The sequence below is a fragment of the Triticum urartu genome, chromosome 1 (genome assembly GCF_003073215.2).
Source record: "Triticum urartu cultivar G1812 chromosome 1, Tu2.1, whole genome shotgun sequence".
NCBI classification, from domain to species: domain Eukaryota; kingdom Viridiplantae; phylum Streptophyta; class Magnoliopsida; order Poales; family Poaceae; genus Triticum; species Triticum urartu.
In genome coordinates this window covers 528848067-528992245 of record NC_053022.1, presented here as the reverse complement: position 1 = coordinate 528992245, position 144179 = coordinate 528848067, and the positions used below count along the sequence as shown (strand labels likewise).

The 144179-nt window shown below is 45.0% G+C and overlaps 4 protein-coding genes across 11 annotated transcripts; 2 read left to right on the top strand and 2 right to left on the bottom strand.

Moving 5' to 3' along the window:
* Nucleotides 1-67953: 67953 nt before the first annotated feature.
* Nucleotides 67954-68856, bottom strand: LOC125537684 (xylanase inhibitor protein 1-like). Its single transcript, XM_048701013.1, has one exon. The coding sequence runs from the start codon at nt 68854-68856 to the stop codon at nt 67954-67956; it is 903 nt and encodes a 300-aa protein (XP_048556970.1).
* Nucleotides 68857-75157: 6301 nt separating this feature from the next.
* Nucleotides 75158-82530, top strand: LOC125526022 (probable starch synthase 4, chloroplastic/amyloplastic). Of its 2 annotated transcripts, XM_048691048.1 has the most exons (16): nt 75158-75548; nt 75673-75787; nt 76826-76901; nt 77004-77931; nt 78010-78061; nt 78791-78913; nt 78991-79066; nt 79146-79330; nt 79449-79640; nt 79733-79801; nt 80303-80512; nt 80856-80981; nt 81217-81366; nt 81624-81685; nt 81776-81851; nt 81950-82530. In XM_048691048.1, the coding sequence occupies exons 1-16, from the start codon at nt 75415-75417 to the stop codon at nt 82118-82120; spliced, it is 2745 nt and encodes a 914-aa protein (XP_048547005.1). In that variant the 5' UTR covers nt 75158-75414; the 3' UTR covers nt 82121-82530. The 2 variants fall into 2 exon arrangements, with proteins under 2 accessions (XP_048547005.1, XP_048547008.1); XM_048691051.1 differs by lacking the exons at nt 75158-75548; nt 75673-75787 and having other exon boundaries at nt 76826-76956; nt 77036-77931.
* A 7828-nt stretch (nt 82531-90358) lies between these two features.
* On the bottom strand, nt 90359-95249 carry LOC125525987 (glycerophosphodiester phosphodiesterase GDPDL7-like). 7 transcript variants are annotated; one of them, XM_048691004.1, is made up of 10 exons: nt 94231-95249; nt 93940-94062; nt 93473-93766; nt 93057-93184; nt 92461-92962; nt 92241-92306; nt 91854-92150; nt 91624-91763; nt 91023-91509; nt 90359-90902 (listed from the first exon to the last, which is right to left on the bottom strand). In XM_048691004.1, exons 2-10 carry the CDS (start codon nt 94037-94039, stop codon nt 90631-90633), a joined length of 2286 nt encoding a protein of 761 aa, XP_048546961.1. In that variant the 5' UTR covers nt 94040-94062; nt 94231-95249; the 3' UTR covers nt 90359-90630. The 7 variants fall into 7 exon arrangements, with proteins under 7 accessions (XP_048546961.1, XP_048546997.1, XP_048546973.1 ...); XM_048691040.1 differs by having other exon boundaries at nt 93940-94059; XM_048691016.1 differs by having other exon boundaries at nt 94236-95249.
* A 5806-nt stretch (nt 95250-101055) lies between these two features.
* On the top strand, nt 101056-102406 carry LOC125537677 (protein RALF-like 22). Its single transcript, XM_048701000.1, has 2 exons — nt 101056-101659; nt 101762-102406. The coding sequence occupies exon 2, from the start codon at nt 101788-101790 to the stop codon at nt 102145-102147; it is 360 nt and encodes a 119-aa protein (XP_048556957.1). The 5' UTR covers nt 101056-101659; nt 101762-101787; the 3' UTR covers nt 102148-102406.
* Nucleotides 102407-144179: the final 41773 nt, after the last annotated feature.

Genomic DNA, 144179 nt, shown 5'->3' with positions numbered 1-144179 from the left:
ACATCACATGCAATCAAATAATAAAAGTGACATGATATGGCCAATATCACATAGCTCCTTTGATCTCCATCTTGGGGCTCCATAATCATCTTGTCACCGGCTTGACACCATGATCTCCATCATCATGATCTCCATCATCGTGTCTCCATGAAGTTGCTCGCCAACTATTACTTCTACTACTATGGCTAACGCGTTTAGCAATAAAGTAAAGTAATTTACATGGCGTTTCTCAATGACACGCAGGTCATATAAAAAATAAAGACAACTCCTATGGCTCCTGCCGGTTGTCATACTCATCGACATGCAAGTCGTGATTCCTATTACAATAGCATGAACATCTCATACATCACATATAGATCATTCATCATTCATCACAACTTTGGCCATATCATATCACAAAGCACTTGCTGCAAAAACAAGTTAGACGTCCTCTAATTGTTGTTGCAAGTTCTACGTGGCTGAAATAGGGTTCTAGCAAGAATGTTTTCTTACCTACGTGAAAGCCACAACGTGATTTGTCAACTTCTATTTACCCTTCATAAGGACCCTTTTCATCGAATCCGCTCCAACTAAAGTAGGAGAGACAGACACTCGCCAGCCACCTTATGCAACTTGTGCATGTTAGTCGGTGGAACCGGTCTCACGTAAGCGTACGTGTAAGGTTAGTCCGGTCCGCTTCATCCCACAATACCGTTGAAGCAAGATAAGACTAGTAGCGGCAAGAAAGTTGACAACATCAACGCCCACAACAAATTGTGTTCTACTCGTTTAAGAGAACTACGCATAGACCTAGCTCATGATGCCACTGTTGGGGAACGTTGCAGAAAACAAAATTTTTCCTACAGTTTCACCAAGATCCATCTATGAGGTCATCTAGCAACGAGTGATCGGATGCATCTACATACCTTTGTAGATCGCGAGCGGAAGCGTTCAAAGAACGGGGATGAGGTAGTCGTACACGACGTGATCCAAATCACCGGAGATCCTAGCGCCGAACGGACGGCACCTCCACGTTCAACACACGTACGGTCAGCGTAACATCTCCTTCTTCTTGATCCAGCAAGGGGGAAGGAGAGGTTGAGGAAGATGGCTCCAGCAGCAGCACGACGGCGTGGTGGTGGTGGAGCTGCAGTACTCCGACAGGGCTTCGCCGAGCTCTACGGAGGAGGAGGAGGTGTTGGAGAGGGAGAGGGAGGCGCCAAGGCAAAGGTATGAAGTCCTCCATCTCCCCCACTATATATAGGAGGGCCTAGGGGGGGGGCGCCGGCCCTAGGAGATCCAATCTCCTAGGGGGGCGGCGGCCAAGGGAGGATTCCCTCCCCCCCAAGGCACCTAGGGGGTGCCTTCCCCTTGTGGGACTCTTCCCCTTTGAAACCCTAGGCGCATGGGCCTCTTGGGGCTGGTGCCCTTGGCCCATGTAGGCCAAGGCGCACCCCCTACAGCCCATGTGGCCCCCGGGGCAGGTGGCCCCACCCGGTGGACCCCCGGAACCCTTCCGGTGGTCCCGGTACAATACCGGTGACCCCGAAACTTGTCCCGATGGCCGAAACAGCACTTCCTATATATAATTATTTACCTCCAGACCATTCCGGAACTCCTCGTGACGTCCGAGATCTCATCCGGGACTCTGAACAACATTCGGGTTACTGCATATACATATCCCTACAACCCTAGCGTCACCGAACCTTAAGTGTGTAGACCCTACGGGTTCAGGAGACATGTAGACATGACCGAGACGACTCTCCGGTCAATAACCAACAGCGGGATCTGGATACCCATGTTGGCTCCCACATACTCCACGATGATCTCATCGGATGAACCACGATGTCGAGGATTCAAGCAACCCCGTATACAATTCCCTTTGTCAATCGGTATGTTACTTGCCCGAGATTCGATCGTCGGTATCCCAATACCTCGTTCAATCTCGTTACCGGCAAGTCACTTTACTCGTACCGTAATGCATGATCCCGTGACCAGACACTTTGTCACTTTGAGCTCATAATGATGATGCATTACCGAGTGGGCCCAGTGATACCTCTCCGTCATACGGAGTGACAAATCCCAGTCTTGATCCGTGTCAACCCAACAGACACTTTCGGAGATACCCGTAGTATACCTTTATAGTCACCCAGTTACGTTGTGACGTTTGGTACACCCAAAGCACTCCTACGGTATCCGGGAGTTACACGATCTCATGGTCCAAGGAAAGGATACTTGACATTGGAAAACTCTAGCAAACAAACTATACGATCTTGTGCTATGTTTAGGATTGGGTCTTGTCCATCACATCATTCTCCTAATGATGTGATCTCGTTATCAATGACATCCAATGTCCATAGTCAGGAAACCATGACTATCTGTTGATCAACGAGCTAGTCAACTAGAGGCTTACTAGGGACATGTTGGTGTCTGTTATTCACACATGTATTACGATTTCCGGATAACACAATTATAGCATGAATAAAGACAATTACCATGAACAAGGAAATATAATAATAATGCTTTTATTATTGCCTCTAGGGCATATTTCCAACATCCTCCCCTCATGGGAAGAAGAGGGCCTCCTCCAAAGATTGGGAGGAACAGGCTCCTAAGTGAGGCAGGATGCCTCAGGTGCGCGGCTCGGGCTTGGAGGACGTCGAAGCATAGTCTCATGACGAGGACAAGCCTCAGGCCACATCGTAAGTGAACAAAGATGTTTTAAACATGTCCCGTTCTTTCTTTATAATGCCTGGGATATATATATTTTTGCAGCTCAACACGCAATCTTCCTCAACAATCCTCCTCCTCGGGGGACCTTCTCCCAGAGATGATGGAAAGCGAGACGCCCCCACCGGCCTCTCCGTCCAATAGGGCGGACGACTTCGAGGTTTCATCATGGAGGGTCTCGCCCGACCAACAAGTGGTGCAAGGGACTATGAAGATGATACCCGAAGGTGATACTTCGGTGGCCCAGGGTCCGGGGAACAATGATGAGGGCCCCAAACAATCCGGTATACAGCCGGATACGAATGAACGGATCCCTTCAAAGGGTGGCCATACTCCTACGGCGGCCTCCGGAGACCCAGAGGCGCCGGATATCTTAACAAACATGCCGCGGCTGGCGTCCGTATCAGAGAAACATCGTACCTTGATGGGCACGGTGGTTGAAAAGGTCCTGTCCGCGAAGAGCGGACTGGATGAGGCCTTTGCGAGCCTACTAAGATGCTTCGAGGTTTGTACTGTAATATCTGCAATTGTGTTTTATTCGCAAAATATACCTGTGTATAGATAGTAGCCCCTGAGACTCGGGTTGGCTTCCCATGGGAGGCAAACGGAGGATCAAGAAGAAATATTCAAGGACTAATCTGATCAATTTCCACACAGGCTGCTTCCCCCTGGCGACTTCCCAGACTACGGATATGGCCGAGCTGCAACGGAAGCTTGATGTGGCCGGGGATGACATTGCATTAATCAATATGCGTCTTGACGAATCGCAAGGTATGTATTTGGGGCAGTCCCTTCACATACATTGTTGTGATATAAGCATGATGCTGAAAGTTATATACTGTAATATGCCTGGCTGCAGATGGTGCTGCCGCCGTTGAAATTCTTCGGGCAGAGCTAGCCCAGGACAAGGAGCAAGCCCGGTGTAGTAATGCGGCTGCCGAAAAGGTATCAGCTGAGTTAAAAGTTAAACGAGTTGCTCGGCGTCAAGTTGAGGGGAAGATATCCACAATGGCGCTTAAACTAAAAAATGCTACTAGACGCCGTGAACTCCTTGAGAAGGAGAATGAAGCCAAGATGGCTGAAATTGACAAGACCTTACGAGAGGCGAGAGAAGTGCGGTCTGAATCCAGGGCCGCCCGCGAGGAGATCCGGCAAGCTAGGGAGATTGCGGCTGGTGAGTCATTTTTGCTGCAGACTAAGTTCAGCGATCTGAACTATGCTCAGCTTAACCAATTGTGGAGTTCTCCGGATGAGTTTTTAGACTTGCCGAAGAGTTCTTCTGATGCAGCGCAGTTTACCAGGCGCGAGTTGGGTATGCAATGGAGAAGCTTTTCTGGTCACAATTCGGCGCGTCGAAGTGCCCCCTGTTGCTGAATGAGCAGATGTCCCAATGGGCCGAGCTTCATAGGATATCTGGCAGTACCATGAAGAATGTCATAATCCGGTTATGGCCAACTGATCCTATTTCGAATAGCTACTTCGGCTTGGTGCAGTGGCTTGTTGACGCGGTGCCATGTATTGACGCTGTGAAGCAGTCGATGTGCATCGAGGGTGCACGGATGGCCTTTGCCCGAGTCAAGACATTCTGGGGGAAGATGAAAGCCATCGATGTTGCGGTGAAGAATCCACCCAAGGGCAAGGATCACCACGAGCCAGAGCATTATTTTGAAGACGTCCTAGTGGCCGCCCGCTTGATAGAGGGTCAATACTCGAAAGACATAATGTTCGAGTGAGGTGTATGAAAATTGTACGAGACAATTTTATAGTTAATCTGTATTTATATATTGCTCGAAAGTTTATGTTCCTCCTGTGCAGCCGTTTTAATATAATCTGAAAGTTTTCCAGTCGTCGGCTTCATCCCCCTCGTAGGAAGTACGGGGGTGTTCGGAAAAGCATTTGATCACTCTTGACCCAACATCTTGGTCCGTGAAGGAGGTGTCAATGCGGTGAACCAGGCAACCAGACTATAGGGTGTTAACACTTCCACTTAGCTATAGGAGTTTTATGGTGGGACTATGACATAGCCCCTGGTATGTATGCGGCTGATTCATACGATGCGTGTACATATTTGACCAGTTTTGCAGACGCAGAATACTCGGGTTAAACTTGACAAGCCTAGCATATGCAGATATGGCCTTGGAACACTGAGACCGAAAGGTCGAGCGTGAATCATATAGTAGATATGATCAACATAGTGATGTTCACCATTGAAAACTACTCCATTTCACGTGATGATCGGTTATGGTTTAGTTGATATGGATCATGTGATCACTTAGATGATTAGAGGGATATCTATCTAAGTCAGAGTTCTTAAGTAATATGATTAATTGAACTTAAATTTATCATGAACTTAGTACCTGATAGTATTTTTCTTATCTATGTTGTTGTATATAGATGGCCCGTGTTGTTGTTCCGTTGAATTTTAATGCGTTCCTTGAGAAAGCAAAGTTGAAAGATGATGGTAGCAATTACACGGACTGGGTCCGTAACTTGAGGATTATCCTCATTGCTTCACAGAAGAATTACATCCTGGAAGCACCGCTGGGTGCTAGGCCTGCTGCAGATCCTACTGACAACATTAAGAACATTTGGCATAGTAAAGCTGATGACTACTCGATAGTTCAGTGTGCCATGCTTTACGGCTTAGAACCGGGACTTCAACGACGTTTGGAACGTCATGGAGCATATGAGATGTTCCAGGAGTTGAAGTTAATATTTCAAGCAAATGCCCGGATTGAGAGATATGAAGTCTCCAATAAGTTCTATAGCTGCAAGATGGAGGAGAATAGTTCTGTCAGTGAGCATATACTCAAAATGTCTGGGTATCATAATCACTTGACTCAACTGGGAGTTAATCTTCCTGTTGATAGTGTCATTGACAGAGTTCTTCAATCACTGCCACCAAGCTACAAAATCTTCGTGATGAACTGTAATATGCAAGGGATGAATAAGACTATTCCCGAGCTCTTCGCGATGCTAAAAGCTGCAGAGGTAGAAATCAAGAAGGAGCATCAAGTGTTGATGGTTAATAAGACCACCAGTTTCAAGAAAAAGGGCAAAGGGAAGAAGAAGGGGAACTTCAAGAAGAACGGAAAACAAGTTGCTACTCAGGAGAAGAAACCCAAGTCTGGACCTAAGCCTGAGACTGAGTGCTTCTACTACAAACAGACTGGTCACTGGAAGCGGAACTGCCCCAAGTATTTGGCGGATAAGAAGGATGGCAAAGTGAAAAAAGGTATATGTGATATACATGTTATTGATGTGTACCTTACCAGAGCTCGCAGTAGCACCTGGGTATTTGATACTGGTTCTGTTGCTAATATTTGCAACTTTAAACAGGGACCACAGATTAAGCGAAGACTGGCTAAGGACGAGGTGACGATGCTCGTGGAAAATGGTTCCAAAGTCGATGTGATCGCCGTCAGCATGCTACCTCTACATCTACCTTCGGGATTAGTTTTAGACCTAAATAATTGTTATTTGGTGCCAGCGTTAAGCATCTAGATCTTGTTTGATGCGAGACGGTTATTCATTTGAATCTGAGAATAATGGTTGTTCTATTTATATGAGTAATATCTTTTATGGTCATGCACCCTTAAAGAGTGGTCTATTCTTGTTGAATCTCGATAGTAGTGATACATGATGTCTACTACACAACCTTCTTCTTGTAGACGTTGTTGGGCCTCCAAGTGCAGAGGTTTGTAGGACAGTAGCAAATTTCCCTCAAGTGGATGACCTAAGGTTTATCAATCCGTAGGAGGCGTAGGATGAAGATGGTCTCTCTCAAGCAACCCTGCAACCAAATAACAAAGAGTCTCTTGTGTCCCCAACACACCCAATACAATGGTAAATTGTATAGGTGCACTAGTTCGGTGAAGAGATGGTGATACAAGTGGTATATGGATGGTAGATAAATGTTTTTGTAATCAAAAAATATAAAAACATCAAGGTAACTAATGATAAAAGTGAGCGTAAACGGTATTGCAATGATGGTAAACAAGGCCTAGGGTTCATACTTTCGCTAGTGTAAGTTCCCTCAATAATACTAACATAATTGGATCACATAACTATCCCTCAACATGCAACAAAGAGTCACTCCAAAGTCACTAATAGCGGAGAACAAACGAAGAGATTATGGTAGGGTACGAAACCACCTCAAAGTTATTCTTTCCAATCAATCTGTTGGGCTCTTCCTATAAGTGTCACAAACAGCCCTAGAGTTCGTACTAGAATAACACCTTAAGACACAAATCAATCAAAACCCTAATGTCACCTAGATACTCCAATGTCACCTCAAGTATCTGTGGGCATGATTATACGATATGCATCACACAATCTCAGATTCATCCATTCAACCAACACAAAGGACCTCAAAGAGTGCCCCAAAGTTCTACCGGAGAATCACGACGAAAATGTGTGCCAACCCCTGTGCTTAGGTTCCCAATGTCACGGAACCCGCAAGTTGATCACCTTAACATACATCAAGTGGCACGTGGTACTCCATTTTCACCACAGATATCCACGACAAGACATACATCAAGTGTTCTCAAGTCTTTAAAGACTCAATCCGATAAGATTACTTCAAAGGGGAAACTCAATTCATTACAAGAGAGAAGAGGGGGAGGAGAAACATAAGATCCAACTATAGTAGCAAAGCTCGCGATACATCAAGATCGTGCCAAATCAAGAACACGAGAGAGAGAGAGAGAGAGATCAGACACATAGCTACTGGTACATACCCTCAGCCCCGAGGGAGAACTACTCGCTCCTCGTCATGGAGAGCACCAGGATGATGAAGATGGCCACCAGAGAAGGATTTCCCCCTCCAGCAGGGTGCCGGAACGGGTCTAGATTGGTTTTCGGTGGCTACGGAGGCTTCTGGCGGCGGAACTCCCGATCTATGTTGCGTTCTGGAAGTTTTAGGTCACGTGGGTATATATGGGTGCAGGGAGGACGTCGGAGGAGCCACGGGGGTCCCACGAGACAGGGGGGGCGCCCCCACCCTCGTGAGAACCTCGTGTCTCCCCTGACGTGGGGTCCAAGTTCATCAGGTGTGTTTCCTTCCAAAAATAACTTCTTTAGTTGATTTCGTTCCGCTTCGACTCCGTCTGATATTCCTTTTCTTCGAAACACTGAAATAGGCATAAAACAGCAAATCTGGGCTAGGCCTCCGGTTAATAGGTTAATCCCAAAAGTAATATAAAAGTGGATAATAAAGCCCAATATTTCCCAAAACAGTAGATAATATAGCATGGAGCAATCAAAAATTATAGATACGTTAGAGACGTATCGAGCATCCCCAAGCTTAATTCCTGCTCGTCCTCGAGTAGGTAAATGATAAAAAAAGAATTTTTCATGCGGAGTGCTACTTGGCATAATTTTAATGTAATTCTTCTTAATTGTGGCATGAATATTCAGATCCATAAGATTCAAGACAAAAGTTCATATTGACATAGAAATAATAATACTTCAAACATACTAACAAAGCAATTATGTCTTCTCAAAATAACATGGCCAAAGAAAGTTATCCCTAGAAAATCATATAGTCTGGCTATGCTCCATCTTCACCACACAAAATATTTAAATCATGCACAACGCCGATGACAAGCCAAGCAATTGTTTCATACTTTTGATGTTCTCAAACTTTTTCAATCTTCACGCAATACATGAGCGTGAGCCATGGACATAGCACTATAGGTGGAATAGAATGGTGGTTGTGGAAAAGACAAAAAGGGAGAAGATAGTCTCACATTAACTAGGCGTATCAACGGGCTATGAAGATGCCCATCAATAGATATCAATGTGAGTGAGTAGGGATTGCCATGCAACGGATGCACTAGAGCTATAAATGTATGAAAGCTCAACAAAAGAAACTAGTGGGTGTGCATCCAACTCGCTTGCTCACGAAGACCTAGGGCATTTTGAGGAAGCCCATCATTGGAATATACAAGCCAAGTTCTATAATGAAAGATTCCCACTAGTATATGAAAGTGACAACATAGGAGACTCTCTATCATGAAGATCATGGTGCTACTTTGAAGCACAAGTGTGGTAAAAGGATAGTAACATTGTCCCTTCTCTCTTTTTCTCACATTTTTTTTATTTTTTTATTTTTTTTATTTGGGCCTTTTCTCTTTTTTATGGCATAATTTCTCTTTTTTATTTGGGCTTCTTTGGCCTCTTTTATTTATTTTCGTCCGGAGTCTCATCCCGACTTATGGGGGAATCATAGTCTCCATCATCCTTTCCTTACTGGGACAATGCTCTAATAATGATGATCATCACACTTTTATTTACTTACAACTCAAGAATTACAACTCGATACTTAGAACAAGATATGACTCTATATGAATGCCTCCGGTGGTGTACCGGGATGTGAAATGATTCATGAGTGACATGTATGAAAGAATTATGAACGGTGGCTTTGCCACAAATACAATGTCAACTACATGATCATGCAAGCAATATGACAATGATGAAGTGTGTCATAATAATGGAACGGTGGAAAGTTGCATGGCAATATATCTCGGAATGGCTATGGAGATGCCATAATAGGTAGGTATGGTGGCTGTTTTGAGGAAGGTATATGGTGGGTTTATGGTACCGGTGAAAGTTGCGTAGTACTAGAGAGGCTAGCAATGGTGGAAGGGTGAGAGTGCGTATAATCCATGGACTCAACATTAGTCATAAAGAACTCGCATACTTATTGCAAAAATTTATTAGTTATCAAAGCAAAGTATTACACGCATGCTCCTAGGGGGATAGATTGGTAGGAAAATACCATCGCTCGTCCCCGACCGCCACTCATAAGGAAGACAATCAATAAATAAATCATGCTCCGACTTCATCGCATAACGGTTCACCATACGTGCATGCTACGGGAATCACAAACTTCAACACAAGTATTTCTCAAATTCACAACTACTCAACTAGCATGACTCTAATATCACCATCTCCATATCTCAAAACAATCATCAAGCATCAAACTTCTCATAGTATTCAAAACACTCATAAGAGAATTTTATTATTCTTGAATACCTAGCATATTAGGATTTTAAGCAAATTACCATGCTATTTAAGACTCTCAAAATAATATAAGTGAATCATGAGAGTTCATCTATTTCTTAAAAATAAAACTACCACCATGCTCTAAAATATATAAGTGAAGCACTAGAGCAGACGACAAACTACTCCGAAAGATATAAGTGAAGATCAATGAGTAGTCGAATAATTATGCAACTATGTGAAGACTCTCTAACATTTAATAATTTCAGATTTTGGTATTCTATTAAAACAGAAAGCAAAGCAAAATAAAATGACATTTAATAATAGCAAACATCATGTGAAGAAGCAAAAACTTAGGATCAACCGAAACTAACCGATAGTTGTTGAAGAAGAAAGGTGGGATGCCAACCGGGGCATCCCCAAGCTTAGATGCTTGAGACTTATTGGAATATTATCTTGGGGTGCCTTGGGCATCCCCAAGCTTGAGCTTGTGTGTCTCCTTAATTCCTCTCATATCATGGTCTCCCTAAATCTCAAAAGCTTCATCCACACAAAACTCAATAAGGACTCGTGAGATAAGTTAGTATAAACCATTGCAAAAACCTTATCATACTCTACTGTAGCAAATCACTAAAATTATTATTCAACATTGAATACTAAATGCCTCTGCATATTTAATAGTTCTATCCTCAAATAGAATCATTAAAGAAGCAACCATATGCAAACAATGCAAACATAACAGCAATCTGCCTAAACAGGATAGTCTGTAAAGAATGCTGCAACATCCATACTTCCCTAGCTCCACAAATTATGAAAGAAAATTCCCACTGTAGTAAATTTATCAGATCTTAATATGCAAAGGTTTCAACATTTTATCACATTCTTACTTTTCTAGGGAATTATTGCAACAGCGGTAAACTTTCTGTTTTCAAACAGCAACATGTATACTTGTAACATAGGCATAGTGGAGGCTATCAATGCCACTTTTATTGAAATAAAAGATGAAAAACATTGTTTTAAATAACATTAAGCAAATTCTAAAAAAATAAATTGACGCTCCAAGAAAAACACATATCATGTGGCGAATAAAAATATAGCTCCAAGTAAAGTTACCGATGAACGAAGACGAAAGAGGGGATGCCTTCCGGGGCATCCCCAAGTTTAGGCTCTTGGCTATCCTTTAATATTACCTTGGTGTGCCTTGGGCATCCCCAATCTTAGGCTCTTGCCACTCCTTATTCCATAGTCCATCGAATCCTTACCCAAAACTTGAAAAACTTCACAACACAAAACTTAACAGAAAACTCGTAAGCTCCGTTAGTATAAGAAAATAAATCACCACTTCAAGGTACTGTAATGAACTCATTATTTATTTATATTGGTGTTAAACCTACTATATTCCAACTTCTGTATGGTTTATAAAATATTTTACTAGCCATAGATTCATCAAAATAAGTAAACAACACATGAAAAACAGAATCTGTCAAAAACAGAACAGTCTGTAGTAATCTGAATCAAACGTATACTTATGGAACTCATAAAATTCTCAAATAAATTTCTGGACCTGAAGAATTTATATATTAATCATCTGCAAAAATAATTAACTAAATATCATTCTCCAAATAAAAATGGCAGCAATTCTCGTGAGCACTAAAGTTTCTGTTTTTGACAGCATGATCAACAAGACTTTCCCCAAGTCTTCCCAAAGGTTCTACTTGGCACAAACACTAATTAAACACATAAAAACACATCTAAACAGAGGCTAGATGAATTATTTATTACTAAACAGGAACAAAAAAGCAAGGAACAAAAATAAAATTGGGTTGCCTCCCAACAAGCGCTATCGTTTAACGCCCCTAGCTAGGCATGATGATTTCAATGATGCTCACATAAAAGATAAGAATTGTAACATAAAGATAGCATCATGAAGAATATGACTAGCACATTTAAGTCTAATACACTTCCTATGCATAGGAATCTTTTGATAAAAAAATTTATGGGAACAATAATCAACTAGCATAGGAAGGCAAAACAAGCACAACTTCAAGATTTTCAACACATAGATAGGAAACTTGATATTATTGCAATTCCTACAAGCATACATTCCTCCCTCATGATAAATTTAAGTAGCATCATGAATGAATTCAACAATATAGCTATCACATAAAGCATTATTTTCATGATGCATAAGCATAGAATTTTTATTACTCTCCACATAAGCAAATTTCTTCTCATGAATAGTAGTGGGAGCAAACTCAACAAAATAACTATCATGTGAGGAAAAATCCAATTGAAAACTAAAATCATGATGACAAGTTTCATGGATATCATTATTCTTTATAGCATACAAGTCATCACAATAATCATCATAGATAGCAACTTGGTTCTCACAATCAATTGGAACCTCTTCCGAAATAGTGGATTCATCACAAAATAAAGTCATGACCTCTCCAAATCCACTTTCATCAATATAATCATCATAAATAGGAGGCATGCTTTCATCATAATAAATTTGCTCATCAAAACTTGGGGGACAAAAAATATCATCTTCACCAAACGTAGCATCCCCAAGCTTGTGGCTTTGCATATCATTAGCATCATAGATATTCAAAGAATTCATACTAACAACATTGCAATCATGCTCATCATTCAAAGATTTAGTGCCAAACATTTTAATGCATTCTTCTTCTAACACTCTGGCACAATTTTCCTTTCTATCATACTCACGAAAGATATTAAAAAGATGAAGCGTATGAGGTAAACTCAGTTCCATTTTTTATAGTTTTCTTTTATAAACTAAACTAGTGATAAAACAAGAAACAAAAAGATTCGATTGCAAGATCTAAAGATATACCTTCAAGCGCTAACCTCCCCGGCAACGGCGCTAGAAAAGAGCTTAGTTGACGGGGTGTTAGTGCCGCTTACCTAGCCTCCCCAGCAACGGCGCCAGAAAAGAGCTTGATGTCTACTACACAACCTTCTTCTTGTAGATGTTGTTGGGCCTCCAAGTGCAGAGGTTTGTAGGACAATAGCAAATTTTCATCAAGTGGATGACCTAAGGTTTATCAATCTGTAGGAGGCATAGGATGAAGATGGTCTCTCTCAAGCAACCCTGCAACCAAATAACAAAGAGTCTCTTGTGTCCCCAACACACCCAATACAATGGTAAATTGTATAGGTGCTCTAGTTCGGCGAAGAGATGGTGATACAAGTGGTATATGGATGGTAGATAAATGTTTTTGTAATCTAAAAATATAAAAACAGCAAGGTAACTAATGATAAAAGTGAGCACAAACGGTATTGCAATGCTAGGAAACAAGGCCTAGGGTTCATACTTTCACTAGTGCAAGTTCTCTCAACAATAATAACATAATTGGATCACATAACTATCCCTCAAAATGCAACAAAGAGTCACTCCAAAGTCACTAATAGCGGAGAACAAACGAAGAGATTATGGTAGGGTACGAAACCACCTCAAAGTTATTCTTTCCAATCAATCCATTGGGCTATTCCTATAAGTGTCACAAACAGCCCTAGAGTTCGTACTAGAATAACACCTTAAGACACAAATCAACCAAAACCCTAATGTCACCTAGATACTCCAATGTCACCTCAAGTATCCGTGGGTATGATTATACGATATGCATCACAAAATCTCATATTCATCTATTCAACCAACACAAAGAACTTCAAAGAGTGCCCCAAAGATTCTACCGGAGAGTCAAGACGAAAACGTGTGCCAACCCCTATGCATAGATTCATGGGCAGAACCCGCAAGTTGATCACCAAAACATACATCAAGTGGATCAGGTGATATCCCATTGTCACCACAAATAAGCACGTGCAAAACATACATCAAGTGTTCTCAAATCCTTAAAGACTCAATCAGATAAGATAACTTCAAAGGGAAAACTCAATACATTACAAGAGAGTAGAGGGGGGAAACATCATAAGATCTTACTATAATAGCAAAGCTCGCGATACATCAAGATCGTACCACCTCAAGAACACGAGAGAGAGAGAGATCAAACACATAGCTACTGGTACATACCCTCAGCCCCGAGGGAGAAATGCTCCCTCCTCGTCATGTAGAGTACCGGGATGATGAAGATGGCCACTGGAGAAGGATTCCCCCTCCGGCAGGGTGTCGGAACGGGTCTAGATTGGCTTTCGGTGGCTACGGAGGCTTCTGGCGGCGGAACTCCTGATCTATTGTCGTCCCCGATAGTTTTAGGGTATATGGATATATATAGGCGGAAGAAATACATCAGGGGAGCCACGAGGGGCCTACGAGGGTGGTGGGCGCGCCCATGGGGGTGGGCGCACGCCCCCTGCCTCGTGGCTTCCTCGTTGATCCCCTGACGTGCACTCCAAGTCTCCTGTATTGCTTTCTTTCCAACAATAACTTTTCCGAAGGTTTCATTCCGTTTGGACTCCGTTTGATATTCCTTTTCTGCGAAACACTGAAACAAGGGAAAAACAGAAACTGGCACTCGGCTCTGGGTTAATAGGTTAGTCCCAAAAAATCATATAAAATAGCATATAAATGCATATAAAACATCCAAGGCATTGAGTCTTACTCAACTTCACACCTTGTAACACAGGCAAGAACCCTATCTTAGCTTGATCCATTTTGAACTTCTTCAAATCTTTATCAAGGTATGTGCTTTGTGAAAGTACAATTAAGCGTCTTGATCTATCTCTATAGATCTTGATGCCCAATATATAAGCAGCTTCACCGAGGTCTTTCATTGAAAAACTTTTATTCAAGTATCCTTTTATGCTGTCCAGAAATTCTATATTATTTCCTATCAACAATATGTCATCCACATATAATATTAGAAATGCTACAGAGCTCCCACTCAGTTTCTTGTAAATACAGGCTTCTCCAAAAGTCTGTATAAAACCATATGCTTTGATCACACTATCAAAATGTTTATTCCAACTCCGAGATGCTTGCACCAGTCCATAAATGGATCGCTGGAGTTTGCACACTTTGTTAGCTCCCTTTGGATCAATAAAACCTCCAGTTTGCATCATATACAACTCTTCTTCCAGAAATCCATTCAGGAATGCAGTCTTTACATCCATTTGCCAAATTTCATAATCATAAAATGCGGCAATTGCTAACATGATTTGGACGGACTTAAGCATCGCTACGGGTGAGAAGGTCTCATCGTAGTCAACTCCTTGAACTTGTCGAAAACCTTTTGCAACAAGTCGAGCTTTGTAGACAGTAACATTACCGTCAGCGTCTGTCTTCTTCTTGAAGATCCATTTGTTCTCGATGCCTTGTCGATCATCGGGCAAGTCAACCAAAGTCCACACTTTGTTCTCATACATGGATCCCATCTCGGACTTCATGGCCTCAAGCCATTTTGCGGAATCTGGGCTCATCATTGCTTCTTCATAGTTCGTAGGTTCGTCATGGTCAAGTAACATGACCTCCAGAACTGGATTACCGTACCACTCTGGCGCGGATCTTGCTCTGGTTGACCTACGAGGTTCGGTAGTAACTTGATATGAAGTTTCATGATCATCATCATTAGCTTCCTCACTAATTGGTGTAGATGTCACAGGAACCAGTTTCTGTGATAAACTATTTTCCAATAAGGGAGCGGGTACAGTTACCTCATCAAGTTCTACTTTCCTCCCACTCACTTCTTTCGAGAGAAACTCCTTCTCTAGAAAGGATCCATTCTTAGCAATGAATATTTTGCCTTCGGATCTATGATAGAAGGTGTACCCAATAGTTTCCTTTGGGTATCCTATGAAGACACATTTCTCCGATTTGGGTTCGAGCTTATCAGGTTGAAGCTTTTTCACAAAAGCATCGCAGCCCCAAACTTTAAGAAACGACAACTTTGGTTTCTTGCCAAACCACAGTTCATAAGGCGTCCTCTCAATGGATTTTGATGGTGCCCTATTTAACGTGAATGCAGTCGTTTCTAAAGCATAACCCCAAAATGATAGCGGTAAATTAGTAAGAGACATCATAGATCGCACCATATCTAGTAAAGTACGATTACGACATTCGAACACACCATTACGCCGTGGTGTTCTGGGTGGCATGAGTTGCGAAACTATTCTGCATTGTTTCAAATGTAGGCCAAACTCGTAACTCAAATATTCTCCTCCACGATCAGATCGCAGAAACTTTATTTTCTTGTTACGATGATTTTCCACTTCACTCTGAAATTCTTTGAACTTTTCAAATGTTTCATACTTATGTTTCATTAAGTAGATATACCCATATCTGCTCAAATCATCTGTGAAGGTGAGAAAATAATGATACCCGCCGCGAGCCTCAATATTCATCGGACCACATACATTAATATGTATGATTTCCAACAAATCTGTTGCTCGCTCCATAGTTCCGGAGAACGGCGTTTTAGTCATCTTGCCCATAAGGCATCGTTCGCAAGTACCAAGTGATTCATAATCAAGTGATTCCAAAAGTCCATCAGTATGGAGTTTCTTCATGCGCTTTATACCAATATGACCCAAACGGCAGTGCCACAAATAAGTTGCACTATCATTATCAACTCTGCATCTTTTGGCTTCAACATTATGAATATGTGTATTGATACGTCTCCAACGTATCTATAATTTTTGATTGCTCCATGCTATATTATCTACTGTTTTGGGCAATACTGGGCTTTATTATCCACTTTTCTATTACTTTTGGGACTAACCTATTAACCGGAGGCCCAGCCCAGATTTGCTATTTTATGCCTATTTCAGTGTTTCGAAGAAAAGGAATATCAGACGGAGTCGAAACGGAACGAAATCAACTTGAGAAGTTATTTTTGGAAGGAAACACACCTGATGAACTTGGACCCCATGTCAGGGGAGACACGAGGTGCTCACGAGGGTGGGGGGCGCCTCCCCCCTAGGGCATGCCCCCCTGTCTCATGGGACCCCCGTGGCTCCTCCGACGTCCTCCCTGCACCCATATATATCCACGTGACCTAAAACTTCCAGAACACAACATAGATCGGGAGTTCCGCCGCCAGAAGCCTCCGTAGCCACCGAAAAACAATCTAGACCCGTTCTGGCACCCTGCCGGAGGGGGCAATCCTTCTCCGATGGCCATTTTCATCATCCCGGTGCTCTCCATGACGAGGAGGGAGTAGTTCTCCCTCGGGGCTGAGGGTATGTACCAGTAGCTATGGGTTTGATCTCTCTCTCTCTCTCTCTCGTGTTCTTGATTTGGCACGATCTTGATGTATCGCGAGCTTTGCTATTATAGTTGAATCTTATGTTTCTCCTCCCCCTCTTCTCTCTTGTAATGAATTGAGTTTCCCCTTTGAAGTAATCTTATCGGATTGAGTCTTTAAAGACTTGAGAACACTTGATGTATGTCTTGTCGTGGATATCTGTGGTGACAATGGGGTACCACGTGCCACTTGATGTATGTTAAGGTGATCAAATTGCGGGTTTCGTGACATTGGGAACCTAAGCATAGGGGTTGGCACACGTTTTCGTCGTGATTCTCCGGTAGAACTTTGGGGCACTCTTTGAGGTCCTTTGTGTTGGTTGAATAGATGAATCTGAGATTGTGTGATGCATATCGTATAATCATGCCCACGAATACTTGAGGTGACATTGGAGTATCTAGGTGACATTAGGGTTTTGATTGATTTGTGTCTTAAGGTGTTATTCTAGTACGAACTCTAGGGCTGTTTGTGACACTTATAGGAAGAGCCCAACAGATTGATTGGAAAGAATAACTTTGAGGTGGTTTCGTACCCTACCATAATCTCTTCGTTTGTTCTCCGCTATTAGTGACTTTGGAGTGACTCTTTGTTGCATGTTGAGGGATAGTTATGTGATCCAATTATGTTAGTATTATTGAGGGAACTTACACTAGCGAAAGTATGAACCCTAGGCCTTGTTTACCATCATTGCAATACCGTTTACGCTCACTTTTATCATTAGTTACCTTGATGTTTTTATATTTTTAGATTACAAAAACATTTATCTACCATCCATATACCACTTGTATCACCATCTCTTCGCCGAACTAGTGCACCTATACAATTTACCATTGTATTGGGTGTGTTGGGGACACAAGAGACTCTTTGTTATTTGGTTGCAGGGTTGCTTGAGAGAGACCATCTTCATCCTACGCCTCCTACGGATTGATAAACCTTAGGTCATCCACTTGAGGGAAATTTGCTACTGTCCTACAAACCTCTGCACTTGGAGGCCCAACAACGTCTACAAGAAGAAGGTTGTGTAGTAGACATCAAGCTCTTTTCTGGCGTCGTTGCCGGGGAGGTGAGTGCTTGAAGGTATATCTTTAGATCTTGCAATCGAGTCTTTTAGTTTCTTGTTTTATCACTAGTTTAGTTTATAAAAGAAAATTACAAAAAAAATGGAATTGAGTTTGTCTCATATGCTTCACCTTTTTAATATGTTTCGTAAGTATGATGGAAAGGATAATTGTGCTCAAGTGCTAGAAGAAGAAATCTATAAAATGTTGGGCACTAAATATTTGAATGATGAGCATGATTGCAATGTTGTTAGTATGAATTCCTTGAATATCCATGATGCTAATGATATGCAAAGCCACAAGCTTGGGGAAGCTATGTTTGATGAAGATGATATTTTTTGTCCCCCAAGTTTTGATGAGCAAATTTATTATGATGAAAGCATGCCTCCTATTTATGATGATTATGTTGATGAAAGTGGTTTCGGAGAGGTCATGACTTTATTTTGTGATGAATCCACTATTTCGGAAGAGGTTCCAATTGATTATGAGAACAAAGTTGCTATATATGGTGATTATTGTGATGACTTGTATGCTATAAAGAATAATGATATCCATGAAACTTGTCATCATGATTTTAGTTTTCAATTGGATTATGCCTCACATGATAATTATTTTGTTGAGTTTGCTCCCACTATTATTCATGAGAAGAATTCTGCCTGTGTGGAGAGTAGTAAATTTTCTATGCTTGTAGATCATGAAAAGAATGATTTAGGTGCTGGTTATATTGTTGAATTCATTCATGATGCTACTGAAAATTATTATGAGGGAGGAATATATGCTTGTCGGAATTGCAATAATATCAAGTTTCCTCTCTATGTGCTTAAAGTTTTGAAGTTATGCTTGTTTTACCGTCCTATGCAAGTTGATTCTTGTTCCCACAAGTTGTTTGCTCACAAAATCCCTATGCATAGGAAGTATGTTAGACTTAAATGTGCTAGTCATATTCTTCATGATGCTCTCTTTATGTTACAATTCTTATCTTTTATGTGAGCATCATTGAAATCATCATGCCTAGCTAGGGGCGTTAAACGATAGCGCTTGTTGGGAGGCAACCCAATTTTATTTTTGTTCCTTGCTTTTTTGTTCCTGTTTAGTAATAAATAATTCATCTAGCCTCTGTTTAGATGTGTTTTTATGTGTTTAATTAGTGTTTGTGCCAAGTAGAACCTTTGGGAAGACTTGGGGAAAGTCTTGTTGATCATGCTGTCAAAAACAGAAACTTTAGTGCTCACGAGAATTGCTGCCATTTTTATTTGGAGAATGATATTTAGTTAATTATTTTTGCAGATGATTAATATATAAATTCTTCAGGTCCAGAAATTTATTTGAGAATTTTATGAGTTCCATAAGTATACGTTTGATTCAGATTACTACAGACTGTTCTGTTTTTGACAGATTCTGTTTTTCATGTGTTGTTTACTTATTTTGATGAATCTATGGCTAGTAAAATATTTTATAAACCATACAGAAGTTGGAATATAGTAGGTTTAACACCAATATAAATAAATAATGAGTTCATTACAGTACCTTGAAGTGGTGATTTATTTTCTTATACTAACGGAGCTTACGAGTTTTCTGTTAAGTTTTGTGTTGTGAAGTTTTTCAAGTTTTGGGTAAGGATTCGATGGACTATGGAATAAGGAGTGGCAAGAGCCTAAGATTGGGGATGCCCAAGGCACACCAAGGTAATATTAAAGGATAGCCAAGAGCCTAAACTTGGGGATGCCCCGGAAGGCATCCCCTCTTTCGTCTTCGTTCATCGGTAACTTTACTTGGAGCTATATTTTTATTCGCCACATGATATGTGTTTTTCTTGGAGCGTCAATTTATTTTTTTAGAATTTGCTTAATGTTATTTAAAACAATGTTTTTCATCTTTTATTTCAATAAAAGTGGCATTGATAGCCTCCACTATGCCTATGTTACAAGTATACATGTTGCTGTTTGAAAACAGAAAGTTTACCGCTGTTGCAATAATTCCCTAGAAAAGTAAGAATGTGATAAAATGTTGAAACCTTTGCATATTAAGATCTGATAAATTTACTACAGTGGGAATTTTCTTTCATAATTTGTGGAGCTAGGGAAGTATGGATGTTGCAGCATTCTTTACAGACTATCCTGTTTAGGCAGATTGCTGTTATGTTTGCATTGTTTGCATATGGTTGCTTCTTTAATGATTCTATTTGAGGATAGAACTATTAAATATGCAGAGGCATTTAGTATTCAATGTTGAATAATAATTTTAGTGATTTGCTACAGTAGAGTATGATAAGGTTTTTGCAATGGTTTATACTAACTTATCTCACGAGTCCTTATTGAGTTTTGTGTGGATGAAGCTTTTGAGATTTAGGGAGACCATGATATGAGAGGAATTAAGGAGACACACAAGCTCAAGCTTGGGGATGCCCAAGGCACCCCAAGATAATATTCCAATAAGTCTCAAGCATCTAAGCTTGGGGATGCCCCGGTTGGCATCCCACCTTTCTTCTTCAACAACTATCGGTTAGTTTCGGTTGATCCTAAGTTTTTGCTTCTTCACATGATGTTTGCTATTATTAAATGTCATTTTATTTTGCTTTGCTTTCTGTTTTAATAGAATACCAAAATCTGAAATTATTAAATGTTAGAGAGTCTTCACATAGTTGCATAATTATTCGACTACTCATTGATCTTCACTTATATCTTTCGGAGTAGTTTGTCGTCTGCTCTAGTGCTTCACTTATATATTTTAGAGCATGGTGGTAGTTTTATTTTTAAGAAATAGATGAACTCTCATGATTCACTTATATTATTTTGAGAGTCTTAAATAGCATGGTAATTTGCTTAAAATCCTAATATGCTAGGTATTCAAGAATAATAAAATTCTCTTATGAGTGTTTTGAATACTATGAGAAGTTTGATGCTTGATGATTGTTTTGAGATATGGAGATGGTGATATTAGAGTCATGCTAGTTGAGTAGTTGTGAATTTGAGAAATACTTGTGTTGAAGTTTGTGATTCCCGTAGCATGCACGTATGGTGAACCGTTATGCGATGAAGTCGGAGCATGATTTATTTATTGATTGTCTTCCTTATGAGTGGCGGTCGGGGACGAGCGATGGTATTTTCCTACCAATCTATCCCCCTAGGAGCATGCGTGTAATACTTTGCTTTGATAACTAATAAATTTTTGCAATAAGTATGCGAGTTCTTTATGACTAATGTTGAGTCCATGGATTATACGCACTCTCACCCTTCCACCATTGCTAGCCTCTCTAGTACTACGCAACTTTCACCGGTACCATAAACCCACCATATACCTTCCTCAAAACAGCCACCATACCTACCTATTATGGCATCTCCATAGCCATTCCGAGATATATTGCCATGCAACTTTCCACCGTTCCATTATTATGACACACTTCATCATTGTCATATTGCTTGCATGATCATGTAGTTGACATTGTATTTGTGGCAAAGCCACCGTTCATAATTCTTTCATACATGTCACTCATGAATCATTTCACATCCCGGTACACCACCGGAGGCATTCATATAGAGTCATATCTTGTTCTAAGTATCGAGTTGTAATTCTTGAGTTGTAAGTAAATAAAAGTGTGATGATCATCATTATTAGAGCATTGTCCCAGTAAGGAAAGGATGATGGAGACTATGATTCCCCCATAAGTCGGGATGAGACTCCGGACGAAAATAAATAAAAGAGGCCAAAGAAGCCCAAATAAAAAAGAGAAATTATGCCATAAAAAAGAGAAAAGGCCCAAATAAAAAAAATAAAAAAATAAAAAAAATGTGAGAAAAAGAGAGAAGGGACAATGTTACTATCCTTTTACCACACTTGTGCTTCAAAGTAGCACCATGATCTTCATGATAGAGAGTCTCCTATGTTGTCACTTTCATATACTAGTGGGAATCTTTCATTATAGAACTTGGCTTGTATATTCCAATGATGGGCTTCCTCAAAATGCCCTAGGTCTTCGTGAGCAAGCGAGTTGGATGCACACCCACTAGTTTCTTTTGTTGAGCTTTCATACATTTATAGCTCTAGTGCATCCGTTGCATGGCAATCCCTACTCACTCACATTGATATCTATTGATGGGCATCTTCATAGCCCGTTGATACGCCTAGTTAATGTGAGACTATCTTCTCCCTTTTTGTCTTTTCCACAACCACCATTCTATTCCACCTATAGTGCTATGTCCATGGCTCACGCTCATGTATTGCGTGAAGATTGAAAAAGTTTGAGAACATCAAAAGTATGAAACAATTGCTTGGCTTGTCATCGGCGTTGTGCATGATTTAAATATTTTGTGTGGTGAAGATGGAGCATAGCCAGACTATATGATTTTCTAGGGATAACTTTCTTTGGCCATGTTATTTTGAGAAGACATAATTGCTTTGTTAGTATGTTTGAAGTATTATTATTTCTATGTCAATATGAACTTTTGTCTTGAATCTTATGGATCTGAATATTCATGCCACAATTAAGAAGAATTACATTAAAATTATGCCAAGTAGCACTCCGCATGAAAAATTCTTTTTTTATCATTTACCTACTCGAGGACGAGCAGGAATTAAGCTTGGGGATGCTCGATACGTCTCTAACGTATCTATAATTTTTGATTGCTCCATGCTATATTATCTACTGTTTTGGGAAATATTGGGCTTTATTATCCACTTTTATATTACTTTTGGGATTAACCTATTAACCGGAGGCCTAGCCCAGATTTGCTGTTTTATGCCTATTTCAGTGTTTCGAAGAAAAGGAATATCAGACGGAGTCGAAGCGGAACGAAATCAACTAAAGAAGTTATTTTTGGAAGGAAACACACCTGATGAACTTGGACCCCACGTCAGGGGAGACACGAGGTTCTCACGAGGGTGGGGGCGCCCCCCCTGTCTCGTGGGACCCCCGTGGCTCCTCCGACGTCCTCCCTGCACCCATATATACCCACGTGACCTAAAACTTCCAGAACGCAACATAGATCGGGAGTTCCGCCGCCAGAAGCCTCCGTAGCCACCGAAAACCAATCTAGACCCGTTCCGGCACCCTGCTGGAGGGGGAAATCCTTCTCTGGTGGCCATCTTCATCATCCTGGTGCTCTCCATGACGAGGAGCGAGTAGTTCTCCCTCGGGGCTGAGGGTATGTACCAGTAGCTATGTGTCTGATCTCTCTCTCTCTCTCTCTCGTGTTCTTGATTTGGCACGATCTTGATGTATCGCGAGCTTTGCTACTATAGTTGGATCTTATGTTTCTCCTCCCCCTCTTCTCTCTTGTAATGAATTGAGTTTCCCCTTTGAAGTAATCTTATCGGATTGAGTCTTTAAAGACTTGAGAACACTTGATGTATGTCTTGTCGTGGATATCTGTGGTGAAAATGGAGTACCACGTGCCACTTGATGTATGTTAAGGTGATCAACTTGCGGGTTCCGTGACATTGGGAACCTAAGCACAGGGGTTGGCACACATTTTCGTCGTGATTCTCCGGTAGAACTTTGGGGCACTCTTTGAGGTCCTTTGTGTTGGTTGAATGGATGAATCTGAGATTGTGTGATGCATATCGTATAATCATGCCCACAGATACTTGAGGTGACATTGGAGTATCTAGGTGACATTAGGGTTTTGATTGATTTGTGTCTTAAGGTGTTATTCTAGTACGAACTCTAGGGCTGTTTGTGACACTTATAGGAAGAGCCCAACAGATTGATTGGAAAGAATAACTTTGAGGTGGTTTCGTACCCTACCATAATCTCTTCGTTTGTTCTCCGCTATTAGTGACTTTGGAGTGACTCTTTGTTGCATGTTGAGGGATAGTTATGTGATCCAATTATGTTAGTATTATTGAGGGAACTTACACTAGCGAAAGTATGAACCCTAGGCCTTGTTTACCATCATTGCAATACCGTTTACGCTCACTTTTATCATTAGTTACCTTGATGTTTTTATATTTTTTGATTACAAAAACATTTATCTACCATCCATATACCACTTGTATCACCATCTCTTCACCGAACTAGTGCACCTATACAATTTACCATTGTATTGGGTGTGTTGGGGACACAAGAGACTCTTTGTTATTTGGTTGCAGGGTTGCTTGAGAGAGACCATCTTCATCCTACGCCTCCTACGGATTGATAAACCTTAGGTCATCCACTTGAGGGAAATTTGCTACTGTCCTACAAACCTCTGCACTTGGAGGCCCAACAACGTCTACAAGAAGAAGGTTGTGTAGTAGACATCATGTATCACTACTATCGAGATTCAACAAGAATAGACCACTCTTTAAGGGTGCATGACCATAAAAGATATTACTCATATAAATAGAACAACCATTATTCTCAGATTCAAATGAATAACCGTCTCGCATCAAACAAGATCTAGATGCTTAACGCTGGCACCAAATAACAATTATTTAGGTCTAAAACTAATCCCGAAGGTAGATGTAGAGGTAGCATGCTGACGGCGATCACATCGACTTTGGAACCATTTTCCACGAGCATCGTCACCTCGTCCTTAGCCAGTCTTCGCTTAATCTGTGGTCCCTGTTTAAAGTTGCAAATATTAGCAACAGAACCAGTATCAAATACCCAGGTGCTACTGCGAGCTCTGGTAAGGTACACATCAATAACATGTATATCACATATACCTTTTTTCACTTTGCCATCCTTCTTATCCGCCAAATACTTGGGGCAGTTCCGCTTCCAGTGACCAGTCTGTTTGTAGTAGAAGCACTCAGTCTCAGGCTTAGGTCCAGACTTGGGTTTCTTCTCCTGAGTAGCAACTTGTTTTCCGTTCTTCTTGAAGTTCCCCTTCTTCTTCCCTTTGCCCTTTTTCTTGAAACTGGTGGTCTTATTAACCATCAACACTTGATGCTCCTTCTTGATTTCTACCTCTGCAGCTTTTAGCATCGCGAAGAGCTCGGGAATAGTCTTATTCATCCCTTGCATATTACAGTTCATCACGAAGATTTTGTAGCTTGGTGGCAGTGATTGAAGAACTCTGTCAATGACACTATCAACAGGAAGATTAACTCCCAGTTGAGTCAAGTGATTATGATACCCAGACATTTTGAGTATATGCTCACTGACAGAACTATTCTCCTCCATCTTGCAGCTATAGAACTTATTGGAGACTTCATATCTCTCAATCCGGGCATTTGCTTGAAATATTAACTTCAACTCCTGGAACATCTCATATGCTCCATGACGTTCCAAACGTCGTTGAAGTCCCGGTTCTAAGCCGTAAAGCATGGCACACTGAACTATCGAGTAGTCATCAGCTTTACTATGCCAAATGTTCTTAATGTTGTCAGTAGGATCTGCAGCAGGCCTAGCACCCAGCGGTGCTTCCAGGATGTAATTCTTCTGTGAAGCAATGAGGATAATCCTCAAGTTACGGACCCAGTCCGTGTAATTGCTACCATCATCTTTCAACTTTGCTTTCTCAAGGAACGCATTAAAATTCAACGGAACAACAACACGGGCCATCTATATACAACAACATAGATAAGAAAAATACTATCAGGTACTAAGTTCATGATAAATTTAAGTTCAATTAATCATATTACTTAAGAACTCTGACTTAGATAGATATCCCTCTAATCATCTAAGTGATCACATGATCCATATCAACTAAACCATAACCGATCATCACGTGAAATGGAGTAGTTTTCAATGGTGAACATCACTATGTTGATCATATCTACTATATGATTCACGCTCGACCTTTCGGTCTCAGTGTTCCAAGGCCATATCTGCATATGCTAGGCTTGTCAAGTTTAACCCGAGTATTCTGCGTCTGCAAAACTGGTCAAATATGTACACGCATCGTATGAATCAGCCGCATACATACCAGGGGCTATGTCATAGTCCCACCATAAAACTCCTATAGCTAAGTGGAAGTGTTAACACCCTATAGTCTGGTTGCCTGGTTCACCGCATTGACACCTCCTTCACGGACCAAGATGTTGGGTCAAGAGTGATCAAATGCTTTTCCGAACACCCCCGTACTTCCTACGAGGGGGATGAAGCCGACGACTGGAAAACTTTCAGATTATATTAAAACGGCTGCACAGGAGGAACATAAACTTTCGAGCAATATATAAATACAGATTAACTATAAAATTGTCTCGTACAATTTTCATACACCTCACTCGAACATTATGTCTTTCGAGTATTGACCCTCTATCAAGCGGGCGGCCACTAGGACGTCTTCAAAATAATGCTCTGGCTCGTGGTGATCCTTGCCCTTGGGTGGATTCTTCACCGCAACATCGATGGCTTTCATCTTCCCCCAGAATGTCTTGACTCGGGCAAAGGCCATCCGTGCACCCTCGATGCACATCGACTGCTTCACAGCGTCAATACATGGCACCGCGTCAACAAGCCACTGCACCAAGCCGAAGTAGCTATTCGAAATAGGATCAGTTGGCCATAACCGGATTATGACATTCTTCATGGTACTGCCAGATATCCTATGAAGCTCGGCCCATTGGGACATCTGCTCATTCAGCAACAGGGGGCACTTCGACGCGCCGAATTGTGACCAGAAAAGCTTCTCCATTGCATACCCAACTCGCGCCTGGTAAACTGCGCTGCATCAGAAGAACTCTTCGGCAAGTCTAAAAACTCATCCGGAGAACTCCACAATTGGTTAAGCTGAGCATAGTTCAGATCGCTGAACTTAGTCTGCAGCAAAAATGACTCACCAGCCGCAATCTCCCTAGCTTGCCGGATCTCCTCGCGGGCGGCCCTGGATTCAGACCGCACTTCTCTCGCCTCTCGTAAGGTCTTGTCAATTTCAGCCATCTTGGCTTCATTCTCCTTCTCAAGGAGTTCACGGCGTCTAGTAGCATTTTTTAGTTTAAGCGCCATTGTGGATATCTTCCCCTCAACTTGACGCCGAGCAACTCGTTTAACTTTTAACTCAGCTGATACCTTTTCGGCAGCCGCATTACTACACCGGGCTTGCTCCTTGTCCTGGGCTAGCTCTGCCCGAAGAATTTCAACGGCGGCAGCACCATCTGCAGCCAGGCATATTACAGTATATAACTTTCAGCATCATGCTTATATCACAACAATGTATGTGAAGGGACTGCCCCAAATACATACCTTGCGATTCGTCAAGACGCATATTGATTAATGCAATGTCATCCCCGGCCACATCAAGCTTCCGTTGCAGCTCGGCCATATCCGTAGTCTGGGAAGTCGCCAGGGGGAAGCAGCCTGTGTGGAAATTGATCAGATTAGTCCTTGAATATTTCTTCTTGATCCTCCGTTTGCCTCCCATGGGAAGCCAACCCGAGTCTCAGGGGCTACTATCTATACACAGGTATATTTTGCGAATAAAACACAATTGCAGATATTACAGTACAAACCTCGAAGCATCTTAGTAGGCTCGCAAAGGCCTCATCCAGTCCGCTCTTCGCGGACAGGACCTTTTCAACCACCGTGCCCATCAAGGTACGATGTTTCTCTGATACGGACGCCAGCCGCGGCATGTTTGTTAAGATATCCGGCGCCTCTGGGTCTCCGGAGGCCGCCGTAGGAGTATGGCCACCCTTTGAAGGGATCCGTTCATTCGTATCCGGCTGTATACCGGATTGTTTGGGGCCCTCATCATTGTTCCCCGGACCCTGGGCCACCGAAGTATCACCTTCGGGTATCATCTTCATAGTCCCTTGCACCACTTGTTGGTCGGGCGAGACCCTCCATGATGAAACCTCGAAGTCGTCCGCCCTATTGGACGGAGAGGCCGGTGGGGGCGTCTCGCTTTCCATCATCTCTGGGAGAAGGTCCCCCGAGGAGGAGGATTGTTGAGGAAGATTGCGTGTTGAGCTGCAAAAATATATATATCCCAGGCATTATAAAGAAAGAACGGGACATGTTTAAAACATCTTTGTTCACTTACGATGTGGCCTGAGGCTTGTCCTCGTCATGAGACTATGCTTCGACGTCCTCCAAGCCCGAGCCGCGCACCTGAGGCATCCTGCCTCACTTAGGAGCCTGTTCCTCCCAATCTTTGGAGGAGGCCCTCTTCTTCCCATGAGGGGAGGATGTTGGAAATATGCCCTAGAGGCAATAATAAAAGCATTATTATTATATTTCCTTGTTCATGGTAATTGTCTTTATTCATGCTATAATTGTGTTATCCGGAAATCGTAATACATGTGTGAATAACAGACACCAACATGTCCCTAGTAAGCCTCTAGTTGACTAGCTCGTTGATCAACAGATAGTCATGGTTTCCTGACTATGGACATTGGATGTCATTGATAACGAGATCACATCATTAGGAGAATGATGTGATGGACAAGACCCAATCCTAAACATAGCACAAGATCGTATAGTTTGTTTGCTAGAGTTTTCCAATGTCAAGTATCCTTTCCTTGGACCATGAGATCGTGTAACTCCCGGATACCGTAGGAGTGCTTTGGGTGTACCAAACGTCACAACGTAACTGGGTGACTATAAAGGTATACTACGGGTATCTCCGAAAGTGTCTGTTGGGTTGACACGGATCAAGACTGGGATTTGTCACTCCGTATGACGGAGAGGTATCACTGGGCCCACTCGGTAATGCATCATCATTATGAGCTCAAAGTGACAAAGTGTCTGGTCACGGGATCATGCATTACGGTACGAGTAAAGTGACTTGCCGGTAACGAGATTGAACGAGGTATTGGGATACCGACGATCGAATCTCGGGCAAGTAACATACCGATTGACAAAGGGAATTGTATACGGGGTTGCTTGAATCCTCGACATCGTGGTTCATCCGATGAGATCATCGTGGAGTATGTGGGAGCCAACATGGGTATCCAGATCCCGCTGTTGGTTATTGACCGGAGAGTCGTCTCGGTCATGTCTACATGTCTCCTGAACCCGTAGGGTCTACACACTTAAGGTTCGGTGACGCTAGGGTTGTAGGGATATGTATATGCAGTAACCCGAATGTTGTTCAGAGTCCCGGATGAGATCTCGGACGTCACGAGGAGTTCCGGAATGGTCTGGAGGTAAATAATTATATATAGGAAGTGCTGTTTCGGCCATCGGGACAAGTTTCGGGGTCACCGGTATTGTACCGGGACCACCGGAAGGGTTCCGGGGGTCCACCGGGTGGGGCCACCTGCCCCGGGGGCCACATGGGCTGTAGGGGGTGCGCCTTGGCCTACATGGGCCAAGGGCACCAGCCCCAAGAGGCCCATGCGCCTAGGGTTTCAAAGGGGAAGAGTCCCACAAGGGGAAGGCACCCCCTAGGTGCCTTGGGGGGGAGGGAATCCTCCCTTGGCCGCCGCCCCCCTAGGAGATTGGATCTCCTAGGGCCGGCGCCCCCCCCCTAGGCCCTCCTATATATAGTGGGGGAGATGGAGGACTTCATACCTTTGCCTTGGCGCCTCCCTCTCCCTCTCCAACACCTCCTCCTCCTCCGTAGAGCTCGGCGAAGCCCTGTCGGAGTACTGCAGCTCCACCACCACCACGCCGTCGTGCTGCTGCTGGAGCCATCTTCCTCAACCTCTCCTTCCCCCTTGCTGGATCAAGAAGAAGGAGATGTTACGCTGACCGTACGTGTGTTGAACGTGGAGGTGCCGTCCGTTCGGCGCTAGGATCTCCGGTGATTTGGATCACGTCGTGTACGACTACCTCATCCCCGTTCTTTGAACGCTTCCGCTCGCGATCTACAAAGGTATGTAGATGCATCCGATCACTCGTTGCTAGATGACCTCATAGATGGATCTTGGTGAAACTGTAGGAAAAATTTTGTTTTCTGCAACGTTCCCCAACAGTGGCATCATGAGCTAGGTCTATGCGTAGTTCTCTTAAACGAGTAGAACACAATTTGTTGTGGGCGTTGATGTTGTCAACTTTCTTGCCGCTACTAGTCTTATCTTGCTTCAACGGTATTGTGGGATGAAGCGGACCGGACTAACCTTACACGTACGCTTACGTGAGACCGGTTCCACCGACTAACATGCACAAGTTGCATAAGGTGGCTGGCGAGTGTCTGTCTCTCCTACTTTAGTTGGAGCGGATTCGATGAAAAGGGTCCTTATGAAGGGTAAATAGAAGTTGACAAATCACGTTGTGGCTTTCACGTAGGTAAGAAAACATTCTTGCTAGAACCCTATTTCAGCCACGTAGAACTTGCAACAACAATTAGAGGACGTCTAACTTGTTTTTGCAGCAAGTGCTTTGTGATATGATATGGCCAAAGTTGTGATGAATGATGAATGATCTATATGTGATGTATGAGATGTTCATGCTATTGTAATAGGAATCACGACTTGCATGTCGATGAGTATGACAACCGGCAGGAGCCATAGGAGTTGTCTTTATTTTTTATATGACCTGCGTGTCATTGAGAAACGCCATGTAAATTACTTTACTTTATTGCTAAACGCGTTAGCCATAGTAGTAGAAGTAATAGTTGGCGAGCAACTTCATGGAGACACGATGATGGAGATCATGATGATGGAGATCATGGTGTCAAGCCGGTGACAAGATGATTATGGAGCCCCAAGATGGAGATCAAAGGAGCTATGTGATATTGGCCATATCATGTCACTTTTATTATTTGATTGCATGTGATGTTTATCATGTTTTTGCATCTTTTTTACTTAGAACGATGGTAGTGAATAAGATGATCCCTCATAATAATTTCAAGAAAGTGTTCCCCCTAACTGTGCACCGTTGCGACAGTTCGTTGTTTCGAAGCACCACGTGATGATCGGGTGTTAGATTCTAACGTTCACATACAACGGGTGTAAGACAGATTTACACATGCAAACACTTAGGTTGACTTGACGAGCCTAGCATGTACAGACATGGCCTCGGAACACAGAAGACCGAAAGGTCGAGCATGAGTCGTATAGAAGATACGATCAACATGAAGATGTTCACCGATGTTGACTAGTCCGTCTCACGTGATGATCGGACACGGCCTAGTTAACTCGAATCATGTTATACTTAGATGATAGGAGGGATGTCTATCTAAGTGGGAGTTCATTGAATAATTTAATTAGATGAACTTAATTATCATGAACTTAGTCTAAAATATTTACAATATGTCTTGTAGATCAAATGGCCAATGTAGTCCTCAACTTCAACGCGTTCCTAGAGAAAACCAAGCTGAAAGACGATGGCAGCAACTATACGGACTGGGTCCGGAACCTGAGGATCATCCTCATAGCTGCCAAGAAATAATATGTCCTACAAGCACCGCTAGGTGACGCTCCCGTCCCACAGAACCAAGACGTTATGAACGCTTGGCAGACACGTGTTGATGACTACTCCCTCGTTCAGTGCGGCATGCTTTACAGCCTAGAGTCGGGGCTCCAAAAGCGTTTTGAGAGACATGGAGCATATGAGATGTTCGAAGAGCTGAAAATGGTTTTTCAAGCTCATGCCCGGGTCGAGAGATATGAAGTCTCTGACAAATTCTTCAGCTGTAAGATGGAGGAAAATAGTTCTGTCAGTGAGCACATACTCACTATGTCTGGGTTACATAACCGCTTGACTCAGTTGGGAGTTAATCTCCCGGATGATGCGGTCATTGACAGAATCCTCCAGTCGCTTCCACCAAGCTACAAGAGCTTTGTGACGAACTTCAACATGCAGGGGATGGAAAAGACCATTCCTGAGTTATTTTCAATGTTGAAATCAGCGGAGGTAGAAGTCAAGAAAGAACATCAAGTGTTTATGGTGAATAAAACCACTAAGTTCAAGAAAGGCAAGGGTAAAAAGAACTTCAAGAAGGACGGCAAGGGAGTTGCCGCGCCCGGCAAGCAAGCTACCGGGAAGAAGCCAAAGAATGGACCCAAGCCCGAGACTGAGTGCTTTTATTGCAAGGGAAGTGGTCACTGGAAGCGGAACTGCCCCAAATACTTAGCGGACAAGAAGGCCGGCAAAACAAAAGGTATATGTGATATACATGTAATTGATGTGTACCTTACCAGTAATCGTAGTAGCTCCTGGGTATTTGATACCGGTGCAGTTGCTCACATTTGTAACTCAAAGCAGGAGCTGCGGAATAAGCGGAGACTGGCAAAGGACGAGGTGACGATGCGCGTCGAGAATGGTTCCAGGGTCAATGTGATCGCCGTCGGCACGCTACCTCTACATTTACCTTCGGGATTAGTTTTAAACCTTAATAATTGTTATTTAGTGCCAGCTTTGAGCATGAACATTGTATCGGGATCTCGTTTAATTCGAGATGGCTACTCATTTAAATCCGAGAATAATGGTTGTTCTATTTATATGAGAGATATGTTTTATGGTCATGCTCCGATGGTGAATGGTTTATTCTTTATGAATCTCGAACGTAATGCTACACATGTTCATAATGTGAGTACCAAAAGATGTAAGGTTGATAATGATAGTCCCACATACTTGTGGCACTGCTGCCTTGGTCACATAGGTGTCAAACGCATGACGAAGCTCCATGCAGATGGACTTTTAGAGTCTCTTGATTATGAATCATTTGACACGTGCGAACCATGCCTCATGGGTAAAATGACCAAGACTCCGTTCTCAGGAACAATGGAGCGAGCAACCGACTTATTGGAAATCATACATACTGATGTGTGCGGTCCAATGAGTGTTGAGGCTCGCGGTGGCTATCATTATGTTCTCACCCTCACTGATGACTTGAGTAGATATGGGTATATCTATTTAATGAAACACAAGTCTGAGACCTTTGAAAAGTTCAAGGAATTTCAGAGTGAGGTTGAGAATCAACGTGACAGGAAAATCAAGTTCCTACGATCAGATCGTGGAGGAGAATACTTGAGTCACGAATTTGGCACACACTTAAGAAAATGTGGAATAGTTTCACAACTCACGCCGCCTGGAACACCTCAGCGTAATGGTGTGTCTGAACGTCGTAATCTCACTCTATTAGATATGGTGCGATCTATGATGTCTCTTACCGATTTACCGCTATCATTTTGGGCCTATGCTTTAGAGACTGCCGCATTCACTTTAAATAGGGCTCCGTCGAAATCCGTTGAGACGACACCGTATGAATTATGGTTTGGGAAGAAACCTAAGCTGTCGTTTCTAAAAGTTTGGGGATGCGATGCTTATGTCAAGAAACTTCAACCTGAAAAGCTCGAACCCAAGTCGGAAAAATGCGTCTTCATAGGATACCCTAAAGAAACTATTGGGTATACCTTCTACCTCAGATCCGAAGGCAAGATCTTTGTTGCCAAGAATGGATCCTTTCTAGAGAAAGAGTTTCTCTCGAAAGAAGTAAGTGGGAGGAAATTAGAACTTGATGAAGTATTACCTCTTGAACCGGAAAAGGGCACAACTCAAGAAAATGTTCCTGAGGTGCCTGCACCGACTAGAGAGGAAGTTAATGATGATGATCAAGATACTTCTGATCAAGCTCCTGCTGAAATTTGAAGGTCCACAAGGACACGTTCCGCACCAGAGTGGTACGGCAACCCTGTCTTGGAAATCATGTTGTTAGACAACGGTGAACCTTCGAACTATGAAGAAGCGATGGCGGGCCCGGATTCCGACAAATGGCTAGAAGCCATGAAATCCGAGATAGGATCCATGTATGAAAACGAAGTATGGACTTTGACTGACTTGCCCGTTGAGCGGCGAGCCATAGAAAATAAATGGATCTTTAAGAAGAAGACAGACGCGGATGGTAATGTGACCATCTATAAAGCTCGGCTTGTCGCTAAGGGTTATCGACAAGTTCAAGGGGTTGACTACGATGAGACTTTCTCACCGGTAGCGAAGCTGAAGTCCGTCTGAATCATGTTAGCAATTGCCGCATTTTATGATTATGAAATATGGCAAATGGACGTCAAAACGGTATTCCTTAATGGTTTCCTTAAGGAATAATTGTATATGATGCAGCCGGAAGGTTTTGTCGATCCTAAGAATGCTAACAAGGTGTGCAAGCTCCAACGCTCGATTTATGGGCTGGTGCAAGCATCTCGGAGTTGGAACATTCGCTTTGATGAGATGATCAAAGCGTTTGGGTTTATGCAGACTTATGGAGAAGCCTGCGTTTACAAGAAAGTGAGTGGGAGCTCTGTAGCATTTCTCATATTATATGTAGATGACATACTTTTGATGGGAAATGATATAGAACTCTTGGACAGCATTAAGGCCTACTTGAATAAGAGTTTTTCAATGAAGGACCTTGGAGAAGCTGCTTATATATTAGGCATCAAGATCTATAGAGATAGATCAAGACACCTCATAGGTCTTTCACAAAGCACATACCTTGATAAGATATTGAAGAAGTTCAATATGGATCAGTCTAAGAAGGGGTTCTTGCCTGTGCTACAAGGTGTGAAATTGAGCTCAGCTCAATGTCCGACCACGGCAGAAGATATAGAAGAGATGAGTGTCATCCCCTATGCCTCAGCCATAGGTTCTATTATGTATGCCATGCTGTGTACCAGACCTGATGTAAACCTTGCCGTAAGTTTGGTAGGAAGGTACGAAAGTAATCCCGGCAAGGAACACTGGACAGCGGTCAAGAATATCCTGAAGTACCTGAAAAGGACTAAGGAAATGTTTCTCATTTATGGAGGTGACGAAGAGCTCGTCGTAAAGGGTTACGTCGACGCTAGCTTCGACACAGATCTGGATGACTCTTAGTCACAAACCGGATACGTGTATATTTTGAATGGTGGGGCAGTAAGCTGGTGCAGTTGCAAGCAGAGCGTCGTGGCGGGGTCTACATGTGAAGCAGAGTACATGGCAGCCTCGGAGGCAGCACATGAAGCAATTTGGGTGAAGGAGTTCATCACCGACCTAGGAGTCATACCCAATGCGTCGGGGCCAATCAAACTCTTCTGTGACAACACTGGAGCTATTGCACTTGCCAAGGAGCCCAGGTTTCACAAGAAGACAAGGCACATCAAGCGTCGCTTCAACTCCATTCGTGAAAATGTTCAAGATGGAGACATAGATATTTGTAAAGTACATACAGACCTGAATGTAGCAGATCCGTTGACTAAACCTCTCCCTAGAGCAAAACATGATCAACACCAAAATTCCATGGGTGTTTGATTCATCACAATGTAACTAGATTATTGACTCTAGTGCAAGTGGGAGACTGTTGGAAATATGCCCTAGAGGCAATAATAAAAGCATTATTATTATATTTCCTTGTTCATGATAATTGTCTTTATTCATGCTATAATTGTGTTATCCGGAAATTGTAATACATGTGTGAATAACAGACACCAACATGTCCCTAGTAAGCCTCTAGTTGACTAGCTCGTTGATCAACAGATAGTCATGGTTTCCTAACTATGGACATTGGATGTCATTGATAACGAGATCACATCATTAGGAGAATGATGTGATGGACAAGACCCAATCCTAAACATAGCACAAGATCGTATAGTTCGTTTGCTAGAGTTTTCCAATGTCAAGTATCCTTTCCTTGGACCATGAGATCGTGTAACTCCCGGATACCGTAGGAGTGCTTTGGGTGTACCAAACGTCACAACGTAACTGGGTGACTATAAAGGTATACTACGGGTATCTCCGAAAGTGTCTGTTGGGTTGACACGGATCAAGACTGGGATTTGTCACTCCGTATGACGGAGAGGTATCACTGGGCCCACTCGGTAATGCATCATCATTATGAGCTCAAAGTGACCAAGTGTCTGGTCACGGGATCATGCATTACGATACGAGTAAAGTGACTTGCCGGTAACGAGATTGAACGAGGTATTGGGATACCGACGATCGAATCTCGGGCAAGTAACATACCGATTGACAAAGGGAATTGTATACGGGGTTGCTTGAATCCTCGACATCGTGGTTCATCTGATGAGATCATCGTGGAGTATGTGGGAGCCAACATGGGTATCCAGATCCCGCTGTTGGTTATTGACCGGAGAGTCGTCTCGGTCATGTCTACATGTCTCCCGAACCCGTAGGGTCTACACACTTAAGGTTCGGTGACGCTAGGGTTGTAGGGATATGTATATGCAGTAACCCAAATGTTGTTCGGAGTCCCGGATGAGATCCCGGACGTCACGAGGAGTTCCGGAATGGTCCAGAGGTAAAGAATTATATATAGGAAGTGCTGTTTCGGCCATCGGGACAAGTTTCGGGGTCACCGGTATTGTACCGGGACCACCGGAAGGGTTCCGGGGGTCCACCGGGTGGGGCCACCTGCCCCGGGGGCCACATGGGCTGTAGGGGGTGCGCCTTGGCCTACATGGGCCAAGGGCACCAGCCCCAAGAGGCCCATGCGCCTAGGGTTTCAAAGGGGAAGAGTCCCACAAGGGGAAGGCACCCCCTAGGTGCCTTGGGGGGGAGGGAATCCTCCCTTGGCCGCCGCCCCCTAGGAGATTGGATCTCCTAGGGCCGGCGCCCCCCCTAGGCCCTCCTATATATAGTGGGGGAGATGGAGGACTTCATACCTTTGCCTTGGCGCCTCCCTCTCCCTCTCCAACACCTCCTCCTCCGCCATAGAGCTCGGCGAAGCCCTGTCGGGGTACTGCAGCTCCACCACCACCACGCCGTCGTGCTACTGCTGGAGCCATCTTCCTCAACCTCTCCTTCCCCCTTGCTGGATCAAGAAGAAGGAGACATTACGCTGACCGTACATGTGTTGAACGCGGAGGTGCCGTCCGTTCGGCGCTAGGATCTCCGGTGATTTGGATCACGTTGTGTACGACTACCTCATCCCCGTTCTTTGAACGCTTCCGCTCGCGATCTACAAAGGTATGTAGATGCATCCGATCACTCGTTGCTAGATGAACGCATCGATGGATCTTGGTGAAACCGTAGGAAAAATTTTGTTTTCTGCAACGTTCCCCAACAGAGGAGACGGTGGCCCACCCTTCACTCTTGTCTTCGGATGAGGGAATTTTGATTCCTCCAGACACAATGTCTGAGGTACCCTTGGAATAGGGGTCATCTTTGATCTTTCCGCTCTTCGCCTCGCCCTTCTTCGAGGCATCTGGTATGGTGTCGGGGCTAGCATCCTTGTTAAAACAGGGTTTGCTGGGCCTTCGGGCTGAGGGGCCGAACACATGATTAGTTCCGCCTTCTTTATCCAGCCCTGGAGAAAGATAGCCTGCTCAGTACCGTATTAGGTATGCGTGGTTACAAAGTGTTCGGAAGACGAGTGTTTACCTGGGTATCCAGACGGTTGCAGTTAAGACCAGCATCCTTGATAGTGTCCGGCCAATGTTTTTGCGTCCCAAAAAACAACTTCCACATCCCTTCGTGTGTAGTGTCGAAGGAGGGTTCGTGGTCCCTCCAGATTGAACTCCCACATGCGGCAAGACCTGCGCTGGCAGGGCAGGATTCGGCGAACTAGCATCACTTGAATCACGTTGGCAAGATAGATCTCTCTCTCTCTCAAGGAGGGCTCGGATGCGGCTCTGTAGAGTCAGCACTTCATCAACTGATCCCCAGTCCAGCCCCTTGTTAATCCATGATGCAAGCCGTGGTGGAGGGCCAGAACAGAATGTAGGAATAGCTGCCCACTAGGTGCTACGGGGTTCCATGACATAAAACCATTCTCGCTGCCATTGGTGGGAGGTTTCGGTGAAAGAGCCTTTTGGCCAGAGAGTGTTGGTGAGCTTGCTCACAACAGCACCACCGCACTCCGCCTGTTCCCCGTTAACTACCTTTGGCTTCACATTGAAGGTCTTGAGCCATAAGCCAAAGTGTGGGGGGATTCGAAGGAAGGCCTCACATGTAATGATAAACACCGAGACGTGGAGGATAGAGTCCGGGGCTAGATCGTGAAAATCTAGTACGTAATAAAACATTAGTCCCCGGACGAAGGGGTGAAGAGCGAACCCTAGCCCCCGGAGGAAGTGGGAGATGAATACAACCCTCTCGCCAGATCTGGGAGTTAGAATAACCTGTCCTTGAGCAGGAAGCCTGTGGTGGACCTCCGCAGTCAAGTATCTGGCTGCCCGAAGCTTTGCGATATCCTCCTCTGTGACGGAGGAAGCCACCCATCGGCCTTGAGAGTTGGGTCCAGACATGATGGGAGGCTTGAAACAATGAAGTCGAAACCTTGGGTTCTAGAGCTCAAGGCTGGGAAGGCTGAGGAGAGCTTTGGCACAAAAGCATAGCCCTTGGTTCCTTTATAAAGGCCACGGGTATTGAACGCCTCCTCCCAAGCCTAAGAACCTGCCTATTCCTAAGGGATCTTTCCCGCAGGACGGTTGGGTTACCCACGCTTGTATTGATGAAAATCCCGTAATAAGGGGACATGAACTCTGCTTCGACAAGACATGTCGATGAAAATCACGCCCCGAAACATGGAATGGCGGGACAGGAAACGGTTCTAAATAATAACCGAGAAGCGTGACGTCACGTTACCAAAATTGTCAGCAGATTGGGTTCATGGAACACTATACTCTCTACGGTTGTGTGTTACAAGTCCGGACACGATTAATTCGTTCAAAGACTATTTTGGAGTTCGGAAGGAGGAACCCACCTTGCAATGCCGAAGACAACACTATGCGCCGGATACCTTGTCATTGAAGCCAGGTGTCGTGGTTCTAACTCTGACAGTGATGTAGGGGGGTATGTATGGAGAGGCTAGATCTTAGCTATGGAGGAGTTGTAAGCACACGAGGATTACGAGTTCAGGCCCTTCTCGGAGGAAGTAACAGCCCTACGTCTCGGTGCTCGGAGGCGGTCGACTGAATTATGTGTGTACGAATAACAGGGGTGCGAACCCTTGATACTGAGGAGGGGGGTGGCTTATATAGAGTTCGCCAGGCCCCTCCAGCCCTCAGTAATGCAGGGTTTAAAGTACATTAAGACTGGGGGTTACTGGTAACGCCCCTAATAAAGTGCTATGATGACCATAAAAGCTACTTAATGACCGACCGTTTGCGTGCAGGGTGACTTTAGATCTCCTGGCAGTCGAGTGGTTGGATCTTGGTCGAGTGATTGCTTCGTGGTCGAGTGTCTTGAATCGGTCGAGTGGGATACCTCCAAGTCGATTGAAAGGTGACATCTTCTAGGGATGTCCTTGGGTAGGGTACTTAGGACAGGTCCATGCCCCTACCCTAGGTACATAGCTTCATCATTAGCCCCCGAATGGATCGAGGTTCGAGTGGGGAAGGAGTTGGGGATCTTTCAGACTGGTTCTTTGTGTTATATGAACATCTTGTTTTGGATCAATTGTCACGGATGACGTCGTCAACTTCTTTCAGTCGCCTTGATCCATTCTTGGCCTCTTGTCGAGTGAATTTCTTTACTTGTGAAGTTCCGAGTGACGGTGTGAAAGGGATCTTCTGTTTGACGAGTTGTTCTGCGGCCCGCGGATTTTGCGGGATTTGAATTTCGGGAAGCGCGCGGGACGGGGGTGGCCGCAGTAATCGGATAGGATAGGACGGAAGCTCCTCGATCCCCGCGCCACCTTTTTCGCCACATACCGTGCGCGCGCCTGTTGCGGGATTTGACGGGATTGCCTGGGCCTACCAGTCAGCCACTCGAAAGTGACCTCTTATAAGCTGCCGGCTCGGGACCCCTGAACAGTGCGCCTTCACTTTTCCCCCTTCCTTCACAAGATCTTCCGCCACCTCCGCTCTCACCTTGGTGTGGTAGGTCTGTTCGAGCTTCGCCGGCGACGATGGTGAAGGAGAGGACGTCGGCTCTGGAGCGCCCGAAGAAGGCGGCGGTGCAGGGGAAAGAGAAGAAGTCTGCTCGGGGCGAATCTTCCTCCAGGACTGCTCTGCCCAAGGATTGGATCCAGGGCGACTGGATGCCGTCGGTGATTCGGCAAGATGATCTCGATGATCTGGTCGAGGGGGGATTCATTCCCCACGAATCTACGCGTCTCCTAAGGAAAGAAGTCGAACCCCAGCCTCTTGATGGTGAGTGCGTCCTCCTCACCACCCATATCGATCGTGGATTCTCTCTGCCTCCTCATCCTTTTTTCCGGAGCTTCTTGAACTTCTTCGGAGCGCAGCTCCATCACTTTACTCCCAATTCTATTATGTATCTTGCTGCTTTCGTTTCCTTGTGTGAAAACTTCTTGGGTTGCCGCCCCCACTGGGGACTCTTCAAGCACATCTTCACTTGCCCCTCTCAGTCGGTCAAGAAGGCCAAGTCGAGTGACGAACGGATGCAGGTGATCCAGCTGTGCGGGGGCCTGGCGATCCAGATGAGGGGAAAAAGTTCCTTTCCGTCTATCACTTTTCCCGAGTCAGTCCGTGGGTGGCAGTCGACTTGGTTTTACTGTAAAGACCAGGTGACCCCAGGACAGTCGACTGGGCTTCCCCCTTTTTCTCTGAATCGAGCACAAAAACCTGCCTCTTTGAAAGTGACGTCGGAGGAAAAGGCGCAATTCAAGGTGCTGGTCGGTCAAGTGGTTCAGCTTGTCCGCGAGGGTGTGACTGGCATGGACTTGTTGGAAGTCTTCCTTCGGAGGCGCATCCAACCGCTTCAGGCTCGTGACCACCCTATGTGGCTGTACTCGGGTCTCGAAGACACCACTCGGATTCACCCAGAGGAGGTCACTGACGAGATGTTGGAAGGGTGGCTGTCGAGTATCACAGGGAACAAGGACAACCCCCGAGGAGCCAGGAGGATTCCTCCACTCGACCAAACATACGAAGTGGACAAGGTCTGACCTTGCGTTTCCGACTGTGATCTTGCTTTCTTTATTTGTTCTCTTTGGATCAGTCGATTGACTTTTGTCTTGTTTGTTGTCCTCTAGGCCACTACTGAGATGTACTCGACACCCAATGGAACACAAGAGCAGGCCGAGGAAGGAGAGGCGAGCGGAGGCAAAAGTGGAGACGAGAGAGAAGAGTGGGAATCTGACGACGAACGAGAGGGGGATGACGACGACGACTCCAGTGAAGAGGAGGAGGAAGAAGTCGAACCTCCCCGCTCGGAACGGCGATCCAAGCTTACACACGACCCTGCGCGGGAACGTGGTAAGGCGACTGTCCCTGTTGGGCAGTCGTCGAAGCGCCCTCGGACCTCATCTCCAGCGCCGACAGAAAAAGCTCCCAAGCACCCACGCGCGACGCCGTCCAAGCCGCCCAAGGCTCTGCCCAAGATGAAGATGACTGTCCCCACCATTTCTGGGTAATAGTAGAATTTGTTTTCCTTTGTCGAACGTGACGGACTCTTGGTCGACTCATTGAATAAGTTGACTGACTTTCAAAATTTGCAGTGCTGCCACCTCGGAGATCTCTGCCAAGGACGATGATCAAGAGATGGAAGATGCTGTTACATCCAACCCCGATACGATTACTGATGCTCTGCTTTTAGTCGACTGACGTTTCTTATAATTCCGGTCGATTGGATTTTTCTTGTAGCTCCTCCTCATGTCATTGACCTCCCTGATGATGACGACAAAGTGCCGCTGAGGGTGCAAAGGAACAGAAGGGCGCCGGCTGGCAAGACCCCACAAACTACTCCGGCGCCTGAGACCGTAGTCCGGGAGGGTGGTGATACCACTCGGGCTTATGTGACCTTAGCTGTACCTCTGACGAGTGTCCGGCCTTCGACGTCGACTGCAAATCCGCCTTCACTTTTTGCCACACACCACGTCCCTGAGGACCAAGTGGGTGCCGCTAAAGAGGCTATATGCCAGGCGGGGATCATGATGGAGCAAGTGAAGGTGGTTCGAGAAGCCAGCCAAGCAGCTTATGACGCGAGTTCAGCTCTTCAGAGCAACGTCCAGGTCAGTCGATTCACCGCTTGTTCTGTTAGGATATGCTATCTGAAGAATCTCTTTTCCGAAGATCTTTATATCTGTACACCCACTGGGTGTGTCTATTAATCTTTTTGATGAGTGGGGGCACGCTAAGTGCACCCACTGGGTGTAGTCCCCGAGACTACGGTGGACTGCTGGCAGTCGACTGTAGTCTTTATATTGTGTTGCTTTAGCTGAACTTCTTCACTCGGTCTGGTCAGGCCATGTCGAATGGAACTGTACACGGTCGACTGCGGGCAGTCGATTTTTTTTGGTCGAACCAGTGGGGGCACGCTGAGTGCACCCACTGGGTGTAGTCCCCGAGACTACTATCGAATGTTTTTGATTCGGCTGTAGTCTTAGAAACGCCATCATTGTCTCTTGGTTACTCGGAAGCAACTTATCTTGGATGTCTGTCGACTGATTTTTTGCAGAAATCCTGCGAACTTGTGGCTCGCTACACTGAGTTGGAGAACAAACAGCTCCAGCTGAACCTTGACTTGAAGCTTGCTCAGGAGAACTTGCAGAAGGCGAGGGACGAAGCAAAAGGTATGGCTGGTGAGCTTTTGTCGACTGTCCTTTCTTTCTGGTCGTCCTCGATGTTGATCTCACTTGCTTTTTCGCAGACAAAATGGAGGAGGCTCTGAAGAAGAAGGATCAAGACCTTGCCGAAGAGCAGAAGGAGTCCCTAAACAAAACGAAGCTTGCTGAAGAAAAACTGGCTTCAGTCGGTACTCTTGAAAAGGAAAACTCCAGGCTGAAAACTGCTCTCGACGTGGCTAATCGAGAGGTCAGCCGTCTGAAGAATGGCAATATAGCTCTGAATGACAAGGCAAGTGAACTGGCGGGGAAGAGGAACGATCTGGAGGCTTATCTCGGTGGACTCGCCAAGAAGCTGTTCGTCATGCTCGAGGGTAATTACTCCGGCCCGACTGACTTGCAGTTACCAAACCTGCATAGAGCCACTGACTTATCCTTGAATAGTGTTTACAGAATTCTGCCAGAACTTCGAAGAGGAGACCAGTCGAGTGGAGACAGACTTGGACCCCATCAATTCTCCAGTGAAGGACGAGGCTGCTATGAACGTGCTCCGACTGGAATCTCGTGTTGCCGGCGTTGTTAACTATCTTGCTCGGTTGAAGGTTGTGATGTCGCGGATTGACACGTCGCTCTGGCCTAGGACGACGCTTCAGAATGACCTCGAGTCCCTGATGACTCGGCTGAATGAAGTCCCAGGTCGAGTGGCGGAATGGAAGAAATCTTCTGCTAGATGTGGCGCTGACGTCACTCTGTCTCTGGTCCGCGTCCACTGCAAGGAGGCACGAGAAGAAAAGTTGGCCGCCATCCAAGTTGCCAATAGCAGGAAGCACAACTTTCAAGACTTCATGGAGACTTTCATTGCTGCTGCCACTCGCATTGCAGACGGGATCGACTTGGATGAGTTCGTCGCCCCTTCCAGTCCTCCGCCTGAGGAATAAAAACTTTTATGCTTCACTTTAAATTTGCCTCGGAATGCCGAGTGGATTACTTTGATCTGCGGTCTAGGACCTTTGGATCTTATCTGAACTTGATTTATCGTTGAATATCTTCATGAATTATCTGTCGAGTGGAACTTGTTCTTCACTCGAAATAACTTTGTATTTGTGGTGCAGCTCCGAAGGAGAAGGTAGCAGTCGATTTGCACCTCGTCGTCCTTGCGGATTGGGATGTGTTCCGTACTTAGGCGAGCACTGGGCTGCAGCTAAGCCCGAGTGGAAGGTCTGCTCTCCACTCGGTAGGATTTTTAAAAACTTAGGCGAGTACTGGACTGCAGCTAAGCCCCCGAGTGGGAGGTCTGCTCTCCACTCGGTAGGATTTTTTCAAACTTAGGCGAGTACTGGACTGCAGCTAAGCCCCCGAGTGGGAGGTCTGCTCTCCACTCGGTAGGATTTTTTCAAACTTAGGCGAGTACTGGACTGCAGCTAAGCCCCCGAGTGGGAGGTCTGCTCTCCACTCGGTAGGATTTTTTCAAACTTAGGCGAGTACTGGACTGCAGCTAAGCCCCCGAGTGGGAGGTCTGCTCTCCACTCGGTAGGATTTTTTCAAACTTAGGCGAGTACTGGACTGCAGCTAAGCCCCCGAGTGGGAGGTCTGCTCTCCACTCGGTAGGATTTTTTCAAACTTAGGCGAGTACTGGACTGCAGCTAAGCCCCCGAGTGGGAGGTCTGCTCTCCACTCGGTAGGATTTTTTCAAACTTAGGCGAGTACTGGACTGCAGCTAAGCCCCCGAGTGGGAGGTCTGCTCTCCACTCGGTAGGATTTTTTCAAACTTAGGCGAGTACTGGACTGCAGCTAAGCCCCCGAGTGGGAGGTCTGCTCACCACTCGGTAGGATTTTTAAATACTTAGGCGAGCACTGGGCTACAGCTAAGCCTCCGAGTGGGAGGTCTGCTCTCCACTCGGTAGGATTTTTTCAAACTTAGGCGAGTACTGGACTGCAGCTAAGCCCCCGAGTGGGAGGTCTTCTCACCACTCGGTAGGATTTTTAAACACTTAGGCGAGCACTGGGCTGCAGCTAAGCCTCCGAGTGGGAGGTTTGCTCTCCACTCGGTAGGATTTTTAAACACTTAGGCGAGCACTGGGCTGCAGCTAAGCCTCCGAGTGGGAGGTCTGCTCTCCACTCGGTAGGATTTTTAAACACTTAGGCGAGCACTGGGCTGCAGCTAAGCCTCCGAGTGGGAGTCTGGCTCACCACTCGGTAGGATTTTTAAACACTTAGGCGAGCACTGGGCTGCAGCTAAGCCTCCGAGTACACTTAGGCGAGCACTGGGCTCAGCTAAGCCTCCGAGTGGGAGGTCTGCTCTCCACTCGGTAGGATTTTTAAACACTTAGGCAAGCACTGGGCTGCAGCTAAGCCCCCGAGTGGGAGTCTGGCTCACCACTCGGTAGGATTTTTAAACACTTAGGCGAGCACTGGGCTGCAGCTAAGCCTCCGAGTGGGAGTGCTATGCGGGACTCCATATCTGAATGTTAACTCTCTGACGAAACTGGTAGCAGTGCAAGCATCAAGATTCTTGATAGGCTTAGCTTCAATCCATTTGGTAAACTTGTCGACTGCCACAAGCACATGTGTGAGACCACTCCTACCTGTTCTCAATGGGCCAACCATGTCCAGTCCCCAAACAGCGAAGGGCCAGACAAGTGGAATGGTCTTCAGGGCTGATGCAGGCTTGTGCGACATGTTGGAGTAGAACTGGCACCCTTCACACTTGTCGACTATCTCTTTTGCCATTTCATTCGCTCTTGGCCAGTAAAATCCCGCTCGGTATGCTTTAGCCACAATGGTCCAAGAGGACGCATGATGACCACAGGTCCCCGAGTGGATATCATCAAGGATTATCTGACCTTCTTCTGGTGTTATACACTTCTGACCGACTCCAGTCGCGCTTTCTCTATACAACTGTCCCTTTATGACTGTAAAGGCCTTGGATCGATGGACGATCTGTCGAGCCTCTTCTTCGTCCTCCGGGAGTTCCTTTCTCAGGATATACGTGATGTACGGTATCGTCCAGTCGGGGGTGATTGCCAAAACTTCCATGATTAGGTCGACCACTGACGGAATTTCAACTTCAGTCGGATCTGTGGCATTCTTTGGCTGAGGGCTTCATCTGTAAAAGGATCTTCTTGGACTGATGGCGAGTGGATGTGTTCCAAAAACACATTGTTGGGGATGGCTTCTCTCTTGGAGCCTATCTTTGCCAAATCATCAGCCGCTTGATTTTTCAGTCGGGGGATGTGATGAAGCTCTAACCCCTCGAATTTCTTCTCTAACTTTCTCACTACATTGCAATAACCAGTCATACCTGGACTTCTGACGTCCCACTCTTTCATCACCCGATTAACCACCAAATCTGAGTCGCCATAGACCATGAGGCGACGGATGCCGAGTGAAATGCCCATGCGCAACCCATACCAAAGTGCTTCATATTCTGCTTCGTTATTGGAGGAATCGAAGTGAATCTGGAGAACATATCTGAGCTTATCTCCTCGGGGGGAAACCAATACTACCCCAGCACCGGAACCATTCAGCATCTTAGATCCATCGAAGAACATGGTCCAGTGCTCCGAGTGAACTTGAGTCAGAAGTTGCTGTTCGATCCACTCGGCGACGAAATCTGCAATTGCTTGGGACTTGATAGCTTTCTTTGCCTCAAACTTGATATCTAGGGGAAGAAGTTCAATCGCCCATTTGGCCACTCGACCAGTTGCATCTCTGTTGTGCAAAATCTCTGATAGTGGAGCGTCGCTGACGACTGTAATGGAATGATCAAAGAAGTAATGTGCAACCTTCTTCGTGGTCATATAAATCCCATATACAAGCTTCTGGTAATGAGGATATCTTTGCTTTGAAGGAGTCAAAACTTCAGAAACATAATATACTGGGCGCTGAACTTTGAAGGCCTTTCCTTCTTCTTCCCGCTCGACCGTAAGTACTGTACTGACAACTTGTCCTATGGCTGCAATGTAAATCAGCAAAGGCTCCTTGCTGATTGGGGCAGCAAGCACCGCCTGGGTGGAGAGCAGAGCTTTGAGCTCTGTAAATGCTGCATCAACTTCTGGAGTCCACTCGAACTTGTCGGACTTCTTCATCAGTCGGTAAAGAGGCAATGCCTTTTCACCGAGGCGAGAGATGAATCGACTTAAAGCGGCCAAGCATCCTGTAAGCTTCTGGACGTCATGCACACGCACAGGACGTTTCATCCGGAGTATAGTACCAATTTTTTCAGGATTGACATCGATTCCCCGTTCGGAAACGAGAAAAACGAGTAACTTCCCACCTGGAACTCTGAATGTGCACTTTGATGGATTGAGCTTGATATCATACCTCCTGAGGTTGGCAAAGGTTTCAGCAAGGTCAGTCAGCAGGTCGGAACCCTTCCGTGACTTGACCACAATATCATCCATGTATGCCTCCACATTCCGACTGATTTGAGTGAGCAAACACTTCTGAATCATCCTCATGAACGTGGCTCCGGCATTCTTGAGGCCGAACGACATGGTGACATAACAGAAGCACCCGAATGGAGTGATGAAAGCTGTTTTGATCTCGTCGGGCCCGTATAGACGGATCTGATGGTACCTGGAATAGGCGTCTAGAAAAGACAAAAGCTCACATCCCGCAGTCGAGTCGACTATCTGGTCGATGCGGGGGAGAGGAAAATGATCTTTCGGGCAGGCCCGATTGATATGCTTGAAATCAATGCACATGCGAAGTGACTTGTCCTTCTTGGGGACCATGACAACATTGGCGAGCCACTCGGAGTGGTAAATTTCTCGGATGAACTCCGCTGCTAAGAGCCGAGCCACCTCCTCGCCAATGGCCTTCCTCTTCTGGACGGCGGACCGTCGAAGATGTTCTTTCACAGGTTTAAATTTTGGGCTGACTCGTAGACGGTGCTCAGCCAGCCCCCTGGGAACTCCAGGCATGTCAGCAGGCTTCCATGCGAAGATGTCCCAGTTCTCACGGAGGAACTGGATGAGCGCTTCTTCCTATTTGGAGTCGACCATCGTTGAGATGTGAGTCGGAGCAGCGTTTGGATCGGTCGGGTGAATGTGAACTGCCTTCGTTTCACCGGACGACTGAAAAGCTGATTCTGAAGCAGGCTTCTTAGCTCGTAGCAACTCACTCGGATCTGCAGTCTTCTGATACTCTTGCAGCTCGACCACTGCCATCTGAGCGTCAGCAATCTTTGAGCCTTTCTGAAAACACTCTTCTGCTTTCTTCCGATTGACTGTAACAGTGATCACACCTTTGGGACCAGGCATCTTCAATTTGAGATACACATAACATGGTCGAGGCATGAAGCATGCATAAGCTGGCCTGCCCAAAATAGCGTGATAAGCACTTTGGAAATCCACAACTTCGAATGTCAACTTTTCCTTGCGGTAATTCTTGGAATCACCGAAAACCACATCAAGAGCAATTTGGCCGAGTGACTCGGCTTTCTTCCTAGGAATGACTCCATGGAAACTCATGTTACTGGTACTGAGCCTGGACATCGGAATGCCCATCCCTTTCAATGTTTCTGCATACAGTATGTTCAAACCGCTGGCTCCATCCATCAGGACTTTGGTCAGTCGAGTGCCTTCGACAACTGGGTCGACCACCAGAGCTTGCCTCCCAGGGGTGGCAATGTGCGTAGGGTGATCAGACTGGTCGAATGTGATGGCAGTCTGGGACCACTTCAGATAATTGGGTGTTGCCAGAGGAACCATATTTACCTCACGGTTAATAACCTTCAGTCGACTTTTGCTCTCAACATCAGCAAAAATCATCAGGGTGGAATTGACCTGGGGGTACCCATCGTCACTATCTTCCTTGTCCTCAACTTTGTCCGACTCCTTTTCCTTATCTTTGGACTGCTTGCCCTGAAACTGCTGGATCAGAAGCCGACACTGTCGAGTGGTATGCTTTGGGTAAATGAGTTTACCCTCTTCATCTTTCTTGGTGTGGATGTGACACGGTAGATCCAAAACATCATTTCCATCTTGGTCTTTAACTTTCTTAGGGTTCCAAGGTCCTTTGGGTTTTCCCTTAAATTTTCCCTGGGTTACGGCCAGGGCCTCTCCAGGAGCGGCTGGCTCGGCTTTCTGCTTCTGTTTCCGACTGGAATTTCCTCCGGTTTCCTGGGCGACTGTTTTATGCTTGCCACTCCGGAGTCAATCCTCATATTCACCATTAGCGTATTTGGTGGCAATCTCCATCATCCGATTCAGAGACATCTCTCCGATTCGACCGAACTTCAGATTCAATTCTCTGTACTTAACGCCTTCTTTAAAGGCACAAACTGCTTGATCATCTGGTACGTTTTCAACTGTGTGATGCAATGTGATCCACCTCTGGATGTAATCCCTCAGAGTTTCATTCGGTTTCTGCATGCAAGACCGCAATTCCGTAAGGCCTGTAGGTCGCTTGCACGTTCCTTCAAATGTGGTGACAAACACTCGGGAGAGATCCTCCCAAGTGTAAATGCTGCTGGGTGCTAACTGATTCAGCCACGCTCTGGCCGAGCCTTCTAACATGAGAGGCAGGTGCTTCATGGCTACCTCATCATTCCCACCGCCAATCTGGACAGCCACTCGGTAATCTTCGAGCCAAGTATCGGGCTTGGACTCACCGGTGAACTTACTAACTCCAGTCGCCAACCTGAAGTTGGGAGGAATTACAGCGGCTCTGATGGCTCGACTGAAACACTCCGGCCCTGAAACATGTACTCTGCTACTGGTAGGCGCATCTCTGTCGTGGCCTTCTCGGTGAGCTCTATTCATGTCGACCAAACCTTGAACGAGAATGGATCTCGCATCAAAGCTTGGTTCCCTGGGGTCGACTGGAATTCTCCGCCCAACACTATGAGGGCGTCTGTTATCCTGCTGTAGAGGCACATATGATCCACTCCTCAGGGGAGGGGTTGGCACTCGACGTCGATCATCACGATCGAATCGGTGATCATACTGCTCATTCCTTCTGTACTGATCACGCCGGTCTCCACGTCCCTCATGCCTCGGAGGCGATCTTGGGCTGTGAGCCGACTGGACTGTATCCACTGCAACGGATCGACTGTGGATCCTGTTCCGCGACTGAGAAACAGCGGAATTTTGGTCTCCCGCTGCTCGGAGCAACGCTCTGATTTGCAACAAGCCTCTGCCAGCCTCTGACTGGGAGGGCTGCATCGACTCTGCTATACGGGCCGCAGCCGCCAAATTCTGAATCGGAGTACGATATACCTGTGGGGGCGGAAAGAGTTGACGTCGACTGGATTCTGGAGCCCGTTGACGCGCTCGCTCGTCGAGTATTTGCTGGAGATTCTCCAGTCGAGTGCGCTTGGCCAAGTTAGCCAAGCGCGCGTCCTCTAAGGCTCGGGCCTCGGGGGTTTCTCCAACGATAGGAGTGTGGAGTGCATCCATGTTCCGGCGGCGAGCTCCTCCCGCTGCAACGACGTGAGAGGCTCGGGGAGATACTCCTCGTGAGGACGCGACGGGTCGCCCCCATCCGCGCCTCCGTCAGCGCGGGGGAAACCGGGAGGACTGTGTGGCCCATCGATCACCAGAACCTCTGCAGCTGGGTCACTGTTGTCGCATTCGGATGCGGTCTCTGCGGAGCCAGTCGAACAGGCCGTAGAGGGATTCGTCAGGCTCGATTGTCGTGACTTGTGGGGTGGCCGACTGGCGGGCCACCGCATGCCTCACCCACCTCTGAAGCCTCGACCGACCAGAGCGCTTGCACCGGCGAGAAACAAGGCGGGGAGATGCCACAGGAGCCGGTCGATACTGGGTCGACGGCTGCCGCAGGAGGACACCACGGACGCATGCGCGAAAGTGCGTCGCCCCGCGGACGGGGAGCACGTCGACGTCGAGTGGAGCCTCCTGAAGCCAAGCGGAGTCGTCGGTGATGAACGTGAGCGCGCCGAGACGGATCTCGCGGCCCTCCACCAAAGCTCCGCCCGAAACCATGATCAAAGAGATCGGAAAAAATCGCAACTTCTCAAACTAGGCGCTAAGACTCCTAGCCCCACGGTGGGCGCCAACTGTCGTGGTTCTAACTCTGACAGTGATGTAAGGGGGTATGTATGGAGAGGCTAGATCTTAGCTATGGAGGAGTTGTAAGCACACGAGGATTACGAGTTCAGGCCCTTCTCGGAGGAAGTAACAGCCCTATGTCTCGGTGCCCGGAGGCGGTCGACTAAATTATGTGCGTACGAATAACAGGGGTGCGAACCCTTGATACTGAGGAGGGGGGTGGCTTATATAGAGTTCGCCAGGCCCCTCCAGCCCTCAGTAATGCAGGGTTTAAAGTACATTAAGACTGGGGGTTACTGGTAACGCCCCTAATAAAGTGCTATGATGACCATAAAAGCTACTTAATGACCGACCGTTTGCGTGCAGGGTGACTTTAGATCTCCTGGCAGTCGAGTGGTTGGATCTTGGTCGAGTGATTGCTTCGTGGTTGAGTGTCTTGAATCCGTCAAGTGGGATACCTCCAAGTCGATTGAAAGGTGACTTCTTCTAGGGATGTCCTTGGGTAGGGTACTTAGGACAGGTCCATGCCCCTACCCTAGGTACATAGCTTCATCACCAAGGTTCAGGGGCTACTGAGGGAGTCCTGGACTAAGGGGTCCTTGGGCGTCCGGCCTGTTGGCTATGGGCCGGACTGATGGGCTGTGAAGATACGAAGACCGAAGACTGTACCCATGTCTGGATAGGACTGTCCTTGGCGTGGAAGGCAAGCTTTGCGTCGAATATGTAGATTCCTTTCTTTGTAACCGACCTTATGTAACCCTATATCCTCCCGGTGTCTATATAAACTGGAGGACTTAGTCCGGATAGGGGTGATACATCTCCATCGTATCTATAATTTTCGATTGTTCCATGCCAATATTATTCAACTTTCATATACTTTTGGCAAGTTTTTATACTATTTTTGGGACTAATATATTGATCCAGTGCCCAGTGCCAGTTCCTGTTTGTTGCATGTTTTTTGTTTCGCAGAATATCCATATCAAACGGAGTCCAAATGGAATAAAAACTGACGGATATTTTTTTGGAATGTATATGATTTTTGGGAAGAAGAATCCACGGGAGACGATGCTCGAGGGGCCCACGAGGTAGGGGGCGCGTCCCAGGGTGTCAGGCGCGCCCCTGACCCTCGTGGCCACCCCGTAATGCGGTTGATGCCCTTCTTTCACCGCAATAAAGCTAATTGCCGGATAGAGATCGTGTCAAAATTTCAGCCCAATCGGAGTTACGGATCTTCGGGAATATAAGAAACGGTGAAAGGGAAGAATCTGAGAACGCAGAAACAGAGAGAGACAGAGAGACAGATCCAATCTCGGAGGGGATCTCGCCCCTCCCGTGCCATGGAGGCCATGGACCTGAGGGGAAACCCTTCTCCCATCTAGGGAGGAGGTCAAGGAAGAAGAAGAAGGAGGGGGCTCTCTCCCCCTCGCTTCCGGTGGCACCGGAGTGCCACCGGGGGCCATCATCATCACCGCGATCTACACCAACACCTCCGCCATCTTCACCAACATCTCCATTACCTTCCCCCCTCTATCTACAGCGGTCCACTCTCCCGCAACCCGCTGTACCCTCTACTTGAACATGGTGCTTTATGCTTCATATTATTATCCAATGATGTGTTGCCATCCTATGATGTCTGAGTAGATTTTCGTTGTCCTATCGGTGTTTGATGAATTGCTATGATTGCTTTAATTTGCTTGTGGTTATGTTGCTGTCCTTCGGTGCCCATCATATGATTACGCACGTGGATCACACCCTAGGGTTAGTTGTATGTTGATAGGACTATGTATTGGAGGGCAAGAGTGACAGAAGCTTCAACCTAGCATAGAAATTGATGCATACGGGATTGAAGGGGGACCAATATATCTTAATGCTATGGTTGGGTTTTACCTTAATGAACATTAGTTAGTTGCTGCGGATGCTTGCTAATAGTTCCAATCATAAGTGCATAGAATTCCAAGTCAGGGATGACATGCTAGCAGTGGCCTCTCCCACATAATACTTGCTATCGGTCTAGTAAAGTAGTTAATTGCTTAAGGGGCAATTTCGCAACTCCTACCACCACTTTTCCACACTCGCTATATTTACTTTATTGTTTCTTTACTTAAACAGCCCCTACTTTTTATTTATGTACTCTTTATTATCTTGCAAACCTATCCAACAACACCTACAAAGTACTTCTAGTTTCATACTTGTTCTAGGTAAAGCGAACGTCAAGCGTGCGTAGAGTTGTATCGGTGGTCGATAGAACTTGAGGGAATATTTGTTCTACCTTTAGCTCCTCGTTGGGTTCGACACTCTTACTTATCGAAAACTATTGTGATCCCCTACACTTGTGGGTTATCAAGACCTTTTTCTGGCGCCGTTGCCGGGGAGCAATAGCGTGGGGTGAACATTCTCATGTGTGCTTGTTTGCTTTATCACTAAGTAATTTTTATTTGCTATTCTTAGTTGTTTTCTATCTTCAGTTATGGGTAGGAAACACAAAATACCAAAAAAATTAGTTGTACCTACTGAACCAATGGTTGAAGAACCAATCAAAATCTATCACACTGCTGAAGCTTATTACTTGGATCATCTTCGATCCCTTTGTGCTCGTGCTGAAACCCCAACTAGCTTAGTTGAGGGCAAATCTTTAGATGAGCATGCTTGTTATGTGCGACACCGTATATCTGAAAAAGGGAAACTATTATGGAGTCAAATTCAATGTTTGCAATGCTATGCTTGGAATTTATGTGAAATATATGATTTTACTTGTTGTTCTGAAAACCCTAAGAAACACCTTCCCTATCAATGTGAGTTTAGTAATAATGGAATCGTATCTTCGTATGCTAAGGGTGTTTATAATTACTATGATGTTCAACAAATTGAAGAATTTGTTGCTTTTAAGGGTGCTTCTGAAATTGCTTCTTTGATTGAAAAGTATGATGATACTCTTCATAAATCTAAATTTTTTGCCATACTTGAATATTGTTATGAGAATTATGCTTCTAATGCTTATGTTAAACTATATAGTGAGGACTACTCCGCTGTCCAAGAAGAGAATAATATTTTGCAGGAGTCTATGGAAGAAGAAATTGATGAAACTGTGAGCTCATTGGATGAAAAAGATGAGGAGGAGAGCGAAGAACAAAAGGAGGAAGAGCGGATTGATCACCTGTGCCCACCTTCTAATGAGAGTAACTCTTCAACTCATACATTATTTAATTCCCCTTCGTGCTTACCGAAGGATGATTGCTAGGATGATTGTTATGATCCCATTGATTGTCTTGAAATATCCCTTTTTGATGATTTTTGCTATGCTTGTGGCCAAGATGCCAATATGAATGATGCTTATGGAGATGAACTTGCTATAGTTCCTTATGTTAAACATGAAATTGTTGCTATTGCACCCACGCATGATAGTCCTATTATCTTTTTGAATTCTCCCAATTATACTATATCAGAGAAGTTTGCACTTATTAAGGATTATATTGATGGGTTGCCTTTTACCGTTGCACATGATGATTTCGATAAATATAATATGCATGTGCTTTCTGCTCCTACTTGAAATTATTATGAGAGAGGAACTATATCTCCACCTCTCTATGTTTCCAACATGATAAAATTGCAAGAAACTGTTTATACTATGCATTGGCCTTTACTAGGTGTGCATGAATTGTTCTTTTATGACATGCCGATGCATAGGAAGAGAGTTAGACTTCATCATTGCTTGATATATGTTTCTTTGTGCTCAATACTAAATTACAAATCATTGTTAATTAAAATTGGCTTTGATATACCTTGGGATCCGGGTGTATTCACTACTTGAGCACTATATGCCTAGCTTAATGGCTTTAAAGAAAGCGCTGCTAGGGAGACAACCCAGAAGTTTTAGAGAGTCATTTATTTCTATTGAGTGCTTTCATATAGTTTAAAAACAACAAAAATAAAGAGGGGAACCCAAAACTTTTTCAAAGAGGAAAGCGAAAGTGAGAAAGACAAGCACTGTTGAAGTGGAGAGCTCCTTGAACTTTGTTCATGCTCACGGCAACTTTGTGAATCTTGATTACAGAACTCAACAAAAATAATTATCCCCTTGTACAATTCCATTGTATTATAAAAATAATGTGCCAAGGTTTGCCTTTAGGATGTTTACATTTGCTTGATGGTTTGTACGGTGCAGGACAGAAACTTTGGCTGTAGTGCGCGATTTTACATTTTTAGCTGGAATATCAAATAGTTATGATTCTTTCTGCACTGTCTTCCTATACAAATTTTTTATTTTGCCTAATTTTGGTAGAATTTTTAAAGTATCATAAGTATGGTGAATGTTCAAATTATTACAGACTGTTCTGTTTTAGACAGATTCTGTTTTTGATGCATAGTTTGCTTGTTTTGATGAAACTGTCAATTTATATCAGTGGATTAAGCCATGAAAAAGTTATACTACAGTAGACACAATGCAAAAACAAAATATGAATTGGTTTGCAACAGTACTTAGAGTAGTGATTTGCTTCATTATACTAACGGATCTTACCGAGTTTTCTGTTGAAGTTTTGTGTGGATGAAGTGTTCGATGATTGAGAAGGTTTCGATGTGAGAAGAAGGAAGAGAGGCAAGATCTCAAGCTTGGGGATGCCCGAGGCACCCCAAGTAAATATTCAAGGAGACTCAAGCGTCTAAGCTTGGGGATGCTGGGGAGGCATCCCCTCTTTCTTCAACAAGTATCGGTATGTTTTCGGATTTGTTTCGTTCATGCGATATGTGCAATCTTGGAGCGTCTTTGCTTTAGTTTTCATTTTTCTTTTTATGAACCATGTTGGTATGAGATAGTCCTTGGTTGATTTATAGAATTATCTTTGCACTTCACTTATATCTTTTGAGTATGGCTTTATAGAATGCTTCATGTGCTTCACTTATATCATTTGAAGCTTGGATTGCATGTTTCTCTTTACATAGACAACCGTCATTTGTAGAAAGATCTTTTGCTTCACTTATATTTGTTAGAGAGTGGGCATATCTTTTGTAGAAAGAATTAAACTCTCTTGCTTCACTTATATCTATTCAGAGAGATGACAGGAATTGGTCATTCACATGGTTAGTCATAAAATCCTACATAAAACTTGTAGATCACTGAATAGGATATGTTTGATTCCTTGCAATAGTTTTGCGATATAAAGATGGTGATATTAGAGTCATGATAGTGGGTAGTTGTGGATTGTAGAAATACTTGTGTTGAGGTTTGTGATTCCCGTAGCATGCACGTGTGGTGAACCGTTATGTAACGAAGTCGGAGCATGATTTATTTATTGATTGTCTTCCTTATGAGTGGCGGTCGGGGACGAGCGATGGTCTTTTCCTACCAATCTATCCCCCCTAGGAGCATAAGCGTAGTACTTTGTTTCGATGACTAATAGATTTTTGCAATAAGTATGTGAGTTCTTTATGACTAATGTTGAGTCCATGGATTATACGCACTCTCACCCTTCCACCATTGCTAGCCTCTCTAGTACCGTGCAACTTTCGTCGGTACCTTAAACCCACCATATACCTTCCTCAAAACAGCCACCATACCTACCTATCATGGCATTTCCATAGCCATTCTGAGATATATTGCCATGCAACTTTCATCATCATCATATACATGACTTGAGCATTCATTGTCATATTGCTTTGCATGATCGAAAGATAGCTAGCATGATGTTTTCATGGCTTGTCCGTTTTTTGATGTCATTGCTATGCTAGATCATTGCACATCCCGGTACACCGCCGGAGGCATTCATATAGAGTCATATCTTTGTTCTAGATATCGAGTTGTAAGTAAATAAAAGTGTGATGATCATCATTATTAGAGCATTGCCCCAGTGAGGAAAGGATGATGGAGACTATGATTCCCCCACAAGTCGGGATGAGACTCCGGACGAAAAAAAAGAGAAAGGCCAAAAAAAAGATAAGGCCCAAAAAAAGAAAACAAAAAAATGAGAGAAAAAGAGAGAAGGGGCAATGCTACTATCCTTTTTCCACACTTGTGCTTCAAAGTAGCACCATGTTCTTCATATAGAGAGTCTCTTGAGTTATCACTTTCATATACTAGTGGGAATTTTCATTATAGAACTTGGCTTGTATATTACGACGATGGGCTTCCTCAAACGCCCGAGGTCTTCATGAGCAAGCAAGTTGGATGCACACCCACTTAGTTTCCAGTTTGAGCTTTCATACACTTATAGCTCTAGTGCATCCGTTGCATGGCAATCCCTACTCACTCACATTGATATCTATTAATGGGCATCTCAATAGCCCGTTGATACGCCTAGTTGATGTGAGGCTATCTTCTCCTTTTTGTCTCCTCCACCATCATATTCTATTCCACCTATAGTGTTATGTCCATGGCTCACGCTGATGTATTGCGTGAAAGTTGAAAAGGTTTGAGAACGTCAAAAGTATGAAACAATTGCTTGGCTTGTCATCGGGGTTGTGCATGATGTGAATATTTTGTGTGGTGAAGATGGAGCATAGCCAGACTATATGATTTTGTAGGGATAACTTTCTTTGGCCTTGTTATTTTGAAAAGACATGATTGCTTTATTAGTGGGCTTGAAGTATTATTGTTTTTATGTCAAATGATAGACTATTGCTTTGAATCACTCGTGTCTTAATATTCATGCCATGATTAGACATATGATCAAGATTGTGCTAGGTAGCATTCCACATCAAAAATTATCTTTTTTATCATTTACCTACTCGAGGACGAGCAAGAATTAAGGGGAAACTCATTATCATAGCCATACACGCTAGACCTCTAGGGTTTAGCCATTACGATCTCAAGGTAGATCAACTCTTGTAACACTCATATTCATCAATATCAATCAAGCATGACGTAGGGTATTACCTCCATAGAGAGGGCCCGAACCTGGGTAAAACATCGTGTCACTTGTCTCATGTTACCACCGACCTTAGACGCACAGTTCGGGACCCCCTACCCGAGATCCGCCGGTTTTGACACCGACAACGATCACGCAAGATGTATCTAGGAGATGCATAACAACGAGAGGGGAGAGTGTGTCCATGTACCCTCGTAGACCGAAAGCGGAAGCGTTTAGTAACGCGGTTGATATAGTCGAACGTCTTTGCGATCCAACCGATCCAAGTACCGAACGTACAACACCTCCGTGTTTAGCACACGTTCAGCATGATGACGTCCCTCGAGCTCTTGATCCAGTTGAGTATGAGGGAGAGTTCCGTCAGCACGACGGCGTGGCGATGGTGATGATGATGTTACCGGTGCAGGGCTTCGCCTAAGCACTACGACAATATGATCGAGGTGTGTAACTATGGAGGGGGGCACCGCACATGGCTAAGAGATGGTGTGCCCCCTTCCCACGTATATAAAGGAGGGGGGAAGAGGAGGCCAGCCCAAGGGGGGGCGCACCATAGCCGGGAGTCCTACTTGGACTCCTGGTCCAAGTAGGATTCGGTCCCCCCTTTCCTATTCCAACTAGGAGAAGGAGGGAAGGAGGAAGAGGAGAGAAGGAAGGAGGGGGCGCCGCCCCCACCCCTTGTCCAATTCGGATTGGCAAGGGAGGCGCGCGCCACCTCCTGGCCGGCCCTCTCTCTTCTCCACTAAGGCCTATGGTGGCCCGTGGACCTCCGTGGGGGGGGGGTCCGGTAACCCCCGGTACTCTGAAACTTATCCTGAACGACCCGAACCATTCCGGTGTCTGAATGTAACCTTCCAATAAATGAATCTTTACCTCTCGACCATTTCGAGACTCCTCTTCATCTCCTTGATCTCATCCGAGACTCCAAACAAACTTCGGTCATCAAATCACATAACTCATAACACAAATCGTCATCGAATGTTAAGCGTGCAGACCCTAAGGTTCGAAAATTATGTAGACATGACTGAGACACATCTCCAGTCAATAACCAATAGCGAAACATGGATGCTCATATTGTCTCTTACATATTCTACGAATATCTTTATCGGTCAAACCACACAACAACATAAATTGTTCCATTTGTCATCGTTATGTTACTTGCCCGAGATTCGATCGTCGGTATCATCATACCTAGTTCAATCTCGTTACCGGCAAGTCTCTTTACTCATTATGTAATGCATCATCCCATAACTAACTCATTAGTCACATTGCTTTCAAGGCTCATAGTGATGAGCATTACCGAGAGGGCCTAGAGATACCTCACCGATACATGGAGTAACAAATCCTAATCTCGACCTATGCCAACTCAACAAACACCATCGGAGACACCTGTAGAGCATCATTATAATCACCTAGTTACGTTGTGACGTTTGATACCACACAAGGTGTTCCTCTGGTATTCGGGAGTTGCATAATCTCATAGTCAGAGGAACATGTATAAGTCATGAAGAAAGGAATATCAATAAAACTAAATGACCATTATGCTAAGCTAACGAATGGGTCTTGTCCATCACATAATTCTCTAATGATGTGATCCCGTTCATCAAATGACAACACATGTCTATGGTCAGGAAACTTAACCATATTTGATTAACGAGCTAGTCAAGTAGAGGCATACTAGGGACACTCTGTTTGTCTATGTATTCACACATGTACTAAGTTTCCGGTTAATACAATTCTAGCATGAATAATAAAAATTTATCATGATATAAGGAAATATAAATAACAACTTTATTATTGCCTCTAGGGCATATTTCCCTCATAAAGTCTATCTGTCAATATTGTAGCAGCAGAACTCCAGCAATCCACAAAAACTGGGTGGAAACCACGTAGAAAGGCCGTGGATTTTATTTGCTCCAAATAATGTACCAGGTCATGTCATGATTTAACTTTTCACCTCTATTTTGTTCAGATACCTGAAAACATTGGCCTGTAACTTGAGATCCTGACATTGTGATGTAGTTTGGTCATGGTGGTCAGAGTACACAACTGTTTACATTATATTCCAAGAGTAGGCCTATAGTGTAGTTTGCACTTGCACCGACGAAGAAGCAACAACCAAATGATACGATGCTCAGTGTACTGAGATGGGTACTTTTCTCCTAACACTTTCGATGACCATAGAACTTTACTGAAACTGTGCATGCACTCCTACTAGAATGCTCCTACTAGAATCAAGCACAATTAAGAACGTAGTATACTGGAATCAAGCACAACCAATGTCTGTTTAAAAACAACAACAATCTCAATTGGAATTTCAATTTCAGTTCACTGTCTTCACTTTTCAATTTCCCTTCAGTACATGTTCATCCAATGTCCAATGTAATGTACGAGGAGGGTCAACAACAATTCAATTGTCTAGTGTAATGTAGGAGGAGGATCTACATCAAACTACTACATCTGATTTTTTTGCTCTAACGGAATTTGATCTGAGGCATAGCAATAGCTCTAACTGTCTTTTTTTTTGCAAGTTGTGGCTCTAAATGATCATTACTGAATTTTATGTATAATACCAATGGTTTAAACAACAAACTAATCACATCATTGAACATGATCAGGACCTTCTTCTTCCCGATGAACATGGAGCAGCAGAAGGAGCTTGAGCTTGAGGATGAGCTTGAGGTCCAGGCCCCCAGGAGCTCGAGGTGTTGGGGAATGCAGTAATTTCAAAAAAAATCCTGCGCACACGCAAGATCATGGTGATGCATAGCAACGAGAGGGGAGAGTATTGTCTACGTACCCTTGTAGACCGTAAGCGGAAGCGTTATGACAACGCGGTTGATGTAGTCGTACGTCTTCATGATCGACTGATCTAGTACCGAAGATACGACACCTCCGCGATCTGCACACGTTCGGCTTGGTGACATTCCGTGAACTCACGATCCAATAGAGCTTCGAGGGAGAGCTTCGTCAGCACGACGACATCATGACAGCGTGATGATGGTGATGATGTTGCTACCGGAATAGGGCTTCGCCTAAGCACCGCTACAATATTACTAAGGTGGATTATGGTGGAGGGGGGCACCGCACACGGCTAAAGATCAATGATCAACTTGTGTGTCTATGGGGTGCCCCCTCCCCCGTATATAAAGGAGTGGAGGAGGGGGAGGGGCTGGCCTCTCTAGGCGCGCCCCAAGGGAGTCCTACTCCCACTGGGAGTAGGATCCCCCCCTTCCCTTTGTTCGTTCTAGAAGAGAAGGAAGGAGGAAGAAGGAAGGAAAGGGGGGTCGGCCCCCCTCCCAATTCGTATTGGGCTTGGGGGCGTACCCCATCCCTTGCTCCTTTTCCATCTCTTCCACTAAGTCCCAATAAGGCCCATATACCTCCCGGGGGGTTCCGGTAACCTCTCGGTGCTCCGGTATACTCCCGATATCACCCGGAACCATTACGATGTCCAAACATATGCTTCCAATATATCAATCTTTACGTCTCGACCATTTCGAGATTCCTCGTCATGTCCGTGATCAAATCCGGGACTCTGAACTACCTTCGATACGTCAAAACACATAAACTCGTAATACCAATTGTCACCGAACGTTAAGCGTGCGGACCCTACGGGTTCGAGAACTATGTAGACATGACCAAGACATGTCTCCGGTCAATAACCAATAGCGGAACCTGGATTCTCATATTGGTTCCTACATATTCTACAAAGATCTTTATCAGTCAAACCGCATAACAGTATACGTTGTTCCCTTTGTCATCGGTATGTTACATGCCCGAGATTCGATCATCGGTATCTCAATACCTAGTTCAATCTCGTTACCGGCAAGTCTCTTTACTTGTTCCGTAATGATACATCTCATAAATAACTCATTAGCTACATTTCTTGCAAGGCTTATTGTGATGTACATTACCGGGAGGGCCCAGAGATACCTCTCTGACAATCGGAGTATGCGCCTAGGAGCATGCGCGTAGTGCTTGGTTTTTGATGACTTGTAGATTTTTGCAATAAGTATGTGAGTTCTTTATGACTAATGTTGAGTCCATGGATTATACGCACTCTCACCTTTCCATCATTGCTAGCCTCTTCGGTACTGTGCATTCCCCTTTCTCACATTGAGAGTTGGTGCAAACTTCGCCGGTGCATCCAAACCCCGTGATATGGTACGCTCTTTCACACATAAACCTCCTTATATCTTCCTTAAAACAGCCACCATACCTACCTATTATGGCATTTCCATAGCTATTCCGAGATATATTTCCATGCAACTTTCCACCATCCCGTTTATCATGACACGTTCATCATTGTCATATTGTCTAGCATGATCATATAGTTGACATAGTATTTGTGGCAAAGCCACCGTTCATAATTCTTTCATACATGTCACTCTTGGTTCATTGCATATCCCGGTAAACCGCCGGAGGCATTCATATAGAGTCATACCTTGTTCTAGTATCGAGTTGTAATCATTGAGTTGTAAATAAATAGAAGTGTGATGATAATCATTTAATAGAGCATTGTCCCAATAAAAAAGAAAAGAGAAAGGGTAAAAAAAGGAAGGCCCAAAAAAAGAGAGAAATAAAAAGGGATAATGCTACTATCTTTTTTTCACACTTGTGCTTCAAAGTAGCACCATGATCTTCATGATAGAGAGTCTCTTGTTTTGTCACTTTCATATACTACTGAGAATTTTTCATTATAGAACTTGGCTTGTATATTCCAACAATGGGCCTCCTCAAGTGCCCTAGGTCTTCTTGAGCAAGCAAGTTGCATGCACACCCACTAGTTTCTTTTGTTGAGCTTTCATACATTTATAGCTCTAGTGCATCCATTGCATGGCAATCCCTACTCCTTGCATTAACATCAATCGATGAGCATCTCCATAGCTCATTGATTAGCCTCGTTGATGTGAGACTTTCTCCTTTTTGTCTTCTCCACACAAACCCCATCATTATACTCTATTCCACCCATAGTGCTATATCCATGGCTCACGCTCATGTATTGCGTGAAGGTTTATAAAGTTTGAGATTACTAAAGTATGAAACAATTGCTTGGCTTGTCATCGGGGTTGTGCATGATGAGAGCATTCTTGTGTGAAGAAAATGGAGCATGACTAAACTATATGATTTTGTAGGGATGAACTTTCTTTGGCCATGTTATTTTGAGAAGACATAATTGCTTAGTTAGTATGCTTGAAGTATTATTATTTCTATGTCAATATTAAACTTTTATCTTGAATCTTTCGGATCTGAATATTCATGCCACAATTAAGAAGAATTACATTGAAATTATGCCTAGTAACATTCCACATCAAAAATTCTGTTTTTATCATTTACCTACTCGAGGACGAGCATAAATTAAGCTTGGGGATGCTTGATACGTCTCCAACGTATCTATAATTTTTGATTGCTCCATGCTATATTATCTTCTGTTTTGGACATTATTGGATATTATTTTTGGGACTAACCTATTAACCGGAGGCCCAGCCCAGAATTGCTGTTTTTTGCCTATTTCAGAGTTTTGCAGAAAAAGAATAACAAACGGAGTCCAAACGGGATGAAACCTTCGGGAACGTGACTTTCGGAACGAACATGATCCAGGAGACTTGGACCCTACGTCAAGCAACCAACAGGGAGGCCACGAGGTAGGGGGCGCGCCTACCCTCCCCCCCCAGGCGCGCCCTCCACCCTCGTGGGCCCCCTGTTGCTCCACCGACGTACTTCTTCCTCCTATATATAGCTACGTACCCCCAAACGATCAAACACGGAGCCAAAACCCTAATTCCACTGCCGTAACTTTCTGTATCCACGAGATCCCATCTTGGGGCCTGTTCCAGAGCTCTGCGGAGGGGGCATCGATCACGGAGGGCTTCTACATCAACACCATGGCCCTTCCGATGAAGTGTGAGTAGTTTACCTCAGACCTTCGGGTCCATAGTTATTAGCTAGATGGCTTCTTCTTTCTTTTTGGATCTCAATACAAAGTTCTCCTCCTCTCTCGTGGAGATCTATTCGATGTAATCTTCTTTTGCGGTGTGTTTGTTGAGACCGATGAATTGTGGGTTTATGATCAAGTTTATCTATGAACAATATTTGAATCTTCTCTGAATTCTTTTATGTATGATTGGTTATCTTTGCAAGTCTCTTCGAATTATCAGTTTGGTTTGGCCTACTAGATTGATGTTTCTTGCAATTGGAGAAGTGCTTAGCTTTGGGTTCAATCTTGCGGTGTCCTTTCCCAGTGACAGTAGGGGCAGCAAGGCACGTATTGTATTGTTGTCATCGAGGATAACAAGATGGTTTTTTTATCATATTGCATGAATTTATCCCTCTACATCATGTCATCTTGCTTAAAGCGTTACTTTTTTCTCTTGAACTTAATACTCTCGATGCATGCTGGATAGCGGTCGATGTGTGGAGGAATAGTAGTAGATGCAGGCAGGAGTCGGTCTACTTGTCTCGGACGTGATGCCTATATACATGATCATACCTAGATATTCTCATAACTATGATCAATTCTGTCAATTGCTCAACAGTAATTTGTTCACCCATCGTAAAATACTTATGCTCTTGAGAGAAGCCACTAGTGAAACCTATGGCCCCCGGGTCTATCTTCCATCATATTAATCTTCCAACACTTAGTTATTTTCATTGCCTTTTATTTTACTTTGCATCTTTATCATAAAAATACCAAAAATATTATCTTATCATATCTATCAGATCTCACTCTCGTAAGTGACCGTGTAGGGATTGACAACCCCTTATCGCGTTGGTTGCGAGGATTTATTTGTTTTGTGCAGGTGCGAGGAACTCGCGCGTAGCCTCCTGCTGGATTGATACCTTGGTTCTCAAAAACTGAGGGAAATACTTACGCTACTTTGCTGCATCACCCTTTCCTCTTCAAGGGAAAACCAACGCAGTGCTCAAGAGATAGCACGGCACCTCCGCGTTCAGCACACGTTTAACTCGGTGACGTCCCGCGAACTCACGATCTAGTAGAGCTCGGGGAAGAGTTTCGTCAGCACGACGGCGTGGTGATGATGTTGATGAAGCTACCGCAGCAGGGCTTCGCATAAACACCGCTACAGTATGACCGAGGTGGATTATGGTGGAGGGGGACACCGCACATGGCTAGGAGAGATCTTTATGATCAACTTGTGTGTCTAGAAGTGCCCCCTGCCCCCGTATATAAAGGAGCAAGGGGGGAGAGGCGGCCGGCCAGGAGGAGGCGCGCCAGGGAGGAGTCCTACTCCCACCGGGAGTAGGACTTCCTCCTTTCCTAGTTGGAGTAGGAGAAGGGGGAAGGAGGAGGGAGAGAGGAAGGAAAGGGGGCGCCCCCCCCCCCTCTCCATGTCCAATTCAGACTAGAGGGAGAGGGAGCGCGCGGCCTGCCCTGGCCGCCCCTCCTCTTTCCACTAAGGCCCATCTTGGCCCATTAAACCCCCGGGGGGTTCCGGTAACCCTCGGTACTCCGGTAAAATCCCGATTTCACCCGGAACACTTTCGATATATAAATATAGGCTTCCAATATATCAATCTTTATGTCTTGACCATTTCGAGACTCCTCGTCATGTCCGTGATCACATCCGGGACTCCGAACTTCCTTCGGTTCATCAAAACACGTAAACTCATAATATAACCGTCATCGAACTTTAAGCGTGCGGACCCTATGGGTTCGAGAACTATGTAGACATGACCGAGACATGTATCCGGTCAACAACCAATAGCGGAACCTGGATTCTCATATTGGTTCCTACATATTCTACGAAGATCTTTATTCGTCAAACCGCGCAACACTATACATTGTTCTCTTTGTCATCAGTATGTTACTTGCCCGAGATTCGATCGTCGGTATCCAATACCTAGTTCAATCTCGTTACCGGCAAGTCTCTTTACTCGTTCCGTAATACATCACCCTGTAACTAACTCATTAGTTATCATGCTTGCAAGGCTTATAGTGATGTGTATTACCGAGAGGGCCCGGAGATACCTCTCCGACAATCGGAGTGACAAATCCTAATCTTGATCTATGCCAACTCAACAAGTACCATCGAAGACACCTGTAGAGCACCTTTATAATCACCCACTTACGTTGTGACGTTTGGTAGCACACAAAGTGTTCCTCTGGTATTCGGGAGTTGTATAATCTCATAGTCATAAGAACATGTATAAGTCATGAAGAAAGCAATAGCAGTAAACAAACGATCAAGTGCTAAGCTAACGGAATGGGTCAAGTCAATCACATCATTCTCCTAATGATGTGATCCCATTGATCAAATAACAACTCATGTCTATGATTAGGAAACTTAACCATCTTTGATCAATGAGCTAGTCAAGTAGAGGCATACTAGTGACACTATGTTTGTCTATGTATTTACACATGTATTATGTTTCTAGTTAATACAATTCTAGCATGAATAATAAACATTTATTATGAAATAAGGAAATAAATAATAACTTTATTATTGCCTCTAGGGCATATTTCCTTTAGATGGATAATTGGGAGTTCTTCGTGTCTGTGTTTTCAGTTTTCAGTTTTCACATACAGGTTTCGTTGGTTGGAGGTTGAAGACAACATTCTCGGTGGGCTTCAGAGATAGAAAAGGGCTGGGCCCAATGCTGGGTAGAGGCCTAGTTAGGAAACTTAATGTTTGGCTAAAGAAAACATGTTCTGTGGGTTTTTTAGCTTCACTGGTGCATCATTTGTACTATATTTTAAGACCTAACGACTTACGTATAAATACAATGCTATTTTTGACCGAAGAAATATTGATGTAGAAATATACCCTCAGTAACTTCTGTGTAAATATCATGATAATTTATATAAATTGTTCTGATAATTTACGTACAAACACCATGATAAATTTGACATAGAAAATTATTATTGAAAACAAACCCCGGTAACTCTATGCAAATAGCATGATAATAATACGCAATGTAGACATGATAACTTGCGCAAAAACACCGCGGTGATTTTGAACCAGGGAAAAAAGTTATTAGAAACATACCCCGCAGACGTAATAATTTTACCCGCAAACATCGTGGTAATTTTGACCCAAGGAAAAAAGTGGTTGAGAAACATAACCACGTTAACTTATGTGTAAATAAGATGATAATTTACGCTCCGCGGATTTGATAACATACATACAAACACCACAATAACTTTGACCCCAAGGGGTGTATTACAAATGTGCCACCTGTAATCTCTATGTAAATAATGTGGTAATATAAGCACCGCTTGACTGATAACTTATATACAAAACATGATGATAACTTTCTGACTCGGAAAACTTTTTGTTGAAAAACATATGCTCGCTAATTTATGTGTAAATAGTACGGTAATATATGTGTCACATACCCGATAATTTATGTACAAAACACCGCGGTTCCATTGACCAAACAGGAAAAAGTTGTTTAAGAACACATCCTTGGTAACTTATGTGAAAATAGCATGGTAATATACGAATAAGCACCACGGTAACATTTTTTGCGAAGGGCAAAAGTTGTTGAAAAACATACAATCGATAACTTGTGTGTAAGTGCTATGATAATATACAAACTGCAGATCTGATAACTTGGGTATAAACACCACGGTAACATTGACCAAAAGGGGGAAAGGTGGTTGAAAAACATACCCTTGGTAAATTGTGTGCAAATAACATGTTAATACACAAATCGAAAAACTGATAACTTATGTACAAACACCATGGTAATTTTTTCGGGGAAACACCACACTAATTTTTAACCTATGAGAAAAAATTATTGGAAAATTTACCCTAGTAACTTATGTGAAAATTGCATGATAATAGACGAAGTGAAACTTGATAACTGTATAAACATCGCGGTAATTTGAAACATGGGATATAGTATGTCAAAACTTCATGTTTTTTTGTCCTCTTTTTGTATGCTATCAGGCTTCTTCTGAAAATCATAACGTACACTCAAAACGTCGTGGTAACTTTCACGAAGGGGAAGGGGGTTGTTCAAACATCCCCCCCCCTCCCCCCCGGCGGTGCGCACTTTAAATTTTGTGCAAAATTACGATGTTGCACATGTTTAAAGTTACTGTGATTTTCACACTATAGTTACCGACCTTCTCATGATATAGTTACCAGCTTTATCATGTCATTTTTTAACCAGGGGTGTTAATGTTTGAAGTTATCAGCATGCACATGCCATAGTTATCATGCTGCTCGGCCAAAGTTATCAAGCCTAAAATTAAGCTTTTGGTTGACATGGTAGAAATAAAAATGGTTCAAATTCCGTTGTTTGCATACTATGGACAACAACCTAAGATGGGTGAGTTGGTTATTAGTCATACTATGGACAACACTTTATTATTTCTTTTTCTTCCCACCTAAATTAACTAGCATAAAACCGGAAGAGAGAAAAAACCATTTTAAAAATAAAAATCGGGAGGAAAAAAATCGGTGGAAGCCTCCTAAGATCGAGCCGAGTTCAAACGCTCGAGCGGAACGAGGCCTTCTATATGTGTCAGTTATCTATAAAGATTGGTGGTGTGGTAGTTTTGCTATCCACCACACGTGTGCCAAATATAACGGTCCATATATATGTAAAGAAAGTGTAGGCGGTCCAAAGATCCACATAGAATCCATTTGAAACGACAAAGAAACAAAAGTGACTCAACAGTCAGCAGATAATCTATATACTCTCTCCGTCTCTCCGTACTATAATATAAGATATTTCTTTCTTTTCAAAAAACATGTTACGTTAGGAAACGGAGGGAGTACTTATTAATCCTGATCTACACAAAGATCTCACTTTGTTCCTGCACAACCCAGACAACTGCATACTTGTAAGATAAGCAAATTCACACGATGAGTAGTCCGTGAAGGAGGCTCAACTCAAGCCTATTGGATGGCGTAGGTGCTGTAGCCGGTTCGCTTGTCCTCATAGCGCTCCCAGATCACGACGCCGCCGTAGTTGGCCGCCTTCTGCACCACCGAGATAACAGCGTGGAGGTTCTTGGGGTGCACGTAGCCGACCTTCCGCTCCGAAGCCGGCAGGCCGAGGTAGATCTGCGCGTGCGGTTGCGCCGCCGTCCACCTGTCCCACTCCTGCTCCAAGTGAGCGGCGCAGTGGGGGTCGTCGTAGAACCTGACGAAGATCCGGTTGAAGAGCCCCGTGGCGAGCGCCCGCTCCACGCGCCTGTCCGGGTACCCGCACCGCGGCGTCGCCGACAGCTGCACCGGCGTCCTGGCACGGTAGCCCTTGTTGTAGTCCCATAGCCGCCTGGCCAGCTCGTCGTAGTTTTCGGGCCGCGCGCCGGCGGCACCGTCGATGAAGAAGTTGATGCCGTCGACGTAGGCGTCGCCGAACGGGCGGTGGACGCCCGCGCGCGTGCCGAGCATGTAGGCGTTCCAGAGGTAGTCGGCCACGTCCGCCGCGGACCTGCGCCTCGGCAGGGAGTACTGGCCGCCGAAGCCCCCGATGGAGAGGAATATGGACATGCCGTTGGACTGACACTGCTTGATGTCGGCGCCCACGGCGGAGACGTCGTAGCCGGAGAGGTCGAGGTGGTACCTGCCGTGGCCGAAGACGTCGAGGAAGGAGACGATGACGGTGGTGTAGGTGTACCTTCCGGTGTCGCAGGTCTCCCGGAGGGAGCCCTCGTCCTTGTTCCGGCCCCAGAACACGAAGACGTTGCCCGTCTTTCCCATGGCCGCGGCCGGGCCAGCGAGGAAGGCTGCGGCGTAGAGGAATGCGCTGAGAAAGACTGGGAGGGTGGCTGGCCGACGGCGAGCTAGCGCCATTGCTAGATGGATCTATATGACGAGTTCGATCTCTTGGTTGGTTGATTGCTTGCTCTGCCCGTTGGCGTGGAGAATTAGCTCAATCGAGCCTAATATATACTCCCTTCATTCCTAAATATTTGTTTTTTTTAATTTCAAATGATTACCATATACGAATGTATTTAGACATATTTTAAAGTATACATTCACTCATTTTGCTCCGAATGTAGTCACTTGTTAAAACCTCTATAAAGACAAATATTTAGAAACGGAGGAAGTATATAGGTATAGATCGTTGATCATGTAAAAGATCTGCATTCGAGTGGGAGGGAGATGTGGATTGAGGCAGCTAGCTAGCTAAACCGCGGGGAAGAACCCGAGGTTTTTCTTGTGTAAGGAGGTCTTGAGGCACCCAGAATGCGACTACTGTGAGCCGAGCCGAACAACGGCGAAGCTTAATTACCACTCGAGCTAGCTAGTGCTCGTTCTGACATGGTCGACAATAGGCACCGCAGAAAGCAAGTCGTCCGAACCTCAGCTGGATTTTGGTTGCATCCTATGTGCCGCGCGCAGTCGCTGACTCTGCTCGATGGATGAAAACATGGAGCCATGGAAGACATCTCGCGTCAAGACGTACGTACATACGAATATTTGGTGGGAGCCTCTCGCACAAAAAGCATATTTGGTGGGAGAAGGAAAAGAAGGAAGGAGAAAGGAAGCACGTAATCCAAATATGCCAAGGCCCAAGGATCTGGACATGAGGTGGAGGTTCAGCTCACATTTAGGGGTTGTTTGGATAGATGAAATATAGAGAATCGGTTCTATATAAAACAGAAAAACTGTTTAACAGACTAAAACCACGTTTGGCTCGTCTAACTAATCCACGGATATGCAAAACTGGATTCCTATAAACCTGGAATTTCAGGTTTATACAAAAACGACTATTAGTCATTTTTCTATAAACGCGTATATCTCTCTCGCTGATCCTTGTGGGCACGTTCATCAGTCAAAGAATTAGAATCTGCAGATGTGTCGGTGACCGGCGACAGCCTCGATGGGCTCTCACTAGTGTGCCACACCTCGACGCCGTCATCCTCTAGCCGCCGGCCGCCACCCGCCCGCTTCTTCTGCGCTGTCCGTCTTGTCATTACGTTCTGCAGCCGGCCGATAGAATTGATCCAGCCATCACTCTAGGCAGCAAGGTTCTACATCTGTGTGCGTGTTCACGGCCGTAATTTCGTGCGTCCAGCAGCAGGCGGATCGAATTGATCCAGCGCTTTCCTCAGTAGCTAGCTTCTACATGAACGTGTACACGGCTGTCCGGCGAGATCGATGAATCAACTCTCCTATATTTACATACCGGCAATGCTACACGTACAAACAATTTACAAACTTTTACAGATGAGTTTGTTTTTATTGGTCAACAAGTGAGCGGGACGACCCATCCCCCTGAAAATCAGGGGGGAGAGGTTTGTGATTGGTTGTTAGACGGAAAGAGTTTGTAAAAGCTTGTAAATCTTTGTATGTCTAGCATTTTTGATTTGCGTACCTCGACGGAATGTGACGGGAAAATAAGAAGCTCACCGCAGAATAGGAATGGTACTCTGAATCATTATCGAATAAGGAACTGACAAACACACTTTCCAAGCCAAACGTAGTCTTATACAAACTCATTCTTAACCAAAATGATAGTAAAACTGGTTTTGCTAAAAATCAGCTAAAAACTCGTTTTCTATAAACCAACGTCTAATATTTGCTATCCAAACAACCCCTTAAGCTGCCAAGTTAATGGTACTACATTCCCCTGTTCCGGCAAAAAGACAGCTGCTGGATAACGATATTTTTATTGCAGGAGTACGATTTTTACGTTAAAACTATATGGCGAACGGTTGCAGGGGTGAGATCCCAGCGAACACCCCCAAAGGCACCCGATCTAGATCCAATGGGTTGCATTTTACGAATTGCTATCGCATTTTCTCTATTTGGTTCGGAACTCTAGCCCCCGATTTATAGCTTATTTTTCAATATGTTTGGCTTGAATTTTGTATATGACAATTTGCGAAACCAGGAGTTACTTACAATGTGGTCATGTTAAGAGTTACTTTGTTATGTGGGTTGCATAGGTTGCTGGACACGGGCTCATACCACGTCTACTAGTGAGTGTAGTCGTGCAGATTTAATGTTGACCAACTCATCCTAGTCCTCGCTATTGATCAGAACATTTGCAACGATATCCTCCTCATGTGGGTTGTGAGGAGGTGACTAATGAAGTCTTTTAGGCAGCCCAACAAATGCCGCAAAGCCCATTACAAATTAGGGTTATGATCTAGGATCATCTTGGTCTTTGCAGGTGAGAGGATGTGATGTCTTATCCTCCATCCAGCCACAACTAACACAAGTGACGAAAACCAGGTTAGCCTCAATTGGAGAAGAAGAAAATAAAACCAAAAGAGAGGAAGATTGGATTAAGATCTTATAAGCAAGCAAAGCCGAAATGCTAGATCTACATAACATATTACATATTCTTTCCTTCCTCAACTAATCACCCCGACCCCTTGAATAGGGTGGGCCTGGGTAAGGCCTTTTTTTTCTTCCAACCAAATCAGGCCAGGTCAGCTAATTAGTAAGTTATGTAAGTATCTTTATGTAGGTGTAGCAAAGCTCGCAAGCAAAGGGAGCTCCTCCCCAAGGTTGGGACGGTTCAGATTCATCATCTTGTCTCTTTCAAGTTATGATTCCATCATCTTTGGTGAGACAGATTCAATCCCTAACTCTTGAGCATCAAATTTTATTGTGTTTATCCAATATCGTCAGATCTTGATGTATGAGAGCTTCTAGTACGTACTATCTAGAGAAGAAACTTGTTGTATCCCACCATTTAATTATACTGGAAGAAGATTTGGATGCTTTGGACCATGGCTTATCCCTCAACTTGGGGAGTTTTCATGTAAAAATTTGGTGTTCATCTCTACCGATTTTCTGCTACCATTCTTTGTATTTTCGCCTAGCACAAGACACTTGAGATGGATGTCTGATGTGCAGCGTTGCACTGACAAGACTTACATAAAGAATTTAAGTTTCATCCTAAGCTTTGTTTGGTAGAACTTACTCCATTTTGTCCCAAGTTTTGGATTCCGTGACTGAGCAACGACCCTTGGAGTTAGTTCATTAGTGGTGCTAAGATTACTTTGTTTTTGCTACAGTTTTAGTCTACAAGTGCGTAATTTCCAACAACATTGACTCACATTGAAAGAACAATCTGCATTAATCAAATTTGAGGTATGATCCCTGACATGTAACCCAGCCCCAATACTGGCAATGGTCTTCTTCTTCGGGATCTTTGTGGTGGTGGTGTTGCAGCAGGCAGCGACTTCGACGGCCGAAGGCCTAGCCTTGGGTATTAGGGTGAAGTCCCCCTAGCTGTTTTTGTGGCCGCGTCGAGACTGTGGCTTCCTTTTCTCCCCTTGATTGTCTTCCTGACGCGAGAAATTGCTATTGGATGGTTGTTTCTCCCTTGAATGTCTGCCTTGTGTATATTAGACCTTGGCCTTTTCTCCAAGGCGTTGGTCCAATTAGACCTTAATGCGACTACATCTTGACCACAAAATATAATATCAGGCCGGCTTCAACGATGAAGTGACAGCGACGACGCACATGTCTCGCGCTAGAAATGAGTTGATATGGCTCTATGAGAACCTAGTTGTATTTTCCTTGTTTTTTGAGATGTCTTCTACTGTTGAAACTTTATAACATAAATCCAAAGCCTTATTTGTAAAAAACACTCAAACTTCCACTTGCACGGTTGCACCCCAAGAACATGTCCAGTAGATGTCGTATTTTACATCATCAAATTATGGTTCGAGTAAAATATACATCATCTAAAAGTGCATTTTTATATCACCAAAAGGCTTCCAACTCCAAGAGATGATGTAAAATAGCTAGTGCTCCAATAGGGGATGTAAAATACATCAGCCGCACGAGAGCTGCTCTACAATTCTGCTGTCTCCGGCGACACCCGCGACAAAGCTAGTGCACATCGAGTAGCAGGCCGGCGACATTGGTGATGAAGATGAAGCAGTCGCCGCCGTGGTGGCCTTCGTCGTCTTCTTCGCCCGGGACGAAGCCGCGGCGGGGTCGCGCCGTGGTTTTGTCGTGGCTACCTTCTTCCTCGTCGATGGTTCCAGTTCGACAACGACAGCGGGACGAGGGGCTGCAAATATGTCGTGCATTTTGGGGGAGGCATGGCGGCGACGACGACGTCTGGACTGGCGGCAGATGTAGAGGCGACCATCACCGAAGCGGCTTTGGCGGCCGCAGGGTCGGAGGAGGAGTCCATGGGGACCGGCGGCAGTGGGTGATGACAAGAGGGTGGTCAGGCGCCACAGTTGCACGCGCGACTGCTCGGATTTTATTCGAGAGGCACAAGTGATGCAAATTTGCATCACCAAGTGTCCTATTTTACACTTAGAGCAAATCTGGAGTAATTTTTTTAATCAACATCATATGTTAAAGCACCGTTTTAGACCATCCATCATGATGTAAAAGGTTATTATTTATACATTATCTGTTGGAGATGTTGTGACTAGAATTCATTGACTACAACCTACCCCCAATGAGTAAAGTCTGATTTAAACCTTGAATTCATACTGCTCGGCGGAATCAAACCCTAACATTCAATCCCTGAAATCTACACCCTGTGGTGTATGATCTTGGCCTATCTCAACCCTAAACCCGCCTCGACTAGTTTGTCATGCTAGGAAAATAATGATCCCGGGCGGGATCACTCTCTACTCTCACTCACTGCATGGGTCCGTATGTCATATCCATCTTCTTTCCCATAATTTTTATCTCTCTCCGCAAGAGTGCGGTATTCGTTCAGAACAGTGAGGTGGGGCAGCGGAGCGATGGGGAGGTCCGGGCGTGTCTCGCAGGGAAGAAGGACGAGAGAAATGGATGCATGGGCGCTTGTCTTGTCTCCGTTCGCGCCGTCGACCTGGCGCCGGTGAGCGGCATGCATGCGTTAGGCCTGGCGGTGGCGAGCACCGGCGCAGAGCAGCTATCTAGAGCGAGCATTGGAGGGAGAAATAGAGGGAGAGGGGATGACTGGAGCTCCTCCATTAACGCGATATGGCGGAGAGTCGCTGGAATCCACAAGGGCGGTTGGAGCGAGGTCGGAGGCGAGGTGAGCTGCAGGAGAGTGCGCGCACACCAACTGTTCAACGGAATGTTGGTGGCTACGGGAGGAGCAAATGGCGAAGCTGGGGAGCTGGGGAGGAGGCAAGCGTGTGCCATAATTCTTTAGGACCAGGGACGGAACCGGTTCAAGCCAGGAGGAACTGCTGCGCGTGCCCGCGGAGATGCTCAGCAATGGTGGCTACAGCACGGCGTACAAGGTGGTGTCTCTTGCGTCCATGTATTCACACGCAAGCATGCACTGCAGATGCACTGACTGTCCATCCGGCTGATGGTGAGCTGCCGATGGCCCGATGCAATAATACAAGAGCCTTCTGCAGCATGTTTTTATGTACTCGTGTGTGTAGAACGGCTGCAACGATCGATTCTGCTACTCGAGGCATGTACTTGAAACGCCCAACCAAAACGTAGCCGTGGGAAGGACGCTTCGTCGTGGCAGTCTGGCAGAACATCCACAGCGACAACAAAGGCGACTGCAGCACAACGGCGGCAGCGTCATGCCCGTGAAAGCGAGACGGGATTCCCATGACGCCCAATCTCGCGCACGGGAAAACCAAAAGCAGGAACATACTGCTCGACGGGGCCGTTGAGGCTCGGCTCAAAAACTACGGGCTGACATAGCCAGCCACTTGTCGCTGGTGGCGAACTCAGGAGGGTACCGTGCGTCCGAGGCCGTTGTTCTCTGCGTCCGAGCAATGTGTGAGGAACAAGATTCTTATGGGCGCACGAAGACTGCTGTGGCGGCTATGGGTCGTTGTCGTGGCTGGTCGGTGGATGAAGATAAATATGACAGCCGGGACATAGATGTCAGCGAGAATAGCCTCTTATCCCGGTCGGGATCAATATTTCCCCGGTGCGTCAAACAGGTCAGGGGTCGAGTTTGACCGGAGTTGTGCCCATTTCAGGGATTAAGAGGCTATTAGGGTTCATTTTTGACAGGGTGTATGAGTTTAAGGTTTTTTTTAGACTTGACCCACCCTCAACACTGCTGGTGGCACCCTGTACCGACTTTTCTGTTGCGGCCGTGCTCACCGGCCTCTCTCCTCTCGAGCCGGCACGGGCGCACCCTGTACTAGTAGTACCAAACAAATCAAGCTCCACCGTCCGTTCCCTTCCCACACACTCCCCTCCGCTGGCCGCTTGCCCGACGAATGGCACCGTGCCACGCCCGGCTGCGCGGCGGGGCCCCAATTCGCACGGCCCTCCTCCTCCGCCTCCGCCCCCGCCTCGCCCGCGCGCGGAGCACGAGACACGCCACGCGCTGGCCCCCGGTCACCGCCACCGCCACCACTCTTCAGCCCCACTCCACTCCCCGCCGCTTTCCAGCCCGCCGCCCGCTTCAAGCTCCCCTCGCCCCACCAGTCGCCCTGCCTCTCCCTATTCCCCATGGCGTGCTCCGCGGCGGCGGGCGTCGAGGCGACCGCCCTCCTGTCCCCGCGCTGCCCCGCCCCTTCCCCGCCCGACGGCCGCTCCCGCCGCCGCCTCGCCCTCGCCTCCCGCACGCGCCACCGCAGCCTCAGGTTCGTCTCCAGCCCCCCTAATTCGGCCGCTTCGCTGGTCAGATGTATACATGCCGCTGCCATTCCTGGATTCTACGAATATGTCAAGGAGTCGGAATCTGACTTTTGTTGGCTGGCTTTCCAGGGCGGCCGCGCAGCGCCCTCACAAGAGCGCAACCGGCGCCGACCCCCTTTATAACAACAGGGCCAATGTGCGGAGCGACGAGGCGTCGGTTTCCGCTGAAAAAGAACGGCAAAGGGTATGTGCATCATGCTTTCTACTAGCAATCTATATCTTTCCAAATTTTTTTGTCAGCACGCGGAGTGACGCGACAGTAGATGCCGATTCTTCTTTTCCACAAAGCAAATCTGGGGCTTGGCTGCCACTGAAAGGCAATAACTTGCTCATATGTATTTCCACCTTGTTTTAACATAGATGTATGAATTTAAATCAGTTTCTGAATCTACTAACTTGCATCTACTGGCTTCCAAGTAAATTTCGCTCGTAATTCAAGATGGCCAAGAAAATCTAATTTTAAGCTATATTGCCAGCTAATCATGGGTCGTATAATGTTCTATTCATACGAGTAAAAACAATCTTTTTTGCTGTCGTAAGGTATTTCCCCTCAAATACTTCCTCATATCTGTGTATTTGTTTGGCGTTCCATAATTAGTGCTGTATTCCGTATTGCAACACATTAATTGGGATGTGGAGGCCGTTAAAGTAGAGTTGGGACACTACTATTGTATTTGCTCTATATAAACTGATGTATGAGTTCAACCGATGCCCTTGTAAAAATGTAAATAACATTGAAAATGTTATATGCTTATTTTAATATGTCTTTTCAATACAGCAAAAGTAAATCCTGTAAGTGTAGCAATTACTTGTGAATCATTGGTTACAAGTTACAACTGTTCATCATGAGATAGTTCTATTGTGTTTTCGTGTAGGTCCAGCAATTTACCTGTTAGATCTATCAGGCTGAGAGGTTACTTGGTGTGAACATTTTAAAAAGATCTTAAATTCTGTTTTTGTTAAACTGAAGCGAAATGCATCATCATTTTATTACTTCAATAATCAATAGTTATTAGATAAAGGTGCAAAGTTGGCATTGACATCTATATTTTAAACCAAATGGCAGCCAAGCCCTATTTCATTGAGAAATACAGCATACAACAGTTAAACAAAGTTAACATTCGATCAATTTTACCCTGAAATATAATCACTTTTAAATTTGCTCATATTAGTTACTGTTGTTACTTTTAAGAATTTCTAGGTTTTGTGATTTTCCCCACAGAAATACAATGATGGAGATGGCATATCAAACCTTAAGCTGGAAGATTTGGTAGGAATGATACAGAACACCGAGAAGAGTAGGGGATTCCTTCCTTTTGAATATCCATACAGTTTCCTAAAATGCATAGAGTTGTAAGTATGCACATAACAACCACTGAATTGCAAATTGATTTTTTTAGATATACTTCTTTTGAATCAAGCTCGTCTTCAGGCAATGGAACACGCTGATAAAGTTCTTAAAGAAAAGGAGGCCTTGCAGAGAAAGATAAACATTTTAGAGACGAGGTTGTCAGAAACAGATGAACAACATAAGCTTTCAAGTGAAGGGAATTTCAGTGACTCTCCACTAGCATTGGAGCTTGGTATTCTAAAGGAAGAGAACATTCTACTGAAGGAGGACATAGAATTTTTCAAAACAAAGCTTATAGAGGTTGCCGAGATAGAGGAGGGTATATTCAAATTGGAGAAAGAGCGTGCTCTTTTAGATGCTTCCCTTAGGGAGCTGGAGTCTAGGTTTATAGCCGCCCAAGCAGATACGATGAAACTTGGTCCTAGGGATGCCTGGTGGGAGAAAGTAGAAAAATTGGAAGACTTGCTTGAGACCACAGCAAACCAAGTAGAGCATGCTGCTGTGATATTGGACCACAATCATGATCTGCAGGATAGGCTTGACAAATTAGAGGCCTCACTGCAAGCAGCAAATATTTCAAAGTTCTCTTGTTCTCTTGTTGATCTTTTGCAGCAAAAAGTCAAATTGGTAGAAGAACGCTTCCAAGCATGTAATTGTGAAATGCATTCTCAGATTGAACTGTATGAGCACTCAACAGTGGAATTTCACGATACTCTTAGCAAACTAATAGAGGAAAGTGAGAAAAGATCACTGGAGAATTTTACAGGAAACATGCCTTCGGAACTATGGAGCAAAATTTCCCTTTTAACTGATGGATGGTTACTGGAGAAGAAAATATCTTACAATGACGCAAGTATGTTGCGAGAAATGGTTCAGAAAAGGGACAGTCGTCTTCGGGAAGCATACTTGTCATACAGAGGTACCGAAAACAGGGAAGTTATGGACAACTTACTTAAGATGGCATTACCAGGAACTAGGTACACTTTCTCCTTTGCTAAATGAGAAAACATGTTTATAGAAGTTAGTTAGTCTGTAATCTTTATTGATTAATGCAGTTCTGGTTTGCACATTGCCCACATAGCAGCAGAGATGGCTCCTGTCGCGAAGGTGAGTTTTAGTATTAATACAGCCTTTCATGCGTGCATTTAAAATCTTCTATTTGATATTTGGATAATTCACTGCCTAGTATGACTACTATCTAGGGACGCTTAGAGAGAACATTGTTTTAAGCACTAATATTCTGTAAATTAACAAAGTATTAAGTTTTCCAGTGTTTCACATAAATTCGAGCCTATCCACATATCTTACAAGTAACAATAAAGCACTATTTTAAATATATGGTTCTCCTCAGTTGTGTTCAGGTCATGATGATCCAAGGGCTAATTCAAACCGAGGTAAAACTGACAATGTTGAATGTGTGCTATCATTCTTTTTTTGTGAATGGATGTAGCTTTTTACTGTTAAAAAACTGTATGGATGCCCTTTTTTAGCTTATAAATTTTGATTGTGCAGCCATGAAATAGTAAATAAAACTCTGGCTGTACCAAAGGTGGTGAAATATCGACTTTCATGTCTCAACAAAGTTACTATCTGCAAAAAAGAAAGTCTAAAGGCTGCAGATATTTGTCTGTTGATCATGTGCATAGTGCATACAAGTTGTAGATCAATCTCCCCCAACTGCTTTACATTTTAATCTGTTTCTTGAGAAATTTATTGAACTACTGATGCTGATGCTGATGCAATGACTAATTCTTATGGAATCTGATTTTTGTCCATTCTGATCATTTTGAATCCTATTAGTCATCTTTTATATTTCTTATATGCATGCTTGTTTAGGTTGGTGGCCTGGCAGATGTGATATCTGGTCTCGGGAAGGCACTTCAGAAAAAAGGCCATCTAGTAGAGATCATTCTTCCCAAATACGACTGCATGCAGGTTGACCAAGTTAGCAATCTAAGGGTATGTCATAATGCTGCTTATCTATGTTTTGGTATGATCTTCTGTTAGGGTAAGATTGATATCATGTGATTGTGCAGGTTTTAGATGTTCTTGTGCAGTCCTACTTCGAAGGAAATATGTTCAACAACAAAATTTGGACTGGGACTGTTGAAGGTTACAAGCAACCCTTAGTTGTATCACTGTATAAAATTTATTTAAATCTGCATTAATCTAATTAAATTAGCATATGCAGGCCTACCCGTCTACTTTATTGAGCCACAGCATCCAGCGATGTTCTTTTCGAGGGCTCAGTACTATGGAGAGCATGATGACTTCAAACGTTTTTCGTACTTCAGCCGTGCGGCACTAGAATTACTTTATCAATCTGGGAAGAAAGTTGATATAATCCACTGCCATGACTGGCAAACTGCATTTGTTGTAAGCGTCAAAGATCATTTCACAGCATTGACTCATTGCCTACTTGACATTGATCTATTTTCTTGGTTGATTTACATAGTTGATTGTACTAAGTTACCCTTTGACATTTAACCTCCAGGCACCTCTTTATTGGGATGTATATGCAAATCTAGGCTTCAACTCAGCTAGAATTTGCTTCACCTGTCATAATTTTGAATATCAAGGAACTGCTCCAGCTCGTGATTTAGCATGGTGTGGCCTTGATGTTGAGCACCTAGACAGACCAGACAGGATGCGGGACAATTCGCATGGAAGAATAAATGCTGTTAAGGTATCAATTATGGCAAACTTTAGCAATATGTTTTGGAACTCAAACTCATAGCTATGGTATCAATTATGCAATTGTTTATTCATATTATTCAGGGAGCAGTTGTGTATTCAAACATCGTGACAACTGTCTCGCCAACGTATGCACTAGAGGTTCGCTCAGAGGTAATATTTCTTACGATTTGTATGTGATGTAGACTTTTTTTGGCTACTTTTTAATCGTCCTTCATGGTCTCACCAGTAGCCTTCAACTTATAAGATTCATCTGCAAAAATAGATAATTTCTAAGCATGTTGCTCAAAATGGCTAATTTTTGGAGGCAACCATTTCTGGAAGAGGATAGCAAGAAATCGCACAAGCTCTGGGAAACAAACACGCATATTGCTGTACCTTTGTTTGATCAGTAGTGCCAGACATATTCATGTTTCTACATGGACTGGACACTAAAGAGATGCTACAAAAAGCTTGGATACTTGAGAATACCCTAAATCAAGATATAGTGGCATGCATATCCGTACAGGGCTCTAATGGTCCTAGTGTTTCTAGTTACCATTAGTTTAACTTGTCTTAATCTTCCTCTCAACTGCAATTTCATTTTAGTAGTTTCAATTTGCATGTAAAGCGTTTCCATTTCTTGTGTGCTGATAATGCTCTTATGGTTCCCAGGGTGGGCGTGGACTCCAAGATACACTTAAAGTACATTCCAGGAAATTTCTTGGGATACTTAATGGAATCGACACAGATACATGGAACCCTTCCACAGATAGGTATCTGAAGGTCCAGTATAATGCTAAGGATCTCCAGGGAAAGGCAGCCAATAAAGCAGCCCTCAGAGAGCAACTAAACCTGGCTTCTGCATATCCTTCACAACCACTGGTACGATTGTCGATGCTGTTAAGCTCAGTTCTCAATTACTGGTAAACTGGATATATAAAGGTTCACCCTGTGCTTGAATTTGAACATTTTCCATCTCTTTATTCTCATCAATTTTCTTCGTGGAGTAGTCTGTTAGCTATATGGTTCTATCGTTTGTCATCACATTTATCGGGGCATGGCCCATGTAGTCTGAAATGAATTACAGCAGTTCCGTTTTTCGATTGTTTTCTTCAGTTAGCTAATATCATTTTCTGATCCCCTGCTGTGTGTATTCACCTCCTTCCATTTGTCTTGGAACTTGATATTGAATGTTAAACTAAATAACTGAAATTTTCTCAAGCAGGTTGGTTGCATTACCAGGCTAGTTGCTCAGAAGGGTGTACATCTTATCAGGCATGCAATCTACAAAACAGCTGAATTAGGAGGACAGTTTGTCCTTCTGGGTTCAAGTCCAGTACCAGAAATTCAGGTGCGTTTATGCCATGCAGTTTATGTCATAGTATATATCTGTGCAGATATTTTGATCAGACATGAATCTCCAAAGTAACAGAAGAAAACCACACTTCAGTACCTCATGAACAGTTTATTTATCACCGAAGGAACATGAGTCTGGAATGGTGTATTTTTTGTCTGTTTTATATTAAGCACCTTTTTTTGCCCATTTCTGGAACGGTGAACATACTTGCTTCTTGTTTTGTTTGCAGAGGGAGTTTGAAGGTATTGCAGACCATTTTCAGAACAACAACAATATCCGGCTGATTTTGAAGTATGATGATGCGCTGTCTCATTGCATATATGCTGCGTCTGACATGTTCATTGTTCCCTCTATATTTGAGCCATGTGGCCTCACTCAGGTGTGTGGCTTCTTCCCATACTTGATGATAAATGCATATCACCTAGTTTATACTAGGTACACATGTAGTAAGCTGACATCGTTTAGTATGACGCGTAATTTGTATCACTTGCTGAAATATATGCTTCAGTTGCCGTGATCATCTGGCACTTTCCTAGAAGTAATTAAACAAGTGCGAGTCTGGCCTCCTTTGCTTCTATCATCAATTTGATGTGTGGCCTTCTGACGCGCAATTTTGACATGCTTTCTTATGCGCAGATGATAGCCATGAGATATGGTTCTGTGCCGATTGTTCGGAAAACTGGTGGGCTGAATGACAGGTAAACAGTGAACCAACCGAGTGTTCCTCCAAACATACTCGTCACACCCAATCAAAGTAAGAAGTGTAATGGCATGCTTTGTGGTTTCAGTGTCTTTGACTTCGACGACGAAACAATACCCATGGAGGTGCGGAACGGCTTTACATTTGTCAAGGCCGACGAACAGGTAGGTCCTGTTTGCGCGCACAGCCCGGGAAGGGAAAAACCCTAGTCGATGGTTTCTGGCGGGCACAACACGACTCATCTGGACGTTCATTTTGCCAGGGCCTAAGCAGCGCGATGGAGAGGGCGTTCAACTGCTACACGAGGAAGCCCGAGGTCTGGAAACAGCTTGTGCAGAAAGACATGACGATCGATTTCAGCTGGGACACCTCGGCTTCGCAGTACGAGGACATCTACCAGAAGGCGGTGGCTCGAGCGAGGGCGGTGGCGTGAGCGCGCACACACACACGGTAGTTGGTTCCCTGATGCCCCCGTGCCCTCTCTCCCTGGCCCTGCCCTCATGATGCAAACGGCACTAGACGAAATCGAGGGATCATGGAAACAGAATCATATAGGAAGCTCCATGCTCTCGGCGCACATTTCTGGTAAGGGCGTGTCGGTGTATCACTGGTTATATGCGCAGTTTCTTGAAGGCAGAACACGAGCTAAAAATAGAGTAGCCACCGTGAGCCGTCAAGATCGTAGTACGTGCACTGTTGTTGGCATAATATTGGTGTAAATTGTAGGCTGTATAGTTTCCTGTGGGGTTGCAACGGAGCAGTATACGTGCAGTGCAGGTTGCAGAGTCGTATGTATTATGCAGAGATCTTATGGTCCGTGAGATGGGAGGTGCAAGAATTTCAGACGCCTGGACCGTAACCATCTTTCAGAAAAATACGTTGATTTTCTTTTTTTCTTTGAAAAAAAAGATATTAAAAAAATCCTTGAAAACGTTACAGCATTTTCGGGCCATTAACTCGCCACTATTCCACTGTTTTTTTTTTCAAATAAGGTTTTTTTTTGAGAAATTTCAAATAAGTTGTAACGACATTGCGCGCAGGCGTCTTACAAAGTGCAGATGGAGCCAGTGGCTGGGCTCCTTCCCATCGGCCCGTTAAGCGGAGAGGCTCAAGGCTCTAGCGAAAGCTTAGAGGCTGCTTGGTTCTTTCGGGAGCCATTACTTAACGAGCGCTTCTTTGGAAGCCTCGCGACAATCAGCGCTATTTGGCGCGTTCTCAGCCATTCATCACGTGTTGCGTTTTGCGTGTTTTTTTCAGATTTTTTTTCGCACGCGTTTTCGGCTAATTAAATGGTTTTTTGAATTTTTTCGACATTTTGGTTTTCCACTGGCCCTCCTTAGCTTTTCGACAAGTTCGGGAGCCACCAATTAACGAACGCTCCTTCGAGAGCCTCGCAACGATTAGCGTCACTTGACGCGCTCTCAGCCATTTGTCACGTGTTGCGCTTTGGGTGCTCCCTTCGGATTTTGTTTTTTTATTTTTCCGCATGCGTTTTCAGCTATTTAAACGGTTTTTTTTGGGGTTTTGCAACGCTTTTGGTTTTCCACTGGTCCTCCTTAACTTCTCGACAAAAAAATATTTGAAAAAAAATATTTTTGCGTGAAAAAACGCATTTTTTTCGCTTCACGAGAGCCACGGCCGTGCCTCTCGGAAAAGAAAAAAAATGTGTTTTCTGTTTTTTTTTCTTTCGCGAGGGTCATGGTTTTGCTTCTGCGAGAGGCACGGGTGTGCTTTCGCGAGAGTCACGGCCGTGCATCTCGGAAACGAAAAAAATATGTTTTCTGTTTTTTTTCTTTCGCGAGTGTCACGGTTTTGCTTCTGTGAGAGGTACGGGTGTGTTTTCGCGAGAGTCACGGTCATGCCTCTCGGAAACGAAAAATACGTGTTTTCTATTTTTTCCTTTTGCGAGAGTCACGGTTTTGCTTCCGCGAGAGGCATGATTGTGCTTTTGCGAGAGTCACGGCTGTGCCTCTCAGAAACGAAAAAAACGCGTTTTCTGTTTTTTTCCTTCGCGAAAGTCACGGTTTTGTTTCCGCGAGAGGCACGGGTATGCTTTCGTGAGAGTTATGGCCGTGCCTCTTCGGAAACAAAAAAAACGCTTTTTCTTTTTGTTTTCCTTTCTGTGAGAGTCACGGTTTTGCTTCCACGAGAGGCACGGTTGTGATTTCGTGAAAGGCACGGACGTGCCTCTTTTAGAAAGGGAAAAAACCCGTGCTTCCGGTTTGGTTTTTTCGTCCGGTTTTTTTATCCGGTTTTTTCGTGAAAAAAAAGTTCGTCAAAACCTATCAACATGAAATCTAGTTTTGAAGATCTTGACACGAGGAATCCAACAATAAAAGCGGTTTGAGATTTAGATCCACAGTATAAGAAATAAAACATTTTAAATAAATGGATTTATGAAAAAAGAAAAACTCCCAGATTGCGACAAGTGACGCTCATAATCTAAGAAGTTGAAATAATCTTTGCAATGAGTAGTCCTCAACTAATAATTTCGAGTTCTTGCAGATGCTCCGCCTGCCAAATCATGGGTGCGGATGGCGCGTCAAAAAATAGGCAAAGGAATCGGCCTCCATGGTTCCTACCAACTATTTGACGCAAAAGAAGAGGAGGAAGCCCTGGCGTGCTGGCGCATCAATATTTTGGCTCTGATGCGCCCATCACCAGCCTGGTCAACGACCGATTTTTTGATAAGGCAGGGCACGGCTCCAAATCAAACAGCTTCTTAGACAGTCACGTCCTCAACAAGACCTCTCTGGTGACTTTTTGGTTGTCGACGTTAAAAAATCGGTCCAGTCGCATCCTTAAAGACCTATTTTTCATCGGCTCGGACCGAAATTGACACCGGCGGACCTAACCCGAACCCGATGCGCTGGGGGCGCTCGGAGGCGCAGGGCGAATCGTTTTTGACGCGAAACAACCGTGGGCCCTCCTTGTCAGCGACTCGTCTCTCTTCTCATCGCTTCTCATCCTCATCGCCTCGTTTCCCGTGGCGAATCAATGCCAAAGCTCCCGCGCGCTGCCGTGCCGGTCATTCTCCTCCATTGATGCCTCACGGACGGCGCAGTGACCGAACGACGCGCGTCCCCTCGCCGGCCACGCGTACGCGTGGCGCCTCCGCCTATATAAGCCGATCCCAGCGTGCCGGTGACACGCACAGAGTCTCCACCGCCGCAGCGCCATTTCTCCCCCTTTCCTCCCTCTCCTCTCGCCGTCTCCAGTTCAAAGCATGGCCGAGCGTTTTCCAGGCGACGGTGCGGCGGCGAACGGCTTCGGCCGCCGCCACCTTCACGAAGACGAAACTCGGCTCCTCTTCGAGGCCGAGTACCCGGTCCCGCCGGACATGCGGGTGCCCGGGTCATGGAGGATCAGCGCCGGCGGGGTCCCGGTGCCACCACCGTCCACCGGGGCGGTGCGGCGTGCGGAGATCGCGCGTATCCGCGCCTCTCTGCTGCGGGCCGCGAGGGAAGGTCCACGGTGCGTCCCCGACAACCCGCTCTAGGATCCCTACTTCCGCCGCCGCCACGCCGAGCAGCTCGAGGCCACCAACGGCGTCGTGCCCTCTGGAAGGCTCAACTCCGAAGGTTGGTGCCAATGGTGGGGCGTGCCCGACCGTACGCTGGAGGCCGTCCTCGAGTACATCGAGGGCGGCAACACGCCGAGGCTGGAGTACCCCGCTCCCCCGTCCATCTCTCGCCGGCGTGGGAGCTCGTGGACGCCAAGGCGCATTGACCCGGTGGCGTCCTCCTCCTCGTCCGGCCACTCGTCCAACTCTCCCTGCCTCCACCCCGTCAAGCCGGAACCCCAGGACACGCCTGTCAGCGCGCGCACCTGCAACTCCAGCGTCCGCATTGACGACTCCGCCCCCGCCTCTGTCCGCCTCGTCCTCGTCAGGCCGAAGCCGGAGCCCGGCCTCCCTGCGGAGTACGAGGAGATAGCCCGGTGCGGCTTCTCCGACGAAGACGCCCTATGATGGGCGCGGGACGACTAGCTCCGCGACGAGATGGTTCGGCGGCACCGGGCTCTGGAGGAGATAGCCGCCCGCAAACGTGGGCGCGAGGACAAGCACGGCGTCGTGATCCTCGACAACGACGACGACGATGACGCCCACCGACCGTCCAACACGCCGCGCAAACCGGGGGAGGGTTGCAGCAGGGACGGCGGCTGCGGAGGAGGCGACGACGACGGTGGCGGCGACTACACACGGTTCTACCGCCTCCTCGGCATGTAGAACTGCAAGGGCGGCGAGGGAGACGACGAGGAGCAGCCTAGTAGCGTTTTTTTAATATTTTAAATATGTACAAACTCGCCGAAGTTTAGTTGAATTTACGCCGTATTTGTGCCGGAATTAAAATTTTGAAAAAAAACATGGATGCCGTGACTGAGAGGCATCACACCCCCAACACATGGTTTGCGCTGGTGCGTCTCCTGAAAGGCCAACGGCTGGAGATGCTCATAGTCTTCAAGGGAGTGATGATGGCGCTTGAGGGTGTTTTCTCTCTTTGTAGGCATTATCGAAGAGTGATTCCTCCTTGTTGGGTTGTGTCCCGCTCGGAATTGAGGATGTCATGACGGCTTTTTTATGTGGCCGGACTCTTCCTCAAGGTTTGTCAGGATAGTTGTGTGTAGCTTTTGGCGGATGGTCTTCAACAGGGTCGATGTTCTTTTTTTTAAGAAAGGAAAATATACCTGCTATATTAACCAGGTTCTGGTACATCCGTAGGCCGTAGCAAGAGCAGAAATAACACACTCTGGTGGGTGTCCCAGCCAGGTTTTACACTATTTATTCAGGCGATCGAACTTCTTTAGCTAAGTTATATGAGCGGCAGTATTAGCAGTGCGATCGACGAGCAAATCTCACTGAGCAATCCTGAAACAGATTCATATATAGACTCCTTTAGCGCTTGTACAAGATGTCCTTGAGCCAAGTAATCCTCCTTCTCCGATCCTCACTAAGCTTCCGAACCACTTTCTTACAATCCATCTCCACAATGATATGCGACAATGTAACACTCCGGATGTAATTTACCATATTTATACTCCGACTCTTGCCATTTCCGGTTTTAAGTTATGAGATTCGTGGTTGGGTTCTTGTCTTTATTTTGCATTTTATTCATGTCATGCATTTCATATCATGCCATCATGTGCATCTCATTTGCATACGTGTTCGTCTCATGCATCCGAGCATTTTCTCCGTTGTCCATTTTGCAATCCGACACTCTTATGTCCTCTGGCACCCCCTTTTGTCTCTTTTCGTGTGCGGGTGTTAAACATTCTCAGAATGGTCCGAGATTGCCAAGCGGCCTTGGTACACCACCGGTAGACCGCCTGTCAAATTTCATGCCATTTGGAGGACGTTTGATGTTCCAACGGTTAACCGGGGAACCGTAAAGGCCTCGTGTGTGTTGCAACCCAACACCCCTCCAAAGTGGCCCAATAACCCATCCAAACCTATCCCATGCCCTCCGCCGTCGGATCACGATCGCGTGGGCGAAAACTGCACCTTATTTGAACACTCCTACCACCTCCTACCTATAAATATGTGATCCTCTCCGTTTTTCTCGCGCAGATGAAACCCTAGCGAAACTCTCTCCGCGCCGCCGGACACGTCCGGCCATCGCCGGACGAAACCGCACCCGCACCACTCTGCGCTGCCACGCGTCCATCGCCGCCTTCCGCGCCGCCGGCCCGCCCGGGCCCATCGCCGGCCCCCGCAGACCCGCTGCGTCCGCCGCCCGGCCCCCACTCTCCTCCGCCTGCGCCCGCGCGCCCCGCGCCTCCCCGCCGCTGGCGCCGCCCTTCACCGCCTCCGCCGGGCACCGCCCGCCCTCGCCGGTCCGAGCCGGAGCTTGCCTCCGTCCCGCACTAAGCTCGGCGAATCCCACGCCCGACCGCGCCTGCCGCCCCCGCGCGCCTCCGTCGACCGACCTCGCGGGCATCCAAGTCCGGCGACCACGACCTCGCCGGCGAGCTGTTCTCCGACTCCGGCCGCCGCGTCCCACATCTCCGGCGAGATCCGATCCGGCCACCTCGGTTCGTGTGAAACCCTAGATCTTGTGGGGTATATTTCTTCTAAGTCCCGAATCCCTAACATTTTGCGCCCCTCTTCATCATGCCATAACTCCTCATTCGTAGATCCGTTTTGCATGCATGACATATCAAAATGTTCATCATGATGTGCTCTTCATTTTGCTCCATTGTGACATGCTTGTTTGAGTCCATCTTGATGCCCAAAATATTGATGCAAGAATGCTATAAAATGTTAGGTGTTGATTCTTAGCAGAGTATGAGCATTTGTCATTTTTGCTACATTTGTTGTGTGCTGCATATGGGCATGAGCTCTACATGTGTCTTGGGCTATGCCATGCCATCTTTACAGAGGTGTATGCCATGTATTTTTGTGATCAATGTGGTGACTAGCACAAGCATGCAAAGTAGCTCTCGTGATATTGCTGATTTCAGGGACTTAGAATTTCACTAAGTCATTTCCCTGCTGTTATTTTTATGCCATATATTTATGTTGCTACAGAGAGATCAATGATTTGTTTGAGTATCTTCAGTAAAGGGTCTTCGATCCACGTTTGCCAGTTCAAATCCACGTTGGTCGCACCTTGTGCATGTAACCATATTGGACCCCAAAAAAATTCAGATTTTTTTGAATTTTATTTATTTATTTTTCGAATTTACTATTCATCGGACAATATTTTTGTTCTTTTTGTCACGAGCTCCTCGAGTGTCGAAAGACCACGAAAATTTGGTCGCACCTTGCGCATGTAAGCATATTGGAACAAAAAAAATCAGATTTTTTTGAAGTTTTTTTTAAACTCAGATTTACTGTTCATAGGGCTGTTTTGTGGCAGTCAAACCCGGTCAACGGGGTCAAAATCTGGTTTAGGACAAAACTTGTCCGGTTTTGAGATCTGAGGGACCAAGTCTGTACTTTTTGGTAACTTGAGGGGCCAAAACATATTTTTCTCTTAAATAAACACCGAAGAGCTTTGTTTTTGTTTTTTTTGTCTTTCTGATGAATTCTTGCAAAGAGCTGAGGATTGATAGTGACAATATTATTACATATGATTAAGGTATAGCACTAAGTTGTCCCTATGATTTGTATATCTGCAATCTGGTGAATGAGTCCTCACATTATTTTTGTACCAGGTCGAGATTAATCATTGTAGTAGTTATTACGGCATCATCACATTCAGCAGCGTGAGCAAAATCTTGCATTATCTTGCTCAGATTTTTCTTATTGAGCTGGACAAGACCAAATAGACAGTAGTCAGTTCAGTTTCTTATTTTCCGAAACTTAATTCTATTTGGTAGATATCTATAGCTCATCTATAAGTACATGTCGATATTATGGTGATATCAATACATGGAAATTTTTGAAAAGAACACAATGTTATGATCTTTGACAAAATAGAATTTTGCCGACAGGGAGTTTGAGGCTATCATTGATGAGGTATTCTGGAGAGTTGCAAGCTGCTTGTCTTGTTTCGAATCATGTTCCTGTTGTTTTCTCCCTGCTGAGTGTATTATGTGGGTAGTGTAATCATCATGGTAGGCTATGTATAGACTTGAAGCACTGTTTTCTTGAAAATTGACCCTGTAAATTCCTGTTTTCCTATAACTGATCTTTCAAAATCCCCCTTGTATTTTAATGAAGTTTGGCATCAGGCTCTTTGAGATAACTCATTAGTTGCTACTGATGGTTAATCTCATCCATGTGCCAAACAAAACTAAGGCCTCCTTTGGTTCATAAGGTAGGAAAATCGTAGGAATAGAAAAGTCATAGAAAATGAGATGACATGTATCTGAAATCCTATGAGTAGGAATAGGAACGGAGATACCCTTTGATTCACATCATAAATTTTTTTTTATTGAGTCTAGGCTAATGTTTATTTTCCTATGAAATGTGGAGGATAGAAAGAATTCCTCCATAGAAATAAGATTCCATTCCTACAAATCAAAGGGCTCTAAAGAAATTTTTTCTATAGAAATCCTATCCTATGAAATTTCTATAAAATTTCTCTAAACCAAAGGAGGCCTAAAAAAGAAACTGAAATGGGCGACACCTACCTGGCACCACAGAGCTTCCGCTCAGGAGGCGCATCATCGGTGCGCCCCAACCACTAGTATCAAATAATGCCCTTTCAATCTCATCATCAGAGAAGTCCTTGATAGCAGGTTGTTCATCTCATTGAAACGGATGCATCAATATTCTGGAGCATCTCTTGAACTTGATCACAACCATCAGAAGTATAGAGGTTACAATAGAAGACCAGTGCCAACTCTCGCATTTCATCATCTGTCAAACAAACACCGCCATCATCTTTCAGGACCGGACCGTATTCTTTCGCCATCGGTGTGATGCTCTGTTTTGGAAGAATGTTGACGACTACAACGTTTGCTGACGCCAAGATTTTGCTCACTACTCCCCGGTCGGCTTTCCTCATAAAAATCGGTCCACTTCGTATTTATTTGTATTTTGTCCATCTATCTATATGAAACCAGCATTTATTTGCATTTTCTCCATCTATCTATATGAAATCGGCATCGGCAGAACGCCTACATTGGATCATAACAAAAAAATTGCCCACTTTAAAAGCAAACTACCTTGGATCATAACAAAAAAAATGCCCACTTTAAAAGCAAACTACCTTGGATCATAACAAAAAAAAATGCCCACTTTAAAAGCAAACTTGTCCGAATACTCAGTACACGATGTTGTTCTAGTGCCACGTAACTAGGTAACTAACGCATTAATTCCAGTATGTAATGCACAACGAACTTAGCGAAACTCGCAAAGAGTGGGGTGGGGTATTTGCAACAAGATGATGTCCGTCTTGGCATTTCTTCACCCGTCGGCAGCACACACCTTCTATGAGAGCACCCATGTCAAGTTTAGGACTTGAACCCGGATGGGCTGGTTCCACCACAAGGAACCTAGTCATCTAGGCTAGCCATATTGATGTTGTACTCAGGTTTCCCCGTCGGCGTCTCCTTGGGCCCCAGGCGGCAGCGGAAGGTCCGGAACATGGGGTCGTTGGGGCACACCGGCAGCTGCTGTTGCAGGATGTCCTGGGGCTGGAGCACCGGCGCCGGAGGGGGCGCCGGAGGGACCGAGCCAGTGGCAGCCAGCTGGAGCAAGCCGCCGGGTGTGGCGGGGGCGATCATGTAGGGAAGGTCCTTTCTTTCGTAGTTGGCGCATGGGCTCCCTGAAATCCATCCGCCAAAGAGATCAAGTCAGACTATATATTTCATTGTGCGTCAGGAAGAAGAAGATTTAACCAAAGCGTCCATGGTGTCCATCAAGCAAAGCAGATACTGCTACTTACTGAAGTATGCAGCTGCAGTGGCAGGGAACTCGGTCACGATCCCGTCGGCGCCCACCGACAACGTGTCCGTGGCGATCTCCACCAAGGGGTCGGCCCAGTAGTCGAACGCGAGGTTCATGAACTCATTCTTGAGGACGCCGACATACACGTGCAAATTGCCGGCATGCAGCCTGTCGACCAAGGAATTGGTGAACCCCTCCAGGAAGAAGCCGTTGACCCGCGCGGCAGAGCTGCGCCTGAGCTTCACCGCGTTTGCAAACTCTAATATCTCATCCACCGAAGGCTTGGAGGCGTCGCTTATGTCGAACTCGATCGTCAGCACCCGCTGGAACTTGGGGAACGTCTTGAACGCCGCAAGCACCGGGGCGTCCTCTGACTGTATGAGCACGCGCTGCTTACAGGTCTCCTTGTCGTACCCGGACTTGACAAGCGCTTTGGAGACCGCATCCACCACGTCAAGGCTTCTGGCTATAAGGTACGTAGCATGCTGCACTCGGTAGGTACAAGACCTCTCTTGATCAGTTGGACAGAATAACAACATAGGTAACAGGAGCGAGCAAATGAATCATGTCAAAAGTAGGATGCTATATATGCTGTCTACCTCTATGCCAATCAGTATACCAGTGATGTTGCTGGCTTTTGCAAAATCAAGGAACTCAGCCAGTGTCATAAATTTGCCAGCGTTCTTCGCCGCAGGATTTCTCTCCAGGCGTGCGTCTGCGAATGGACCGACAAGGTTGGCTGCTCCGGTGAACAAAAAACATGTGACATCAATGTTAGTGTATGCAAATCTTTGGCAGAACAAAATAAGGAGTATGTCTTGCTTCGCACGTTTTAAGGTTTGGATCTCGCTCCATAAGAGATCAAACGAGAAAATGCCCGACTTGTTCTGTATCTCATTGACAGTTGTCATTTTTTCCAAGAAAGTTGTGGCTGCTGTCGTGCTGCTGTTGAGATCTGTAGAGCCCAGGCAGAAGGCGACCCCGTCTTTCGACATCCGGACCCAGCAATCTATTATGTCCGCGCCATCTTTCACCGCTTGTTGGTAGGCAAGGTCCGTGCTGTCTGAGAAGACGCCACTCGCACCATTGTGGGTTATGATCAGTGGCCTGACGTTTGCTTCTACTCCTGCTTGAGTGGAGGGATCAGTATATTGTGTTACAAGATGATGAAGTTAGCAAAGCAACACCATGGATCAGGAGAAGATTGCCAGATTACCTGGAGGAGCTCCATCTTTAGCAATAGGAAAAACGAATGCATTGCCCTTGGTATGTGCCATGCACACTGCAATTAAAGGATCCTCATGAAGATGTTGTCAACAGGAATCAAAAACGAAGAGCTAAATTGTACGGGTACGTTCCTATCATGTATAAAGTAACATTTCAAAATTTTCATCAACATCCATTTCAGTTATAGCTTCTTCCATTTCAGTTCTTACCTATGGCTCCTGATGCGGTAGGTGGATTGTCTGTTAAAACGCCGTCGACCGAGAAGTCTGAATTGTCTATGAACTGCAAGATTTCCGCGCTGGGATCATAGCTGTAGTTGTAACTCATACAGGGATCATCATTGGCAAATCCAGATGCGTACACTTCCAGCCCTAGGGCATGTGCATCTTTGACCAAACTGGTAGACGGCTCCAAGTACATATCCTTATTCTGTGGCCAAATAAATTGCTTGGGAACAAGAATCCCCGATGCAAAGGCCTTGATAGATTTCAGGTCTTTCAGAAGTTCTCCATATGTTCTCTTTGTCGTAGGCTCAACAAGGTCTTCACGGAGAAACCGGAAAATCAACTTTATATCACTTCTGACCTTTCCACTGAGACTTTTTAAGAATGCAAATTCTGGTGAGGAGACGCGAGTGACAGGAAATTCTTTTGGTAGTCCCAATATGTAATCTTCGCCACTTAATCCGTGCTCCAGAAAAAACGAGTTGTACTAAAGAAAATATGAACTTCTATTAGATAGAGAACATGGTACAGTACAAAGAGATCCTTGGTGAATCTTTGAATGTTAGTGAAACCACATCTACCTCTATGTTGACCCAAATTACATGAAGCTCGCCTTTTTGAGCCAAGACGCTTTGAACCACATTGTCAAGCGACAACAGTTCCTGTGTTCTGTCAAATGTATTTGAGCGAGACAAAACATTCTGAACCACTGAGGGATAATCAAACCACGTGACAAGTCAATACTTTGCAACAGGAAAAAAGAAGAAGAATTAAAAACAGAACCTAAATGGAAAATCAGAAATGATTTCAAAGGATCAACCATTTGGAAGAAAAAAACTTTCAAGGATCCATTTGAACCTTATTCACTCCAAATATGGAAAAATATATGTGTTTTTACCACGTTTGCAATTGCTAACTTCATCATGGAGCATGGATAAAGTACTTTGATTTTACGGTTACGATTTTCAAGATAACCAAGATTATTTTTTCTGCTTACATAGGACACTATGTAGCTCCTCTGATTTGAAATCCAGAGAAAACCATCCTTGAACATCTCGTCCATTCACTTGATAAGTCGAGCCCCTGTCAGCGAACTTCTCAGCAATATTTGACGAATTGTCAAGTCTCAAGCTGCCATGGCAGAAGCCCACACCGTCGCTAGAGAATTGCAGGTCGCAGAACAGAACCACCTCACACAAGCTACTTCCCATTGCCATGCTGTATGCAAGCTGGCTTGACTCAGGCACTACCCCAGACAAACCCCCACGAGCAATGACTAGAGGACGACGACCTGTAGGACAGTACTAGAAAGATTAGCAGCACGGCAGACAAACCATAATGTAGGCTGAAAGAACATACTTTCTAGCTCACATTCTTCTATACAAAATACGCGCTTTTCCTTTGTCGCATGCTAAAAAAAAAAAAAATCCCAATTCATAACTCAGCAATGGGCTAGATGCTTACCACTCAGAGTCAGCCATCCCGGTACTGGAGGATCCGAAGCAGCCTTGGTTCCATGAAGAAGTAAGAGGATCAAGAAAACGAGAGGATATGTTGCTCCCATTCGGGTTAGAGACGAGCACCCTGCTGCATCACACAAATTTCACAACAGATGCAACATACGTAAGTACCATGCGTTCACGAGAGATGCAAGATAGACAAATCTGTGTCTCTTCACGAATCAATTCAGACAATAATCGCAGAGGCGCAAGCAAAACAGTTGCAGAATTAAGGGAAAGGATGACAGCATCTCACCAGACCTTGTGGGGAAATTCAGGCTTCAAATGTGCTAGCGCAACGGAGTGGGTTTGGGGAAAGGGATCTAGCACCCACAAAACTAGAGGAACTAAATTGTGGATAGGCGGCAGGCAAGGCATGCATGCAAGGTCTCTAAATCAGACTGTGGAGAGGAGGCAAAGGAGGAGGCAGAAGACGAGGCGAAAGGCTTCTAAAAATAGGGGCCTCCCGGGCGATGGACAGGGTTTTGACATGGCATGGATGATCGTCTCTCACTCACTTGTATGGCGAGTCTCTGCTCCACCTCAACAGCCAGAAAAACCTCCCCTTTTATATAAAAATGTAAAAGGGAAAACAGAGAGATGGTTTTCTTTTCGTGCCATTGCTGGAGTCAGAGCAACTCCATCCAAGGACCTTAGACTAGATATCCTGGACGTGTTCGGTGCCTTCTCGCCGCTCCCTTGCTGAACCTACATGCATATGTTCAGAATTCAGATAGATTAAATGGGACGGGACACAATGTATATAAGATGGAAATTACACGATGCAGAGGTTGGTTTAAGAAATCTAGCAAAATTTACAGAAATAACTGGTCATGAGAACATAAAAGGCCAGCATTGGATCTGAGGCTTTGACCTCTGTATGCTTTCTCCCATTTCCCCAATTAGAGACGGCCGCGAAATCTCACCACGAACGGAACGGACTACGGAGGCTGTGCCCGGGAGATGGGTCGAGCACGACGGAGGGGAGGAATAACGACGAGGACATAGGGTTTTCTCCGACGGGAGTAATGGATGGACGGGGAGGCGGCGGCGCTACGGAGCCCTGCATGCCCTAGGCGCCGAGAGGAGGAGCGCGGGGAGACGGCGGCCCTCGCCATCCGCCGCGTGCCGGTGGGAGCGGCGGGGATGGGTGGTGGAAGTGGCGGGAGTTAGAGGGAGAAGACGGCACGGCGACATTGGATTCCGGCCGCCGGCAGACGGGACGAAGGCGAGGCGGCTGCTGAGCGGCGGAGCGTGCATCGAGTACAGTGAAAACCAGCCGGGTTAATATTATTTTTAAAATGATGAAAACCGATGGATTTCCTGAACCGGAGATCCACATATACAATGAAAATCCGAATTGACAAATGAGAGTAAACTATATGATAAAAAATTCATATTATATTTATCTAATATATGAAGTATATATTTTTTTTGACCCGAATATATGAAGTATATATTTGAAATGGAGGGAGAAGCCGCGTTTTCCACTCCTCCCGTCGGAGAGGGCGTGGATCCTTGCTTCCTCTCATCGCCAGGCAGCGTGGGGAGGTGGGGATCACGTTCTTCTCATCCCATCGTGTAGATAAGGTTAGCTTAGTCCCCATCGGCGTTAATTGGAAGGGATCGACGTAATCCGCCACCTCCTCTTCACATTGGTGTTGCTTCGGGGCGGTGCTGGGATGAGAGTGGCATGCCCTCCCGTCAATCTGCGGATCCGGCGGTTTGTGTGCTCCTGGGATGGTCGACGTCTTGGTGGTGACACCGTGCTCCAGTTCTAGGCCCTCTCAGGCGGTTTGGTGGTTGCTCTGGTCTACAATTCGTCGATGGCAGCAGCGGATCGGGCGCACCCGGTGAAGCTCGATTTTGCTCCTCATGGATCCCACGAGTCTGTGTTCTCTGACTTCTTTGGATATTTGTGCGATATCGACTTCCACAACTTCAGCTCATGCTCGGTCACGCTGGTCCCTCGAGACCGTAGCACGGAGACTTCCAATCCGCGTTTACAAACAAAGTTTGGCCAGCCGAGGCTCGGGAGCAGCAATGGTGGCAGCGGCGGTGCACTTGTGGCTCGTGATGGAACTTCAAGCTGATGTGCGTCTCAGGGACATCCTTATAATTTTTTTCTTTGTGTGAGGTGCTTTGTGTTGATATTTATCCTCTATAACAAATCTGATGGCTTATTTTTGAAAAAAAAGGAGGAAGCATTTTGTTTGCAAGTACGGGCGGATAACGAGCATGTTTGGCTCCTTAAGGTTTAGAGGCTCGCTATCCTAACGAGATAAAATTTAAGCTCAGTTTGGATCGTTACATCCGCAAAAAGAAGAAATTTAGATCGTTAAAAAGCTCATGAGTGCTTGCAAACGCTAGTTACCGCTTCTCGTACGTCCAATACTGTAACATCCCAAATTTGCAATTTGGAATGTTATACACTAGATCATCATGCATATCATGTTTTCTTGCATTTTGGTTGATCCTAGAAATTTCACGCAACTCAAGGACCTTCGGAGAGAGTTGGGGATTTCGTTATTTTCATATTTGAGAGTTTTCTCGAATTTGAAAAGAGGATCATTTGAATTATTTATTTCATCTTCAAAAAAATTTCCGATAACAAAACTATAAGAGAGGGAATAATATGACTTTCCCAAATTTAGGAAAAATGAAGATTTAATAAATAGATCAATTTTGGTTTTGCCGGAGTTTTGTTTGCGTTTTATTTGGATAGGGAAAAATGCGCGTTTTCAAAAATTGCATTCTAGGTCCGGAGTAAAGTTCATTTTGTTCGACTCATTTTTAGGAGTCGGGGAAAATTTACTTTAGAATTTTTGGAGCCCGTTTAGATTTTCTTTCCTGTGTTTTTCTGCGCGCGAAACCGTTTAAAAAAAAACTCCAGCAGGCTAGCCAGCCGGCCACCGCCCCAGCCTCCCTGCGCGCCGTGCGCCAGGCAAGGCAGGCGCCAGCCGCCGCCGCCTCTTGCTCTAGCCGAGTCCGGCTAGGGCTAGCCCCTCCCCTTTCCTTTGTTTCCTTTTCCTTTTTCCTTACTTTTTCTTGTCCCGTACCCCAAGTTTTCTCCTCCCCTCCCCAATATAAATACCCCAACACCCCCCCTCTAAACCCATCAAATCAAGCACCAAGCCGCGCCCTACACCGCCGGAGCCCCTCGCCGGAGACCTCGCCGGAGGTTGCCCCGCGTCTCTTTTTCTCGGATCGTTTTCTTCTAATCGTTCCGATTCTTTTCTTCTCTTCTGATTCGTTTTCTAGATCGGTTTTTCGTTTCGGTTTTCTTCTCCAAAACCCTAGATCGGATTCGTTTTCTTTTCCGATTTAGTTGCCTTTGGACCGTTCGTCCTAACGAACGTGATCACCGGATTCTTCTAGGTTAACGAACGTCCGTTCGTTTAACCGTTCTTCTTTTCTTCTCGTCGGATTTATTCCGCGATCGCGATCTCAGATCCGATCTTCGTTCTAGTCTTTCTTCTCACTCGTTTATCGGAATCAGGTGATTCAAACGCCTGGAGTTTCGTTTCGAAACCGCCGTTCCGTCTAATCAACTTAAACAAGCTTTTGCCCCGGTAAAATTTGACCTAGTTTCAACTTGCTAGAACCGAGTTGTTTTCTTCCGCCGTTTGTTTTTCGTTTCTTTGTTCGGTTCGTTCTTTCTTTGCAACCGGAGTTCTTAAGTTGAAGTTTCTGGTTCGATTTCTTGTTCGAGTTTTACCTGTGTATTAGATGAGTACTTATTGTGTGCTTGTTGTTTGTCTGCGATAGATCACCCGGATTGCGCCGCTTGTTACTTCGAAACCCTAGGTCTCGCGGATCATCAGCAAGGCAAGTAACACTTTGATCATACCTTTTCTACAACCCATGTTTTATTGCATTAGATCAATCCTCTCACATTGCATGATTAGGATCTAATTAAACTGTGGGATGGGAAGTAGATGAGGTAGTACCTATTACCTGTTTATTATGAAACCTTTGGGAGTTACTTCTACGTTTGCTTATTATGCCATGCTATGCTAGTAGACGTGGATTGGGTGAGTGATATCCATGACAGATGTGAGTTGATAATTTTAATGGTTTATCTAAGGTGGCAACTTAAACACACATCTGGGTGGATTGAGGCACCTGATGTCTATCAGGACTTGCCTGTTTTTTTTTGGACCGCCACCCAGGCTCAAAGGGATCATAAGATCTTTCATGCTAGAAACTTCCGTGTGCAGCCACAAGCCATTATGGGCTCTGGCATAGTTGACTAAGTTGTGCGAACTCTTACGGGGTGGACTAGCAGATGTAGGGGTTGTAGGTGGTACGGTCTACCCCACATGTAAGGTGCTAGCGCTTTTGAAAGACTGTGTCTCGGTCATCCGTCTTCTCAAACACCATGTAGTGCGAGAAACCAAATGGAGGCGATCGAGTCTTGTGGGGAAAAGTGCGCAAACCTCTGCAGAGTGTATAAACTAATCATGATTAGCCGTGTCCCCGGTTATGGACAACTTGAGTATCTAGTACTTGAATATCATGTGAATCTAAACATGTTACTTCTAATTAATGTTGTTGGGTTTTAATTGTTCACTTAATTGGGATTGAGAATGCTGTCAACCATTCTCAATGTTTAACAACCACCATGATAGTTAAATAAATTTATTCCTTTGTAGTAGGGAAAAATTGGCTTTACGCAAAACTGTAACCATAGAGCTTTCCACCAGCCATATATGCATATAGTATAGCTGTTTCATTCCATTACTCTCTATGTGTTACATTGCCAGCATATTCCATGTGCTGACCCGTTTTCGGGCTGCAACTTCTCATGTTGCAGACTTTTCAGACGACGAGTAAGGTGCTTTTAGGTTGTGGTTCTATACTCAGTGATGCCGTTGGAGTTGATGGACCCATTTATCTTCCGAGTCTTCCGCTGTTATCGACACTAGATGGCCTTAAGCCATGTGTATTGTAATAAGTTCTCTTTGAGACAACGATGTAATAAGTGTGTGATTGCCACTCTGCTATAAATCCTTCGATGTACTGTGTGGTGTCAGCATTACTGATCCAGGGATGACACCTGAGCACAGAGCGCTTGATCCATTCGGATCGGGTCGCGACAAACACTATAGCATCATTGTGCCATGAGTGTGTTTCATGATGACAACTCTTTTTTCCTTTTTTGCAGGGTTTCATGATGACAACTCGCCTAATCAACTTTGCCACTATTCAACTCCGAGACATACCAACAGAAGATTTGTGTTCTGTGATGCGGGCAAAGCCAATTGTGATTAAAAGGTCTACACCCGAGCTAGTGAAATACTCCCTTCGTCTTAAAATAAGTGTCTCGAATTTAGTACAATTATATTAAATCCGACCTCGAAAAATATGTTGAGAAGGGGAGAGTACAAATGAGTTTAAGGAGCTACTCATGAGCTCGATTGATAGGAACTTTAGCTAAGCTAAGAACAAATACGGACTTGATAAGCAGAAACGAGACGACACATGTTTGTAAACATATACGTGCAACAACTCGTTACTTATTTTCAAGGGGGGCCCCGGGCTTCGAGTTCCTTATCAAGCACATGCAAGCTGATGGGATGAACGTAAATTTCAGCGACCGACAACAGTAAAAAGGAGCTCAAAACCAAACCAATATACTATATCATCACATTTATCTACTGCACTGCACTTAGTGTATGCACCACTCTATTGATCTTTGCAACAATATTGGATGCGTGTACTCTACTTCCTACCGTAATTAATCTCCAGAGGTAGGTATGATCCCCTTTTCAGGTCTGGTGTGTTCTGCTTTGAATTTTCTGCAGCCTCTAGCTCTGCTATACATATGGGCTCTTGAATTTTGTGGTAGATGAACTAGCTACTAGCCAGATGACCTTGCTAGTACTGTAGATGTAGCAGCAGAGGTGATCAAGTACGATTTTCTTATTTGTCTCCTGTTTCACCCGATCTGGGGACTGGGGTACTATCTTTAATGCTGTGCCTCACGCTTAGTGGTAGCTTGAACAAAGGTATTTTTGCATGATTTGAAGTTCATCCCAAAAGGCCTCCTCAAAACCCCTTCTTGTATTGGGACATTCAGACTTAATTTCAAGACAATATGAATGCATATTTTCTCAGTGTTTCCTAGCTAGGATTGAGGGATATTTGGTGAAAAGTCTCATTGGCCTGGCTCGGATAATGGGATTTCATCTTTAACCCTTTCTTTCATTGCACTCTGGAGATTTGCCCTCTCCAATCTAAGTGACCTGTACTTGGGACCTGAACAGAGCCTCTTCCCCAAGAAAAGTCTAGAGTACCCTTGCCTCGTCTCCGATGGCCTTAGGACCATGGCGGCGCGGTGGATCTCGGTCCTTGTCGGCAGGAGGGCTTTGTTTTCAGTTGTTTTTTCGCGTTTTGTTGGGGTTTGTGTCCTGCTTAGGAAGACGAGGCGGCGGCGGCTCCCTGAAGATGGAATAAGGTTCTCCCCGCCTAGCCCCCGTCCCGATGGTGTGTCTAGTATCATCGGTGGGCGTGTGGAGATGCGTCTCCGGCGGATCTGTCCTTGGTGGATTTGCTCGGATCTGCTCGTAGTTCGTCTACGTTCATGTGTTTTCAGGTTGGATCCTTCTGATCTACGCTACTCTTCATCGGCGGCGGTTGTTGTGCTGCTGCGCTGGTCCTATAGGGTCTTAGCACGATGACTTCCCGACTATCTACTACAACAAGTTTTGTCCGACTCCGACTAGGGAGGGACGATGACGGCGGCGCGCCTTCGGCTCGCTTCAGTGCTTGTAGTCGTCGCTAGGTGTTCTACGAATCTGGATGTAATTTTTATTATTTTTGGTATTCGTTGCACTGCCATGATTGAAGATGAATATATTGAAAGTTTTTTCGCAAAAAAAAATATCTAAGTGACCTATCTTCACACCCATACCCCCTATAAACCTCTATCGGAGTCCCTTTTCGGCTTTGATATAAGTGATGATGTGCTATGCTCGTTTGTGAGAGGCGAGTGTGGTCAGTTGCGACCCTTTGCCGCTGTGCTCAATTCATAGTGGCCATGTGACCCCCGCCCCCCGCACCCCCCTCCCACCCCACCCCCAGGGTCGGTGATAAGTACAATCTGTTTGGTAACCTTCTGGGTAGAAGGCGAGTGGAGTTTGTGGAGGGATTAGGCGTGAGAAATAGATTTTTACTCTTTTTCCCACATGATAGGAATTATTCCGCAATGGAGCCGTGCCGACGAATTAAGAAGGACCCCATCGGAAGACATTGGTGCGAGTTGGCTCCCTCACTCTTATACCTTTTCCACTTAAACTTTCATTCCATCTGACTCCAAACCCCACAAACCAAACATTTCGAAAAGGAAAGAATGAGCCCATTTTGGTCTTTCCTAATAGTGCCGGGCCAAGGTGACAGATGTAAATGATCAAGGAGCGAGGGGAAGAAATCACTGCTCATAAGAAAGGGCAAACGGAACATGCACGCGTTCTACATCAGTGTGTTTGTGGCTTGTTCATCTTTGTATGCAAGATCTCGTGGACTCCGGCCGGCCGGCTGACTAGCGACTAGCGAGCGAGGGTGCCAGACAGACCATGCGCGCCCGGGACGCCATTGATTGACTCACTCGAGATCTCTTCTTGCCAGCGCACCCCGCCGGCCGGCCTCCATAAATCCCGGTCTCGATCTCCAGTGGCATCGACGTACGTCACCATTCCCCTCGCCTCTTCCTCCCGCTGAATCCATCCAAGCCCTTCACTGAGCCGCGCACCTTCTTCTCTCTTACTAGTTCCTTCTGCATCCAGCTTTCAGCTCATCCGTCCATCCATCCATGGCGCCTCGCCCTGCAGCAGCAACCGGCATCGCCATGACCACCGTTGTAGCGCTGCTCGTGGTCGTCGTCGTGGCCTGCCAGCTGCCGTGCGTCACCGGCGGCGGCGTGACGACGGTCCAGGCCTTCGACGGGACGACGACGCTGGGCCTGCAGGGGCAGTGCGCGGCGGACGAGCAGGAACTGGTCGGCAGGAAGCCGAGCGCCAGGTACATCAGCTACGCGGCGCTGCGGGCCGACGCGATCCCGTGCGACAAGCGCGGGCAGTCCTACTACACCAACTGCGGGTCGATGCAGCAGGCCAACCCCTACACGCGCGGCTGCTCCGCCATCACGCGCTGCGCCCGCAACATGAACTGATCCGTCCACCCGTCGGCCGTCGACATGGGTATGCATTGTGGTAGATCGATCGACCGATCGGTGTGGGTGTGGTGCGGACGGACGCACGCGCGTACGTGAGCGTCTGATCTCGAGCATGCATGATTAGTACGTAGCAGCACGTACAGTAATTATGCAGCCTCCATTATGTTTGGTCAGCATTATGAACTGCATGTCTGTGTAGTGAAAATGTAAGTCTGTGTGGTGATTAATCAGCTGATTTTATGTTTGGTCACTTGAGTCCAGCACCAGCCATTATGCAGCCTCCACTTTTTTAACCGGACGAGTTAATTTGGTCTCTACTTTCAGTCAAAGCAGTGCAACCGAACAATAGTAGTGTACCAACTGTTCGCACGCATGCAGCTTCAGTAAGATAGAAGACGGATAGACCAGGAAAGAAATATCAAATCTGAAGTTTTTTTTTTGGAAAACAGGAAAACTGAAAATGTAAAGAAATCTGTCAGAAGAACTTCTTTGGGGAAGTTACCAAAAGGGTGCAAATTAATTAAAACACTGTATTCCTATGTTCTAAAAATACGAAACAAAATCACACACACACACACACACACATTATGAAAAAAAAACTAAGGATTCTAGGAAAAGCGTAATAAAATAAGCTATGAACATTCACGTTTTATGTATTTTTTCCCGTGTAACTTATTTGTAGCTTTACCTAATTTCCATTTAAAAATATCTATAATTTACCCTTTTTGAACAAGTTCTAGTTACAATCAAGTTCATTTTCAATACTTTTATTCCAAGTTATAATTATATACCATGAATTTTAACGGAATTTGTTTGTTTCAATAATTAATTACTTTGAGTTTCCCTTTTTTTGCGTGTAATCTATTTTTCCTAAATTTATGGGGTTCTCCTTCTCTGTGGTGAGTAGGTTACCATATGTCAATGCCATCTTGCGTATGGCCATGATCCAATATTGTCTGATGTTGAAAGTTTATGAAATCCTTCATCGCAAAAAATTTAATTATAAAATCAAAAGATATTTGGTGTTGGAGTCACGGACCAAAATCTGGTTTATAAAAAGATAAAAAAATGCCAGAGAATTGCAGCACAATTGTAAATCCAGGCCACAGGATGAAACAATGGCTTGAAGGCTAAGAAGACGACTAAAACCATGCCATTGTTGTGGTGGTAAAAGCGTAATAAAACAGAACAATACAACTCATACGCTCTCTTTTATAGAATCCATGAATTCCGTAACTCAAGACATTTTGTGTAAAAAATACAAACAAATTCGTGGCATTTCAGGCCGTCCATTTCGTGTAAAAAATACAAAGAAATTCGTGACATTTCACCCGACCTCCCACCACCACTGTCTGCCTCCCACGACCCACGATCATCACCACGCCTCCTCCTCCCCCGCATGGGCATATCGCACTCCGAGTCCCTCTCGCCTGCTCCACCGCCGCAACGGAAACAACACACCCGCTCCATATGGCGGTGGACTTCATGGTGTCCAAGATGGACAACCTGATGAACTAGGCATGGCGGAGCTCGATCAGGCCCATGACATTCGGCCTCGCCTGCTGCATGGCGGAGACAATGCACACCAGTGCCTCACGCTATGTCTTCGGCCACTTTGGCTCGCCTTCTGGATTCATGGCGACAACAATTATATTGAAATTGCATATATAGTAATGACTGTTCATGGCAATTTCTCAAGATTTCTTGATTTAGATACCCTAATAATCGAGTCATGATAAAACAAATTTGCGGCCTTGTGTTACTTTTGATGTGGTAATGAGTCTTTTTACTGAAAAAACATTTTGTACACTTGAAATTTTATTTTGACTATATCTGACCAATAATACCTAGTTAGATGTGGGTAATATCCAGATGTAGCTAACATTTGGAGCATCATCTATTCTCCACAGGGTTTATGATCAAAATGCCAGAGGTTCGGTGGGTGATCTCGATGGGCAGCTGCACCATCGGCGGTGGATACTACCATTCCTCATACTGTCATGCATGGGAGACTGGATCATTCCCATAGGTGCGACCAGATCATTCCCGTGGGCATCTACGCTAACCGCTAAAGCTCTATTGTATGGTGTTCTCTAGTTGCAGTCTTGCAGAATAAGATCAACAAGCACATGGATTTCCTTCACTGGTTGGAGAAGTGAATCAATGCCTCAAACCCTGGGTTCATGCTTGCTGAGTATCTCTGGGGTCTGTTGTGTTTTTCTTTTTCTTTTGTTCTTTCTTTTCTATTTGGTGAAATAAGTGAAGCACATGCTTCCTGGTCAGCAAACACGCCGTCGTAATTGGTAAGTAGGTGTGTGTTGGCTATTAGGTGCCTACCTTGCTTAATTTACAGGCCATGAACATGCTACGTACTGGTGGTTGAATAGTTGATGCTTATGGTGTACCCCAATTTGTACTCGTATTTTGTATTTGTACTGCACAAGTGATAAAAAAAATTGTAGTCTATGCAATTGTGATGATGTATACAATGTTATTGGAGTTTTGCGACCGCTAACTGAGAGTTGTGAGTGTTGAATTTTTCGATCTTTGCTTCTGAAACTGCTTTGAAAACTACTTGAGGAGTATCAATGAAGTCTCGCAGTGACTACTTGGGGAGTATGAATGAAGCGACACAGAGGAATATTAAAACTACTTGAGAATCAATGAAGCGTCACAGAGGAGTATCAGTGAAGTGCTATACAAGTAGTCACTGGCATATGTATTGGGTGAGGTAACCCTATAGTATAGCAGGTCACATGTTTAGCATCCAGTACTGATTTACTCGGATGCTCATGTTATAAGAGGATGCTGCCGTGTTTCCCTTCTTGTCAGGTGTCACTCCCCATGCCCATAAAAAAGAAGAGACAATAGTTAGCCGAAATATAGGATAAAGACCAAGATATGAGAGATAGCCTAAGTTCAGAGTCTCGACCATAGGAATTAGAGGAATCAGAAACACCTGCATATTGTATTAGTTGTATATGTTGAGACGCAAGTGCCAATGTCCAATACTATGGCGGCTCATAAGTACAATTCTCTGTATTACTTGTCGTTCAGAATCAGTGGCGGATCTAGGGGTTGGGTGGTGCATATGTATATTCACTTTTACTAGTGCATATGTATATACATTATTATAGTTTTTGTGCTGTTTAACCCTCATTGCCCATACTCTTGCCCCCACTATGGTAAAATTCTAGATCCGCCACTGTTCAGAATGACCTGATGGCTTCAGAGATTGGGAATGTGAGACCTAGGGTAATTTAGGCACCTAAATGCAGCATAGATGCTTAGTTTTGATATCCCAAAATAATGTATTTTTCACAATTTTTTTCGTGCAAAGCTGTCAGCAAAAGTGAACAAAATATTACAAGGATATTGGCAGGTCTAATGATTCAGGTTTTGTGAATTTTCTGCCCATTGTGGTAGTGTAAAACTAAGCATCATGCTTTTATATCAGTGACGTAACAAAAATTTACCAGTTCTACACTACCACGATGGACAAAAAATTCACAAGTCTATTACACCACACACTCCGAATGATAGAAACCTAAGGTAGAATTATGAGAGAACATTTCTTGTGTGTAGATAATGATTTACACTCTGTAGAAGTGCATGCTCTAACCAGTGTAACCAGAAAACCGATCCGATAGAAGAGGCTGGATCTTGAACTCAAGACCTCTTGGCTCTGGTATCAGATAGAAGTGCATGCATACTCTACCCAATGCAACCAAAATACCGATCTGATGAAAAAGACTAGGCGATATATTTATACTTCAACACACTCTAGCCTTGAAAAATCATTTTACATATGGAATTTATTCTGACTACATCTGAGTGATAGTATCTATTTAAATGTGGATAACATCTAGATGCAAATAACATGATGAGCTTCATCTACTCTCAGTAGGTTTTATGACCAGATGTTAAAGCCTTGCAGTGGGTGATCTCAATGGGAAGGTGCGCTAATGGCAGTGGATACTACCACTAGTCATACTCCCTCGTGTGTGGGTGCGATCGCATCGTTCAGATGGATATCTACGTCCCTGGGTGCCCTCCAACTAATGAAGCTCTACTGTATGCTATTCTGCAGCTGCAGAAGATCAACATGTGCATGTATTTTCTTCACTGGTAGGAGAAGTTAATCAGCATGCACTCTGATCCCGAGGTTCTTGTCTGTAGAATATCTATGGGGTCGTGTGTTCTTTCTTTCTTTCTTTCTTTCTTTTCTGTTTGGTGAAATAAGTGAAGCATGGGCTTCCTGGTCAGCAAACATGTTGGGTAATTGGTAAGTAGGTGTGTGTTGGGTGCCTACGTCCTACCTTGCTTAATTTACAGACCTTGAACATGCTATACTAGTGGTTGGACAATCGATGCTTATGGTGTGCCCCATTTTGTACTCTTATTGTATATTTGTATTGAACATGTGATGGAACTGATATGCATTCTGTGCAATTGATATGTTGTACATTGTTGGAGTTGTACGGCCGTTAAGTGGGAGTTGTGATTGTTGGGCTCTTCGATCGTTACTCCAAGACTGCTTTTGAAACTACTCGGGGATCAATGAAGAGCCACATAGTAATATTGATAGTACTTAAGTATCAATGAACCGCCATGGAGAAATATTAAATGGACTAGACCTGTGCTACTAACACTAGTAGAAAAGGGGGCAACGGTCCAGGCTGGGTCAGCCCATTAGTCCCGGTTCAGTCCAGAACCGAGACCAATGGGGGCATTGGACCCGGTTCGTGAGCCCAGGAGGCCGGCCGGACCACATGGGCCATTGGTCCCGGTTCGTCTAGGGCCTCGCTCCTGGCCCACCACCATTGGTCCCGGTTGGTGGCTTGAACCGGGACCAAAGGCTCCCCTTTAGTCCCGGTTCATGCCACCAACTGGGACCAATGAGGTGCCTATATATACCCCCTCGCGTAAGAGCAGAGCACACTGCTCTGTTTTTTTCTGGCCAAGGGGGAGAGGGCTTGGTGGTACTCTAGCTCACCTCCTATGCACACAAGGTGTTTGATGGAATGCCGGAGCCAGACTACTTAAGCATTCTCCTCTCCAAGCTCGACCTCCAAACTCTATTTTCCTCAATATTTGTTTAGGTTTAGCGGTCCGTCACGCCCCGTCCCCGTCTTCACCGCTGTCGATCACCCGCGCCAAGCTCATCGCCGGCACCACCGTGGTGAGCATCTTGTTCTTATCTTCTTTCTGAAAGGAAACAATATTCTTACTTGTATGTTTACATAGATACTTGTATTATTTTCTTACTTTTATTATTGCATCTTATATACTGCGATGGTTTTGGTATCCGCCCCCGTCGGCCCTCGTCCTGTCTATGATTCGGATGTGGTATATATATTATCTTTATAACTATTGGTTCATTTATTGTTTATGAAAATTATGCCGACCAACGTGACATAGATTTTATTTATGTAGGATGTATGTGAATCGGAAATTCCAACCGACCCTATTGTCGAGAGGTTAAATTTAGTTGAAGAAGAAAACAATTTGTTGAAGGAAAAAATAAAAAAAATTGAGGAGGAGAAGATGATATTGGAGTTGCATGTTGCGGATGTCGTCGATGATCACAAGATCAAGATGGATGCAATGCGCTTGAAGATTAGAAAGATTAGAAAATATGCCATTCATACCGAGGCTTGGTATCATTATGTCGTTGGATCAATTGTTACCTTGGTTGCGATTATGATCGCATTTGTTTTCGCATTGAAATGTTTTACATAGTTTCAATGTATGGTTTAATTAATTAGATGCTCTGGAGAGCTATATGTTATTAGATGAGAACTATATATGTACTTTGGTTTTAATGTGATGATGAACTTTTATTAATTTGGACACTTAATTATATATAATGCACGCAGATTAACCGGCAATGGATGTACGGTGACAGACACACCTCCGAGTACATTAAGGGCGTGCATGAGTTTCTCGATGCGGCTGAGGAAAACAAGCAAAATGGTTTTATGTGTTGTTCATGCACTGAATGTGGGAATACAAGGTCTTACTCTAACCGGAAAATCCTTCACTCCCACCTGCTTTACAAGGGTTTCATGCGACACTATAATGTTTGGACGAGGCACGGAGAAATAGGGGTTATGATGGAAGACGGTGAAGAAGAAGAGTATGATGACAACTATGTGCCCCCTGAATACGGTGATGCTGCAACAGGGGGAGCTGGTGAAGATTAAGAGGAACCAGACGATGTGCCCAATGATGCTGCAATGGGTGAAGCTGCTGAAAATCAAGAGGAACCAGACGATGTGCCCAATGATGATGATCTCCGCCGAGTCATTGTCGATGCAAGGACGCAATGCGAAAGTCAAAAGGAGAAGCTGAAGTTCGATCACATGTTAGAGGATCACAAAAAAGGGTTGTACCCCAATTGCGAAGATGGCAACACAAAGCTCGGTACCATACTGGAATTGCTGCAGTGGAAGGCAGAGAATGCTGTGGCTGACAAAGGATTTGAGAAGCTACTGAAAATATTGAAGAAGAAGCTTCCAAAGGATAACGAATTGCCCGACAGTACATACGCAGCAAAGAAGGCCGTATGCCCTCTAGGATTGGAGGTGGAGAAGATACATGCATGCCCTAATGACTGCATCCTCTACCGCGGTGCAAACAAGGATCTGAACGCATGCCCGGTATGCGGTGCATTGCGGTATAAGATCAGACGAGATGACCCTGGTGATGTTGACGGCGAGCCCCTAGGAAGAGGGTTCCTGCAAAGTTGATGTGGTATGCTCCTATAATACCACGGTTGAAACGTCTGTTCAGAAACGAAGAGCATGCCAAGTTGATGCGATGGCACAGTGAGGACTGTAAGAAAGACGGGAAGTTGAGAGCACCCGCTGATGGGTCGCAGTGGAGAAAAATCGAGAGAAAGTACTGGGATGAGTTTGCAAAGGACCCAAGGAACGTATGGTTTGCTTTAAGCGCGGATGACATTAATCCTTTCGGAGAGCAGAGCAGCAATCACAACACCTAGCCCATGACTCTATGTATGTATAGCCTTCCTCCTTGGATGTGCATGAAGCGGAAGTTCATTATGATGCCAGTTCTCATCCAAGGCCCTAAGCAACCCGGCAATGACATTGATGTGTACCTAAGGCCATTAGTTGAAGAACTTTAACAGCTGTGGAATGGAAACGGTGTACGTACGTGGGATGAGCACAGACAGGAGGAATTTAACCTAAAGGCGTTGCTGTTCGTGACCATCAACGATTGACCCGCTCTCAGTAACCTTTCAGGACAGACAAACAAAGGATACCACGCATGCACGCATTGTTTAGATGACACTGAAAGTATATACCTGGACAAATGCAGGAAGAATGTGTACGTGGGCCATCGTCGATTTCTTCCGACCAACCATCAATGTCGAAAGAAAGGTAAGCATTTTAAAGGCGAGGCAGATCACCAGAAGAAGCCCGCCATGCGTACCGGTGATCACGTACTTGCTATGGTCAATGATTTACACGTAATCTTTGGAAAGGGTCCCGGCGGACTAGCTGTTCCGAATGATGCTGAGGGACACGCACCCATGTGGAAGAAGAAATCTATATTTTGGGACCTACCCTACTGGAAACACCTAGAGGTCCGCTCTTCAATCGACGTGATGCACGTGACGAAGAACATTTGCGTGAACCTACTAGGCTTCTTGGGCGTGTATGGGAAGACAAAAGATACACCTGAGACACGGGAGGACCTGCAACGTTTGCACGAAAAAGACGGCATGCCTCCGAAGCAGTATAAAGGTCCTGCCAGCTATGCTCTTACGAAAGAAGATAAAGAAATCTTCTTTGAATGCCTGCTCAGTATGAAGGTCACGACTGGCTTCTCTTCGAATATAAAGGGAATAATAAATATGCCAGAGAAAAAGTTTCAGAACCTAAAGTCTCATGACTGCCACGTGATTATGATGCAACTACTTCCGGTTGCATTGAGGGGGCTTCTACCAGAAAACGTCCGATTAGCCATTGTGAAGCTATGTGCATTCCTCAATGCAATCTCTCAGAAGGTGATCGATCCAGAAATCGTACCAAGGCTAAGGAGTGATGTGGCGCAATGTCTTGTCAGTTTCGAGCTGGTGTTCCCACCATCCTTCTTCAATATCATGACGCACCTCCTAGTTCATCTAGTCGATGAGATTGTCATCCTGGGGCCCGTATTTCTACACAATATGTTCCCCTTTGAGAGGTTCATGGGAGTCCTAAAGAAATATGTCCGTAACCGCGCTAGGCCAGAAGGAAGCATCTCCATGGGCCATCAAACAGAGGATGTCATCGGGTTTTGTGTTGACTTCATTCCTGGCCTTAAGAAGATAGGTCTCCCTAAATCGCGTATGAGGGGAGACTGACTGGAAAAGGCACTCTTGGAAGTGACTCAATAATATTCAGGGACGGATATTCTTGGTCTCAAGCACACTACACAGTTCTACAGAACTCTATCTTGGTGACCCCGTATGTCGATGAACACAAGAATAGTCTGCGCTCCAAACACCCGGAGCAGTGCGACGACTGGATTACATGTGAACACATCAGGACTTTCAGCAGTTGGTTGGAAACACGTCTCAGAGGTGACAACACTGTTTGTGATGAGCTGTACTTGTTGTCCAGGGAACCATCGTTGACTGTATTGACTTACAAAGGATACGAGATAAATGAGAATACATTTTACACGATCGCCCAAGATCAAAAGAGCACCAACCAAAATAGCGGTGTCCGCTTTGATGCAGCAACCGAGAGCGGAAAGGACACATATTATGGTTACATAGTGGACATATGGGAACTTGACTACGGACATGATTTTAAGGTCCCTTTGTTTAAGTGCAAATGGGTCAATCTGTCAGGAGGCGGGGTACAGGTAGACCCACAGTATGGAATGACAACAGTGGATCTGAAAAATCTTGGGTACACTGACGAACCGTTCGTCCTAGCCAATGATGTGGCACAGGTTATCTATGTGAAGGACATGTCTACCAAACCGAGAAAAAGAAAAGATAAGGAAGCGAATACATCATACGATGAGCCAAAGCGCCACATAGTTCTTTCAGGAAAAAGGGACATCCTGGAAGTGGAGGGCAAGACAGACATGTCTGAAGATTATGAAAAGTTTCATGAAATTCCTCCCTTCAATGTCAAGGCTGACCCAAGCATCCTGATAAACGATAAAGATTATCCATGGTTACGGCGCAATAAGAAAATGACACAAGCGAAGAAAAAGTAAATACTTTCTTCCACAACTATTATGATGATACTATGCCAACTTTGTAACACACGAGTATGCTATGCCAACTTTTTCAGAGTTCATTTGAAAACTATGAATTTAGGTCGAATTTTCTCTATAGGTGCATCTATGTTCATTCTTTTAGTAAAGGTAATCACAAACTTGTGATTCACACAAATTTCAAAGAATTCAAATTTTAACTATTCAAATTTGAAAACTAATGGCACTAACAGAAAGTTTATAATTTTTCTAAAACTAAAAGCAAAAAGAATTAAAAAATAAAGCAAAAAACAAAAGAAAATAAATAATACACAAAACAAAACAAAAAATCTGGAAAAAAATAAAAATAGCAACATAATTATTTTGTTGTAAGTAGAAACAAAATAAAATAAATAAAGCAACAAAGAAAACAAAAAAAACTAAAAAAATGTTTTCAAATTTGAAAACTAATGGCACTAACAGAAAGTTTATAATTTTTTCTAAAACTAAAAGCAAAAAGAATTAAAAAATAAAGCAAAAAACAAAAGAAAATAAATAATGCAGAAAAAAAAACAAAAAAACTGGAAAAAAATAAGCACTAAAAGCAAAAAAACTAAAAAATTGTTTTCAAATTTGAAAACTAATGACACTAACAGAAAGTTTATAGTTTTTGTGACCTAAAAAAAAGAAATCACTAATAAACGATAAGTATTTTGTTTTAAGTAGAAATGAAAAAATAAATAGCAAAAAAGAAAAACATGCCTATAATATTTTTTATGACTAATTAAAATTACCAAATTGAGTATAATAATAAAACACAGTAATATTAAATAGCAGGAAAAAGAATGACTCAAAAATAAATTTTTATAGTAAAGTTATTCATGAACTAGTGATTCACACAAATTTAAAAAATTCAAATTTAAACTATTCAAAATTTAAAACTAATGGCACTAATAGAAAGTTTATAATTTTTGTGACCTAAAAGAAAAAAATCACTAAAAAACTATAAGTATTTAGTTCTAAGTAGAAATGAAAAAAAATGCCACCTACTGGGCCACCACGGCCTGAATACGAGTAGAAACCCATCCATGGGCCAGGATTCAGGCCCGCAGAAGGCCCAACTGGCCCACAGGCATAGCAGTGCGAGATTAGGCCTAGAGGCCTGCAATTCAGAGGAGTTTAATGAAGATGACGGGACAGGGCTTATAAACAGGTCCTGCCGCTCCTCGGCTAGCGAGGTGGGACTAAACATCCCACCGCACCGCGGCTTTGGCAGTCGCAGGCCGTTGGTCCCGGTTGGTGGCACCAACCGGGACTAAAGGGGGGCATTGATCCGGCCTTTGGTCCCGGTTGGTGGCACCAACCGGGACTAAAGGGGGCATTGGTCCCGGTTTGAGCCATGAACCGGGACCAATGCTCGGTCTATATATACAACACTTGTGAAAATTTTGGTTCAGTTCTTCAATCCCGCCCCGACGACGCCGCCAGGCTGCCCCTCTACGCCTCGCCGTCGCCGCCGTTGCCCATGCCCTCGCCGTCGCCCGCGCCCCTGCCCCGACGCCATCCTCGCCGCCGACCCCCCCCTCCCGCGCGCGGTCCTCTCCTCAGCTTGGTCCGGCCGCCGGCGCCCTCCCTTTGCAATTTTTTTCATATATATGCTTGTTTTTTTATATATATATATGCTTGTTTATATATATATATATGTAATGATTTTTTTATAGAATATGATGTTTTTTTCATAGATGATCACATATATGATATATGCACGAATGTGGATGAAATATGATGTTTTTGTTCATAGAACATGATGTTTTTTTAATTCACAGATTTTTTTTGTTCATGAGAGAGGCGGGGACGTTGAGGGATGATAGATGTATTTTTTCAGAATTTTCTATCGTGCATAGACGGATTTTAGACCACGGGAGCACCCCCTCCCTATCGTTGCAAAATTTGCTAAGTGATATTAAGAAGGAAGGAAAAGAAGGATAGGAAAGAAAGAAAATAAGAAGAGGAAAGAAAGAAGAAGAGGAGAGGAAGAAGAGGAGAAATAAATAAGAAGAAGAAAAAAAAGAAAAAGAAGAGGAGAAGAAGAAAGGAATAGTGGAGAAGAAGAGAAAATAGAATATATTCTATTTTTTCTTCTTCTCCTCTATTCCTTTCTTCTCCTCCTCTTTTTTTCTTTGATCTTCTCCTCTAGCTATTCCTTTCTTCTTCTCCTCTTTTTATTTCTTCTTCGTTTTCTTATGTTTTATCGGGTCTGTCGTCGTCGATATACCCCTCCCGACACTGACGGCGACCCTGACCCTCGACGACCCGACGCCCACATCACTTGTGGGACGTGGATGTAGTGTCCGACACCGACGGCCACATGTATCTCACACCCACGATACTTGCTATTTAGGGTTTCCTCTACCGCTCGGCGACCCTCGACGACCCTCGTTCCCAATAAAAAAAGAGGAAGAAGAAGAAAAAAAAGAGGAGACTTCTCCTCTATTCTTTCTTCTCCTCTTTTTTTTTCTTCTTCCTCTTCTTTTTTATCCTTGAAGCGTTGTCGAGGCCTCCCCAAACCCTAGAGAAGTAGCGTCGAGGCCACTAATTAATATTAGTTCTACGTTTGCCACTAATATATCCATCTTTCATGTTTGAATAATAATTGTCATGTTGTAAATATTTGTAGAAACTATGGACACCGCTCGAGACGAAGTACAAGAAGAGTTGTTGGGGGACATAATCGCACGAGGAAGTGATGCCGTCTGCTCGTTGTTTCTCAACGACACCGATGGTCTGGAAGCACCTGGCTATGATTATGATGGCTCCGGTGACCTAATGCCGATGCAAGAAGGAGACCGTGAGGACGGCTCCGGTGACCCAATGCCGGTGCAAGAAGGAGACCGTGAGGACGGCTCCGGTGACCCAATGCCGGTGCAAGAAGGATACCGTGATGACGTCTCCGGTGACCAAACCGAGTCCGGCCAGGTATATATATATTAGTTAAGTTTGTGCTGACTAGCTAATTGATGCATTCATTGTTTTGGTATGTACACATATTAATTAAGTCTTTGTTGTTTTTTCTAGCCCTCCGGATCGAGCACAACTTCGGTAAAGAGACGAGGCCCGAAGAGAAAGTTGAGCTCGGATGAAAGGTTTGAGATCATAGCAATCGCGCCCGACGGCCAACCGATTGAACCCCTCCGGACAAAGAGCGCATTTGTTGCTCAGTGCGGGGTTCTGGTTAGGGACAAGATCCCGATCAGCATCCAGCAATGGTTAAAGCCGGCTACAGAAGACCCTGAGGTGTCTTATGTCAATGATATGCAGAAAAATGATCTTTGGACTGAGCTGAAGTCAAATTTCACCCTACCGGCAGAGGATGATCCGGAGAAGCCAGTTAAAGAGCAATTAATCAAGTCTTTTGCTCTTAAGAGGATGGCAGAACTATTCAGGAGGTGGAAGAAAGAGCTGAATAAGTTTGTCGAGAACAAAGAGACACCAGAATTCATGGGCACATATGAGAAGATCAGAGATCACTGGCCCGCATTTGTGGCCCACAAGACATCGGAAAAGAGTAAGAAGATGTCGGCGACATACAAGCAAAATGCTGCGAAGAAGAAGCATCACCATCGCACGGGGTCATGTGGCTACCTCGTAGCCCGGCCTAAGTGGGCCAAGACGGAGAATGATCTGGTTGATAATGTTGGAAATATGTCCTAGAGGCAACAATAAAAGCATTATTATTATATTTCCTTGTTCATGATAATTGTCTTTATTCATGCTATAATTGTGTTATCCGGAAATCGTAATACATGTGTGAATAACAGACACCAACATGTCCCTAGTAAGCCTCTAGTTGACTAGCCCGTTGATCAACAGATAGTCATGGTTTCCTGACTATGGACATTGGATGTCATTGATAACGAGATCACATCATTAGGAGAATGATGTGATGGACAAGACCCAATCCTAAACATAGCACAAGATCGTATAGTTCGTTTGCTAGAGTTTTCCAATGTCAAGTATCTTTTCCTTAGACCATGAGATCGTGTAACTCCCGGATACCGTAGGAGTGCTTTGGGTATACCAAACGTCACAACGTAACTGGGTGACTATAAAGGTAGACTACGGGTATCTCCGAAAGTGTCCGTTGGGTGACATGGATCAAGACTGGGATTTGTCACTCCGTATGACGGAGAGGTATCATTGGGCCCACTCGGTAATGCATCATCATAATGAGCTCAAAGTGACCAAGTGTCTGGTCATGGGATCATGCATTACGGTACGAGTAAAGTGACTTGCCAGTAACGAGATTGAACGAGGTATTGGGATACCGACGATCGAATCTCGGGCAAGTAACATATCGATTGACAAAGGGAATTGTATACGGGGTTGATTGAATCCTCGACATCGTGGTTCATCCGATGAGATCATCATGGAGCATGTGGGAGCCAACATGGGTATCCAGATCCCGCTGTTGGTTATTGACCAGAGAGTCGTCTCGGTCATGTCTGCTTGTCTCCCGAACCCGTAGGGTCTACACACTTAAGGTTCGGTGACGCTAGGGTTGTGAAGATATGTATATGCAGTAACCCGAATGTTGTTAGGAGTCCCGGATGAGATCCCGGACGTCACGAGGAGTTCCGGAATGGTTCGGAGGTAAAGAATTATATATAGGAAGTGCGGTTTCGGCCATCGGGACAAGTTTCGGGGTCATCGGTATTGTACCGGGACCACCGGAAGGGGTCCCGTGGGCCCACCGGGTGGGGCCACCTGTCCCGGGGGGCCACATGGGCTGTAGGGGGTGCGCCTTGGCCTACATGGGCCAAGGGCACCAGCCCTACTAGGCCCATGCGCCTAGGGTTTCCACCAAGGAAGAGTCCAAGTGGTGGAAGGCACCCCTAGGTGCCTTGGGGGGGAGGGAAACCTCCCCTTGGCCGCCGGCCATAGGAGATTGGATCTCCTAGGCTGCGCACCAACCCCCCTTGGCACCCCTATATATAGTGGGGAGAGGAGGGACTTCATACCCCAGCCCCTGGCGCCTCCCTCTCTCCCGTTACGTCTCCTTTTCGTAGTATAGGCGAAGCCCTGCTACTGTGACGCCCTGCATCCACCACCATGCCGTCGTGCTGCTGGATCTTCATCAACCTCTCCTTCTCCCTTGCTGGATCAAGAAGGAGGAGACGTCTCCCGTCCCGTACGTGTGTTGAACGCGGAGGTGCCGTCCGTTCGGCGCTGGTCATCGGTGATTTGGATCACGTCGAGTTCGACTACATCATCACCGTTCTTTTGAACGCTTCCGTGCGCGATCTACAAAGGTATGTAGATGCATCCAATGACTCGTTGCTAGATGAACTCCTAGATGATCTTGGTGAAACGAGTAGGAACATTTTTGTTTTCTGCAACGTTCTCCAACAGTGGCATCATGAGCTAGGTCTATGCGTAGTTCTTCTTGCGCGAGTAGAACACAATTTGTTGTGGGCGTAGATTTGTCAACTTTCTTGCCGTTACTAGTCTTTTCTTGCTTCAGCGGTATTGTGGGATGAAGCGGCCCGGACCAACCTTACACGTACGCTTACGTGAGACCGGTTCCACCGACTAACATGCACTAGTTGCATAAGGTGGCTGGCGGGTGTCTGTCTCTCCCACTTTAGTTGGAGCGGATTCGATGAACAGGGTCCTTATGAAGGGTAAATAGAAGTTGACAAATCACGTTGTGGCTTTGACGTAGGTAAGGAGACGTTCTTGCTAGAACCCTAATTCAGCCACGTAAAACTTGCAACAACAATTAGAGGACGTCTAACTTGTTTTTGCAGCAAGTGGTTTGTGATATGATATGGCCAAAGTTGTGATGAATGATGAATGATCTATATGTGATGTATGAGATGTTCATGCTATTGTAATAGGAATCACGACTTGCATGTCGATGAGTATGACAACCGGCAGGAGCCATAGGAGTTGTCTTTTATTCTTTTATATGACCTGCGTGTCATTGAGAAACGCCATGTAAATTACTTTACTTTATTGCTAAACGCGTTAGCCATAGTAGTAGAAGTAATAGATGGCGAGCAACTTCATGGAGACACGATGATGGAGATCATGATGATGGAGATCATGGTGTCAAGCTGGTGACAAGATGATCATGGAGCCCCAAGATGGAGATCAAAGGAGCTATGTGATATTGGCCATATCATGTCACGTTTATTATTTGATTGCATGTGATGTTTATCATGTTTTGCATCTTGTTTACTTAGAACGACGGTAGTAAATAAGATGATCCCTCACAATAATTTCAAGAAGTGTTCCCCCTAACTGTGCACCGTTGCGACAGTTCGCTGTTTCAAAACACCACGTGATGATCGGGTGTTTTATTCAGACGTTCACATACAACGGGTGTAAGAAAGATTTACACATGCAAACACTTAGGTTGACTTGACGAGCCTAGCATGTACAGACATGGCCTCGGAACACAGAAGACCGAAAGGTCGAGCATGAGTCGTATAGAAGATATGATCAACATGAAGATGTTCACCGACGTTGACTAGTCCGTCTCACGTGATGATCGGACACGGTCTAGTTAACTCGGATCATGTAATACTTAGATGACTAGAGGGATGTCTAATCTAAGTGGGAGTTCATTAATAATTTGATTAGATGAACTTAATTATCATGAACTTAGTCTAAAATCTTTGCAATATGTCTTGTAGATCAAATGGCCAACGCAGTCCTCAACTTCAACGCGTTCCTAGAGAAAACCAAGCTGAAAGACGATGGCAGCAATTATACGGACTGGGTCCGGAACCTGAGGATCATCCTCATAGCTGCCAAGAAAGATTATGTCCTACAAGCACTGCTAGGTGATCCTCCCGTCCCACAGAACCAAGACGTTATGAACGCTTGGCAGACACGTGTTGACGACTACTCCCTCGTTCAGTGCGGCATGCTTTACAGCTTAGAGCCGGGGCTCCAAAAACGTTTTGAGAGACATGGAGCATACGAGATGTTCGAAGAGCTGAAAATGGTTTTTCAAGCTCATGCCCGGATCGAGAGATATGAAGTCTCCGATAAGTTCTTCAGCTGTAAGATGGAGGAAAATAGTTTTGTCAGTGAGCACATACTCACTATGTCTGGGTTGCATAACCGCTTGTCTCAGCTGGGAGTTAATCTCCCGGATGATGCGGTCATTGACAGAATCCTCCAGTCGCTTCCACCAATCTACAAGAGCTTCGTGATGAACTTCAACATGGAGGGGATGCAAAAGACCATTCATGAGTTGTTCTCAATGCTGAAATCAGCGGAGGTAGAAGTCAAGAAGGAACATCAAGTGTTGATGGTCAATAAAACCACTAAGTTCAAGAAAGGCAAGGGTAAAAAGAACTTCAAGAAGGACAGCAAGGAGGTTGCCGCGCCCGGCAAGCAAGCTGCCGGGAAGAAGCCAAAGAATGGACCCAAGCCCGAGACTGAGTGCTTTTATTGCAAGGGAAGCGGTCACTGGAAGCGGAACTGCCCTAAGTACTTAGCGGATAAGAAGGCCGGCAAAACAAAAGGTATATGTGATATACATGTAATTGATGTGTACCTTACTAGTGCCTGTAGTAGCTCCTGGGTATTTGATACCGGTGCAGTTGCTCACATTTGTAACTGAAAGCAGGGGCTGCGGAATAAGCGGAAACTGGCAAAGGGCGAGGTGACGATGCGCGTCGGGAATGGTTCCAAGGTCAATGTGATCGCCGTCGGCACACTACCTCTGCATCTCCCTTCGGGATTAGTTTTAAACCTTAATAATTGTTATTTAGTGCCAGCTTTGAGCATGAACATTGTATCGGGATCTCATTTAATTCGAGATGGCTACTCATTTAAATCCGAGAATAATGGTTGTTCTATTTATATGAGAGATATGTTTTATGGTCATGCTCCTATGGTGAATGGTTTATTCTTTATGAATCTCGAACGTGATGCTACACATGTTCACAATGTGAGTACCAAAAGAAGTAAGGTTGATAATGATAGTCCCACATACTTGTGGCACTGCCGCCTTGGTCACATAGGTGTCAAACGCATGAAGAAGCTCCATGCAGATGGACTTTTAGAGTCTCTTGATTATGAATCATTTGACACGTGCGAACCATGCCTTATGGGTAAAATGACCAAGACTCCGTTCTCAGGAACAATGGAGCGAGCAACCGACTTATTGGAAATCATACATACTGATGTGTGCGGTCCAATGAGTGTTGAGGCTCGCGGTGGCTATCGTTATGTTCTCACCCTCACTGATGATTTAAGTAGGTATGGGTATATCTACTTAATGAAACACAAGTCTGAAACCTTTGAAAAGTTCAAGGAATTTCAGAGTGAGGTTGAAAATCAACGTGACAGGAAAATCAAGTTTCTACGATCAGATCGTGGAGGAGAATACTTGAGTCACGAGTTTGGCACACACTTAAGAAAATGTGGAGTAGTTTCACAACTCACGCCGCCTGGAACACCTCAGCGTAACGGTGTGTCCGAACGTCGTAATTGCACTCTATTGGATATGGTGCGATCTATGATGTCTCTTAACGATTTACCGCTATCTTTTTGGGGCTATGCTTTAGAGACTGCCGCATTCACTTTAAATAGGGCTCCGTCGAAATCCGTTGAGACGACACCGTATGAATTATGGTTTGGGAAGAAACCTAAGCTGTCGTTTCTAAAAGTTTGGGGATGCGATGCTTATGTCAAGAAACTTCAACCTGAGAAGCTCGAACCCAAGTCGGAAAAATGCGTCTTCATAGGATACCCTAAAGAAACTATTGGGTATACCTTCTACCTAAGATCCGAAGGCAAGATCTTTGTTGCCAAGAATGGGTCCTTTCTAGAGAAAGAGTTTCTCTCGAAAGAAGTAAGTGGGAGGAAAGTAGAGCTTGATGAAGTATTACCTCTTGAACCGGAAAGTGGCGCAACTCAAGAAAATGTTCCTAAGGTGCCTGCACCGACTAGAGAGGAAGTTAATGATAATCAAGATACTTCTGATCAAGCTCCTACTGAAATTCGAAGGTCCACAAGGACACGTTCCGCACCAGAGTGGTACGGCAACCCTGTCTTGGAAATCATGTTGTTAGACAACGGTGAACCTTCGAACTATGAAGAAGCGATGGCGGGCCCGGATTCCGACAAATGGCTAGAAGCCATGAAATCCGAGATAGGATCCATGTATGAAAACGAAGTATGGACTTTGACTGACTTGCCCGTTGAACGACGAGCCATAGAAAATAAATGGATTTTTAGGAAGAAGACAGACGCGGATGGTAATGTGACCATCTATAAAGCTCGACTTGTCGCTAAGGGTTATCGACAAGTTCAAGGGGTTGACTAAGATGAGACTTTCTCACCGGTAGCGAAGCTAAAGTCCGTCCGAATCATGTTAGCAATTGCCGCATTCTATGATTATGAGATATGGCAAATGGACGTCAAAACGGCATTCCTTAATGGTTTCCTTAAGGAGGAATTGTATATGATGCAGCCGGAAGGTTTTGTCGATCCTAAGAATGCTGACAAGGTGTGCAAGCTCCAACGCTCGATTTATGGGCTGGTGCAAGCATCTCGGAGTTGGAACATTCGCTTTGATGAGATGATCAAAGCGTTTGGGTTCACACAGACTTATGGAGAAGCCTGCGTTTACAAGAAAGTGAGTGGGAGCTCTGTAGCATTTCTCATATTATATGTAGATGACATACTATTGATGGGAAATGATATAGAACTCTTGGACAGCATCAAGGCCTACTTGAATAAGAGTTTTTCAATGAAGGACCTTGGAGAAGCTGCTTATATATTAGGCATCAAAATCTATAGAGATAGATCGAGACGCCTCATAGGTCTTTCACAAAGCACATACCTTGATAAGATATTGAAGAAGTTCAATATGGATCAGTCTAAGAAGGGGTTCTTGCCTGTGTTGCAAGGTATGAAATTGAGCTCTGCTCAATGTCTGACTACGGCAGAAGATATAGAAGAGATGAGCGTCATCCCCTATGCATCAGCCATAGGTTCTATTATGTATGCCATGCTGTATACCAGACCTGATGTAAACCTTGCCGTAAGTTTGGTAGGAAGGTACCAAAGTAATCCCGGCAAGGAACATTGGACAGCGGTCAAGAATATCCTGAAGTACCTGAAAAGGACTAAGGAAATGTTTCTCGTTTATGGAGTTGACGAAGAGCTCGTCGTAAAGGGTTACGTCGACGCTAGCTTCGACACAGATCTTGATGACTCTAAGTCACAGACCGGATACGTGTATATTTTGAATGGTGGGGCAGTAAGCTGGTGCAGTTGCAAGCAAAGCGTCGTGGCGGGATCTACATGTGAAGCGGAGTACATGGCAGCCTCGGAGGTAGCACATGAAGCAATATGGGTGAAGGAGTTCATCACCGACCTAGGAGTCATACCCAATGCGTCGGGGCCGATCAAGCTCTTCTGTGACAACACTAGAGCCATCGCTCTTGCCAAGGAGCCCAGGTTTCACAAGAAGACAAGGCACATCAAGCGTCGCTTCAACTCCATTCGTGAAAATGTTCAAGATGGAGACATAGAGATTTGTAAAGTACATACGGACCTGAATGTAGCGGATCCGTTGACTAAACCTCTCCCTAGAGCAAAACATGATCAACACCAGAATTCCATGGGTGTTCGATTCATCACAATGTAACTAGATTATTGACTCTAGTGCAAGTGGGAGACTGTTGGAAATATGCCCTAGAGGCAATAATAAAAGCATTATTATTATATTTCCTTGTTCATGATAATTGTCTTTATTCATGCTATAATTGTGTTATCCGGAAATCGTAATACATGTGTGAATAACAGACACCAACATGTCCCTAATAAGCCTCTAGTTGACTAGCCCGTTGATCAACAGATAGTCATGGTTTCCTGACTATGGACATTGGATGTCATTGATAACGAGATCACATCATTAGGAGAATGATGTGATGGACAAGACCCAATCCTAAACATAGCACAAGATCGTATAGTTCGTTTGCTAGAGTTTTCCAATGTCAAGTATCTTTTCCTTAGACCATGAGATCGTGTAACTCCCGGATACCGTAGGAGTGCTTTGGGTATACCAAACGTCACAACGTAACTGGGTGACTATAAAGGTAGACTACGGGTATCTCCGAAAGTGTCCGTTGGGTGACATGGATCAAGACTGGGATTTGTCACTCCGTATGACGGAGAGGTATCATTGGGCCCACTCGGTAATGCATCATCATAATGAGCTCAAAGTGACCAAGTGTCTGGTCACGGGATCATGCATTACGGTACGAGTAAAGTGACTTGCCAGTAACGAGATTGAACGAGGTATTGGGATACCGACGATCGAATCTCGGGCAAGTAACATATCGATTGACAAAGGGAATTGTATACGGGGTTGATTGAATCCTCGACATCGTGGTTCATCCGATGAGATCATCATGGAGCATGTGGGAGCCAACATGGGTATCCAGATCCCGCTGTTGGTTATTGACCAGAGAGTCGTCTCGGTCATGTCTGCTTGTCTCCCGAACCCGTAGGGTCTACACACTTAAGGTTCGGTGACGCTAGGGTTGTGAAGATATGTATATGCAGTAACCCGAATGTTGTTAGGAGTCCCGGATGAGATCCCGGACGTCACGAGGAGTTCCGGAATGGTCCGGAGGTAAAGAATTATATATAGGAAGTGCGGTTTCGGCCATCGGGACAAGTTTCGGGGTCATCGGTATTGTACCGGGACCACCGGAGGGGTCCCGTGGGCCCACCGGGTGGGGCCACCTGTCCCGGGGGGCCACATGGGCTGTAGGGGGTGCGCCTTGGCCTACATGGGCCAAGGGCACCAGCCCTACTAGGCCCATGCGCCTAGGGTTTCCACCAAGGAAGAGTCCAAGTGGTGGAAGGCACCCCTAGGTGCCTTGGGGGGGAGGGAAACCTCCCCTTGGCCGCCGGCCATAGGAGATTGGATCTCCTAGGCTGCGCACCAACCCCCCTTGGCACCCCTATATATAGTGGGGAGAGGAGGGACTTCATACCCCAGCCCCTGGCGCCTCCCTCTCTCCCGTTACGTCTCCTTTTCGTAGTATAGGCGAAGCCCTGCTACTGTGACGCCCTGCATCCACCACCACGCCGTCGTGCTGCTGGATCTTCATCAACCTCTCCTTCTCCCTTGCTGGATCAAGAAGGAGGAGACGTCTCCCGTCCCGTACGTGTGTTGAACGCGGAGGCGCCGTCCGTTCGGCGCTGGTCATCGGTGATTTGGATCACGTCGAGTTCGACTACATCATCACCGTTCTTTTGAACGCTTCCGTGCGCGATCTACAAAGGTATGTAGATGCATCCAATGACTCGTTGCTAGATGAACTCCTAGATGATCTTGGTGAAACGAGTAGGAAAATTTTTGTTTTCTGCAACGTTCTCCAACAGATAAAGGGATCGAACCAGAGACAATTAACAGGCCAGACCGTTGCCGGACTTGGTTCTTCGGGGCTGGCGGAAACTTGGACCCTGTATCAAGGAAGTGCATTTGAATGGACGAGCAAATGGAAATACCAGTCAAGAGGCTTAAGCACTATATCGAAGCAGCGCAGCAAGGGGCGTTCATTCCAGACAGAGAGAACGACGAGCTCACAATGGCCCTCGGGAATCCTGAGCACCCTGGACGGACACAAGGCACGCCAGGCTCCATTCCGTGGAAGGCTGGGTTTCCGGACGCAGGCGGTTGCAAATGCCACGAGAGGAGGAAGAAAGTGGAGCAAACCCAACTGCAGGCGCTGCACGCTAGGGTACAGGCGATAGAGGAACGAGAAGCAAATCGCAGCAAACGAACTGCCGAAGCTTCCCCCGAAGCTGCCCCGCCATCTCAACGGAGAAGCACCGTGGCTTCCACCGAGCTGCTTCAGCCAGAGCATGTCTTGACGGCTCCTGCCGGCTATCCCGTGGATGCTATCACGGAGTCTCAAAATTGCCACCTTATGACGCAATGGATTAATATGAAGGTCAAGGCGGCTGTTGGCTCTGTTTTTCCTACTGGAACCCGGCGCAACTTTTCACTGCTGGCCGATTCCAGAAGGATATGCTAGGGTGATGGTGGATGAAATAACGGAGGGATTTGAGGACCTCCAGCTTGACCACCCTACCGGTGAAGGGGAGACTCGGCTGGGTTCTGATCTGAAGACTCCATGCCTATGGCGGAAGGAGCTCATCAACCTTCTGAACTGGACGCCTCCGCCTCCTCCTCCTCCTCCGGCGAGTCAGGGCACTCCGCCTCCTCCACCGCCTCCTCCTCCGACAAGTGATGATCAGGGCACTCGGCCGGCTCCTTCTCCAGCGCGTGGCGGCACTCCGCCTCCTTCTCCGCCTGCGCCGGCGCGCCCGAGCAGCTAGCCTCCTCCTTCTCCGCCTCGTCAGCAAGTGCGGAAGAGACCCGTTGCCGCTCCGGCTGCTCCGGCGCGTCATAGTCTTTCTCGTCCGCCTCGTAAGCAAGTAAAGAAGACAGCCGCTTCGTCTGCTCTGCCGGCGTCTAGCAGTACAGCCAGAGGCGGGAGGACATACAGATTCGGTCCTTCTCTGAAGACTCCAGAGAAGTTACCATACGAGAGGACCCCGGAGGAGAACACCGAGATCGCGCGAGAAGAAGTGAGGAACTTCTTTGAAGGGGTGAAAGCAAAGAAACATCCACCTCCGAAGAAGAAGGTAGATCCGGTGAAAGCGAAGCGCACTCTGGCTACCCTGACAAAACCACCCAGTCTCCGCCGAAAGGCAACTATGATCGCATTATTGGAAAGGAATTTGCCGAAGCGGAGCGGTCAGGAAGTACTGTCGGTGATCAAAGGCTGAAAGAACGACGAGCTGGGAAACAAATTGCCCAGCTCGGCGAACAAGCGAAGCAATCGTGCCCCCCGCTCAAGGTGCCTAGCGACATCGTCGCTAATGATCCGAGGATGGTGCCCGGTTATAGCAATCTTGGAGATTACCTGCCCGACGATGTACATTATGATTTCATGGAGGTGCAGATACAAAGATACGAGTACGGGAAGCCTCTCGTCAAAGATGAAAGATCTCTATCAACGATGATGCGAAGATTGCATGATTGGTACTTGAAAATCTGCAGAGAGTACTTTGTATGTGAGAGTTAAAAAGGAGCATGACCTCGTTGGAATTGAACTGTTGCCTGTTCCATTTGAGGAGTTCTTTCAGTTTTTCAATCAATTGTCCCTCGATAAAGCAACGGTCACCTGCTACTGTCTGTAAGTAGTACTACTTCTGTCATTAAGTCTCTCTATATAGCTCAGCTCTTTCATTGCATGTATTTATAATTATCCTCACTATATTATGCAGATTGAAGATCGTCGAATTGAATAAAAGACAAATCGGTGATGTTGGGTTCATTAACACAAATCTCATAGATGCAACTCAGGTTAAATTTCATGCCGCAGATACCAAGGCCAACTTGCTACGATCGTTGGTAATAAATGAAAACAAAGATATAATACTCTTTTCTTACAACTTCAAGTGAGTGTTACTGTCTTGTGCATATTCGGTTTCCCTTATATATTAGTCAAGGTTATAGTAATGTAATTGATGAGTTATGCATGCGTATGCAGTTTCCACTATATTCTCCTAGAGATTAAGCTTGAGCAGGGACTAGTAACCGTCTTAGACTCAAGACGAAAAGATCCCCAGGACTATGCGGACATGACTCAAATGCTCGAGAAGTAAGTTAAATCGATCATTATCCACCATATCAGCAACTTTGTTCATTTCCTGATATATCAAGTAATTGTTTTCTTTGTCTGGCAGGGTTTGGAAAAAATTCACCAAAAAAGCTCCGGGACTCCCGAAGAAGCTGCAATTTAGACACCCGAAAGTAAGTACTATAGTAGCATGTTCCGCGCATCTCCTAGTGATTCAAGCGCTAGTTTCATCAATACCATTTGGCATTCTTGCTTATCAGTTTGATTGACCTCTATTTCTTGTAAAGTGGTTGTGGCAGGAATAAGGGAATGATTTCTGTGGATACTACGTTTGTGAGTCCATCCGCCACACGACCTGTGAGCGGGGCTACTCTGACAAACAATATGAAATGCGTAAATAACAACATTCACAATTTTATTTTATTACCATCATTTGTGTTGAGTTTCATTCATTCATATATATATATATATATATGTATTGACCCTCTTCTTCAAATTAGATGTTTCGGAAGCGGGATGAACTCCTAGCACCAGCTCGCATGCGAGCAATTCAAGAGGAATTGGCGGCATTCTTTCTTGACCACGTGATCACTGAAGACGGAGAATACTATGTGGACCATGCGTCCATATGTTAGGAGATTATATTTGTAAGAGATAATTATTATATATATGTAGCCGGTAGTGTCGGATAGATATACGAGAACTTGTTGTTCGACCAATCTCTCGGAGAAGGAGAGGTGGTCGATATCACTTCTCTCTGTATGCATATATGTTCATGACGATCTTCTGTTTCCTTCGTTTGCTTACTAGCTAGCTAGCGTGTCTAGTCCTCTCTATACATATGTATAGTGCGTAGCATCGACCAAGCACAGACATAAGAGAGGACACTTCTCTCTATTAATTATAGCTAGATAACACAATATATGAAAACCTAAATTAACCCCCCCAAACCCCCAAACCCCCCCCCTTTCAAAAAAAAAAACAAAAACCCCAGCCACAGAAATGCTGACGCGTGGATGCCTATTGGTCCCGGTTGGTGCCACCAACCGGGACCAAAGGCCCTCCTGCCTGGGCTCCGCGCACAGGCCACGTGGAGGCCCATCTGTCCCGGTTCTGGATTGAACCGGGACTAAAGGGACAGGGCATTAGTACCGACCCTTTTGTCCCGATTCAGGAACCGGGACAAAAGGCCCTTACGAACCGGGACAATAGGCCCTTTTTCTACTAGTGTAACTAGCTACTCTGAAACTCAATTGTTAGGTCATCCACAAAGAAAAAGAAACTCAATCGTTAGAGCATCTCCAACAGCCGTCGAACGCGTCACGCACAAATTTTTTTTTGCCGCGCGCCCATCGCCTGGTTTGGCGCGGCGGACAACCCTGGCTCCAGCAGCCACGCTAAAATGCAGCGCGCGACTCTCGCACAAACAACATATGCATTCCAAACACAAACAAAACAAATCAACAATAAATAGTTTAATTCCGTTATTACAACTCAAACAAATAGTTTATCGTTCAATACAACAAATACTTCAATTACACAACAAATAGTTCAACAATACAACATCGAACGCACAAATTATGATGCTCTTTGTCGTCCATTCCATGCACACCACTCCTCAATGAGATCCTTCTAAAGATCATCATGCGCTGCGGGACATCGAATGGCATGATAGGAGGCAACAAAAAGGGCTACCCTTTCAGCCCTCCGTCGCACTCACACGGGATGTCCCAAGAGCTCATACTGAGAGTACTCTACATCTTGGCCACGCTTATTCTCGATGATCATGTTGTGCATGATCACACAAGCGTGCATGATGTACCAAAGCATTTTTTGATCCCAAACTCTAGCCGGCCTCTCACAATAGCAAATTGGGCTTGCAAAATCCTAAAAGTTCTCTCCACATCTTTTCTAGCCACCGCCTGAGCATTGTGGAAATCAAGATTTTTCTTATCTTCTGATTTTTTCAACGGTTTCACAAATGTTTTCCACTTTGGGTAGATGCCATCCGCAAGAGAATAGCCATAGCTCTATGTACAGCCATTTGCTACAAACTTCACCGGTGGCAAATCATCATTTGCAATCTTATTCATCAGTGGTGACCGGTTGACAACATTGATGTCATTCAAAGATCCAGGCATTCCAAAGAAAGCATGCCAAATCCAAGTCTCTTGATCGGCCACCGCTTCAAGGATTATAGTGAAACCCTTTTTTTGGCCGTGGAATTGCCCATGCCATGCCTTTGGACAATTCTTCCAACTCCAATGCATGCAATCTATTGAGCCAAGCATACCTGGGAAGCCGCGAGCTTTGTTCATCTCCAATAGCCTTGCGACGTCTTTAGCATTGGGAGATCTCAAATACTCCTGGCCAAACACTTGGACAATTCCGACTGCGAAACGCTTGACACACATGATGGCTTGGCTATCACCGATAGCCAAGTGATCATCAACTAGATCAGTCGGGATACCGTATGCCAACATACGCAAAGCGGATGTCACCTTCTGAAAGGTGCTATGCCCGAGCTTTCCGGTGGCATTCCTCCTTTGCTGAGAGAACCAGTCATGCCTCGCTAGTTTCTCTGCAATGCACCTGAACAACTCGGTGCTCATTCTAAACCAGCAACGAAAGTATGACTCAGGGTATGTGGGATTCTCCACAAAATAATGCCTGATCAATCTATTGTTGGCATCGATCCTATCCCTCCAAATTTTCTGCCGACCCATAACCGAACCACCGTGCTTCGGTTTTTTATTGATGTGCATAGCTAGGATCATTGCAAGATCCTCCTCCTCTTCCATATCAAATTCTTCTTCGGAAGAATCATACGACAAACTCATCTACAATGTTCAATACTAGGCTATAAAAACTACAATCAACATGCATCAAAATTCATGAAGTTTGAGCAATACATACCTTGCGGACGTTTTGTTGAACACCTTGCGGGCGCCGAGCGGCAGCGAGCGGCCGCGTGCTGTTCGTCGGAGGACCGCCGCGCGTGAGAGGCGGCGATGACTAGAGGGAGGCGGAGGAAACTGCCGCAGCGTGAGGATAGGCCGGGGAAGCGCCGGAACGGTCGCCGGGTGGCGCGGGCGGCGGCTGATGAAGCTATGTACCTAGGGTAGGGTCACAGACCTGTCCAGCATACCCTCCCCAAGGACATCTCTGCAAAGAATCAGAAGCAGTCGAAGAGAAACCGTCATCCACTCGACCGTGGAGATGCACTCACTCGACCACCTTGAAGACACTCGACCACCAGAAGATGAGGAACCTTCCACTCTGCAACGGTCAGGATTTAAACCATAGCATTATGAGCATTTATGACTCTTTACTGTAGACGTTACCAGTAACGCCTTTCCTTTATGAGCATTGAACCCTGTGTAACGAAGGGGAGCTGGGGTCCTGACGCACTCTATATAAGCCACCCCCTCCTCTGGGACAAGGGTTCGCATCTTTTTATAAACTCTCACACACATATAATCCAGTCGACCGCCTCATAGCACCGAGACGTATGGCTGTTACTTCCTCCGAGAAGGGCCTGAACTCGTAAAACTCGTGCGTACAACTCCTCCATATCTAGGATCTTGCCTCCTCATACTTACCCCCCATTCTACTGTCGGTCTTAGATCCACGACAGCGGCGGCGCCGCGGATGGATGGGGTAGGTGAAGTTGCGAGCGAGCGCTCGAGAGTCCAGCGCGCGGGAGCGGGCGCAGCAAATAAACGACGCGGGATGGCGTTTCGACCCGTGCACTGAACTAGATATGCCGCGCACGCGATTTTTACGCCTCCACTGGAGTGCCCGAAGCGGTAGCGCGCATAAAAAAACACCGATTTTTTAGCGTGACACTTATATAACGCGGTTGTTGGAGATGTTCTTGGGAACGTTAGCTCAGTTACGGACTCTATAAGTTGAAACAAGCAACTGAACGAACAGTCGTTAAACTCGCGAAGCTTCGTGCTTCATGTCCACCCTGTTTGTAAACATCTACATACAACAATTAATTACTTATTTTCTCGAAACAGGCTTTCATTTCACTTTATAAATAAAGCAACATCGAAAGAATTACACGGTCGAACGATACAAGATGATAAGGTCGCCCTCTTACAAAGCCGATCCTGAGATAAACGGCATACACAATACGCACGCAACTACGCTACTGACAAAGATCACCAAAAGAACTAAACACACCCCACGTTACGACTAGCACACCTAACCTCCACGACAACGCTTCCAAGAGGGAAAACGATGCAGAGTGTCGCCGTTGCCGAGTCCACACGGGACAAAAGTCTTCACCCGAAGCACTGACCCAAAGAGAAGAACCATGACTACGTCTTCAGAAAAAACGCGACACCCTCGGGTATCGCCGTCGTCAGCGCCCAAGGCAGACACCCGGATCTGGGCTTCAAATTTCTCATCAAGCACATGATGCTGATGGGACAACATAGTTTTCAGTAACCAGCAACGGTAGAAAGGAGCTCAAAAACCAAACCAACATCACCGCAGTTATCTTGCACATACGTCCTACAGCCTAGTGTATACACACCATCCTATCGATCTTTGCAACAATCTTTGATGCGTGTATTTCCTAGCCTAATCTCTAGAGGTAGGTACGAGTCGTACGACCCCCTTTTCAGGGGAAGCGGATCCCCTGACGTGCCGTGGCGTCCACTGGCATGTGGCCCCGGGCCCACACGTCAGTGGGGCAACGTCAGTAGGACGTACGTTAGAGGATCCAGCTCCCTTTTCAGGTCCGTGTGTTCAATTTGCTGCGACCTCTAGAGCTCTGCTATGTATATGGGCTCTTGAATTTGGTGGCAGATGACCATGGTAGTACTGTAGATCTAGCAGGAGAGGAGATCACGTACATTTTTTTATCTGTCTCCTGTTTCACCCGATCTGGGATCGTATCTTTAATTTAACGTGGCACGCTTAATTGTAGCTTGAACAGGGGTCTTCTGCAGGATTTCAACTGCATCCCGTGAAAACTGTTAAAAATCCATGCGACTCAAAAAGCCCCCTCAAAACCCCTACTTGTATCAGATCATTCAGACTTAATTTCAGGACAATATGAATATATATTTTTCTCTGTGTTTCCTAGGATTCAAGGATTTTTGGTGAAAAGTCTCGTTGACGTGGCTTAGATAACGGGATTTCATCTTGAACCTTTTCTTTCGTTGAACTTTGGCAATTTGCCCTCTCAAATCTATGTGAGACTTTTCATCAAAACTTGTCACCTTTGTATCCCTCAGTGACTTCAATTATATTGGACTCTGATGGGCACCTCCCCTGCCTCCTTTGGTTCATAGGGTAGAAAAATCGTAGGAATAGAAAAGTCATAGGAAATGAGATGACATGTATCTCAAATCCTATGAGTAGGAATAGGAGACCCTTTGATTCACATTATAGGATTTTTTCCATTGAGTCTAGGCTAATGTTTATTTTCCTATGAAATGTGGAGGATAGGAAGAATTCCTCCATAGGAATAGGATTCCATTCCTACAAACCAAAGGGCTCTAAAGGAATTTTTTCTATAGAAATCCTATCCTATGAAATTCCTACAAGATTCCTCTAAACCAAAAGAGGCCTAAAAAAGAAACTGAAATGGGCGACACCTACCTGTCACCGCAGAGCTTCCGCTCAGGAGGCGCATCAACGGTGCGCCCCAACCCAAAGGTGTTTAGAATAACATAATATGTACTGTAACATAGCGCTTCCTGAGAAAGGATGAGTCTACAAGCTAATAAATGAATCCATTTATGACACTACTATTATGTTATTTTGCATTATGAAAGTAGTAAGTTAGACTAATGTCATTTTTTTGGAAATGGAGGTTTACCCCCGGCCTCTGCATCATAATGATGCATGCGGCCATCTTATTAAAAGTTCACAGAGTAGCACAAAGTCATAAAATTATTACAGCTCGCAAACCGGAGCAAAGGAAATAAAAAAGAAAAAAGTACACGCTGAGAAACACAACCGGTACGGCAATATGTATGATACGACTCCTAGAGTCCTATCCTGCTATGCGACCGCCATCTGAACCGGTTGAATATAGCCCGTGCTACCATCTCTCATTGGTTGCACCTAGTAACCAAAGGCTCTCTGGAGTTCATAGGAGTGAGTAAGGACCACATACGGATCCAAGCAGTAGCTCTGAAGATAACCTGCAAGAAATTTAAATTGTATTGTCTGTGAAAAATAAAATCATTCTGACAGTTCCATATATCCCACAAAAGCGCACATATTCCAATCCGAATGCGAGCCGCAATAGTATGTTTAACCCCAGCTAACCACGTTCCAAACAATGAGTCAATGTCAACTAAAGGATTAATGTTGAAGGCTATATGAATCGTTCTCCAAAGCAATTTGGCTATTGGGCATTCAATGAATAAATGTTGTATTATTTCATCATGATCACAAAAACAACAACGTGAACTACCTATCCAACGCCTCTTAATTAGGTTGTCCTTGGTGATAATAACTTGCTTGTGGACAAACCACATAAAAAAAATTATCCGCAAGGGAACCTTAATCTTCCAGATATGCAACGATCTTGAGATTAGGCCAGACTAATGTCATATGCATGACACTAGTATAAGTTACCCCACTATGACCAGCCTCAGTGTCCCAACCCCCAAGATGACAGATGCAAATGTTCAAGGAACGAGAAAATGGATGTAAAAAAATACATGGCTTGTAAAAGAAAGGGCAAACCGAACATGCATGACAGGGTGACACAATGGGGGCCAGGGCCGGCCCTGAGGGGAGGCAGATGGGGCGGCCGCCCCGGGCCCCCCAATTCCAGAGGCCTGTTGGGGAACGTAGCATAAATTCAAAATTTTCCTACGTGTCACCAAGATCTATCTATGGAGTCATCTAGCAACGAGGGAGGAGTGGATCTACATACCCTTGTAGATCGCGCGCGGAAGCGTTCAAGAGAACGGGGTTGATGGAGTCGTACTCGTCGTGATCCAAATCACCGATGATCCTAGCGCCGAACGGACGGCACCTCCGCGTTCAACACACGTACGGAGCAGCGACGTCTCCTCCTTCTTGATCCAGCAAGGAGGGAGGAGAGGTTGATGGAGATCCAGCAGCTCGACGGCGTGGTGGTGGAAGTAGCGGGATTCCAACAGGGCTTCGCTAAGCGCTGCGGGAGGAGGGAGATGTGTCATGGGAGGGAGAGGGAGGCGCCAGGGCTTAGTTTGGTTGCCCTCCCTTCCCCCCACTATATATAGGGCCAAGGGAGAGGGGAGGCGCAGCCTTGGCCCTTCCTCCAAGGAAAGGGTGCGGCCAGGGAGGAGTCCCTCCTCCCCAAGGCACCTCGGAGGTGCCTTCCCTTTAGGACTCTTCCTTTTCCCTTCTCTTGGCGCATGGGCCTCTTGGGGCTGGTGCCCTTGGCCCATATAGGCCAAGGCGCACCCCCTACAGCCCATGTGGCCCCCCGGGGCAGGTGGCCCCACCCGGTGGACCCGGACCCTTCCGGTGGTCCCGGTACAATACCGGTGACCCCGAAACTTGTCCCGAGGCCGAAATAGCACTTCCTATATATAATTTTACCTCCGGACCATTCCGGAACTCCTCGTGACGTCCGGGATCTCATCCGGGACTCCGAACAACTTTCGGGTTACGCATATAATATCTATAACCCTAGCGTCACCGAACCTTAAGTGTGTAGACCCTACGGGTTCGGGAGACATGCAGACATGACCGAGATGAACTCTCCGGTCAATAACCAACAGCGGATCTGGATACCCATGTTGGCTCCCACATGTTCCACGATGATCTCATCGGATGAACCACGATGTCAAGGACTTAATCAATCCCGTATACAATTCCCTTTGTCTAGCGGTACGATACTTGCCCGAGATTCGATCGTCGGTATCCCGATACCTTGTTCAATCTCGTTACCGGCAAGTCTCTTTACTCGTTCCGTAACACATCATCACCGTGATCAACTCCTTGATCACATTGTGCACATTATGATGATGTCCTACCGAGTGGGCCCAGAGATACCTCTCCGTTTACACGGAGTGACAAATCCCAGTCTCGATTCGTGCCAACCCAACAGACACTTTCGGAGATACCTGTAGTGTACCTTTATAGCCACCCAGTTACGTTGTGACGTTTGGCACACCCAAAGCACTCCTACGGTATCCGGGAGTTGCACAATCTCATGGTCTAAGGAAATGATACTTGACATTAGAAAAGCTTTAGCATACGAACTACACGATCTTGTGCTAGGCTTAGGATTGGGTCTTGTCCATCACATCATTCTCCTAATGATGTGATCCCGTTATCAATGACATCCAATGTCCATGGTCAGGAAACCGTAACCATCTATTGATCAACGAGCTAGTCAACTAGAGGCTTACTAGGGACATGGTGTTGTCTATGTATCCACACATGTATCTGAGTTTCCTATCAATACAATTCTAGCATGGATAATAAAAGATTATCATGAACAAGGAAATATAATAATAACTAATTTATTATTGCCTCTAGGGCATATTTCCAACAGTCTCCCACTTGCACTAGAGTCAATAATCCAGTTCACATCGATATGTGATTAACACTCAAGGTCACATCCCCATGTGACTAACACCCAAAGAGTTTACTAGAGTCAATAATCTAGTTCACATTACCATGTGATTAACACTCGATGAGTTCTGGGTTTGAACGTGTTATGCTTGTGAGAAGATGTTATAGTCAACGGGTCTGAATCTTTCAGATCCGTATGTACTTCGCAAATTTCTATGTCATCTTGTAGATGCATAGCATTACTACGCTACATATTTGGAGCTCCATCTTCAAGAAAATAAAAATAAGTACAAAGCTAGAGAGATCAACGATCTCTAGCTTTAGCTAACTATACAGTAAGAAAAAATATGAATGAGGCAGAAGTTTGGAGTTGAGCCAACACATTACGAAAACTCTTTTACACGCCGATGTAAACCTACATATATCAACAGAGTATCCTTTTAGTCCATAGTTTACTCAGGCATAAGATTCAGAGCCTGTCATGTCGGTGAGATGCATTTTGAAAGATAAACTCTGATACCTCCACCTGATGAACTGCAACATCGAGAGAAAAGAGCACAATGGCCTATTACTACTCTCAGGTCGCGGTATGCACTCAACAGTATGTCATACAGTATATTGGAGATCCAGATGAAAAGATAAGGCCGGGAGACGAACTTGACGCCACTGCTCTGTAGCGCTGCATGGGTACGAGGGTTAAGATCATCTAAACTTACATGCTTAACATAAAACACACTGGCGTATATTACACTCCTTATCATTCGCTGCATTCAGTAACTTTGAAACACGTTGGAAGATCATTTGGCAAAGGCTAAATAGATAGTACTTTCATTATTGAAAGTATCATATAAGTCATTCGTCTTGAGCATATCTAATTATAGATGTTTGATTGCTCACAATGTTCAAGTAAGCTATCAGATTTTCCATATGGAAAAAAGACCTTCTCAAATGAATACCACCTGATAACTGTGCCACAGAAATTCTAAACGTGCATTCTATCCATAATATCATCGAACAACATATAGCTCATGCAAGGAAAATTCTCTAGGTGCTCCCACTACACTTCTCTTGAAATACAAGCTATGTACTGTCCCATAAACTTGCACCTAAATCACCCAAAATACATTAGGATCATGTCTCAGTTAAAACGTTATTCGTATGGAAAAAAAGATACTATTTCATCAAACGCGAATATTGTATCTAGATCCAGGCCTATAGTAAGGATTGCTCAAACTATTCAGTCGATATCTTATCTAGGGTACCGCGTTGGAGCGAAATATACTTGCCCGAGATGAGATTATCACAGTTACGAAGCGAGAGTAAAATGGCGAGGATATCAAATGGATTTTACAGCTATCTCAGGCAATAATTTCTCTATAAATAAGGAAAAGAAGATCAACTGATATTGAGAAGAAATTTAAGGGTAACTTAGATGTATAAATGAACCGTATGCATTCGTAGGAGCAGAATTACTCATACGTAGTCAAACATACTTGAACTATCGAAATCGGAGACGAGTTAACTGACTTAATTTGAGGCTATAATAATTGGTGAGATCTACTCTACCACGATTTTAGACATGCTCCTTTTAAAATCCATCGTATTAATGCGAGTAAAACAATTACGACCATGCAATTTCGGATGACGCGTCGTATAGGTAGGCACACACCGCAATAGCGGGACATACTAGGTTAAGTGAATAACTGGATTCCCTACGTTCTCGAAGTTTAGAGGGACTGAAAACTATTAGCGCAATCATTCTAGCCCAGGCTATCGCATCGTCGTGCTCACAATTGCATGAGAAGGTCAGGTGTGGATTTGGAGTCTATAGCTCTAGCAACAAGGAGTAGATGCCAAGACAGAGGAGATTTAACTGGATTAAGACCTATACGCTCGAAGATTACCGCGCACATTAGTTCATATCTCACTGAGAAGTGGGTACGATAGAGAATATCGTAAGTGCTATGAAAGATTACCACAATCACGAGAGTCTTTGAATTCTGAGTAAATATGGAGGTCGCATGCTCTACATGTCATTATCTATCTCCTAAAAATGGGTGGGGGTTGTCTGCATGCCCATACTAATACAACATGATAAAGAGATTACGGTCAGAGTTAACACACGATCGAATCAAGTCCTACAACTATCCAACCTTCACAACTTCAACTCTTACTACTCTCTGATAGAAATCATGATTATTTTCAGCTATATGAAGAGAGAACACGATACACGGAATGTCGAGCTAAGACAATAAAATCCGAACACATTATACGACGGAGAGAGAGAGAGAGAAAATAAGCTAATCTCTCTCGCCTCTATATCGATAACAGGTCTATATATTGAGGGCAGCAATCGTGGACGCACACCTCTGAGAAATGCGAATCGTACAGACAGAGAGCCCCAAACTTTTAAGAAATGACAGCTTAGGTTTCTCTAAACCATAGTTCATAGGTGTCACTCATCGGAATATTCGTGGTGCCCTATTTAAAGTGAATGTGGTTGTCTTTAATGCCTAACCCATAAACTATGTAATTCGATAAGAGACATCATGGTATGCATCATATCCAATAGGGTGCAGTTATGATGTTCGGACACACCATCACACTATGGTGTTCCAGGCTGTATTAGTTGTGAAACAATTTCCACAATGTCTTAATTCTGTGCCAAACTCGTAATTCAGATATTCATCTCTATGATCATATCATAGATATTTTTATCCTCTTGTCACGACGATCTTTCAACTTCACCCTGAAATTACTTGAACCTTTCAATAATTCAGACTCGTGATTCATCAAGTAAATATACTCAACATCTACTCAAATCATCTGTGAAGTAAGAACATAACGATATCCACTACACGCCTCATCACTCATTGGACTGCACACATCAAAATGTATTACTTCCAACAAGTTGCTTTCTAGTTCCATTTTACTGAAAACGAGGCTTTCAGTCATCTTGCCCATGTGGTATGATTTGCATGTCTCAAGTGATTCAAAATCAAGTGAGTCCAAACGGTCCATTTGCATGGAGTTTCTTTATGCATATACACCAATAGACATGGTTCGCATGTCTCAAACTTTTCAAAACGAGTGAGCCCAAAGATCCATCAACATGGAGCTTCTTCATGCGTTTTATACCGATATGACTTACGTGGCAGTTGCCACAAGTAGGTGGTACTATCATTACTATCTTTTGGCATGAACATGTGTATCACTACGATCGAGATTCAATGAACCATTCATTTTAGGTGCAAGACCATTGAAGGTATTATTCAAATAAACAGAGTAACCATTATTCTCTTTAAATGAATAAACGTATTGCGATAGACATAATCCCATCATGTCTATGCTCAACGCAAACACCAATCTCGATGGTAGAGGGAGCGTACGATATTTGATCAACCTTGGAAATACTTCCAACACATATCGTCATCTCACCTTTAGCTAGTCTCCGTTTATTTCGTAGCTTTTATTTCGAGTTACTAACACTTAGCAACCGAACCGGTATCTAATACCCTGGTGCTACTAGGAGTACTAGTAAAGTACACATCAACACAATGTATATCCAATATACTTCTATCGACCTTGCCAGCCTTCTCATCTACCAAGTATCTAGGGTAATTCTGCTCCAGTGGTTGTTCCCCTTATTACAGAAGCACTTAGTCTCGGGTTTGGGTTCAACCTTGGGTTTCTTCACTAGAGCAGCAGCTGATTTGCCGTTTCATGAAGTATCCCTTTTTGCCCTTGCCCTTCTTGAAACTAGTGGTTTCACCAACCATCAACAATTGATGCTCCTTCTTGATTTCTACTTTCGCAGTGTCAAACATCGCGAATATCTCAAGGATCATCATATATGTCCCTGATATATCATAGTTCATCACGAAGCTCTAGCAACTTGGTGGTAATGACTTCGGAGAACCATCACTATTTCATCTGGAAGATCAACTCCCACTCGATTCAAGCGATTGTTGTACTCAGACAATCTGAGCACAAGCACAACAATTGAGCTTTTCTCCTTAGTTTGTAGGCTAAGAAAATCATCGGAGGTCTTATACCTCTTGACGTGGGCACGAGCCTGAAATCCCAATTTCAGCCCTCGAAACATCTCATATGTTTCGTGACGTTTCAAAACGTCTTCGGTGCCTCAACTCTAAACCGTTTAACTGAACTATCACGTAGTTATCAAAATGTGTATGTCAGATGTTCGCAACATCCATAGACAACGTTCGAGGTTCAGCACACTGAGCGGTGCATTAAGGACATAAGCCTTCTATGAAGCAATGAGGACAATCCTCAGTTTACGGACCTAGTCCGCATAATTGCTACTATCAACTTTCAACTAAATTTTCTCTAGGAACATATCTAAACAGTAGAACTGAAGCGCGAGCTACGACATAATTTGTGAAGACCTTTTGACTATGTTCAGGATAATTAAGTTCATCTTATGAACTCCCACTCAGATAGACATCCCTCTAGTCATCTAAGTGATTACATGATCCGAGTCAACTAGGCCGTGTCCGATCATCACGTGAGACGGACTAGTCATCATCGGTGAACATCTTCATGTTGATTGTATCTACCATACGACTCATGCTCGACCTTTCGGTCTCTTGTGTTCCGAGGCCATGTCTGTACATGCTAGGCTCGTCAAGTCAACCTAAGTGTTTCGTGTGTGTAAATCTGTCTTACACCCGTTGTATGTGAACGTTAGAATCTATCACACCCGATCATCACGTGGTGCTTCGAAACAACGAACTGTCGCAACGATGCATAGTTAGGGGGAACACTTTCTTGAAATTATTATGAGGGATCATCTTATTTACTACCGTCGTTCTAAGTAAACAAGATGCAAAAACATGATAAACATCACATGCAATCAAATAGTGACATGATATGGCCATCATCACTTTGCTCCTCTTGATCTCCATCTTCGGGGCTCCATGATCATCATCGTCACCGGCATGACACCATGATCATGATCTCTATCATCGTGTCTTCATGAAGTTGTCTCGTCAACTATTACTTCTACTACTACAGCTAACGGTTAGCAATAAAGTAAAGTAATTACATGACGTTTATGTTGACACGCAGGTCATAAATAAATTAAGACAACTCCTATGGCTCCTGCCGGTTGTCATACTCATCGACATGCAAGTCATGATTCCTATTACAAGAACATGATCATCTCATACATCACATATATCATTCATCACATCCTTTGGCCATATCACATCACATAGCATACCCTGCAAAAACAAGTTAGACGTCCTCTAATTGTTGTTTGCATGTTTTACGTGGCTGCTATGGGTTTCTAGCAAGAACGTTTCTTACCTACGCAAAAACCACAACGTGATATGCCAATTGCTATTTACCCTTCATAAGGACCCTTTTCATCGAATCCGATCCGACTAAAGTGGGAGAGACAGACACCCGCTAGCCACCTTATGCAACTAGTGCATGTCACTCGGTGGAACCAGTCTCACGTAAGAGTACGTGTAAGGTCGGTCCGGGACGCTTCATCCCACAATGCCACCGAATCAAGATTGGACTAGTAACGGTAAGCATATTGAATAAAATCAACGCCCACAACTACTTTGTGTTCTACTCGTGCATAGAAACTACGCATAGACCTAGCTCATGATGCCACTGTTGGGGAACGTAGCATAAATTCAAAATTTTCCTACGTGTCACCAAGATCTATCTATGGAGTCATCTAGCAACGAGGGAGGAGTGGATCTACATACCCTTGTAGATCGCGCGCGGAAGCGTTCAAGAGAACGGGGTTGATGGAGTCGTACTCGTCGTGATCCAAATCACTGATGATCCTAGCGCCGAACGGACGGCACCTCCGCGTTCAACACACGTACGGAGCAGCGACGTCTCCTCCTTCTTGATCCAGCAAGGAGGGAGGAGAGGTTGATGGAGATCCAGCAGCTCGACGGCGTGGTGGTGGAAGTAGCGGGATTCCAACAGGGCTTCGCTAAGCGCTGCGGGAGGAGGGAGATGTGTCATGGGAGGGAGAGGGAGGCGCCAGGGCTTAGGTTTGGTTGCCCTCCCTTCCCCCCATATATATAGGGCCAAGGGAGAGCGGGGAGGCGCAGCCTTGGCCCTTCCTCCAAGAAAGGGTGCGGCCAGGGAGGAGTCCCTCCTCCCCAAGGCACCTCGGAGGTGCCTTCCCTCTTTAGGACTCTTCCTTTTCCCCTTCTCTTGGCGCATGGGCCTCTTGGGGCTGGTGCCCTTGGCCCATATAGGCCAAGGCGCACCCCCTACAGCCCATGTGGCCCCCCGGGGCAGGTGGCCCCACCCGGTGGACCCCCGGGACCTTTCCGGTGGTCCCGGTACAATACCGGTGACCCCGAAACTTGTCCCGATGGCCGAAATAGCACTTCCTATATATAATTCTTTACCTCCGGACCATTCCGGAACTCGTTGTGACGTCCGGGATCTCATCCGGGACTCCGAACAACTTTCGGGTTACCGCATACTAATATCTCTATAACCCTAGCGTCACCGAACCTTAAGTGTGTAGACCCTACGGGTTCGGGAGACATGCAGACATGACCGAGATGACTCTCCGGTCAATAACCAACAGCGGGATCTGGATACCCATGTTGGCTCCCGCATGTTCCATGATGATCTCATCGGATGAACCACGATATCAAGGACTTAATCAATCCCGTATACAATTCCCTTTGTCTAGCGGTACGATACTTGCCTGAGATTCGATCGTCGATATCCCGATACCTTGTTCAATCTCGTTATCGGCAAGTCTCTTTACTCGTTCCGTAACACATCATCCCGTGATCAACTCCTTGATCACATTGTGCACATTATGATGATGTCCTACCGAGTGGGCCCAGAGATACCTCTCCGTTTACACGGAGTGACAAATCCCAGTCTCGATTCGTGCCAACCCAACAGACACTTTCGGAGATACCTGTAGTGTACCTTTATGGCCACCCAGTTACGTTGTGATGTTTGGCACACCCAAAGCACTCCTACGGTATCCGGGAGTTGCACAATCTCATGGTCTAAGGAAATGATACTTGACATTAGAAAAGCTTTAGCATACGAACTACATGATCTTGTGCTAGGCTTAGGATTGGGTCTTGTCCATCACATCATTCTCCTAATGATGTGATCCCATTATCAATGACATCCAATATCCATGGTTAGGAAACTGTAACCATCTATTGATCAACGAGCTAATCAACTAGAGGCTTACTAGGGACATGGTGTTGTCTATGTATCCACACATGTATCTGAGTTTCCTATCAATACAATTCTAGCATGGATAATAAAAGATTATCATGAACAAGGAAATATAATAATAACTAATTTATTATTGCCTCTAGGGCATATTTCCAATAGTCTCCCACTTGCACTAGAGTCAATAATCCAGTTCACATCGATATGTGATTAACACTCAAGGTCACATTCCCATGTGAGTAACACCCAAAGAGTTTACTAGAGTCAATAATCTAGTTCACATTACCATGTGATTAACACTCGATGAGTTCTGGGTTTGAACATGTTATGCTTGTGAGAGATGTTATAGTCAACGGGTCTGAATCTTTCAGATCCGTATGTACTTCGCAAATTTCTATGTCATCTTGTAGATGCAACTACTACGCTACATTTGGAGCTATTTCAAATAATTGTTCTACTATACGAATCCAGTTTACTACTCAGAATAATCTGGATTAGTGTCAAAGTTTGCATCGGCGTAACCCTTTACGACAAACTCTTTTACCACCTCCATAATCGAGAAAATTCCTTAGTCCACTAGTTACTAAGGATAACTTTGACCGCTGTCCTGTGATCCATTCTTAGATCACTCTTGTACCCCTTGACTGACTCATGGCAAGGCACACTTCAGGTGCGGTACACAGCATAGCATACTGTAGAGAGCCTATGACAAAAGCATAGGGGGCGACCTTCGTCCTTCCTCTTTCTTCTGCCATGGTAGAGCTTTAAGTCTTAACTTCATACCTTACAACTCAGGTAATAACTCCTTCTTTGGCTGATCCATCTTGAACACCTTCAAGATCATGTCAAGGTATGTGCTCATTTGAAAGTACCATTAAGCATTTTGATCTATCCTTATAGATCTTGATGCTCAATGTTCAAGTAGCTTAATCCAGGCTTTCCATTGAAAAACACTTTCCAAATAACCCTATATGCTTTCCAGAAATTCTACGTCATTTCTGATCCATAATATGTCAACAACATATACTCATCAGAAATTCTATAGTGCTCCCACTCACTTCTTTGGAAATACAAGTTTCTCATAAACTTTGTATACACCCAAAATCTTTGATCATCTCATCAAAGCATACATTCCAACTCCGAGATGCTTACTCCAGTCCTTAGAAGGATTGCTAGAGCTTTGCATACTTATTAGCATCTTTCAGGATTGACAAAACCTTCCGGTTGTATCACATACAACCTTTCCTCAAGAAAATCGTCGAGGAAACAATGGTTTTTGACATCCTATCTGCAAGATTTCATAAATAATGCAGTAATTGCTAATATAATTCCAACAGACTCTTAGCATCGCTACGAGTGAGAAAGTCTCATCGTAGTCAACTCCTTGAACTTGTCGGGAAACATCTTAACGACAAGTCGAGCTTTCTTAATGGTGATACCTACCATCATTGTCCATCTTCCTTTTAAAATCCATCTGTACTCAATAGCATTACGACCATCGAGCCGTTCTGCCAAAGTCTACACTTTGTTTTCATACATGGATCCTCTCTCGGATTTTATGGCCTCGAGCCATTTATCGGAATCCGGGCCCACCATCGCTTCTCCATAGTTCGTAGGTTCATTGTTGTCTAGCAACATGACTTCCAAGACAGGATTACGTACCACTCTGAAGTAGTATGCATCCTTGTCATCCCACGAGGTTTGGTAGTGACTTGATCTGAAGTTTCATGATCACTATCATAAGCTTCCACTTCAATTGGTGTAGGTGCCACAGGAACAACTCCCTGTGCTCTGCCACACACTAGTTGAAGAGACGGTTCAATAACCTCATCAAGTCTCCACCATCCTCCCACTCAATTCTTTCGAGAGAAACTTTTCCTCGAGAAAGGACCCGATTCTAGAAACAATCCCTTATTGCTTTCGAATCTAAGACAGGAGGTATACCCAACTGTTTTGGGTGTCCTATGAAGATGCATTTATCCGCTTTGGGTTCGAGCTTATCAGCCTGAAACTTTTTCATATAAGCGTCGCAGCCCCAAACTTTTAAGAAATGACAGCTTAGGTTTCTCTAAACCATAGTTCATATGGTGTCATCTCATCGGAATTACGTGGTGCCCTATTTAAAGTGAATGTGGTTGTCTTTAATGCCTAACCCATAAACTATCGTGGTAATTCGATAAGAGACATCATGGTATGCATCATATCCAATAGGGTGCAGTTATGATGTTCGGACACACCATCACACTATGGTGTTCCAGGCTGTATTAGTTGTGAAACAATTTCCACAATGTCTTAATTCTGTGCCAAACTCGTAATTCAGATATTCATCTCTATGATCATATCATAGATATTTTATCCTCT

Coding starts and splice junctions, on each gene's coding strand:
- LOC125537677 (XM_048701000.1), top strand. CDS start 101,788: ATGGCGCCTCGCCCTGCAGCAGCAACCGGCATCGCCATGACCACCGTT.
- LOC125537684 (XM_048701013.1), bottom strand. CDS start 68,856: ATGGCGCTAGCTCGCCGTCGGCCAGCCACCCTCCCAGTCTTTCTCAGC.
- LOC125526022 (XM_048691048.1), top strand. CDS start 75,415: ATGGCGTGCTCCGCGGCGGCGGGCGTCGAGGCGACCGCCCTCCTGTCC. Junction 75,549..75,672: donor ACGCGCCACCGCAGCCTCAG/GTTCGTCTCCAG, acceptor CTGGCTTTCCAG/GGCGGCCGCGCAGCGCCCTC. Junction 81,852..81,949: donor TTGTCAAGGCCGACGAACAG/GTAGGTCCTGTT, acceptor TCATTTTGCCAG/GGCCTAAGCAGCGCGATGGA.
- LOC125525987 (XM_048690997.1), bottom strand. CDS start 94,039: ATGGGAGCAACATATCCTCTCGTTTTCTTGATCCTCTTACTTCTTCAT. Junction 93,767..93,939: donor GGGATGGCTGACTCTGAGTG/GTAAGCATCTAG, acceptor ACTGTCCTACAG/GTCGTCGTCCTCTAGTCATT. Junction 92,151..92,240: donor TAAAGATGGAGCTCCTCCAG/GTAATCTGGCAA, acceptor CCACTCAAGCAG/GAGTAGAAGCAAACGTCAGG.